General features: G+C 46.5%; 1 protein-coding gene across 2 annotated transcripts; it reads right to left on the reverse strand.

Moving 5' to 3' along the window:
• Positions 1 to 24,674: 24,674 nt before the first annotated feature.
• LOC142577947 (uncharacterized) lies at positions 24,675 to 118,983 on the reverse strand. 2 transcript variants are annotated; one of them, XM_075687384.1, is made up of 7 exons: positions 118,935 to 118,983; positions 113,723 to 113,764; positions 102,021 to 102,187; positions 73,642 to 73,719; positions 38,576 to 38,644; positions 26,545 to 26,586; positions 24,675 to 24,953 (listed from the first exon to the last, which is right to left on the reverse strand). In XM_075687384.1, the coding sequence occupies exons 3-7, from the start codon at positions 102,124 to 102,126 to the stop codon at positions 24,703 to 24,705; spliced, it is 546 nt and encodes a 181-aa protein (XP_075543499.1). In that variant the 5' UTR covers positions 102,127 to 102,187; positions 113,723 to 113,764; positions 118,935 to 118,983; the 3' UTR covers positions 24,675 to 24,702. The 2 variants fall into 2 exon arrangements, with proteins under 2 accessions (XP_075543499.1, XP_075543497.1); XM_075687382.1 differs by lacking the exons at positions 113,723 to 113,764; positions 118,935 to 118,983 and having other exon boundaries at positions 102,021 to 102,251.
• Between the last annotated feature and the right edge of the window lie 2,913 nt (positions 118,984 to 121,896).

Below are 121,896 nucleotides of genomic sequence, written 5' to 3' on the forward strand. Positions count from 1 at the left end.
AATATCTCTCCGCACATTCTGCTCTTATTGACTGCTCTTCCGGCACCCTTCGGCTTGAGTTGCCGATGCTCGCAGAACCTTCTGACGCACCCCGCTGCCGCTTACGTCCCACTGGTTTTCTTCGCCTGCAGCCAAAGTCAATAGCCTACATTGAACTGTTGTCTTTCCCACCAGTTCCTGATGGCGAGTACCTCGTCACTCCTCTGCCCGACATTCCAATAAGGTATGACGTTACAGTGCCTCACAGTATACTTAATATTTCTGGGAACCGCACTCGAATGCCTGTCTGTAACTTTGGATTGGCAAAGCAAATTCTACCGCAAGGTATTTGCCTTGCCACCGTTGATTGTCTCGGCAACCAATACGTGGCAGCGCTATCGACCGATGATTCTCGCGAGCTTAGCAGGCTCCTCGCGCCAGCCTCGGGTACCGATCCCAATATAAAGAAAATGGTTGCGACGGACCTGTCTTCGGCGCAGGCTGAAGAGCTTTGCCAAGTATTATCGTCTTACCGAGATATTTTCGACATCGACGATCGCCCTTTAGGCCAGACGCTCGCGGTCAAGCATCGTATTCTTCCTGGCGATGCTACGCCTATTCACCGACGACCGTATCGAGTTTCTGCGTCATAACGCCGAGTAATTCAAAACGAAGTCAACAAAATGCTCGATAATAACATCATTGAGCCTTCTTCGAGTCCCTGGGCGTCACCTGTGGTGTTGGTTAAGAAGAAGGACGGCACGTGGCGCTTCTGTGTAGACTACCGTCATGTGAACAACATTACTAAGAAGGACGTCTACCCGCTCCCACGTATAGACGACGCCCTTGACTGCCTGCACGGTTCCAGCTATTTCTCGTCCATTGATCTTCCTTCGGGATACTGGCAGATTGCTGTTGACGATATGGACCGAGAAAAAACCGCGTTCATCCTACCTGACGGCCTATACCAATTTAAAGTAATGCCGTTTGGATTATGCAACGCCCCTGCCACCTTCGACCGTATGATAGACTCCTTGCTCCAAGGTTTCAAATGGTCCACATGCCTCTGCTACCTCGACGACGTCATCGTCTTCTCGCCAACGTTCGACACTCACCTTGAACGTCTCACAACTATACTTGATCTATTTCGAAAGGCGAAGCTGCAGCTTAATTCGTCCAAATGTCGTTTTGGACACCGGCAAATTACTCTTCTGAGCCATCTAGTTGATGCTTCCGGACTACAGCCTGATCCCGACAAAACTAGCGCTGTCAGAGAGTTTCCGGTTCCGAAGACAGCCGCAGACGTTCGAAGTTTTGTAGGGCTGTGCTCATACTTTCGTCGTCTTATTCAAGATTTTGCGGCAATTGCTAGACCCCTCACTAATCTTTTGAAGAAAGGCGTACAATTCTCGTGGGGCACTGCAGAAGCCGCCGCCTTCTCTCGTCTCGTTACTCTTCTCTCCTCACCGCCCATTCTCGCCCACTTCGACCCTGATGCCCCTACAGAATTGCGTACAGATGCCAGCGGTCATGGCGTAGGTGCCGTCTTAGCCCAGCGTCAGCGTGGCCACGATCGCGTAATTGCTTATGCGGGCCGCCTCCGCACACCGTCGGAGCGCAACTATTCCATTACGGAACGAGAATGCCTTGCTGTAGTCTGGGCGGTTGCGAAGTTCCGTCCTTACCTTTACGGTCGCCCTTTCTCCGTAGTCACTGACCATCATGCTCTCGGCTGGCTCTCTTGGTTAAAAGATCCTACAGGTCGGCTTGGTCGATGGGCTTTGAGGCTACAAGAATTTTCATATTGCGTGGTGTACAAGAGTGGCCGCCTGCACCAAGACGCTGACAGCTTGTCGCGTTGCCCTGTTGACGACTCTGACTACTCTGATATTGCCATTGCTTCTTGCGTATTATGTGTACCACAGCTGCTTCATTTCGCCGACGAGCAACGCCGTGATGCCTACATCAGAGCACTCATCGACCGTTTTCAGCACTCTCCGGCCGATGCTACTCTACGCCTCTTCGTCCTCCGCGACGGTACTCTGTAGCGTCGTAACCTTCATCCGGACGGCTCTGAGTTCCTACTTTTAATACCTAAACACCTCCGCTCCACCGTTATAGAAGAGCTCCACAACGCAACAACGGCAGGACATCTCGGCGTATCTCGAACCTATGACTGTGTACGTCGCCGTTTTTTCTGGCCTGGTCTTGCCCGTTCCGTACGACGTTACGTCACCGCTTGTGAAGTTTGCCAACGACGCAAGAAGCCTTCCCAGCTCCCCGCTGGTTACCTGCGGCCGCTCGACATTCCTGCCGAGCCCTTTCATCGTGTCGGCTTAGACCTTCTCGGCCCATTTCTGGAATCTACATCAGGAAACAAGTGGGTTGTCGTCGTGGTGGACTACGCGACCCGCTACGCCGTAACCCGTGCTCTTCCGACCAGTTGCGCAACCGATGTTGCGCACTTCCTTCTACATGATATTATTTTGATGCATGGTACTCCGCGTCAATTGCTAACAGACCGTGGCCGTACGTTTTTGGCCAAAGTCATCGACGACATCATGCGTGCTTGCTCAATACGGCACAAATTTACCACCTCCTACCATCCCCAAAGGAACGGCCTCACTGAGCGCTTGAACCGCACCCTTACAGACATGCTATCCAAATACGTTTCCGATGACCACCGTGACTGGGACCTGGCTCTACCTTACATTACCTTTGCATATAACTCTTCCCGTCTCGAAACTGCTGGCTTTTCCCCGTTTTACCTCTTGTATGGCCGCGAACCAACGCTACCACTGGACACTGTGCTTCCGTCCGCCACAGCTTCAACTAGCGCTTATGCCCGTGATGCAACCGCCCATGCTGACCACGCTCGCCAACTAGCGCGCAGTCGTCTACAAGTGTCTCAAGACAAGCAGAAGCAACGCTACGACCTCCGTCACCGTGCTGTCCATTTTGTGCCCGGCAGCCTCGTGTTGCTTTGGTCACCTTCGCGTAAAGTTGGCCTATGTGAAAAACTCCTTTCTTGTTACACAGGCCCATATCGCGTGCGCCAGAAAGTGACCGATGTCACCTATGAAATCGTTTTAGCCACGCCCACTACGTCCTCCGCTGTGACGACCAGTGACATCGTCCACGTCGCCCGACTCAAGCCCTACAACTGTCCACGCGCCTTGGATATTTAACAGCACTGTGACGGTGCTTTTGCCGCCGGGGGGTAGTATTACGATATGCTCAAGCGATGCTCAAAAAAGGAGCCGCCGCGAGAACGACGACGAAGTTGGTCGGGGCGCCTGGCGCGAGCGAGTGTCAGCCTGGCTGCCTGGCTCCAGTGTAAATAGCCTGTAAATAGCCTCTTCTGTCTGTGTCTTTCCACACGCAACAATATATAATTTATTTATACCAATTGCAGTGCCCTTAGGCTATCACAGAGCTGTGTTTGTGCAGCGCTAGATACATTAAAAAATTTGTACACAACAAGTGCACCTCCATACGGATGGTCAATGTTCCAAATCCACACATCCGACAGATTATGATAATTTAAACACAAACGAAGTACACTTATACAAAGAATCCTTTAAGTAGAATGCCACAGCCGTGGACTCGGAAACAATTGTACCCTCTTCACTGTGTACGAGTCTCCAAGGCTGCCACTTATTAACGGTAGTACTCGTGAAGCAGTCGTGAGGCAATGCTTCATGCCCCTTCATCTGTGAAGAACTGCATTTGCTGCTGCTCCCAAGCTAGCATTGTTTTGTGCAATATGCACATCACAAAGTGCTTCTTTCCTCATGTAACATTAGAAATACGACGCTACAACAGCTTGTATGTGTTGTTTGCATCCTGTGATGTGCCAATTTCTGTAGATGCAGCAGTTGTTACTTTCTACTCATGTCCAAACATGTGTTTGTCTTGCCATAGTTGGTGGTTACAGTAATGGGAAATTGGCACAAAGTACTTCTATCCTAGTGCAACATGAAACATGGTAGCAACGTGAAAGTGCAGCCTTTTCTTTAAATATCCCATGAAATATGAAATGGAAACATCCCTTGACCCATCATAGTCATGACAGACTCGATGGAAGCAGTACATATGATTGGCACTCTGTGCTCATGGTTGCCATCAGCAAAAGGTGCGCAAAATTTTCATTAAACGCACCAGAATGAACGCAACCGCCGCAGCCTGCGCATTCGGACGCTCAGTGTACATTGGTAGGAGCGAGGCAATATGCTTGCTAGCCATCTCTTGTTCTAGGTGTATAAAATCTTCTGTGCAAGCATGAATACGCAAGCGAGGCAAGCAAGTAAAGCGTAATGAATGTGGATTCAAACACAAAGAAAATGTAACGCTGAGTGTAGTGACAACATTACACTTGTCACATCATGTCCAAACGGTAGACGTAAATGAACGTAAAAGCGCAAAAAATAGGTAGGTCAACTTTATCACACGCTATGATGACAAGTACATCACAAACCTTGTAGTACAGCATGCTTCAGGTAGCGAAGCATGTGACATCACTGCAACATCAGCATCGCACAATTCGTTTTCACCACGGCACATAAAACTTGCAGTTACATTTACGTGACCTTGCAAGAAAGTTGACTTTCACAGGTATGTCCGTTCCCTTGTCAGTGTTATGAGTCACTGACTAGAAGCATTCATTTCTCGGCAGCAGTTGTAGTGCGATGCTAAACAACAGGTGAATCATAATTGTAAAAAGGTGAGTGCACTTGCCAGCTATGATGAAACATGTTACATAAAACATGAATAATTGGCTCTACAATCTCACAGCACCCAGAAAGTGTCACACGTGAAAGTTGTTCTTGCAATGACTCCCTTGGAACGAAGACTAGAGGAAACCAATCACTGGCGTGGTGCAATGATGATGGTCATTTTAATTTGTGAAACTATGCAACTTATAGAGTGACTAGTTTGGTTCTCTGAAAAAAGAGCACATAGTAGTTGTTGCACCTTAGCCTCACTGTGCCGAAATGAAAATATCACAGTGCAAACACTATGTGGTAACGCTTCATAATGAGTGCAGTAAGCTACAACACAGTGAAGCAATATAAATATTATCACAGTACAAAACCCATACACAGAAATCGACAACTATTTGTAATGATTCCAGTGTGAATGACTAGGCGCCTTGGAAATGTGTAAATAAAGAAAGCACGCTGGCATTGCAGCTAGATAAGCATAAATAGAAACAGGCAAATACTACAGAACAAAAAATTGGTGCACGCATTACACCTTTCAACCAAAAAATCCTCCTGTATTATAAAGAAAACTTAAAACACTAAAACTCAAGCAATAAATAAATAAAACAAACGGAACTGATGAAACAAATGAATAAAATGATGTTGAAAAAATGATAAATTAGTTTCTGTCTTGTTGCAGGTGCGCAGCGATGTCTTGCGCTATGGCGCGCACCTGCTCCAAGATCCCTTCTTGAGCTGCTACCGTCCGCTCTGCCGCGACAGCGAGGCGGGTGGTAGAGGCCTCGATTCTCCGCAGCACCTGGAATGAATAATCATGGTGGAACTGTTTGCATGAGTTGCCGATTACTCGCAACCAGCTCACGCCTGGAAGCTGCTATTGTCAAGAATTGCAACGTGCACAACGATTCCTTCTCTGTTGAAAAGCCACTGGCCTGATGGCATCCTTTGGCAGTGTCAAGCGTCACGTACAAGCTATGCCCTCTTTGTTTGGACAGACAAAGACCTGCTGGAACTACTCTTCCGTCCTCTACTCAAATGCATCTCTCACCACCAAACAGCCCTTTTCAGGGCTAACCAAACTTTTGCCCGGCGGTTGATCGTTGGCAAGACACGATACCGAGCCCTCTATACAACGCATATTTCTTGTTTACATCCCAAGCTGATTTGTTTTTCAGATTCATGATTTACTTATAACAAAGCATAAAGAATATTTATGTCCTTCATGTAAAATGACACCAAAGGACCTACCAACCTGCAGCATCTCGTCGCCCTGTTCCACGCTGCGGGCGCACTGCGATAACATCGTCGTAAAGGTATCCACCCGTCGCGGTCGCTGTCGACGTGGTGGCCGAACAGGGTGCTGCAACACTGAAAGCATCCAGCAGTTGCTACATTTGCACTGCATTTTATGGTACGAATAAAAGCGGCTATGGCTATGTTATGGCTTATTGGGTTAGTTTAAAAAAATACGAGAGCTCATTTTCTTTAACAGCTTGAGGATCAATAACTTACCAGGTGCAGCGGTCGCCCTTTCGGTAGGCGACGCACCGCGCGGTGGATCCTCTGTCGCTGTACAATAAACACATTAAAAGTTTACGAACTGCACACACATCTGGCGATAATGAAAACACTCATTCCTCTGATGCTTACGTGTCGCTGTGCTCCATACGCCCGCAGCCTCGTCTGTAGCCTGGACGACGACTTCCATGGCGCAGGTGGGGACGTCAGCCTGCTGGAAAGTGTCATAAGCGTGGTTATTTGTTACAATGCCTATTTTACAAGTTTTCGTACTACACATTTGCGGAAATATTCGGCAATTATTGAGTGCTTAATGATCCCATCTGTTACCGTCCGCGTGCACTTCCCGGAAGGCATTTTAATTCTGTGTTGATCACTTAATTCCCCTTTTCCCGAAAGCGCAGCCACCTGAGATTCTAGTTGATTAACCTACCTGCTTTTCCATCCTCTCCTACACTATTTTCCTGCTCACCAACGGTGTCGCGTTACGTTCCGCTAAAGGTACCACTTACAGATAATGGCAAACTCCAAACCGGCACCGTTCAGGAACCCATGATATTACGGCGGCAGTGTGCTTACCTCTTGGTAGGGGAGGGCGGTCACGCCGTGGAGGCGGACCGTCCCTGTCAGTTGTAGGACCCGGCCTCGAAAACCGTGTAGCCGCCCCCCTCCTGTGCTTCTGAAAATACACGCCAATGTCGTAGGACAAATCGCCCGGACCATTGGACGGTCACTCACCTTTGTTTTTGGGCAATTGCGGCAGCGTCACGGCGGGCCTCAAAAACCTGTTCGCGCCACCACTATTGCCACTGCTCGGTACTTTTGACAACAGGGCCTTCGCTGTTGAGCGCATCGGCCAGCTGCTGCCACAGCCGTCGGCAGTTGCCAACAGTGAAGCGCGGCCCCAGCTCGCTGGATCTTATAGCCAGCTGGGGAGGCTGCTACATGAAGGCGACCGCCGTCTCTCGCTGTGCCTCCGACACACATGGCCCCTTCGGTGCTGCCACGTTTAGCGCCATGGCCATAGAATAAAGAACTTGGCCACTTCCAGTGCTCGACCAAAGGAGGCGTTGGCTCGACTGAACGACTGAACCAACCGCTTCAAAATTCGCACCGTGTGCTTGAAACGGGGTGGTAGCTAGCGCCATCACTAAACGTTTCGCAAAACTGCGACACCACCTAGCGCCATTTGAAGACATTAACCGCATTACTTTGCTTCAGTCGTTTTGCATTCCAAATTGAATCTTTGAAAAGCAACACCAACACATTTTGCTACTCAGTCATAATAGCAAGATATTTCTCAAGATGTTGGAGACGCTTCTCAATATATTATACGGTCCCCAAGCAGACGTCAAAAGCGTGACGCAGGCTTCCACTTCGCTAATTGGCTGTTTGCTTTCTCTCGTTCTCGCAAACACTGCGGACCGCCTATTTCGTGACGTATAGAACGGAGGCGGTCCGTTCTATTTTGGAACGCGTACAAGATCGCACCCCTAAGCCCTGACGTCGCCACGGGTGTGTGGAAGCTGCTCCGCTCCACCGCCACGCCGACAGAACAGCCGGGTTTCCCACGAACAGAGAGACCGGCGACAGAAGAAGAGCGTCACTCCCGAACAAGAGGAAGCGCGGCGCGAAAGACGCCACACCTCTATTCCAGAACGGATGCGACGACTACGATCCAATCCTGACTATCACGCCGGTGAAGCGGCGGCGAAACGTCAGCAAGTTGCAGAACATCCAGAGAGACAAGGGGCGCGATAACGTAACTCTACTCCAAACAAAAAGTGTTCCAAACTCCGGACGTCAAAATCACGCGACAGTTTCTGCGTATGGGGGCGGGAACCAGCGACGTTTTTCAATCTGCCCAATCAGCAGCCTCCATCGTTGCCGGAAGCATGTTTTGCTTGTTTTTTATTTGCAAAGGGACCGTATAGCAAGTGATATTTAGATATAAACGTCTGATAAAAGAACAATTGTGTGTCGCTGAGAGTAAAAGTGTTTTGTAATCTTTTAACGCAAGAGAAGTTGAAGCGCGCTTGAAAGTAAACACAAATATTTTAATTTTTCGAGTCATAGCCACACACGTGCCAATTCCGCATCCAATCCATTTTGCTACGCACACTTAAGATGGCGGCTGCGTGAAAACAGCTGATCGGTTCTGTGGGCCGCTCTTGGTGTATTTTTGTCCGTAACGTGATTAGATGAAATCTCGCCGTACGAGGTACTTTCGCCCGAGAAGAATTCTGGAAGCTGTGAACATCATGAAGACTGTGAAAGCGTAGTGCTCGGTGAGTAAACACATCATTCTTTCTTGTGCTTAGTGACTGAGCAGTAGCATCTGAACATCTGGGTGATCGCATGGTGTTCACTTTTGTTTTTATTCGCATAGGATACGGAAGAATCGATGAAGGTTGGAAGGCATCTCAACAGATAGCTGGTAAGAAAACTTTTTCTATAAACGATCGCAACTATCTCCGAATGTAGGTCATGATTTAAATCGAGGGTGGTCTGTAACAGAGACTCATTTTTTTTTTCTTTGCCACACACTGCTGCGCAGTGATCCATTCCCCCGTGCGGGCGGTACAGATACTTCTGCTGGATATAACTTGCACGAGAAAAGTTTTTTTGTTGTTGTTATTCACTTGTGTTAAATTTAACGTGGCATTTATGGCGTGATAAAATAACGACACATTAAATGAATGTAACCGTTATGTTTTAACGACGTAGTGATATCTGAAACGGTACGATTTGTTGGTATTAATTCGCTGTGGTCCGGCGAAAATTGAGCGCGAAAAAGAAATGGCGGAGGCAAGCAAAAGCGCGCGTGTTTCGGCCGCGCAGGCAGCTATGTTAGTGCAGTTTATGGAGCAGCATCCGTACTTGGCGAGAGGCTCCACAAGCCTCTCGCCAAGTATGAGTGCTGCTCAAAAAAGAAAATTGTGGGAGGAAATTGCCGCCGCCCTAAACGCCGTCGCGCCGGCAGAAAAGGCAGCCCGGCGCTGGCGCCTCTATTGGGCCCGGCTTACGTACGACTGCAAAAAGGTCGCGGCGCAGGTTGGCGCCGAGAAGAGGTGATCCCGCGACTAGCAACATCTTCGGAACGTATAAGCTGACGGTGTTCATGCATTTGCAGGAAGACGGGAGGCGGAAAGTTGGGCGGCCTGGAGGGTCGCGTGCTCGCCGTGCTCGGCCGTACCGGCCCAGCTTCCGCCCCTGTGGATTTTTTCGCTGGCGATTCCGAGGTGAGTAGCAATGTTCGTTGCTATGTGTACCGATGTCGGGCAGTTACACCGTGGTGAATATTTTGCCGTTGTGTGCTTGTGTGTGTTTTCTTACAATTCAACACACATGCCAGCACATGATATCCGTACTTTGGAAGAACGGAAATGCTGCCCCACTGCTTTTAAGAAACACCTTGTGGTGGATTTCATGGCTCGTTAATCCGAAAAGCATTAGCAACGAGTTGTCAAAGCTCCAAGGCACTAGTATGTCGCATGATGGATTAAGAATTGCGTGATAAGTGAAATAGACATTGCAACCAGTTGATGGAACGTAATCGCATTAGTCCTGTACTTTATTGTTCCAGGAGGACGCAACCAGTGAGGAGGAGTCGGAAGTTGGAGTGCCCCCTGCCCCACCAGCAGCTGCCCGCGTCTCTGTAGGCACGGAGCCGGGGACTAGTGGCACTGCACGTAAGGCACTTCAGCAGCTATTGCAATACGAACACATCACTCCAAGCATTATCTATTAAGACCTTTGAAACAGAAATTGTGTATTTACATTATTTACATGGCAAAGAAAAAGTGCCTGCCTAAAGGTCGCTGCAAAATGGAACCATAATCTGACTGTTAACACCATTTGTAATGGAGCTTGTGCAGCGTACAAGCTGAAAGTACCATCAGTGTAGTATTTTATGATGGTGTAGTGCCTTTTTGTTTATGCAAATTTACTGTTCATTTTGTGAACGGTGTGTTGCTGGAATTATTTTTCTGGGCTTCCACCTGATAATGAACCAGTAAAATGTCTACGCAGGATGGAGCGAAATTAGCTTTTTTAACCACTGTTTACTGATTTTATTTTTACGGACCATCAGCTCGGCAGCAGCCCCGCAGGCCACCCCGACTACAGGTCTTCGAGGACGCAGTGTGTAGGACGGCCGCTGACTATGCCTGGCAAAGCCGGCAAGCTGAGGCGGCAAACGCGGAGGCCGCAAGCTTCCACCAGCTGTTGCTGCAGCAACAGAGGCAGGTGCGTACAACTTGGCCGGGTAATTTTTTGAAGAGGTGATTAGTGCACATGGTAATAATGTAAATTACAACCATGTTACACATGAGAGGCATGTGTAGTCATTTGGCTCATTGGCTCATGCACGTTTATACATCTCCTTTGAGGTGTTCTTTAACACATAGCAACTTACAAAACATTTCCATGGTTGCATGTATCGCCACAGCATGATCATAATTTGTTTAACAATTCAACTAGTCACCAATACTGCCTTCTGACAGGCAGAGGCAGCTTGGTAGGATTTGCTACGTTTCACACGTTTTTAACATAACAGACCATGTATGTTTGCACGGCCATTTGTCATGTCATATGTAAATGATCTCGCTGCCCTCAAGAGTAACCTTGCTGAAACTGCAACACTTGCAAACAGGGCAAATCGAGCATTTGCATTGCACAACCTGTAGCTAACTAAGTGAATTTGTTTCGCAGCTGGTGGAAGAACAGAGGGCGACGCGGCAGGTCCTGGAGCAGCTGGTAGCCGAGATGCGTGGTTCGCGTGAGGCGACTACTCTCATTGCAACCACGCTGCGCCAGCTGCTGGCTGCCCTCGCCCACCTGCGCCAGCCGCCTCAGCCATAAGGGGCAGCTTTTTTTTTTCTTTTTTCTTTTGCCATATCATCCTTTAGTGCTGTGTAGGTGCAAGTGTTGCCTATCTTTCCGTTCAAATCACCGCTGCAGCATTTGGTGGTGGTGCCCATACATTCTCACAAGCAGTTGTGCTGCCAAGTTGTAGGCAGTCTTGTGAACTTATGTGCAGATCATGCGTGACCATGGCAGCGAAGACTGACAGTGCTGTGATGTAACTTGAAACACGAATGCATGGTTTTTTTTTTATGTAGCACTAAAGGATGATATGGCTGTTTTCCGTACATTTCTGTCTCTAATCATATTTTTTTTTGCAAGGTAATTTCTCTTATGTTTATTTTCATATGTAGTTCAAGTTTGCCCAAGTGAGGCATTATATAACTTATATGTAGAACTTTTGCGTTTCTGTTCCTTACCGTATTTTTTCCCCAATTTCATTCCTTATCGTATGTATTATTACTTGACCAAGTGAGACGGTATAACTTATATGTACAATTTTTGCCATATTTTTGCGTTTCTGTTCCTTACCGTATTTTTCCCCCAAGTTCATTCCTTTTCGTGTGTATTATTAATTGACCAAGTGAAACGGTGTAACTTATATGTACAATTTTTGTCATATTTTCATTAGGTGTTGTTCACTTTTGTTTTGCTGTTACTGATATGTTTCAATGTGCACCGTTCTTCCACGGAAGGTACACTATGCAATCACTTTTACGGCAACTACGACATTGTCTCGCACACCATACAGGTGCACTTAATAACTACAATGCTGTGATAACTGGAAATCAATTTTCATGCCATATGTATGTCATGTTTGCAATGTCAAACCATTCGTGCCTACGCAAAGTGGCCGAATTGGTATTTTTGTTAAAACCAAGCACCTGTTACTTGTGATGGTTATTGTGATATTTCAGCTGTCCTTACCTATGATAGCAACACAATCTAGTCCCCATTGTAGTACAGCACAGTTTGCGACATACGTAACGGAGCCATCAATGTGGCCGCTATTTTGACATTCGCTGCCAGGCTGCTCTTGCAGCCGTTATATGAAATACTGTTGAAGTGCCAAGCATTTTCTCACTTGTTCCTTAAAAGCATGTCATGGCTGCTTTATACTGTGATCTTATTACGGCACTAGTCATTGAAAAGAAACTGTTTTGTACTACAAACATTCCAACTACATAATAGACAAGACATCTTTCTTGCTGTTAAGTTGCTGGATGAAGATAAATGGTTGTCTGCGAGTTCAAAAAAATATCATTATGCTCGTGTCATATTTATGCAATTTAACATCTGCCACTAGTGTTGTACTGGGATCATGTAGTGAACACCACACGGCTATTTTGGCGCCATGAAGCCATGCTCTGTGTACTTGTCTGTCATTTGCTTTGATGAAAGATGGCATTGAAGATGGATCACATGGTTTATTTACAATGCAGATATAAATAAACGATTTTAAACAATACAAGTGGCACTTGAAATGACTATTTACAATTTGTGTTCCTTCAATTTCACAACTCTATTTACATATGTACACTCTCCCAAGGGAGAAGAACGCGCTCGACATGCCAAGCGATTGTTTTCAGCATAACTTGGCCTTCTGTCAAGGAACTGTGCGGTGGCTGTGTGGCAAAATAGCGCAGGACCTACAAGGTGCGTGAGAACAGTACACATGGTGGAGCGAGAAGTGTTGTGCTTGGCAGCAGCCCAAATAGGAAGCGAGGAGACGAAGACCAGCCTCCCATGCACAGTGCAGATGGCGGTGACAGTGTCGGTGATGACAGAAGCAACAGCAGCAGCAGCAAATCATTTGGCAAACCCCAGCTGCCCAGAGAAGTGGCTACAACATTCTGCTGATGAACACAAAGTGTTCTATCCACAGGTACTAAATGAAAGGCTCTCATGTAGTGTCACAGTGGAATGATGCAATCATCTCCGGTAGTAACAGCTCACTGGCAGAGGACACGTGAAAACGCTGGTTATGATTGAGCAGATTTGTTAAAAAAACAGCACGCTATCCACTAATTGCACACATTTCTTCACATTGGTTCCTGCTCTCTATTAGGTGTGTAGACAGCAGTAATAAACACCTGCCTACAGTGTCAGGCACGTGTTTATTGCTGCTGTCGGTGCTGCTGTCGACGCAGCCGCCTTCGCACCCTTTTCAGGTAGTGCTGGTGCTGCTGCCGTGTCGTGCCAAATGAGCTAATAACCCTATCCCGGGCAGCACAGCCTCTCAGGTACATTATGCGTGATGCCCTCACTCGGGGAACTCTCTGTGGGGAGGGGTTGCCACTTTCATCGTCACTGCTGCTGTTGCTGCTGTCATCACTAACATCATCCAACAACACGTCACCTTCATCAAGACACAAGTTGTGCAACACTGCACATGCTGCAACGATGTTGGCAGCGCGGTCTGGCTCGTAGTGGAGGGCGCGGTACCGCTGAAGGCAGCGAAAGCGGCTCTTCAGAAGCCCAATGCACCGCTCCACTACGGACCGCATGGCAGCATGTGCAGTGTTGTACCTGCCTTCTGCAGTGTGTATGGGAGGGTGGCCTGTGACTGGGGTCAGGAGCCATGGTTCCAGGGGGTAGCCGCTGTCACCTGCAGGATCATAAAACATGGTATGAACTCTGCACAAAGTTTAGTAGGCGAAGCATGGGTCATGTAAAATGCACCTACTACAGAAAGGCTGCAATAAAGAAATATACAGGCTGAGCACCTGACGCAGCTGCGATCACAGATAACAATAGCTGGGACATAGTATCCCTATTTGCCGCAAGGCAGCTCTTTGTGTAGCCTCCATTCACAAATGACGGTCAGTGTAAAAAAGAATGTGACAACGCGTGCACTGTACACTCGCATTAAAAATTAGTTTAAAGTACGACGCAGGTGTGTTGTCACTTTGTTTCGTGCAGATATCATTGGAAAATTTCTACATCTCGCCTATACTTAATAACCTGACTATGACATAAGGGGTTCGGGCTTCAATATTCTCCTACGGCGCGAGCACGCTTTGCTGCATGCTGCCAGAATTGCAACTGTACAAAATTTTCCTGCTGCTCACCGAGGAGGTGTTCGCAGGCCTTGGCAATATGCCCCTCCAGGAACCGACGACGCAACCACGTAGTTCTCCAGACGTGGGCGTCGTGGTCTGACCCCGGTCGCAGAGGGTCGACGGCGAGGATCCGCATGCCTGCGTCGCAGATCTGACGAGAGCGCGCACAGCAGCAGCATAAGCCACGCGTTGCTATGACGGGCACATTAGACAAAAATTAAGACACTTACGAACATTGTGTTGAGGGCGCAGTAGCCTTTGCGGCACATGAATGCCGCCTTCTGCTCGCCCTTCGGTGCGATGATGGCTATAAGGCTGCCGTCCACGCATCCGATGACGCCGGGAATGGAGCCGCGTCGAAGGAACCCTTCCTTCACGGCCGCCTTCTCCTCCGACGTCCTCGGGAAATGGACCCACTTGTTGCGGGCCCCGGCGTGGACGATTGCCTCCGCCACGGGTCGCACACACTTGCTGACCGCAGGCTGGGTCACGCCGATCGTCTCCTCGCTCCCTACCGAGGCTTGAAAGCTGCCCGTTGCGAAGAATCGCAACGCGCACAACACTTGCCGCTCCACCGACAGCGCTGAAGTTCTCACGCCTCCGAGTTCCTCCGCCACTTCGTCGCACAGCCACCGCACAGTTTCTTTCTTCAGGCGAAAGTGCCGCCGAAACTGATCGTCTGGCATGTCAAACGTATCCTCGGGCTCCCTCCTTCCGCGCCCGGACTGACGAGCCGCCGCCGCCGCCGCCAACGCAATCACGAAGGCCGCCATTTTTTTCTATTCCAAACGGAACGGGGCACTCACCGGTTATTCCACGAATTTGCCGGGTTTGTTCGGCATAATTTAGCATAATGAGTGCGTAAACGTCACTTTGACGTGGCAGTTTTTGTGCATTCCTGACGTCGCTTGACAGGCAGGAAAAATGGGCGCGGCCTCAAAAAATTCGACCAATGAGCGAGCGGTGTCGGCCATGTTGGAATAGAAACAGAACGGAATAGTTTTACGTTATACCGGTCAAGGTCGCGTTACCGAGTAAAAGCGTGCGTTCAACCAGACGCGCCGACCAAACGATCCGGGCCTGCGAGTCGGAAATCCATCGTCGGTGCCGACAGACGGTTTGCCTATTCATTGCTCTTTGGGGGGATAACGACGACACTACACAGAAAGCTTGACCGAGTCTCCAAGCATACCCGCGCATAAAACTTGCCGGAGTCTCCGAGCATAACCACAAATAGACTTAGCTGAACCAAGGTGAACCTAGGTGGGGCCGTCAGCTTCGCTGTTTGCCCCGTCTTCGCTTCGCGAGGGCGAAGCTGCACCATTTTTGTTTGCTTAATGCCCCCCCCCCCCCCCCCCCATTTGATGCATTTGAATAAAAAAACCTATTTGTACCCCCCGTTTTTTGGCCAACACTACTTCTGGCTATGCACCATAGTATGGAAATTATCATAATCAACACTCAGACACGTTTCTTGGCCGATCCCCCATTGCGAATACCTGCCACCGCATGAGAAACCTAATCATCAACTCGTAGTGATCATCACAAGGAACTATGTGATATTGGCACAACGGGAGTGTTGATGTTGGTGAATGTTTTATTGTGTGATATGTTGTTGTAATAAAACTATCAAAGAAAAAGGTGCAGTAGTGACCTAATTGTTAGAGCATCGAGCCGCAGCGCCCCGCGGCTGACGTTCGAATCCTGCCGCGAGACGCACATCATATTTTCGAGGAGTGGTTGAGAATCTACGCTGCGAAATCCCACCAAGGAGGGACGACGCAGGCGAAACCATGGTAGATTAGCCAAAGAAAACTTTGCTTTAAGAATAGATATATCAATAGTGAAATTTTTAGTCCCAATACAACACATTGGTTAATGATGGGTGCTACTAGAAGGAGCCGAAATTATTTTTACCACCAAGGGTCCTTCAAGGTGCAACCAAAGCATGGCAGAGAAGCAATTTTACAATCCGTCGCCGGAAAAAGGGAATCGCCTATGTTTGGATTGAACCAACGACCTATTACGACCTAGTAGCGAATAGCCAGAGCTAGTGATGGATGGCAGTGGGTAGTAAAGAGTAAGGCAATGTTGTCTTCTAACATTATGAAATCACCACGAAAAAGACAAGTTACGCCTTCAGGATGGAAACTTGTTAGCAGTGTAACCGTCCTTTGAATGCGCACGGCAGGAGTTGTCTACCATCTTGCCGATAGTTTCTGACGGGATGACGAATAGAACCTGCGAACTATTGCACAGCCACAGAAAGCAAGACCACAGTCGTTAAAGTAAAGTACATGTAATAAATACAAGCGCCAGTGCAGTCCGCGACTGAGACCCGTGCCATCAGTCCCTCGAGTCACATAGAATTCGGGTGTTAAAGGGACACTAAAGCGAAACAATAAATCAATTTAGACTAATGAAGCATTATTTGAGAACCCTACAGGCGAAAATGAAGGTCCAAGAAAATGAGAAAATGAAGGTCCATGTATCAGTATTTGAATTTCGCGCCGAAACCCCGGCGCCGGTACGTCAGCGTGACGTCAGGTATGCCAAAATACGTTTTCGGATTTGGGCCACGTTAGCTTAATAAAGGTTTTCGAAACTTGCCATGTATAATATTTGGTTCTTTTGGAACACAATGTAGTCCATCTGTACCGCTATATAAAATTAGTAGGCCTTGAAGATGCCATCAAAATCCAAGACGTCACAGCCCCCAGGTGCGGGAACTTAAGTAGGCGTCGCCACCCGTATTTCGTTCTTGCGATTTGTCGGCCTTGCCAAACGTCTGATTGTTGTAAGAGTGGTGTTTTTGGTGTTGTAGAACGGTAATTTACTGATGCAGAAGAAATCATCTTTCACTTTAATGCCCCTTTAATGATGGCAGAGGCTGCAAAAAAATACTTCCCGTTTTTCTGAACAATATTGAACATACTTGCAGCTAATTCAACGCAGGCGTTGATCACACAAGCGCATGTTTAAGAGCGAAGCCGCATATGACTGTGATCCCGAAATTTCTTCGTCTCAGTCGACAGAAAACCACTTCGCCAAACGATGCGAAACGCGCCTATCCACATTGGAGGCACGCTTGCGCGGCGCACGCCATTGTTCATTCCAATAAAGGAAAGCACAAAACAATTGTCAAAACCACATGATAGATCATGAGGTGCGTCCGAACAATGCGAAGCATGCAGCGTTCTGCGCATGCGTTTCGCGGTGAAGATTACAGGTTGCATTAGCTGCAGTTGCCAGGAAGCGGTAAGTGGTACCGTACAAAGCAGCTAGCCACTTCATTACACTTTCATATGTAAATGAAGAACCCATCTAGCAATTAGTTTCATTTGTGTTGTGATACCGCTAGTGGAAGGCCAGGTAATGTTAGAACTCCCGAAGCACAGACTGAACACAATGAGCGGCTGCTGGCACAGCAGCGCGAATGTGCCCAACGGCGTCGTGCTAAGGCTAGGCAGGACGCAATGATCCCTGCCCAAAGCAAGCCACGCACAGTTAGAAGGCCTGAATAGAAGCGCAAACAAGATGAGCGACGAAGGGAACAGCAGCGCCATTGTGCACATCGGCGTCGTGCTTAAGCACGGCAGCATCCAGTGCTTCGTGCCCCAAAGGCTCAGCGCAAGCGCCAAGCGTGACAAGGCAATGCAAACCTTCGTTTTGGTATATTATATGTGATTGTATTGCTGTCAATCATTTCATGTAGTGCCTTGCTCAGTCGTTCAATGGTACGTCCCATTGGTCTATAAGTTCAGGGGATACCAGAGCTGTGAAGGCTAAGCACCTTTCCAGCGTAGTTTGCAGCCGTATATACATATATTTTCGAGACAGTCTGTACTCCAAAATGTTTTGACACTTTGTGAAGTGTACTGTCAGTTTGCTAACATCCAGCGGCGTTTCCTCGGCTGATACCACGTCAGGAGCCTACGCTTCAGGCTACACATGCTTTTCTCTGCCCCTTTAGGTGGCTGAGAGGTGCTTTGCTAAGAGCTATAAAAAGTTTGCCACTAAAATACAATGTAAGACGTCGGCCTCAGCCTGCTACTCTTTGACTCTTCGGCCGACTACCTCGAGAGAGGATACCAAGTCTCTTGCCAACTTATTTCCCTATCGGCGCCAAATATACTGACGGTTAGACTTTCGTTGCTCCTTTTTGTCGAATTTCTTGCAGCCTAGACCATGGGCTGCCGAACATTGCTAGATTTGTGCCCTTTAATTCTCTCTGATTTCTTTTTCTGTAGGATTGTTTCCATCTCTACCGCAGAACACATTCGTGGGAAGCGAAAGAGAGAGCGATACTCTAATGTGATAAATGACTAAAACTTATAAAAAAAGTTTGCCTATGGCTATGCTGATTTTTGTGGTACGAAAAGCTCTACATTTGTACATATGGGCTTAACGCATGTACTTGTTGCGAAAAATAGTTGAAGATCTTGACTGCATTTCTTCCCGTGCGATGAGGCAGTCGTTGGCACCGGCGAATCGAGACCCTATAGATGTGACTGCTTTTTCTGCTGTGGAACTTCCTTCACGCCAAGGCACCTATGTGTTGTTCAAAATTCTTTTGCAAACATTCAGTCTAAAAGAGGCGTGGCGAATTGTGCCATGTGGCCATCTGTCGCTATATCTTACTTGGGTTATGAATTCTCTGCTTTGTTCTTTCTGTGTGGATTTTTGCAAAAATTTTCTTGAATTTCATCAGCTGGGCCTGTTCGTCGGCTATATTTTTTCCGTTCTTAACTTATGCTTGCTCTGATATGAAGAACTGCGAGATTTCAGCTTTACGTTTGCACTAATAATGATAATAACTTATTCGTATTCAAGCCTTATCTCCACTCTTTCCTGAAGCTTTTCTCATTTAACCACGTCTTCCACATTTTTCAATTTTTTAAGTTTTCGAATTTGAGCGGCAATCTCTTTTGGCATAAATTGAGCATACCGAGTGATGGTGTTCCTGTCACATATGCTGCGCATTTTCCAGTTTAAGTGCCACATCTTCTTTCCAGAGAAGAGTGGTTCTTTCCGTGAGCGACTTCACGACTTGGCCCGGCGTCCCTCAAGTTTTCATTATATGATACCCAGTGACTCACTGGTGTAGAGAGCGGTCGGTAGCTCATGTCAAATGAATATTTCTTCAAATCAAAGTCCGCCGAGCCAGCGCTCATATTCCGGAAGAGGTTTTCCATAGCTGCAACAGGCTCCAGGTCAGCGAAGCACCTTGTTCTCAGAAAACTGCTCGTTTTAGCACCCGACGCACAAGACCAGTAAATGCGGTCGACACCCTCGAAATTCCGCTCTATCGTCTCATATCTGGGTTGATATTTCTCAATTTTATTGCGATAGAAATTATTCGGAGACTTCCGGCACATTTATGGCGTCGCCGTGACGTTCTGTATAAATTACAAGGGCGATAATATCGTCGCCACGCCTGGTATGGGGCAGTCGACGATCAGGGCTCGATCTGGCGCGTGCGAAGGAAGAAAGCGGAGAACAAACGTGTCTTCTGTTACCCGAAAGGCCGTGAGCGGATGAGAGGGAGGAGGAGGGGCGGCACTGTGGTGCGGCAGCAACTGCGCATTTGTCACCCGGGCGCAAAGGGAACTGTCGATAGCGGCTCAATCTCGCGTGAGATATATGGAGGAAAGCGGGAAGGCCGAGCGCCTTCGACTCCGCCAACAAGTGCGTACTTTACACGGCCACCCGTGGTCGCTCGTGCGTTATCCCGAAAGGGATGATCTGTCGGCTCATACCTTGTTGCATTATAAGCAATAAACAGCACGAAGGTCACTGCGCTCGCTGCTGCATACAGGCTTGCTCACACCAGCGGTTTGACAGCGAGTGCCCGCGCTCATAAAGCGTGATTTGTTTACGTTTGAATGAGCGCGATGACATCACGCTTGCTAATTTACTTACTGAGTGAATGTTTTGGATGAATGTTTTCAACTTGACTATCTTTAGTTACTATGTATGTTTAACGTATTAGCTCTGCGGAAAACTGCAAGTTGCAAAGAAGTAGTTAATTAAGGGAAAATGAGACATCCACCCAATCGTATCAATTGCTTCAAAAGGAACCCATACGGGTTCCTCGAAAGAAAAGCCTCGCAGTGGAAGAAAAATTCGTCCTGGTCCGGTACTCGAACCCGCGACCACCGCCTTTCCGGGGCAGCCGCTCTACCATCTGAGTGAACCATGCGGTTAGCAGATGGCGAAAGGAAAGTTATGGGAAGGTCACGCAAATCTGAGTTGTCGACAAATTCGACTTCGCCCTGTCATCTGCTAGCCGCTTGGTTAGCTCAAATGGTAGAGCGGCTACTCCACAATGGCGGTGGTGCCGGGTTAGAGTCCCGGACAAGGACGAACATTTCTTCAACAGCGAGGTTTTTCTTTCATGGATCTCGTATGGGTTTCCTTTGTATGAATTACTACGATTGGTTGTATGTCTTATTTTGCTTAATTATTAAAGATGTCGACTAATTTATTATCGAAATCGATGCTTCGCCTTTCGGGCGAAACTGAAGCTTTTAGGAGACGTTATACAAGTGTAGCTAAGACAGCTTTCTACTGAGACATGAACAATCACATCTCCTAATGGTCTCGTATTCTGATGATGATTATGGCAGAGGTTGCAGGAAGACGCGCTGTCTTCTATATTTTTTTCAGAACAATATGGAACATAAGGGAGCGAAACCTAGCAAAAAAAAAACTGTGTAAGCGCGGAATCAACTAGGGACGATGTATTACCCAAAGGCCTTCTTGAATTCAAGCCTGGATCTGACAGCTGCTGTACATTCGAGAAATAGCAATCCCTTGATATATTGTTTGGGGAGAAAAGTCGCCCAATGAGATGCAATTCCACGTCTTCTCCGACACCAGCCCAGTTGCGTAGGCACATGCAATTCATGCCGTGATGGACGTCCCATAAGTACCTCTCCTGATCGCAAAGTGACATTTGGCTTCTAAGAGCACTGTGATGTTATTGGGTGCCAGATCACTCCAGAAAAAGGGAGAAGCGGCTCGCGGAAGCACAAACACACACCAGACTTGTATTGACGCACATAACACATAGAAAACGCCACATACACGCGACAGTTCCCCATAATACCTCATAGACGACAAGCAGCTATATCTATATATCGGTCAATTATAATTGGCCTACAGTTCAGGCGGAAGCGCGTGTCGCCGTGTCGGAGACCTCGTGGAACCGATGTCGTCCAGCGGGGTCGGACAGCAGTGTGGGCCAGCAGGGTCGGAAAGCCGGGCCGGACAGCAGGGTCGGACAACAGGGTCGGACCGCCTCGCGGGGCTAAGGTGCTCCTGCGCAACAGTCGATATGCGGTAGCCTCCGCGTGCCCGGTTTCCCTCCTGCGGGGCTTTCGCTCGGCAGCCCACGGTCGCAGTCACCGTGTCACGCCCACAGCAGGAGGGGTAGCCCTGTGGCCGCTCTCCCGAAAGCTCGATCACCCCGGTTCAGGACCACCAGCCCTCCTGGACCAGTTGCCCAGCGGAAGAGCGGGGCGAGGTAGCCTTTCAGCCGGCGACCACGTTGAATCGGGTGTGGCGCAGTGACGCGGGCGGCGATAGGTACTATAGGCCGGACACCCAGCGAGGAAGCTCTTTGGTCTCGAACGCCGAACCTCACGCACTGCTCACGCCACGGGGCCACGGGCCACACTCTCTCGCGCCACGCATTTTGAGGCGCCACTGTCTACGCTCTAAATCAGTGTCGATGATGATGATGGCTCTCGCGCGGGTATTTGCAAAAAGTAGCTGTCCCCTTCGCCACCGCACGGCGCAATGTCTTCATATGTCCATGCTTCGCACTCCCGCGTACCACATATTGTCACAAGCACAACGACACCACCACCTCGGGGCCCTTTACGTACGTTGGTTGGCGCACGAATGCTGTCTTACGTGAATAGTTGCATGTAGTAGCCTTCATCTTGAAAATTCTATGTGCACCGACTCTACGACGGTATTTTTCTTGAACCAAGATTACTACACAAAACAGGAGCACTTAGCCGCCAATCCGATCAGTTAGATAACATAAGTGTCGAGGCGGCTATACTGCCCCCTATCAAAATCAAAATATCAATCTGATTTACTGACGTGTGGTGTAGTTCTTGAAAAAGTGACTTCAAGCTCCATGTGTCGGATGGAGCTAACAGGTTAGATGGACCAATAGACAAGTGCCCTTTGCAGCAGCTCACACTTCATCGATGCAAAAACATTGAGATTGCTGCAGTGCATGCAAGAACGACAACGAAAATTTTCCATCTAATGATGGACTTTTAGCGTTTCATCTAGCTGCAGCGCCTTTTTCAGCATCGAAGCTTGGGTGTTTAGACTTAAGGACCAGTGCCTACACCTGACAAAAGCTATTGATCGCCTGACGGCAACAGAAGTACTACGGGTTGAGCACTATTGGATTAACTGCACCCAACGTAACGCCTATCTGTCAATAGCACGAGGATGACAAGTGGAATTGGCGTCTAGTATTGTGAATTTCCGCTCATTCATAGACACCCCTGGCACTCTCAGAGTCGGCTGATGTTGGCCGCTCATGGATTTCCCGCAAAAACGGAATCACCCAATCATCGGCTCAGAAAATTACTACCACTCAACGCTGGTAGTCCTGAGAGTTTTTCACCAGCTTCCGCATAGGGGCGTACACGACCCGCTTACGCAACTCATAGAGTAGTACTGGATCTACCGAGTGCGTATCCTATTAAAGAAGGTGATGCATTGCAGCTATGTATGCAAACATTTCGCTGTACGGTCCAGGAATGACTCCCACCGCAGCGCAATCAAGTCACCTGATGACGGCGACAACACCATTCGAACTTGCTGCTTCCGTAGTTACCGTCCCGTACTTAGCGCTGACACAATCCGTAGATGGAAAGTGTAAGGTTGCGTATTTCACGGGGGCTCTTTCGCCTGTACTCCCTCTGGCGCTCATCTACAGCATGACCACTTAGGTCATCATAATCTGGTGTAGACGGCTTGTCGGCCGAAGGGGACTATCTAGTGATATCTACGCAGGCCATGCGCGGACCTATCGAAAAATTGACATGTTACTAGAAATAGACAGCGACAACAAGACTTCAAGGAAGTTTATTATGCCTAATACCAGTCGGTGGGGGAGTGAATGGCGGGAGCGGCTGTTCTGGTCATGGAAGGCTGCAAACCGTAAACTTCTCGGAAGAGCCTGCCTGAAGTTTGATGAAGACATGCAGCGCTGACAGAATTCGAAGCAGTTATCAAAAGCAGGTCTACTCGATACAAACGAATCCTGCCATTTGTGGCAGCCAACCGACTCCATGGACGTCGGCACACTAGAGTACCATACCATAGAGTTGAAATCATAGGTAACTCAAGCTGAGCAGATAACACTCGTGGAAACGCCTAAGGAATGTTTCTAATGGGCAACTTCTAGAAGCGATGAGGAAAGAAATATCTTCTGCAACTACAATCTCCTCATTTAGAGCCACGATAACCACCACCAAGTTAAAGGTAGGCGATCTCGTGGTCGTACGTAATGGGACCTTACCCCGACAACTATATATAAGGTCATGGAGGTTTTCGGAAATCCACATGATCGCGTCCGCTCCTTCAGAGTAAAGCAACGAGCTGTTTTTCTTATAGCCAGACCTATTTAGAAACGCTAGCTGCTTGAACTCTGTGACAACATACGTGTCAGGGCTGGCAATTTCACTTTAATCGCAAGATTGTGCCTGTCAAAGAAAAAGAAACAAAAGCGTGCGCGCGATCACAAAGAAAAAAGACGAGAACTCTTAACTACCACCAGGGCATTCGAAGGACAAGTCAGTTGACTGAAAACTATTTGGTTGGCACATCTGCCACTCTGCGGCTATTACTGCGCGATCAACTGGTATGACATCCGCCAAGTCTAATGAAAAGTGTTGTGCACGTCAAGAATTACAGTTGTTTCTGAAGCATTACAATTTGCGTAGTTACGTTATCGGCGCATTGGTTAGCACCCCTGAAGTTTCAAAAGCCAATTAGGCACAAAGATTGCACAACCAAGCCATGATTATAGTAGACATTCCAGCGAAAGTTCTTTTTAATCAGCAAATCGAAAATACTGCCTTTTATACAGACGGGATTCATCTATTTCAGACAGGCTCAATTATGTGAAAGAAAACACGGCTTAGCATCACATGCGAAAGAAAAAGAAATCCGCGGATTTCAGCCCTTCCTTCGGTTCACTTATTGCGGAAAGAGACGCCGCCAGATATATTAACGCGATGTTTCTTACGAATATTTTCCTATTTGTGGAAGCAGAAAACTTTCTCTGCTGTGGTACAGTCAGCAATGACGCCAAGCACACGTCGACAATGCGCAGTACGCCAACGTGTAACAATGTGGAGACGCTAATGGCGTGCTAAATAATCAATATAGAATTGAAACGAGCTCGACAGGGGTGCCTCCATATCTGTTTGATATTGCTTGGAATATTCGGCGTTTAAATAGAGAACAGTCACAGCTCAAGGGCGGAGTTTGATAACGAGGCCTTTATTGCGAAATTAGAGGCAAATGAACAATCGATTTTCATCCGCGCACTTTCCGTTCGCCCACTTTTCTAGACACTTCGTAATTTCGGTCATATAGCAGCTTGTGGGTGGGCCAAAACACAATAATTTTTTCACCATTTGAGTGCAGCCCATTTGTGCTTCATATTCATCTATCATCACAAAAAGTTTGCAGATGCAATTACCGCACTTTATTTGTATCGCCGCACTTTTCTTGGACCTTGGGTTACCGGAGATGCCAGTTCCTAAAGAAGATAAAGGGCAGTTATATTGCAGGCTGAATGAAGTATCCACTTCTGAAGTACGTGGCAGCACCGTAAACATGCCGGTAATTGTGCGTCAGCTACTTAGGACTGTTAAATACAACTGCGAATGAATTTTCGCGTACAGGTCAAGATTTTTGGCAACCGACAAGGTATATGCCTGTATTAGGCGTTTAAAAAAACAATATTTTACAGCAGAAGCTAAATAACAGGATCGTCATGCCCGTGGCTCCATCCCTAAGCCAAAAATGTTTTCACAGTGCAACTGCTGGACCCAACACGATGTACATTATCCACTTCCTCCGACTTTCTTCTGTTCTTCATTGACGCCAAAAAGACATGCACGTTTCAAGCCCATTGTAACTGTGAAACTTTACTCAACCGCCATATATAATAAGTTTCACAACATACTCACACTAATATAACCACAAAATTTCCTCATCTCCACGTCTAAAGGTACCCTTACTAATATCTGCGCATGTGCTTTAATAACAAGCACTAGTTGCCAACACCCCCCGCTGCAGCTGCTAATGTGTAAGGACATTCTGAGACCAAACATGTATTTGCAGTCAGAGATATTAAAGAATGCAACCAACGATCACAAAATATTTCTTCTTGCAGATCAACCCGTAGTGTTCTACATTTTAGAGTCCACTTTCGACTTGAAATTATTTTACAACATTAGGCTTGCAAAAAATCACAGAAAAGATGTAACTAGTGCGGTTCCTCAATATCAAAGAAGCAATCGGGCCAAAATGGCACTGAGGGCGAACGAACCGCAGCTACGAAGCACTGGAAGCGCTACAGCAACCCGATTTGAGGAACCACGTCTTCGCCATTTAATACCTGTGTCACACGGGCACATTAGAACGCCTTCCAGTAAATGGCCTTTGAAACGCCACAACTCTATCGACTCAAAGGAGTTGTCGCACTGCTACACGGCACTTTTGAAAGGCCGTTGAGTGGTTCAGGCGTTTCTCGCAAAATTGTGTGGCGCTGCGGATATTTATTTTCGTTTTCATGTCACGAAAGGTTAAACAACATTCAAACAATTTAAAAGCACTATAATTTTTTCCATGTTTGTTTATATATTAAAAAAGATTGTTTATACATTGCCATACATATATGTTTAGTTTTTAAGTTGTTGAGTAGCGAAACTGCGGCAACGTTTGCGCCACTCGATGCGGCTGCTGTTTTTGTGTGTGTTCGCACATGTCAAGTGGCAAAAAGACTTTATTAATCACTCATATATGGTATTTTTGGAGCATTTGGTCTGATTTGTTCTTTCTAACCGTGAGTACGAGCACACTGTGAACGAGAGGGCATGTTCGCGCTGTTTCTCCTTTCGTTGCTCAAAGGCCATCGAGATTTCGATACAGTTGTAGGGTGCTCTGTTGACTCGATAGGCTATTGACTCGGCGGCCTTCGAAACCGCCCGTGTAGCAGCTCGAACTTGACCTTTGAGTCAACTGACTATCGGTTGGAAGGCATTCCAAACGTCCGTGTGAGACGGCTATAAGTGCTATACGTGGATGAATGCTGCCATAAAAACGGGGCAGCAGGCTATACTCACCGTTGTATCCAGTGTCTTGGACTGCGTCTTCGGGGCTGGGAGCTAAATATAGATAAAACATATATATTTTACACGTGCTGCGTGTGAAAAAATAAACATTTGTTGGCTTAAAAATAGTCAAACAATCACTAGAAAGGGAAAGGTAAATGCATAGCGGAAGCAGGTTAATATCACATAATAATATGGCGTCGAGAAGACCCATCCTTTTAAGAGACAAAGGTATGTAGGGACTGTTTGTTAAAATTTATTGTTAGCTACAGAAGCTTTGAAATCGGTGACGCCGGGCATATTTCTTACGCAACACAGAAAAGGCAAGGCACAGTATTGCCGGAACATGTACCTAGAAGAACGGATATTTGAAGCAAATTGTCCGTGTCGCCATTCAAAGGTTGTTCCTTACAACACTGGCCGCTTGCTAGCAGACCAAATCTGGGGCGTGATGATCCTACTCTCTTTAAACCTAATGGAAAACGTTGAGACCAGTTGCCGACATAGGAACGTGCTGCTGAGCAAAGCTCGCGCACGAAGAAACCATACGGCACGCATAGGGGGGTTCTTACATATGAGACACTGCCATCTTGACTGACATGCGCTTAAAATACTCATTAAAATAAATTTTATGCGCGGTATTTCCAAAGCGATTTCTGTAGTTCACCACAATACGTCGCATTACCTTGCACTCTTTTCTTTTTGGCATCTGATGTGCGATGGACCAGATTCACAGTTCATCTCACCAAACTCAGCGTGTTCTAAACATCCTTCCAGAATACGTTACACAGGAAACACACATGGCATCTCTTGCGTGCCCTGCTCAGCGCAAAGGAACAAGTGATCCCTACCATAGAGAAAGACACCCGCGCACGAGGCATAAACAAACATTTGATGAACTTCAGACCCTTTACATACCTGCGGCACATCAGTCACTGCACACAGGCTATACGGGCGCCCCAAACGACAACATCGATGCCTACTACACTACGACAGAACTAAACACAGCATTGTTTCAAAACAATAGGGCGACGGCGCCAGGCCCTGACGGCATCACATATACTCTTCTCCGTAATGTGAACGACGGAGATAAAGAAACGCTTCTCTCCCACGTAAACGAACACTGGAATACGGGCGCCCTCCGAGACGAATGCAGAACATCACACATTATCATCATCCCAAAACCAGGGAAAAAAGCTACGCTTTGCAACCTCAGACCCACATCCTTAACATCATGCACGGGTAAAACAATGGAACGGCTTGCATTGAACAGACTAGAAGAACATTTGGATAACACGAAACATTTTCCGCACCAGCTCATAGGCTATCGCAAGAGCATTTCCACGCAAGACTTATTTCTCAATACTACAGAACACGCTTCTGCAGCCAAAGACAGCACAGACACAAGCTCTTCTCGCAATAGATATAAAAAAAGACATTTGATAATGTTACACACGATCACGTACTCAAATCGGTTCACGACAGTGGTTGCAACGCCAACTTGTACAATTACATACGCAGATTCACCAAAGGTAGGGCAGCACGCTTCAAGGCAACGCAGTCTCTTTTTTTCTCCACCATTATTTTCCGCGGAACACCTCAAGGATCGATTATATCTCCCACCCAATTTAATCTGCACATGACAGCGCTGACAAGGCCACTATCCATAATCTCCAACCTTCACTACACTTTTACGCCGGCGATATTACCCTATGGTGAGAAACCGGATCTCCAGAGGACGTCGAAACGACCCTCCAGGTAGGCGTCGACACCATAGTTCACCACTTATAGAACACCGCACTCCAACCTTCAGCAGAAAATTCGGAACTTCTCCCCATGAATCGATCACAATACCCAAAAGAAAACAAAGCCCTGATACACCTAAACCTATTAGGCAGATACGAAAGGTTACATCGTGCCGAATACTCGGCCTTACCATAATTCACAACAATACTAATCATAACTTTGTACAATGTAAAAAAACTGCCGAAAACTCACGCACCTAATGCAAAGGATCATTAGCAAAAAACACGGACTGAGAGAAGAACAAGCAATACAGCTTGTGACTTAGGCTTCTGCACATCGCCATTTGTAACACTGATACAAACACAAACTCGAAAACTCGAATCTTCGGGCAACATCCTTCAGAAGGCCGCCCTGTGCCTACCGATATACACCTTTAGTCATCGCCTTCAACACACGGGCCTCTTTCAGACTTTCGCAGAAATAACACAACAACACCGAGACAGACAAGTAGCGCGCTTGTCTTGTCCGGATCAAGGATGCGACCTCCTGAAACGAGCGGGGATCGCCCCTATGCAGTTGACACCAGTTAGTCAAAGCCTTCCGCTACCACGCAACATTGCATTTCCAAACGTACAAAAAATATGACGCCACACCAACATGACGGTCGACGTCAAGCGCAAGCGCAACGTCACCACAAAGACAGGAAATGCATCACGATATACACGGACGCCACACGCTCTGACATGGGGTCATACACGTATGCGATGTATAAACCTGGAAAGACAGCACCGATCATCCAAATGGCTGGGCCATTTTCCAACCCTACCAACAAAGCAACTCTGCAAACTCAAGCGATAATACATGCCATACAAGAAGCCTCTCTACTCACTAAGCACCGGTCCAGTAACATCAACCTTTATACCGACTCCAGCAAAGCCATACGCAACATACAACACCGACTGTTGGAAACACCCCTACATGATATCCTAATAGAATCCTGTAACGGCAAACCGAACATTACAGTCAACATGCGTTGGGTGCCTGGTCATGCTGGGATGGAGGGAAATGAGTTGCTTCATCAACGTGCCCGCGAAATTAACCTCCGGGCGCCCTCGATTCCCTGGCCAAATCGAACGACAGTGGAAGACGCTAACACGTACAAAGAGCAAATAGCTGATCACTACAAGAACATCAAGTAAAACCGCACTATTTTGCCCCAACCTCATCCTTAACTCAACACGGAACAAGGATATGTCCTTGGCAAAGTTCAAATGAACACGCTTTTCACGCCAGTAATGCTCTACAACTTCAGTTGACGTAGCACAGCACGCTGCCCCAATTCTCCGGAGATGAGGGCAGATACAGAACAAATTCTGTACTCATGTAACACTGTCATTACCTCGCCTTATTTTCCTGACCATCCCCTCCTTCCTGGAGTGTTTGGCTTCACTCGGGCTTGGCGGATCAACAACGGGCCTTAGCTGAGAAAGCGCTATACTTTACTGGGCTTTAGTGTTGGCCTTGAATAAAGTTCTTTCGTCCTCCTCCTCCTTCGGAATACCCTTAGTCGACTTTCTTAACCTTGTAATACACACACACCGTGCGACATAAACAGAAATTGGGTGAACCATTTCTGACCTGGCACAGCACAGTATAAAGTGAGCTAACTGCCCTTTAACATCAAATGAATTGTTATAGTAAGTAAAAAGCTAATATTTGGTTCATTGAACTATTTACAACTGAAACGTCTCTCCATCGAAAAACGCAACTCTAAATTTCCATTGCAGTTTCCAAGGCTTAAATCAGCCGCTCGAGGCATCAGCCTCAGCGTAGGATGCATGATACAGCGAACGTGACATAGGTACCGTGCTTTTTATTCATTTAAATACTTTGAACATCGCATTTCCACCATGTTATCTAATTTTTTACGTAAATTTCTACCCGTTAAAATTCCAGAAAAAATGTCGCCAAGAGTCAAAAGGAATTGAATAAGTTACTTTATTGCGTTTCTGCAACAGTTTCTGTTACGTTTCTGCGGTGGATGTTTCGTGACGTCTTGCTAAAGAACGTAATAACGCGGAACCAGAACCTTGCAAATGTTCAAACAAGTATAGTGCAAAACTGGCAGACAAGAGATACCGTGATTAGAATAATAACTGTATACTGATTAATGTACCATAGCACGGCCGAAAACCCACCAACTTCCACTTGTTACAAATTGCGCTTTGTGCGCGCAATTGTATTTATGTGTTTTATCAATTCGTGCAACGCTTCTGGCATCCACAGAATGGTTCATCGCAGTAAAAATTCCGCAGGGCGGATTAGGTGACCGCTCACCTGCGCCGCAGCGATCTCAAGCAGTTTATCCATGAACAGCGCTCAAGTTGAACCTACATTAGTTCTTCAAATGTCTGCACTTTAGACATTTCGAAACCACCCAGCAGACTAATGTAAACACCGGCACTTTTCGTGTCTGGCGCGGAAGTTTGAGTTTTGAGGCTAAACTTGCTCACCTAGAACAGACCACCCTGTAAACGACTTTCTAATGCGCATGAGGGCAACCGTAAATCTTCACGCGCATATTGAAATATATTTGATTGAGTGCATGTAGGCTGTAGGTTATCGTGCTACTCGTCCTTACCTATGCAATGTTACGGAACGTTATTTGGCGAGATGCCAATATTAAGTGCTTCAGTGGTGCTAATGAATAGTTTCCTCTGGTATAGCAGCGCCCTCGGCTAATGATTCAGTGACAATTTTTCTCGGACAGTCTTCTGCTGTCGTTTGCCGCTAGCAAGTTAGCTATGAGGTTCATCGAACGCTGAATCGCCCTGATTCATAAAGAATAACCACCGAACCAGTCCAATATGTGCACTTATTCAGCAGTTTTCGCGTCTTCATGAGCGGCGAAAATAATTAGAACAGAAGTTCATGCCTGGTCTACTGGACCAAGTTGTCTTTGACATGTTGGCATCAACACCAAATATCGCAACGCAAGTTTATGGTTCTATTGCGTGACTCTTCCAGTGCAGTATAAGCTAAACAACGTCAAATCACGCAACCTTGACGCCATGAAAAACACCTTCATTGAACGCGCGTAAGTGTCCATGCGCTCTTCTATGGCTGTATGGTAAGTGTAGCGAAGGGAATTGCAATCTTTTGAGGAAACTGAGAATTTGCCATTTTGTGTTTTCCTGGACATTTTCTCCTGATGTGTATTTGCAGAGTAGCGATATTTTTCTATATGGTCATACGCTGCGGGGCAAAGTTTCCTATCATCCCATCAACGATTAGCTCTACTGCCAGCGAAGCCAGCTACACCCCGATAGCTTAATCGATCGGGCAACAGATGGCGCCTGAAACACCGATAACTCGCTTTTCTATGGCAACGCTCGCTGTTCGCCATTCATTGCATTCTCACCACTTAACTCCCACAAATACTTACAAGCAGCGTTTTCATCACAGTCATCGCTACTTGCTAGAAATCCTCTGAAGGCGGCAACGCGCCTGCACCACATGCGTGCTATGCGGCACGAAACAACTGCTGACGCTCTTGAAACTTCATAAAATGAGTCATTGCAAAAAAATGTAAAACATTGTGTGTGTGTGCGTGTGCGTGCGTGCGTGCGGACGTGCGTGCGCGTATTTGTGTGTGACAGCGCTAACGTTCGCGAATTCCATTCTGCGCTTAAATTCGGACATCTTATTGTGGCTCAAAGTTAACCAAAAATTGAAGGGCCGGTTGGCTTCGGGAGCCCATGCTAAAACCACAAAGGAGGCAGTGCAGGGATACCTGTGTCGGGCCTCGTTTAAAATCAGAAACAGACCAAGGAAAGCAAATAAAGAAATAAGTGCGCGGCTAAAGTACACAAGTATCTGTACCTGAAAAACTCGCAAACAGAAGGGAGGTAGAGGTCAATAAAGTTGGTAGCCAGGTACAGGGTAAGTGAAAGTGTGATTAGACAACCAGGAGTCATCAAAGGGAAAGCTAAAGAGGCAAAAACGATCAATCAGATTAAAAGAATGCAACCAAATCAGACCATCGAGATTTACAAGAATAACAAGAACGAAATTAGAAGGGAAAATCTGTACGATAAGACCACGGGATGCGCCTTTCTATTTGAGGCTCAGGCTGCTTGCCCGTGGACAACAACATACCCAAGCAATTATTCGCAAAAGGATGAGGCATCTGAAGCAAAAATCTGCAGCCCACTCACTACGTCCAGATGGCGTGAGGGGGTATCCAATCATGGAAAACCGCAGACAACGTGCACCTTCCGTAAGCACTTGGATTTAAAATGGACAGAAGATGCAACCAATTAGCAGTCAAGATAAGCTGGTGTTGCCGTATCACAGTAGAAATGCCAAGTAGTTATCACTGCATTTCAACTGGGGTGCGATTTTGTAGCGGCGCCTTTACCCGGTGCTAATGCCTTTCGCTCTTTTCGCGCTCGTGAGTGGTCAAGAGACGCTCGGCTTCGGGCGGAGCGTCGAACAAGGCCACCTACGAACACGAAAATCACCGAATGGCATTAGCATCGGAAAAAGGCATCGCTACGAAGTCGCTATCATAGGAACGTATCTTGCGACGTTCACTTTGGCGATAAAATCGCCTTCGCGTGGTATAGCACCCGACCAGCCAATCAGCACATGCGATTTTACTGAACTAGCCAGTCAGCGCGCGCCTTACGGCGATACAATCGCCAAAAGTCATCGCCGCCCAATACGCCCCTTCTAAACCGTCTTCGAAGTGACACCATACACTGTTGCAGATTACTGAATGTTGCGGAGCTCTGTTCCTTGCGACGGTAACGAACTTGCCTCGTCCGTCAGGCGCTCGCTGTGGTTGCTTAGTGGCTATGGTGTTCGGCTGCTAAGCACGCGGTCGCCTACCGAATCTGCATCTGCATCTCGATGGGGGCGACATGCGAAAACACCTGTGCGCTTAGATTTAGGTGCACCTGAAAGAACCCTAGGTGGTCCAAATTTCCGGGGTCCCCTACGACGGCGCACCTCATAATCAGACGGTGGTTTTCGCAGGTAAAGCCCCATAATTTTTTGTGTCCGTAAGATGTTCTTTTTTCAAGTTGGAGAGGGAAATATATATAGAGCTCTTAACGCTGGTTTGTTCCGCTAACACGTTAAAATTCGGCCTATGTAGAGCAGCACAAATTTTGCACTGACGAAAAGCCCTTAATCAGTTCTTCGAAAAGGTGAGGTGGAGTAGAAATTTGTTTTACGTATAAGTATGTAGGTGCTGTATGCGAACGTAACTCGCACAGGGCGTAAGCTTATACCACGAAATGCGTAATGAAAATTTGTTCTTCTGAAGGGATGTAACAAAAGATGGAATAAACATTGATAGTCGAATAACTAAACTTTCTGTCTTTATTTGCCCGTATGGATACGAATATGAGGACATGTACGGAAACCTGTGTGCAGCTGTACACGTTTGCAATGTAAATCAACGGCCTATTGCGCCACTAGAACTGTAAATGTTTTTCTGTAAAATAAAACTGTTTCTTAACGTGTTCGATTATCTGTTATTAGCTGTATGATCTATGATGAGAGCGGAAGCTTGTAGCATGCCAAATATCAATTTGCGCTCGTGATGGTCGTATTCGTAAATTAAATGAAATAGCGCAAGTCTTTGGTTACACGTATAAACCAGCAACGCGAAGCATATACAGCTAATTGTGGCCTTAAATGAAACACAGCAATTTATCACAGTGCTCAGAATACAAGTATCGCTGCGTAAGGTGCTTTTTGTTTTCTGGAATACGCTCAGAAGCCAAGCTCTTGCTCTTCTCAAAGAACAGCAGGGCAGAAGCTGATAAATTTGGTGCTTCTATTCCTAAGATCAAGTCTGTGTTGCTCCCAGGTTAGCACTTGAGAATGCTTGAGCTGGAAAAAGGAAGAGAAACCTGCCTATGGAAGTGCACGCAGCAGTGTTTCTTTTTTTTTTGTGTGTGTAAACCACGTCCGCTGCACTGGGAATTGTATTTTAATCTGCTATATGGTTTTTTAAATTTGTTGTACTTGCCAAAACGTCTTCAAGCTTAGAATAATTTCGTCGACCGTCTTTGAACAGGTACACTTTCTCACATATTTATTCCCATCCTATTTGCTTGAAGGCTGTGCAAGTTCGGCTCAGTGTTTCTTCAGGATTGCTTAAGCTACCGGCATCCCATCGAAGTATTGCTTATCATTTCTGCGGGAGTTTTCTTTCACTTGCAGTGCCGGCTACGACCGGAGGGATATTCTCACTCATTAACTGCAGGTGCCCACTGGGAATGTGCACGATGCGCTCAACGAATTGGTCCTGGAAGTGCCGCGCACGCGCGACTAATCTAGCTGAAACATTTTCTGTACACTGCGCAATGCAAGCTCACGCTTGTGGGAATGTTCTAGGTGTCGTGGTGCCAAAATCAGTGGCATTTTAGGCACTGGCTTGCATCTTTCTAGCCGAACTTACGATTCGACGCAAATTAAGTTGGTGCCCCTCCGGTTAGAGTTTTCTTTTGTGCTGGAAGACTGTCACTCTGTCTCGACGCCTAAAAAGCTCCGTATAAACCAAACATCAACAGAGTATTCGTCTCAATCCTTCAATTGCTAAATAAATTCTTGGAACTCGGAAAACTACTGTGATTACGAGCGCATCGCACCGTGTGGTGAGCATGTGCAACCAACCATATGCGGTAGAACTTTGAAAAACGAAAGTAACTTTTTATTGGGCCAGCATGTACCCACAAAAGCAAGTCACGGAAAACACAGCAATAGCCGCATACTCGGTCGGTGATTGTCTAAAATCTGATCAGCGGGTCAAGCACATCAGCTTTTATAGATGAGCCATCGTACGTTCCAGAGTAACCGCTGGTGCCAGCGTGTCTTCCAGAAACTTCTACATCACTCGCATCGCGCATACATGCAATCAGATTACCCAAGGTTCGGCGACAACAGACAGTGGATAGAACAGTCGATAACGTTCCAGAAACTTCCCATACATGCGGGCGCGTGCTTAGCTGAGCGGTAACGTTTGTTAGATGGTGAAGTGCGCTCATCCGTAAAAGAGAAACAAGTTCACGTGTCAATATAAATGAACGCTTTTGAAAATTACTTATTGCAGCTTCGTGCGGTCTCTCAAAATAATGCAACCATTTTCTTTCAGGTGTTACAGTGAAAAGCAATTATTTTAAATATAGCAAGCAAGCAATAATACCAGTATCAGTAGCAGACGACCGGTTATTCGTGTCAGGCCTCTTACAGCAGCACCGCTCCTGCTGTCATAACGCCTAGAAGCAGCCGAATTCGCCGGCTGCCACACCTACCTATCTAGCCAACGTGTTCACGCCTATGGCTAGAATCCCACCTGCCACTAATATAAGAGGTCCTAGTCCACGATTGCCGGCCCTTCCAGGAAACCTGCTAGGATGTCCCCGTTACTCTGCCCTCGACTACACGAGCGAGCATGGTTTCACATTCTACTATTGTGAAAATTTCCTGAGGCAGCTTCGCTGTCTTTGATATGCGAGTTCCTCCGATTGGCACACATCTAGGAGCGTCGTGTTGTAATCTGAGATACATACGGCTAAGTCATTGTTCGCCATCGAAGTGTGTGCACTAAATGTTAAACTCAGGGCTAGACAGTGATAAAGCAGATTTTTCGATTATTTTTATTTTTGGTCCAGCATTCCCTTCAACAACGAGGTAATGCTTTCGAAATTACGCTAATTTTTAAAAGACCGCATTGGCAATGTCCTTGGAAGAAATGACTTTAAACAGTAAGTACGACTTAACATTGAGTATCTCTCTCCATGAGCGACCTAACACGACCTAACCTGTTACGACCTGTTACGACCTAACATCGTGCAACTCTCTCCAATGAAAAATACATCTTTAGGTTATGATACAAGCAACCTTCGGCTCGCTTCTCCGCGTGGCATGCTTTCTACACGTTAAACGTTAGATGTACCCCTCGAACGCTATTTATAGGTTATGATATAGGCAACCTGCGGCTTGCGGTTTCGTGTGGCATGCTTTCTACACGTCAAACGCTAGATGTACCCCGCGAACACTATTTTTAGGTTATGATACAAGCAACCTGCTGATCGCTGTTCCATGTGGCATGCTTTCTACACGTTAAACGTTAGCTGTACCCCGCAAACGTTATCTTTAGCCTATGATACAAGCAACCCGCGGCTCGCTGCTCCGTGTGGCACGCTTTCTACACCTTAAAATCTAGATATACCCCGCGAACGCTATTTTGAGGTTATGATACAAGCAACCTGCGGCTCGCTGCCCCGTGTCGTAGGCTTTCTACACCTTAAACGTTAGATGTACCCCGCGAACGGTATCTTTATGTTATGATACAAGCAACCTGCGGCTCGCTTCTTTGCGTTGCATGCTTTCTACACCTTAAACGTTAGATGTACCCCGCGAACGCTATCTTTAGGTTATGATACAAGCAACCTGCGGCTCGCTGCTCCGTGTGGCATGCTTTGTACACGTTAAACGTTAGATGTACCCCGCGAACGCTATCTTTAGGTTATGATACAGGCAACCTGCGGCTTGCGGTTCCGCGTGGCATGCTTTCTACACGTTGAACGTTAGATGTACGCCGCGAACGCTGTCTTTAGGTTATGATACAAGCAACCTGCCGCTCGCTTCTCCGTGTGGCATGCTTTGTACACGTTAAACGTTAGATGTACCCCGCGAACGCTATCTTTAGGTTATGATACAGGCAACCTGCGGCTTGCGGTTCCGTGTGGCATGCTTTCTACACGTTGAAAGTTAGATGTACGCCGCGAACGCTGTTTTTAGGTTATGATACAAGCAACCTGCGTCTTGCTGCTCCGTGTGGCATGCTTTCTACACCTTAAACGTTTGATGTACCCCGTGAAGTTATCGATTTGTGCTGCAAAAATAGGTCCACGAAGAAATGACGGTATGAGTAAATCAGATGCCTCATTATTGGTTTCATTCAAAATTTGAAGATTCCCAATAGAATAAATTGCTGGCATTCGAAAAATTTTAGCTTCTGCTATCAAATTGAAAGCCATATAAGAATATTAGAGGGAATAATAGAGAATTCAATCAAAAGGTGAAAAAAGAAACTTTGCTGTTTAAGACGCCTCTTTCTACATGCTGAACTAACCGAGGAAAAACCGAAATACTGTCAGCTCTCGAACGCAGGCCCGTAAAAATATCATGCGTATCTTTACAAATCAACCGAGATGTGAAAAAGAATGACGCCCATCTAAAACTGCAAGTGAGGCTTTATTGAAATCGAACTGTGGTATTTCAGCTAGAGTTACTTCTTCCTAACAAAAACAAGAACAGGAAAGAACACCTAAGTATTCAACATTATGCGCCATTTAGTAATCAAACCTTTCTGCGTTGATTCCCGCCGACACGTTGTAGCTTGCACTTCAATTAATATGCCACAACTCTAAAGGATCGATTTTATATGTTTGTGGAGGCCCTTTTGCGGTAGTTGTTCTGATAGACAGGATATATTTATGCAACTTAGTTTCCGCAGTTGGTTCAGAAGAAAACAGTGACAAGATAGACATTGGAGCAAACAAGTATTTGCATCTATGGTCTCCCATTGCTGGCTCGAATAATTGTAATGCACACCACATGACGTCGGATGATGCATTCTAATATAGTTCACATATAATTGTCAAATCATTCTCGAACTGAAGAGCTGAGGGATATTATAGATATTTTATCTTAACGCAATTTTTTTGTATTTGAAACTTTTAGGTTTTTGCGGTTAACTTTGGGAGCAGCGTAACATTAATCTTTTGAAAGGTGAAGGAATTGGTCTTCGAACCGCAACTAGCGGCTACTACCAGTTCATCTACCGGATGCCGCTGGCCTTTCATTTGTTGCCAGTTTACTTGCCACGCTATATAAAAATAGGCATTAAACAAAGATACGTTCGCGAAAAAAGAAAAGAATCACTAAGAATAGCAAAATCACCGATATAATATGTGCCTAATTCACCTCATTTGTTCAAGCTCCCCATCAAATCACGGCTTCATTGCCCCTTTTTGAGTGCCTGTACTTCCAAATAATCCGATTTCCGAACCATACCCCACAACATTCATAAAAGTTTTCAAATCACGTGTTCATTGCCTGTAAAATAATGAGGACATTCAATTATAGAAATGAATATCGGTATGACGGGAATGCGCACTATAGAAAGGCGTTATCTCCACGTGATGACTACTATCATCAACTATTTTGCAAGAGGCGATTTAATAGCAGTAATAACTTATTAACTTTCACTTACCCAGATCCAGCATTACATCAATTTTGTGTTCGATGTGCGGGTCGACCTTTTGCTCTTTGACGACTGCACCTAGTGAAACATAAACGAAAAATGCCACATATGGGATAACCAAATAAATAAATATATATATATATATATATATATATATATATATATATATATATATATATATATATATATATAGGCTGCACAATAACTAACCAACAAAGGCGCTTTTATACCTTTGCAGTCATTCATCTGAAAGTACGCACGAAATTGTGTAACAGAACCCTAACTGAAACCAATCCCTTGATTTCAAATTGCACCGCTGGTATCTGTAAAATCAGTGGAAGGTAGGTTAGTGGTTTGTGTGAGAATCACCGAGTGAACTGTATTAGTTCTGTTTTATATAATTCCAACATATCATATGCAGAAGATATCACATAAGTCGTATAATACGATACTGTGAAGTGGTCTAAACCAATCATATACGCAAAATATTGCGAGGCTCTATACCTATTTGTAGTTGCATACGAAGTAATGAAAATCGGCCAATAGAGAATGCTTCATTACTTCTTGGCTTAAACTCAACATCGACCGAAGCATGATAACAGGAAATATATATATATATATATATATATATATATATATTTATATATATATATATATATATATATATATATATATATATATATATATATATATATATATATATAAATATGTATGTATAAGGCAACTAATCTGAATTCCTTAATTACCTCAAGCATTACTCTAGTTTGGTACCTAAGCAATGCATGTTTATTCAAGTAACCCAGTTACCGAATCTGACAGAATATTGCTATGAGTTTTCTGCTCAAATTTCAAGCGTCGTCGTTGGAGTAATACGTGGCGCTATGTAGTTTCTAGCAGGCGACGTGACGTGCTGGGGGTGCAAGAGCCAGGTTGCTAGGGCCATCCGAGAATATTGGCCTCTCAATGAGGGTGCTGTGTCCACACGCAGCCAGTTTTGGAGCTCACATTTTCTGCTGCATTTCGGAGTGGCGGCCAAATTGTTCAAGGAAGCGGCAACACGGAAACATTAGCTTTGCGACACAAATTAACGCTTCCTGCTGCCGGCTCTCACCGTCACCCTCAGTTTGTAATGATGAGTAGTCCCGGTTCACAGGTTAACTCTATTCCTGTGCCATATTTGTAGAATTTCAAGCGCAGCTATGTTGCGAAGAAATAGGACCAGAATATATCCAGCTTGTTACGGTGAAGTACGAAACCGAAACCTCCTTCGTGGCTTTGGGAACAACCTACTGTAAAAGCCGTCAGATATGGGGTCATCATCATCGCGAGATGACGGCAGAGGTCGTACTTTTGGAATTTGCTGAAGGTTCCGTTTGTGTTTGACTACGATCACTTTTCAAGATTGTATCACTTTGGCGAGATTTCGCACGACTCGGCAGCGGATGCGCTGCCGTGTGCTGCGACGAGGGTTTCTGGCGCTCTCCCATGCTCGCTATCTGCGATGAGTTCCAGGTACACACTCCGCTGCCTGCTTCGACAAGTTACTTAACATCTCGTGGAAGCGATAGCCAAACCTCTAACAGTGACCCCTCAAGAATACCGCCTTGTGTGTTTAATACCTGAGGCCACTGAACGGCGAATGTCGACGATGACGCACTGCTTTCGTTAAGAAAGCTCATTTTAAAAAATCTTCCCATCTGTGAGAGTTACTTTTACCACATGCCTTCGGAAACGGTAGGACATCCTCTATTTCTTTTTTATAACTGAGGGTCCTGTTGCATAGTACCCCACTTTTGTTTACTTAGTTTATGCCCGCGAGAAATAGGTGCGCATTAGGTTCGGCGGCATGTTAGAATAGTACAAATATGGTGTGCCTAGGTGCGTGACGCCACGCGTGTTTATTTCGTGCACAAACATTTTCCACCATATTTCTTGGAGTGCTGCATGCTGCAACTTTTTAGTCCTCAATATATCGCTGATTCTGCTTAACCTCGCGCTATGTTGCAGGCTAAACAAGTTCTGGCTAAATGGGCACCTTTACATGTGATCTCCTAAACGTTTATTTGCCCGCATTTCTTTTTATCTTTAATTTTATGGTCATTATGGCATTCCTTGTTTCTTTAGGAAAATCAGAAGGTGACTCAACATCTAGTTGACCTCGATGAAAAATTATGCCTTCCTCCGCAATTTGGAGATGCGATCCTAACGGTGTTTGGAGCAGTGCGCGAATGGCTTCAGTAAAAGTACACAGGAGAAAGAGCGCTGTTTCTCCTTTGTACTTTTGCTGCAGCCATTCATGCGCTATGCAAAGGGACGCTATTAACTATTACGAACTCGTCCAAGTATCCCGCCCTGGGAGTGAGAGTGCCATGCCTTGACTATATCATTTATTCTGCGGCTAGCGGCGTTTCCAACGAAAGCTTCCGAGTTTTTGACGAGAAGCTGCGACAGGAGTGGCATACTATCATAACAAGAACGGTTAGTCAAGGTACGCCACACATTCCTATAATACTTTTCGACTGATACCAGCCCCCGGCAACCCATTTACGGGGCACTGCAACTGCAGTGACGAAACCACCTCTGTACCTAACGCTTTGGCGCTAGGCAGGAGGTTCGGGCCCTCACGCTTGGAATAGAATACGCCGTAGTAGGTGAATATATATCTCCGTGCCACAATGTAAACAAATTTTCATGGTTCTACGGCAAATATGCTGCTAATGTGTGACCGAACACTTTTCGTAGGCAAAGAACAGTCATTTCCGTAGAACGGACAGCCGTAAAACAGTGACCGTAATACAAAATATGAGTGCTTTCGTATCCAGAAAGCGGAAGACCCCCAGCATGCTAAATCTGTACTGCAGCCGTTGAAGTACCGGTGGTTCTGGTATTCAGAAAACGGAACACACTGGTATGCTGAATACATTTAATAACCGTTAAAGTAGAAGTACTTCGCATAGTCAGAAAACGAGACTCTGTATGCCGAATCTGTAATATACCCGTTAAAGTACAGGTGCTTCCCGCATATTGTCTTACAGAGCATATTTATTGTTTGGAGGATGTACTATCGGGGACAAAATTGCCGAGGGCTCGCTAGCGCTGACCGAAATTTATTGGTGCGCTATCTGCTGGGAAGAGCTTCGGTAGCATCTACGGTCGGAATGTGGATACGTGACCCACTGCTTCCAGCGGTCTTGAACGCAGAGATGCCATTTGGTCGACGCTCGCACTTCCAGGGTACTTTTGTCCACGGGAGCAAATATCCTTTATTACAAATGTTATGAAGGCAGCTCATAGCCGAAGCGACAGGTCTCCCTTTAGAAAATTGTCTTGCCAACACAGTGACATAGCTGAAAAGATAAAGCACTCCGCACTTTTCAACATGAATGCATTGCATAGCATATACACAAAAGGTTGCCAAATTTCAGTCGTCAAGTTCTTTAAATCAGAGAAGACACTTTTATTTTCTTGAATCACTCCTTTTCCACTCTCTTCTGGTGAAAGTTGTTCCCGACCCCAAACGCCTTTCAAAGAGAAACTTGCCGCTGTTAGGAGAAACAAATAATATTCGTGAATTTCCATCCTAAAGAATGCGGCAACAAAGGATACAGAACACAACAAAGGTGTAAATTATGTGTTAGAAAAACATGTACGCAGGCCAACATTGTTGGAACAAGGGATGCTCCTGTAGCCGACATTTCAAGAAAGGTGCTTGTCGTAAGGGTAGCAACTGTCTTTCCTTGGCAGTGTTTCTTGTGCATAGCTCACTGGCCCCCACCCTCATTGCGGGAGGAGAAGCTGGCGAATGTAATAGGTCAAAAGAAGCCGAAGTGTTAAAATAAAGACAGGAATGGTGTGCTTAGCAGTGGCGATCGTGATGGAGTGGGCAGGAGCACTCCTGTCAGTTCTTGCAAAGAGTAGGGGTGACCAAAACAGATAACTTTGAACTCATGTAAGCAATAATTAATCCCGTAGGCCTAGTCTTCCCAGAAGTCAAAATGGGAATGAAGATAAACTGTTTGCAAGTTTGGAAAATGCAATGAAGAATTAGGAAAATAAATTTTGCATAAAGCTGCATCTGGTTAAGATGAGTGGATGTGGTAAACGAAGGAAAATTACGAATACACATTTTGTTGAAATCTGATGAAGACACAAATATATTAACCAAAGTTTAAAGAAATAAGGACCTCCAAATTAGCTGGCTATGACCACAAATCAGTAAAGGACAGGCTGTGAAAAAATAGGATGGACAATATGATAACCAGGTGCAAAACTGCTAAATGTTGAGCACTGTTTATATTCAAGCCGCTTTGAGATGGCTTCAAGTTACTGTCTTCCTGTGCAACCTTTTTCTTACTTGAACAATGAAATAGGTCATTCTTTAAAGAAGTCCAAGTTCAAATGCTGTTCAAAGCTTCAGCAATATTATAATGGGAGAATATGTTAAGGGCGGTTCTGCTGGATAGGCGTTAATTCAGCAGCAATTTCCGCAGGTATAAGCTCAAACGTTTATGGTCTTAACGGACCTAAGTTCCTGGCAAGCCATTAGCTGGTCTTTTTTCAACGCAGATGCCTAAACATAATATACGGTGGCAGGAGCGCTAGCAAACTGAATTATACTTGTTGCCACAACCAAAGTAAAGTTTGGTAACAATGAGGGAAAGAAACAAACAGCATTCCACAATACTGATTCAAGTCATCCGGAAAAGTTGCTAAAATTATACTAACCCCCACCCCTTCATACACACAATAATGAAACACCACACTGGCTCTTATGGTGTCGATAATGCTGTTATAATACTAGAAATCATGTGCGGCGAATTAGGGGATCAGAGGGCAAAATTTTTTGTTTAGAATATCAAATGTGCTTTGCATCAATGCTACATTCCAAATCACAAAGGAGGAGCCGGTTTGTGAGATGGTGACCGATGCGTTGAAAGTTCATGACATTCTGTGCATTACAACGTTGCCGATAAGGTGTTAAGCGCACAAATGCATTCTATCATGCAAAATTACATTCTGCAGTCAAACCTGCCAGACCTGCCAAGCTCAGAGTTTGAAAAGCACCACAGTGGAAGGCAAAGAGTGCTAAATTTGTTGAAAATTACTAAAATTTATTCGATTATTCATTATGTTTACTGTTCGCGAAAGATTCAAACTGTTCTCTACGGGTAATTTAAATAGGCACTCCGCTTTCACAGCTATAGCAACAATTATCTGTGGCGCAGGCATGGAGAAATCCTTATGATGTTTATGCAGGAGTATACTCTACAAATTACACCCCACATCGCATTGCAATCTGGTCGAGGAGGAGGAGGAGAAAATTTTATTTTCTGGTGGAGGTTGTATACTTTAGAGTTGAAGAAACTAGTGTATCCTAACCACTGATGTTGCCTCTGCCTGTGCACTAGCAGTTATATATAAGATGGCAGTTTCAATTGCACTCCCAGAAGCTGTAGTTGCTGCAAGCTGCTGCCAGTTTACCGGTACACAGCTCTATATGTTTAGGGAAAGTTAAAACTTTCTAATGAATTTATCTCATATGACACGACTGAAATGCAATATTCTGCAGGTAAGTGAAGTGATATGGGCCGTCGCATACAATAAAACACATTTGACGAACCTGAATCGCCACCTGTTCGGTGATGAGGTGAAGAGTGTGTTCTGTGTAAACTAGTGCACCTGTATAGCCTAAAGCTGTGGAGAGTGCATTTAGTTCCGGTTATTAGGGTTTCTAACTAAAACTGCAGCACAATAAGAACCTCTATGCAGTTTTGCAAAACACAACTCCCTGCTGTTCTTCTTGTTTTAGGGTTATGACACTTTAAGTCCATAACATGTACACTGTCATCTTCATTCCCAAACAAACAAAGCGAATGGCACCAACCTAAGTGTTATGTGCCTTCTGTCTCAAATTTGCGGTCAAAAATGATTAGTCTGGGATTTCGCAGTTGGCAGAGAAACTGATTTCTGAAGCCATATAAAGTGTTACGGTCTGTGATCTCAGTACTTTCACAACTTTTTAAGCATTATCGGGTCTTATATTTAAAATATGTGGAATAAATACAACATGTACATTTTATGTCGCAACCCTCATGGGCTATTTCGTAGTCTGAATTGTAAAGGGTTACAGATTTAGCTCGGAAGACAGATTTTATTCCACTGAAAGAATGGCATCATGCCAATGATTATTGCATTTGGTGTATATTTATTCTAATTATTTCAGTTGGAATGGGCTTGCATCGTCAGCGATATCGCTGACGATGGCAAATTCGTAATCGGAAATAACTTTTTGGATGATATCAAGAACTTGCTTAGCAGGAGCGTATCTTTAACATTTGCAACGTAGTAGGTTCTTGAATGCATATCTAAGCCTGGGGTGCATGCCGCCCTCAGATTTCATCAGCAAGTTACCGGAAATAACTACAAGGTTTCTTATGATCAATAGAAATTTGCTTGTACAGGAGAAACAGGGAATTTAAACCGGTGAATTATGCAGCACAACAGTGATGTCAGCAAGAAGCAGTGTATCAGGAAGCGCTGTCGCTCGACACGCATAGACTATCACACACAATAATAGTTGGGATGATTTAAAATTCTGGCTGTCGAACGAAACCTGTTTTCTAATATATATTGAAACTCTCTGAAAAGTCAATCTACTTCTACCACTACTTTCACCAGAAATGTTCATAATCATTATTTTCTGTACGCTAAATCCTTTTGGTTGATATTCAAGCCTTCATAAACTGGTTTTTTCACTGCTGATTCTCTGCTGGAAAGAGATGTCCCTATGAAGACCCTACCTACTACATATTTCCCGTTTTTCTTATAAACTATAGGTGAAAAACTTCACACTTAAACTGCATTGAGCTTGAGCAATTTCTATATGAAGCTGTTGATTTTCCTTCCCTTTAGCATCTTTGACCCTCTTGGTCAGCTAAGCAGGTAGAAAAACTGCACCACAAAGGTGGTGGCGCCTAATTAGACTTGTAGACAAGAGGACCTTTTCACGGTCACGAGAGCAACAACTGATTGTGGTCTTGGCTTCTGCTGTGAACTGCTATGGCCTCGGAATGTTTCTTGAGGGCAATGACCATGCCTAAGAGACCTTGTCTCAACAGGCTGCCTAAGAAAGGCTAAGAGCTAAGTATTCTTAAAAGTACCGATTTAAGTGGTATTCAAAGCTTTGGGACACAAAATTGCCGCGTGACTGGCCGTTCAAGGCACTTTGCGTGTATTCGTGGGCTTGTTTCTTGGAAAACACTTTTCAGTAGCACACAATGAGCAACAGAAAGCTGCATCGGGAGGTGTTCATGTTGCTCTACAGTTCTCTCATTGACACTTTTCTTCTAATTACTATACTGGGTAATATTATTAACTAATTAGGACTAATCATGGAATAAGGCAGAATGCAAAACAATTATCTATGTATCTCCAAGCGACGGCAAACAACATTACCTTGGTTCTGTCTAGCTACATAACATTTACATATTTCTCTATATCTTGGTGCACGATAGTTTCGACAATCTGTAGATCGAAAAATAATAGTACAATTTTCATAACCATGTTCTGCGTGTTATTGGTGGCTATGGCTGCTTCAAGTGATTTTTTCAGTAAGGTGCAAGCAGTTATGAACTTACATGTTTTGCAGTAAGGATGCAATCTAGAAAATCGAGCAAAGACGTCAATTTGTGATCACCATTCAGATGTTTACCTAATAATATGTAGAAAAAGAAAACAGGACACCCCAGCTAATAAAGAATGCAATATTTGAAAATCTCACCTCAACAAGAAAACTGTTTTTGAAAATGCAGCACGAAGCTACCAGCTTATGTAGAGTATACCTCTGCTATGTAATTCAAGTGAAGATGTTACGGCAATTCTCGCGCACCATATCAACGTAACAATGAACAACATTCAGCAGAATATTAGCACCACTAAATAAATTGGGCTTTGAAATTTCTCAATATGAAGTCCTCAACAACTTGTTTTGGCTTTAAATGTGTTGAACTCATTATGTATTCACAAAAACCTGGCTCTCAGAAAGCAAGCTCGCAGCCACAATTTCTCTAAAAGGCAACATCAGCTTGAGTCTCAAGATAGGGTTGGCCTGCAGATTAAGTGGGTAACACATGGCAAACCTCAGGAACAATCTTACATGTTAACCAGTGGGGTCACTCCCGCAGCCATGAAATCATGTGATGAAGACAGATAATACAGTGAAGCTGGTTTCGTGAAGTGTTTCATGCTTCCAAGGCTTCTTCCCCATTTGTGAAAGCTGTCTCCACTACACAAAAAAGCGATAAGAATCAAAAGAAGAGCTTCAAGATGCTAACAATAGGTTGGCCATTTGCAAGAGACCAGCAGTCTTTTTTTGCCTCGTGCAAATCGACTATACAACAGTACTTGCTCTGCCCTCTACCAGCGACATTAAAATGCAATGTGTTCAGAGCCCTTGGCTTGTGTCTTTCTCCTTTGGAAATAGTTGACCATGTGTTCAATTGGCGTCGATAAAAGGGATACAGAACACTGTGCACCACTGATCTCTAATATGTTTTGCTGAACGCCGCTTGCCGCGCCGGACGCAGGTGAAGCCAATGGAAATGCGGTGCCGTGCAGCTGCTTGTCCTGAAGACAGGGGATATGGTGCTCTAACTAGTGCGGGTAAGCAGGTAATATTATTGCCGTAAAACTTTTTCTTCGTGGTTTTTCAAATTTTAGAAGATGTTGTCTCTACATGTCCGGTAAGCACATTTACAACAAGTTTAGCCCATACACGATAGTGTTTCCTTACTAAAAGTGTTTTCTCATTTACCAGCGTTTCTAGTGTGCGCCACTTATGTAGCGACGCTGTGGGTGCTCCAGTGAAAAAACTCTGGACATCTTTTCAAAAAACTTGTCTGGCCTGCTTTGGTAGTTTCTGTCACAACAGGCAGGTATTTTGGGAGAATAAATACCACACATCTGTGCGGACAAAGTGCTGCCGCAATGGCCTGAAGTGCCAACTTCCGGGACAAGGTTGGCTTCAGTCGAGCGCGCACGATGGGCTATCTAGACCCTGTAGTAGAGATCAGGGCTGTGGACCCTCTTATACTGGCTTTCCTTTCTGATGGCAACCTTGGCAACAGCTCGCCCCTCACTTCTTTGAACCAGTAACACGTGCAGAGAAAGTCACATCACGGTGCATCGATTCTGCGGCTTCATTTTTCTAAGATAACTGCCTACACATACAGTTGGCCCATTTTTACTGCTGTTGGTAGACGTGTGAAACGCGTAACCAGCCTTCTGAAGGAATTCAACAGTAGAAGCATACATTGGAAAGCTACACGACAATGTAAAATTACGTGGCATTGTATGAGAATGCAGTATGGTTACTGTTTGCTCCAGCCCTGTGTCAAGTAAAATTTAATTGTGAAATGTGTATGGTGTCTTTCAGCTTAATCTGAGTCATAAACCTGCACAATGTTCCAAGTTTACAGATTATTGGCTTTTGATTACAGATGTGATTCCTTTGCTACTTACACATGTAGTAATCCCACTGCATTAGTAAAAGTGAGTTAGAAAAGGAAATGCCGTGATAATCTTCGACATTTGCTGAGAGGATGAGCAACGGCCAATAACACATGGCTGACCCTACATAAATATTCCGTTTTCACTCAGCCAGTTCAGCAAGTAATAAAGAGGTACGCTGTGCATATCTGCGTGACTAATGCCCTGTGTCTAATTGAAGCTCTTGCTGAAGCTCTTGCTTGGTACTGTTCGGCAGTTCGGCTTACCACACGATGATGGTACGCAATAGAGTGATTTTTCACAGTATAAAATGCGTTGCCTAAATGTTAGAACAAAAGCTGACATTATTCAATCAGAGCCCTGTAAATTTCAGCATGCAGGGGCACCACTTGGTTAAACAATAGCGATGTAGTGTCTGTCTATACAAACATTGCCCATGCATTTCTGCCATTGTCCAAAAGAAATCAATTTTCCTATCTATGTCTGCCTCATAGAAGAGTAGAACTAAAGCACAAACTTTATGTAGTCACCCTAAAAGTAACACCTCATTTGAACTTCACAGCATATAGACCTCTGTTTTGGCAGCCTCCTACAATGCTGAACCTTGCTGCATGCCTTACGTAGAAATTATAGCGCAGAAACCTAACTCTAAAGGTATTCAGGACTGCAGCGTTGTAGAACACATCTACAAAGATCCCCTTTCAGGTGTAACAGCTTAATTATTTTCTCGCACAAATCAAGCAGCGCAAATTAAGATTACTTCTCCTTGTTTTGCATTTTTGCCTGCTGGACCACAGTCGAATGACAGCAATATAGTAAAATATTAACTGAGAGAACCTAATTTCGCTTATATTTTAACACATTCGCTTTCTGCCACAACTGTATTCTGTCATATGTGTTGCAATAATGAACCGTGCTTGTCCACCAGCACTCCAATGTCACTAACAGTGATCACCTACACAGCTAAATAGATGGTCATAATTCGGGTAGCAAAATGCTGAGAGAATAGAAATCCACCCATATTAAGAGCAACAATACTGCGATAACTTGAGAGAGATGGACCCATTGCAGGCAGCGAACCTCTTCTCAGCTTCAGCAGGACAACAGCACCTAGCCTTTCAGTAAAAGAAATTGGTTCATTATTACTGATAAATTGCCTTGTTCCTGCTGAGTATCAATACAATCTGATTTGCATGCAGATCTACTCCCCGATTCAGTAAGAAAACTGAATTATTCGTTTAATACAGTCTATGATGACAGCAGCCGCTTCTCTTGTATGTCCAAATTTTTTTTGCAACTGATACAACATATACAGCTTCACTACAGACACGAATACTTTGACTTCCCAGACATCATTCGAAGCAAAGCGTCTTGCTGCACCGCAAGCAGTTGCACCAAGGAAACACACAGCAGAGCAGCCAGAGCGAAGAACTTTTTTGGTCACTACAATAAAAACGAGCATACAAGCGAGAAAGTAACGATCACACGAAGTCAGCCACTGCTATTAGCTAGAAAGTTTAGTTCCTCATTCTAACAGAAGTTCTTGCCGTATCGGATACAGTATGCTTCCAAGCCGGTACAAGCGTCAATACTATTACACAACTGAATGCAGTTTTATTCAACGCTTTAACGTAAATGAACAAGAGGATAGAAGTGTCACACGTAAAATTGCGATCGTGATCGAGCCGATCACGCTACCACTGAAATCAATCTGAAAAGACATGTGATCCTTTTTCCCCATTCCTGTGTCATTTTTGCCCTAAGAAGCTCCTAAGTGGCCTTTTGAAACAATATTTTTGTTCGCGAAGACGGCTTACCACACATCATTTTAACTCCTACGTTATGCAAACCAAGTAAAATTAAAATGAGCTTACCTCAAGAGCTAGTCACGAGTGCGCGTAGACTGTTGAACATCACTTGAGAGCAGGCTATCGCGCGTCCAAGCCCATACGAGGTAACCGAACGCAGGACAACTTCTTCGATGCGTTTAGTTTTGTAGACGAAGTGAAACACATTCAGCGCAGATATCCCCGCGCTATGACGGCACATGACGAGTACACGAGCGTGCACCACACACAGACAAATCTGGAAATTTGCGAATTCCAACATGCCGAGACTCAAGTAGTCGAATCATCCATTGCTTCTGTTCATCGCTCCCAATGCGTCAATCCCTCTTCCTTGTGGCCTTCCTCCACTCTTAAGTACAAATCAAGACATATTTACGGTAAACTAACAATATTTACAACCTGAAACGATAAAAGCCGGCTGACTACACATGTGCAGCTTTGTCTACCGCTCCTTAGATTGTATGGATGGATGTTATGAGCGTCCCCTTTAGAACGGGGTGGTGGGCTGCGCCACCAAGCTCTTGCTAGTATACAGCCTAGTGTCCTACCTAGGTTAAACAATAAAAAACGGAAAAAAAACACTATGCACTACCACACCAAATTTTCGGATCCTCTAGTGCGAACTGTGCTTTTGTACGCCTCCGTCTTTTGTCGTTTCCCTACGTTTCTTATACCAATCCTCCAATCGCTTGTCCAATCGCCTCTAGGAAACACAGTGTGCGCTACCCCCTGGTGATGCAGTCTGTGAGCACAGAGAACAAAACAGAATCGGTCTCGTTTTCGCATTTGTGCTCTAGTTACTGGTACATCAAAATAATTGCTTCACCAATAATGAATTCTGAAATAGGAGAACGCTATCTCTCCCGCAAAACAGTACATTTTATTCAAAGATATAACGAATCCAAGAAGAATAAAGGCACGGAGGCCTACATCATGGAAAAGGTAAACGTCAAACTGAACGGTCGAGAAATATTTGCAACATTCGATGCCAAACTAGTCGCGTTCGAAGCAAAACGTAAAAAAATCTCTTGGAGATTCTTTTAAAAAATTACGAACCCCCTCACGGCTGTCGAAGGCAGTCTCCTTTCCTCTCCCAACCTCGACCAATAGCACTCCTACTCCTGCATAGCACCTGCCACCAACTCAGTATATGGTAATGGAATTGGAGATGGGGGGGGGGGGTACTACATTAAGTGGGGTTTCCTGCAGCTCCACTTCCAACACATCATCTCCTGGCCAGGTATAATTTCCCTCCAAAAAACTAAACGCCTGGGCAAATCACCGGCCTCTAAAGCCTATCTCCACCTTATGTGCCAGGCGCAGGCACCTTGATCCACTACCAGTGATACATCACCACAATCCAGCATACCATTGATAGATCAGATGCAGAGCGAACCTTGATTTGAAATCATTCCTCCAAAGAAGGTGACCTCAATCTTTCTTTCCTCGAACTCTATAGCACACCCAATAACATGGCATATCGTTATCCTCCAACAGGTAACTCACTTAGAAACCAAAGTCCACCTCTGTATACTTCGCGACTTTAATACCACCGTTCAGCGTGGGGTCATTGCAAGACCAATCCCAAAGGCACTAAACTATGGCTCAGCACCCAGAACCGCGGTCTCTCCATACTAAGCAACCCTCATAGGGACCATTGCAGCTACAGACACCTCCCCGGCGTAAACCTACGCAGACCCTAAGCGACGTAACGCTACGCAACGCCAAATCGTCTAACACCGCTTACACTGTGGACAGCGAACACTACTTTCTCTCCACAGCCTTCGACACCACTCCTCAGAAGTCTGTTGGTCTCCGTATCCAAGTCACAGATTGGGACAAGTTATGATGACTACGCGACCACACCCTACCCACATATATTAATGACGTCGATCGGTGGGTGCAAACAGCCACGACAAAAGATACGGTAGCTCTTTATTCCAACCCCACAAGACATACCAAACTCTTCCACATAGCGGGAGCTCACGCCAGCTTTCTTGCACGCTGGAACGGTCCATGGCACAACCGCCAGCTGCGTTGCTAGATCGAGAAAATGGAGCGCGGGATCGAGGTTTAGACACTCGGTATGGCATTACAGCATGGGAGTATATAGGAGAGCATGAGCGGGCAGCTGGGCACTAAAAAGCCGTGGCATTTGTTACATTTGCTTGATCCTGCGCCATCAAAGTCCTCCCTGCGCGACACTTTAGCGCGCCTCTTTGATCAATTCCAAGGTATTGACACAGACATGCCTGCGGATTTACGCCAACGCTATCTGAGCGTGCCATACACCGACCCTAGCCCCACTTGCGGAAGCCTTTCCAACAAGGCCCTCGGGGCAGACTTCGCCGAGCTGAAGTTTTAGAGCACGTTGCCTTCAACCTATTCCAAGTTCACCTGAAATACCACTGCTTGCTCCCCCACCGCTAATATGATTCGATTTTGCAGCCAACTGTCCACGGAGGACATCATGTTTCAACCCTTGCGAGAACATTCATATTTAAAACAGCGCCAAAAACACAGACAAGGGAGGACACAGGACGAGCGCTCTCCTGTGTCCTCCCTTGTCCGTGTTTTTTGACGCTGTTTTAAATATGAATTATCCGTACCAACTAGCTCGCACCCAAACTATTCTGAACCTTGCAAGAACTACGCGACCCTACTCACAAACGCGCACGAAGGCCACTGAGTGGTTCAAGCTAACCAAAGCCTTCGACATCAGGCAATGCACCCTTCTCACTAACCTCTCCCTCAAAAATCTCGGTAAATGCTCGCTCTACTACATATTCTCTTTTGTATCCGATGAGACTGCCGAGATATGGCTAGGCAGTATGAGGGAGGGTCCAGTACTCCTAGGCAGTCGCGACATACCACAAGGCATGTTTATCTCGTCATTCCTCTTTAACGTCGCCCCCATCATACTTCCCCCTATGCTCGCCGTCACTCTGGGCCTGCAGCACTCCTTCATTGTGGACGACATCACGCTGTGCGTAACCGTGGGCCATGACGGCCAGGTAGAGGAGACAGGGCTGGAGGAGGTCTACGTGATCGAGCTTCACATCTTGGGGCAGTACTGCAGTGCTCCCACGATAAGTCCAAACTCCTGGTCATCATGGTTTCATCCCCAAGCCTTGGGGGCACCCCTCCCCTCCAAATAACTGCAGGCCGCTTCCCTGTATTGGAGCTCACTAAAATCTGCGTACTCGGGAACCTCCTCAGAGCAACCGTGGGAATACTGAGATTCTCGCTAAGCTCACCATAGCGATCACTAAAACCACCCTCCTTTCCGGCCAATTGCATAAAAGCATCAGGGCATGAAGGAAGCTGACATCTGCCGACTCGTGCGATCATTCATGCTGAGCCGCTTTGTTTACACTCTACCTTAGCTCTATTTTTCTCCCGCTCATCCGCCAAGCCTATAAGTCTGTGCTAGATCTCCCACAGGCAAGCTCCACAACTAGGCTATTCCCTTTAGGAATCCGCAACTGTCCCCGAACTGTGTGAGGACCACCTCTCCTTTCAATATGGCCTCACCTGCACTCGATCGGGCAGGGCTACCCTTCTCCGCCTTAACATTGGCGTCGAGTCAGACCCGGACCCGGCTTCACTCCCAGCAGAATCTGACAACGCATTAGAAATAATAATAATAATAACAATTATTATTATTGTATTACTTTATTGATGGCTTGAGAATAATACAGTGCAAGAATCGGGCCTGACAAAGCCGCAGTGGGCTTGAACGGCAGTGCCTTGCAGACAGCGACAGAGCCATCAGTAACACGTTATTAGTTTGTAGACAACAGTGAAGAAAAAAAACACACACACACACACATGACAGGCTTCCGATCACGCATTAATGCGTCTAAGAGCCTTTCTGAGACCGTATTTAGTTTGCCCATCTTGTATGATTTGGGAAAGTAAACTAAGCATTGCTGGGACATAGTAGTTATGGAGGCTTCGACCGTCTCTTTTCTTACAGTGAGGTGTAACATAACGATTCTTTGGTGTCAGGCAACGAAGAGGGCCATAAGGAATCTTATACTGGCTTATCCAAAAATGCTTTAATACAACAGTTTCTAGCAGCAATGAATTGAATTCAGCTAAAGACAAAGTTTTGAACACATAAGATTTGGAGGAGACATCATGCGCAACAAGTCTCAGAATACCACGAAGGATTAAAGTGACGCGGTTTACCTAATGTTGAGGGGCATGACCATATGTAGATATCCCGTACTGGATTACACTATAGCCTAAAGTATGCACTAAGAGTTTTCGTACAGACAATGGCATGTACAAAACACAAGACACTTCGCGAAGTGTTTGACAAATATGTGCGAAGTGAGAGTTCCAGGATAAATCACTGTAAAAAAAAACACCACGGTATTTATTTGAACAAGCGTTTTGCGCAGGATCACAGGAACAAGGATTGCAATGCAGTGTGTGCAAATATAATGGGGACGATAGGGAAACTTGTTTGACAGGGTTGTGGAAACAGATTAGTCGAGTTTTGGACGATATAATATAGACTATATTATTCCGAAACCAGTGCAACAGTTTTGTTGTTGGCATTTGTAGACAAGAGATGGCGTCAGTTCAACTTCGAGCATATGAAACAAGGAGAGTGTCATCTGCATATTGATATAATTTTACGTTCACAACATGAGCTAAATCGTTGAAATATAAATTAAATAATAACGGACTTAAAATTGAACCTTGGGGGACGCCAGCTTTCATTTCGGCCAGGTTGTTAGAAATTTTTCACTAGGCACATGCCGGTGCCTATTAGATAAGAAGTTTTTCAGAAGCCGCAAAAACGCACACTGAAAGCCTAGCGAAGAACGTTTTGTTAGTAGTATACTATGAAAGACGCTATCAAAACGCTTTGTGGACGTCGAGAAACAGTGCACAAACAATCGGATTGTGTCCAAACGCAGAGTTTGGTGTATCGGAAAAATCTTCAAGCTGCAACTGCGTACCCCAATTCGACACAAAGCCGTACTGGCTAGGAGATAACACGCCATGACTGTTTAAAAAGCTGCTCATTGTCTTAGGCACATATTTTTCCAATATCTGCCCAATGCATGAAATGATTGAAATAGGCCGGTAGTTTTCGATATTGTTGCGTGCGCCACTTTTAAAAAGAGGAAACACCAGCGCACTTCGAAAGTTCTGCCCAGCTAGAATATGGAAATACCATCAATTCAGAACGCCTTCCACAGAATACTCACCCAATCCATAATAAGGGCAGCCGTACGCCACGGGCACGTGCGCTCTATTCCAAGTACGACCACTACACCAACTCCACCAGCGTCGACGCAGGCGAGTATGCTACCCATAACGCGTTCGTGCTAGCAGAAGGAAGTGGGTTCGACACCTCGCTCGCGGCTGCAACCATATGCTCAACCTCCCCCGAAACAGTCGAGCAATCTGCGATCACTGTAGAAATAGCGAACACCACCATCAATGCGATTATTTAGCGACTTGAAAGGCGCCATAAATAACGTTGCAAATGACCGCATATTCCTCAATACCTGCCATCACCATCGTCACACCCCGTATCTAATCCGACAGAACGAAATGATCTGGGTCCAGCCCACCCTTCCCACTCGCGGAACGAGGGAGCCCCCACCATTGCCCAAGGATTCGTCGACCGCGTCGTGAATATTTTCCACCTGAGGTAAGCGAGACTAGACTGGTGTGATTTCACGTATAACCCACCACTGCAGCCCTAACAGACAACTTCCCTCACCCCCTTACAATACTTTATCGAAGATCCAGGAAATCATCTGGCGCAAATTACAGACCCACTCATTTGCCAACTCGGCAGTATGCACTCACATATGCACTAGTCAGTTTTTGCCTTCCTGCGCTCGTGACAATAAAGCCACATTAATTCCTCACACGTTAAAATTGTCCGGAGGACCGGCCGCCTCCGGAACAGGGTCAACTCATTACTTCCACTCATAGGAGTCCATGATTGTAAACTACGATCCCGCAGCACAACTCCATATTGTCGAGCGGGCCTAAGAGGTCGTCGAGAGCCAGGAGATTCCGGCCAACCGCAATCGCCCAACCTTCTGCCGACGAATAGTCTCCCATCATCTTCACGTAGCAACAGCGTTCACGAAAAAAGCAGATGACATAAATCACGAGGACATACGCGTTGCTTCAATGGTAAAACCCACTTCACTCCTTGAAATAATGAGGATGATAATAAAAATAGAAAGATGATGATGCTTTACTGACATCCCTTTCGAAACGGAGTGGCCATAAATCGCCACACAGCCTGCTTGATCTAATCAATTAACCACATATATTTATCAGTGCAGCATTTTGTCTATTACGCCTTAATCTTTTCTGTGCTTCTTAAACCCTCTTATTAGGCCTTAATGGTTACCGATGTCTATAATTTATTCACTGCTGTCTATTTTTTTCCTCTATTTTCGCACCAATACATAAAACGTCTATCGCTTACCTCGTGTATTGACTTGTCAATGACCCTATCCGCTTTCAATCCCAACGCTTCTGGAAGGCGGATGTTTCATGAGGTTCATGATAAATACGGTCGCATTCAACTAGGATGCGCTGAGTTCTCTCCAGATTTTCTCTGTGGCACACACAAGCTTTATCCTATTGCAAATATTTGCTATGGTAAGTTCCTCTCCTTAGGCAGCTATACCGGTCTTCAAGTGGCAAGGCATGACCTGTGTGTTATCTTGTTTCTCTTCTTTCGCTGTTCATGCAGATCTCTATGGTTCACTTTGCCTTCATACGTTGTACCCAATTTACTCTCTCTGTTTCTGTCAATTTCATTTCAATGGCTCCTCATCGTCTATTCATAATTTCAGACACCCTGTACCTGCGAGCCAACGTTCTTCACCTCTTCCTCAATTTCCTGTCCGCGTTTTACGACATAGATATTCGTGCCCTTTAGCCACTCATTTATTCTCATCCGGGTTCACGATCCTCTCTTCAAAATTTCGCTCTCCGCTTCTCTGAATATAAGTGAGGCCTAAACCCTTTATCAATGCATTGCCTCATTTGTGGTTTTACCTTGGGCTCCCGAAACCAATCTGCCTACCGATCTTTCGTTAATTTATAACTCCGACATAATGTCTGATTTAAAGCACAATAAGGTATTTTCAAAGTCTTGCGCTTCAACCATTACCTTTTTCTAGAGTTTTCGCGGTACCTAATCCTTATTATCACCCTAATATTGCCAATGTATGTACCGGACCAGTTGAACAATCGTCCACTATCAGAACTCAAAGCTTTAGGTCAGTGCTCCAAAAGAACATCCGCGTTGAATACCTTAGTCGCGTTATTAAGGTCCCTGCATCTACGAAGCTCTACGACAGACTTTAAGAATGCCGCACCCTACAGCTTTGTTGTGTACACGCTTTGTTCGTACCCTCTTTCTCTTTTTATGCCCTTTGTCCCTTCCCCCGTGCAGGATAGCCAATCGGAACTACCTCTGGGTAACCTCCTTGCCCTTTCTGCGTATTCTTTTCTCTCTCTCTTGTCTGTGTTTGATGATTTCTATATTCCACTTCCCCATCATTCTTTACCTTCGTGGATGTCTAAGCAGTCCTTTCCTTAAAGTATGTATGCGCCAATGTCTTTATATTACTTGTCTACAGTTATAACCTCTTGTTGAATTGATTCCAGGGCATTACTCTTATCTTCATAAAAAATAATGTCTCGATTTTTCTTTACGTTATTTTAGGCATCTATTTGGTCACCGTATCGCTACACATATTCGCAAGTTTCTGTAGATGATTTATATGGTCCCCTGGTATCACTGTCCCGTCCTACATATCAGCACGAGGACGTTCTCTGGAACCATCTGCCCCTAAGGGATGTAAGATAAATGAAAACCCAATACCCTGTTTTTGTCGTCTTTCTGTGGCGTTAAGGTAAAGCGTGAGCAATAAAGACAGAGTGATTCCTAGTTTCAGACTACAGTTAATTTCCAGAACTTCATTACATTTCCGGCTTTCCCGCGCTATTTGGACCAAGAAGGCCCTATAAATGTTCCTCAACATCTCCACAAGAATGTCATCTATGCCCAAGGGCTTGAGAATATCCCATAGCAAGTCCTAGTCTACGTTGTCCATAGGCTTCTTTACATCTAGAAATACCATGCAGAACTATCTATTCTCAGCTACTTAAATGTCTAGGCAATGAGTTATTACAAGTATTATCCTGTAAGCATCTGCAATGCGTGAACCTGTTTTGTAGTTGTCGCCATTTTGTAGTTCCCTCCCCCACGTTGAGAACTCTAATTTTATTGATCCATTGATATTCTATATCTTCCGACTTTACTGTAACTGGCATCCACGCGCTAGCCTATCCTTCTCACTTTGCCTTCGTGGATGAGGTTCCTATTGTTTGAAGGCATCCACTCGGGATTTTGTTGGTTTTACTCACACGCTATATAGAACCCGCCACCTGTGCCTCGCTCTTAAAGTGTGGCTTTTTTATTAATACCGAGATATTTTTCTAGTCCTGATGCCATCGTATTATGGCCATTTTCTTCCGCTTTTCTTGAATAAAACATTTCTATCACAAATTTTGAGGGCTTAGGTTTTTCTGTTGCTGAATCTAGTTCAGTCTGTACCGCACTTTACTTCTAGTCGAAGTTATCTAGAGTAACATCTGCCATGTACCGCCGCGCGTCCTCTTCCTCGAAGATGCTGCCGTGTGCGAGCGCTTAGTTAGATTTCTAAGTTCTTCGTGACTCTACAACCTCTATTCCGAACATTCGGCTCCTACGCGAACGCCGTGCTCCCAATGTTCGTTTACATTGCTACAGCGTAAGCTGTTATCGGCTCCTCTCAGTAGCCGTTTCGGTTGGCGATGGTGGCCTCCGCCACCACCGCCGCAACCGGTGTCCGTACCAGCTAGCAGCTATCGCCAGTATTGAGACAAAAAAAATGCCTTGTTATCACCGGGATTGAGCCCAGCCCCACTGCTTGGGAGTGAGCTACTCTACCACTGAGCCGAGCCAGCGCTTGCTGGCACTCAGCAGGAAAATGTCCTATAAATACGTCCTAGGACGGAAGGACACACGCGATGTGACATGCGTGCAGTGTAGCGCTCGTACGTGCACCTTTTGCATTGTAGTGGCATATGATTACACCAGGTAGAACGCCATGTATTAGGTGCGCAGGTAACGGTAAGAGGCCGTAAGAGGGAGTAGTAAGAGGCGCAGGTAGCGGTAAGAGGAAAAAGAAGTTTAAGGACATTTAGAGAAGAATTTAGACGTATCACAGATTATAGAGAAGCCATAACCCTTCGTTCTGGTCAAGCAGTTGGCGGTTTTCATTTGTTCTTTGTTTTTTTACCTAATTTATTTTCACCTTTTATACCGATATCTGTTACTTGTTAGAGTAATTTTCTACTGTCTCCAATGTCTCTGTCATCACCAGGCCAGGAAGCTTCCTCGTGGTCAGCTTCTTTTCCCTGCCCTGACATGCCCACGGAGCTTTTCTTACGCAGTGGGACGAGCAGCTTACCTGGGGCTTTAATGCCGAGTGATGGCGGAGTTAGTTGCACGAAGAATTCCAAGGCAATTCAAACTGACGTCCAGATCGTCTCGACGAATTTTCAACAAATTCGAGAGGTTCGACAGTTTGGCAGAGGGGGTATTCTTTGATGTACGTCAGACAAGGTTTGTGTTCAATATTTACTGGACTGCGACGCTTTTGCAACACATACGCTGAGCCATTTCATTCCTGGTGGCCTGCATGTACCAAACGTCTAGTCCGCGGTGTCCACATAAGTCCAAGTCCTGCAGAAATGACGCAATTTTTTTCAGCGGCAGCTATGACTTCTGTGTATCATTGTAGCCATGTCGTTGATAATGAGCGCATGCCCACAGAAACAGTCATCGCCATATTAGCTGGATTGAACCGCCCATCGGAAATCAAGGCACAGCCACTGATACACGGAGTAAAGCCTATATCACTGCGTGTCTTCATTGTCTCAAATTCCGGCGGTTTAGGCACTCCGTAAAAGGTAGCAGGTGCAAACACGGTGTCGAATTTGTGGAGGCGGCCATAATTCAAATGGCTGTTCTACACGTAATGAGTCCTTGTGCCTTTGCAATGGTACTCAGCCTGCAGATGAGCTTAACTGCCTTGCAAGGTCAAAAGAAATACAAATTCTTGAAATAATTGATAGACGTCGATGCACTCGTCGCGAGGCCTTTGAAGAAATTCAGCACAGGACTCAAAGGTACGCTGGTATAAGGTCCCGGGAAACACGGTATAGGGAAAAAATATCTGTCTTGGCAGCTTCCGTAGGAAAGGCGTCGGAAGAAGCAATGGAGCCCATTTTGACAAATCGCACCGACTCCCTTGTTCAGGGGATTTTCTCCCAAATAGCTACCTGGTTAAAACTCACGAATAACGCCAACATTGAGGAACATGTGCCGAGTCCACCGGGCAATTCACTTAACGAAGTGTCGCCAGCGCAGCCATTCACCAATAACGATTTGCCTAAGCCATCAAAGTCTCAAAAAGTTGACCACATCCGTCTTTCCAACAAAGGTGGGATGGAAAATCAGGATGTGATGATGGATCTTCAATCTCTTAAACGAACGAGGTCACCGATAGTGAAAAAGTATAGCTCTCGCACCAACTTCAAGGCAGAAGAGTGCCTGAGAGAGATTGCTACTAAGAAGGACTTCCTTGAGGAGAACGTTTTAGACCAAGCAGTCTCTGCTGCTCGGATTTATTCATCATAGGAAGTTTAACGGTAATTCCGTGGAAATGTCGTTGTATGCTTTCCACTGCAAGAACTTTATTATATCTTGATTCTAAATATTTTCCAGGGATTTTTATATTACAGTAAGCTTGGCTTGCTGCTGGTCAGATTTTCATCTAAAAAGATTCGATCTTTTCGATTGAATCGGCTTTGCCGAGGCGGTGGTTTAGTTTTTTTTTATTTAAGCAATAATCTACCGTAGCGCTACTACAGCACACCGAATAATGTCACCAGACTGTGAGCATTGAATATAACACTGTCTGTTTGGACGCCTTTTTCTATAATTAACACGTACTTCCCCGCTAGAGTGCAAGACACCCGTCATCTCGATACCTCTGTTGCTTGCTGCAAGAACATAATACTACTATGCGACCTTAATTCTCATCATGTATCGTGGGGTTTGCGAACTGACACTTGTGGCAAACGCTTATGGGATTGGGTTTTATCAAATGATTTCCCTTCTTTAAATTCGAGCGTACATTCGTTTGTGGTCAGTCGCGATCTGCCCTAGGTCTCACATTTGCTACTTCGAGCACTGTAGTCACCTACTAAACACTGTTGACTCCGGTAAAAACAGTGATCACCTCCCTATAATTCTTGAACTGCCCTATTAACAAGTTTACAAAGTCATGTGCAGACTTTTGTTAATTATGCAAAATTTAAGGATGTGTTAAAATAAGCTTTGAATGCCCCTGAGGGCATGGAGAGGAATAATAATGCAATGGAACCCACGCTCAATTCTAAAACAATATATGAAAAAAGGCTCAATTCGTTGTACCACATACTAAGGGTGCATCAAATTGTACTTGGTCGAATTCTGAGTGTGAGCGAGATTTTATGCGTTGAAAAGCTGGATGAAAGAAAAAAAACCTATATGACCAATGCCCTGTAAATTTTGGCTGATTGCACATTTAAGGCGAATAAATTTAAGCGAAGGGTTTCTAAATCTGAGGAAGATAATGATTCAAGGCACTACACATATCTTTCGAAGTCTAGCAATAAAAGAGCCCTGTTTCAATTTCTTCGAAAGCCGTAAAATTATACAGGCGCCCGTGAACATCAATTCTATCGTTCTATGAACAAATGAATTATCAGATTCACTTGAGAAAATGGCTCAAGGACTTGCACGACGTCTCACGCATAAATTGCCGATAGGACCATTGAAACCTCCTTCGGGAGAAGACTTTCTGGAGGTAACAGTGAAAGAGCTGGTGGCCATTATTAGATCATTAGCGGTGTCAGCCCCAAGTCCAGGTGGCATTGCAACAGGAATTCTAAAAGTTTGTTTGATTATGCGCCTCAGGACCTAGTAAATATTGTAAATCGCTCTCCCAAACTTTCCTGCGCTCCAAGAGAGTAGAGAACAGCTAAAATTATTCAACTGTTGAAGAAAATAGCAGCAAGACTTGACCTAGACAACATAACACCCATTTCTCTTACTTCCAATTTCGTCATATAAATAGAAAGGGTTGTTCGCAGCCATATAACAAGGTTGCAAAACAGGAATGCTAAATTTCACAATACTTGCCAAATTCGATCATCCTGGGCACTCCACTTGGTGCGACCGTATAGATCTAGAAATCAGATTTAAACTTGCTCGGCGCAAAAGAAAGTACACACATTTGGGTACGCTAGACGTAGCGAAAGCATATAACTCTGTAGAATAACGTGTTCTATTCGGTAAGCTAGAGTCCATGAATTTACCCAAGTATACAAGCGCTGATGTCTGTGAATTCATGAGAGATACAGAGTTTTACTGTTATCAATGCGACATTTCCACGCCTAAAGACAAGCAGACAAGAGGTGTTCCACAGGGCGCCGTTCTTACCCTTATATTTAACATTTTGCTAAGTAGAATTCTTTTGTCTCATAAAGTACACGTGTATGTTTGTGTGGACGATATCGCAATTGTGTATATCTACAACTAATATACACTAACTACACTAAATTGCAAGATTACTTAGAAATTCTGGAGACCTAGCTAGAGGGGTTATGCATGTCGTTAAATGTTAACAAAAGTGCGGAACTAGTCTTTCCGTTATTTGCACAAATGCATATAACTTTACAATACCGCCAGTAAATTATTCCTCAAGCTGACTCAGTCAAGTAAATTGGTATTATTTACGTTGACAAACTCATTTCCACAGTCGCATTGAACATACTAAAACAGAGGCAGAGCGTGCCATAGCTATGTCCCGCCAGCTCAGCCAACGTCGCTCTCAACTTCTCAGGAATACCTTACTGATGATATGTAAGATGTATGTTTGGACCATATTAGAATTCGACTGCGTATTATGTTCCGGCAGTCCCACCTACAAAATTCAACCTCTCATACTTTCACAAAGGGAAGCTCTACCAATATGCCTTGGGCTACCTAGATTCACTGCCAACACCGTTTAATATCAGGAAGCTGTTCGCAGCCATATATACCCATCCTATATTGCCGATTCCGCATGCTAACGCTTAAGATATTTACTAAATGTTCAGGACTTTTTACAGAGACGTAGGCAATATATATTTATCACTGCACCGTCCGAGTTTTTTGAAGTATCGTGGTCAAGATTACACAGGCTTCAGATAACATTTGTGCAATCACAGTTGAAGCAATTGGATGTGTCCTTACATCAAGTTTACCATTCAGATGATGCTTTCTCAGACCTCACAATTGAGTTCACCGACATATTTCCAAATCATGCAAAACTATTACCTACCAGACATTTAATTAATACCTTCCATGATCACCTGCATCAGCTAGCAACTGACAATATAATAGCTACTGACGCTTCTGTGTGCGATGAGAAGGCAGGAGTGGGAATCTTCGCTGAATCTTTTTAATGGACTTGCTCTCTTCGCCTTCCCGAGATTACACCCATACTTCAGGCAGAATTATTTGCGATTGCATTAGCTTTACGAAAGCTTGCACAAAATGACCCATTTGCTGGTACTGTGACCAACTGATTGTCTGCATGCGTGCAGTTACTGCATCTTCAAATACAAGAATTCAGCGAAGATCTTGTTCGATGGCACCTCCGTACTTACGGCAAGTATGCTTGCATTGGGTACCAGGACATCCTGGTTTGCACTTGAATTAAATGGCTGGTTCACTCACACGAGCGTCTCTCAATGTCCCTATCATGTCTCTTTTGCAGACATCGAGTTATGTCCCCACGGCTAGGTGGAGAAATTTATCTATATCTCAAAATTCCGCAATATCCATGCCAACACCGTCTTCTGAATTTCAGCGTCTTGATTTCCATGGAATAATAGTTGGTGTCCTTCAAGGCAACTGGATGTTTCCTTAGCAAAATCGAGATGTCGCATACCGCCTCTAAATTTTTACTTACACAGGTCTGGTCTCGCTGTGTCCCCTGTATATTCTTCTTGCAATGCATTTGAATCGATTTAACCTTACTTTCTAACGTTACGCCTTTTCTCTAGAGAAAGAAAACATTTACACTCGTTTCAGAAATTTGGGCTATTCCGAATCTCGCCATCCTTTCTTTCTTTTGGTGCTACTTCACTGGGATCCAGCCACAAGCATGCTTTTCTCAGTTTCCAATTTTGTCAGAGAGACAAAAAGTGTACGTTGCTGAATTATTAAAATATCCATTATCTCTATTATTTCTTTCCTGTCTGTTAAATCATTCTATCGAAAAATTCTTAATACTATATATTTTATTAACTTCTTTATCCAATTTTTTACTCCCGCGCTCTATTATTGAAATTCAGTTTTCATTTCATTCTAGATGTACTGGAAACCACCAGCTCGGCCAAGACCCTATGTGTGTATGCGCCAGTGCTTGAAGACAAGACAAAAACGCGTATTGTGCACCTGATTAAATCAAGCTCACTGGATGCCAATAAATCAATATCATCACCATCATTAGCAACGTATCGAGCCAGTTTTCATATCAAACTGGATAGGTGACTATGCCTGTCACTACCGCCTTTCAAAGCGGACCCCAATAAAACGTAATAATCATCATTAGCACCTTTTCGGCCCTAAGGTAACGGTACAAGGTAGACAGAGAAGCCTTAAGGAAGAAAAAGAAGGTTATGGAGACTTATATTATGTTATTTAGAGAATAAGTTAGATAGCTTAGAGAATAAGAGAAGCCGTAGCACTTGGATGTTTTGTGATGAAGCTAAACAGAGAAGGAATAAAGAAGAAAATGGAGGTAAACGAAGCGTATACAAAAAAGATACGTGCACAATTCACATTGCGAATGCATACAGTAGTACGCATAACGCCATAATTATCCAAATGATTCACATTTATATGATTTCTGCAGGCATTTTTGTATGCTTAGTACTTGCAGTTAGCATGTTCCCTCAATTTACTAGGGACTGCTATCGAGATGCTCCAGTTCCAGCTGGGCGAACCGCGTGGGCCTGTGACTTTTTAATTGTTATGTTTTTTGGACGAGTTCACATGCCTCCCTTTTGTTTTCTCGGTAGGTGCTCTATTTACAGAGTACATTTTCGTGTACTCTGTAATGATCCCTAGACGTCGGCTTGGGCCCTTCTGTAGCTTCCTTTATTTCCTTGGTCCAGCACCCCTGTTTTTTCCCCTCCAGTCATTTGTATTCACATACTGGTGTAAGAAGCTTATTGATTTTGTTCTTTACACTTTCTTGCGACCTATGCTATTTGATATGAATAATTTCCAAGTATTGTGATTCTGTTGGTCCGTGTCTCGAATTAACACCTCTCAGAAGTTTGAAAGTTAAACATGATGATCGCTGTCCAGGCTATTGTTTTCCTGTTCATCTATCATTGTTTGGTCTAACCCTTCGTATAGACCGTTTCGGAGACTCAGGCGTAGTCAACACGTGACTGCCTTTTTCCGCATAACCACGTTACGAGTCTACTACACTTATAATTTCTGTTGATTATTGTGAAGTTCTTTTAATCACATAGGTCAAGCACCAAATGACCGTTGTATCCTGTGTATCACTTTATATGATCCGCGTTTTTTCCTCCTAATACCACCTGGCGCAAATTCACGATACCATCATTCACATCATCATTAGACTGAATGGGTGCTGTGTGGCTAGCTTTCCATAAATGCTAAGTTTATGAGCGCCGGCAACCAAAGAAGAGTTCAGGGAAAACAAATGGAATTGCTCAAGCACATGCGTGCCCTTGACGCCTCTAAAAGGGCCCGTTTCAAGGAAAACATTGCTGATTGTAGCACAAGCCACATAGCCGCTACGTGACTAGACTGTCAAATCACTACAACCTACTAATCACGACAAACTACAAGCAAAAATTCCTACACTCTAAAAACTAGGGAGTCTCGGAGGAATAAAGAGGCCGATTTACTCTTCAAAGCTTTGTTTTCCTCTGGCGAAATGTCGTGTGGAGTGAAATGCAATGTTCAATACGTAGAAAGGAGAGAGTGAAATGTTCTTTTCAATCTGCCCTTCTGCGAGAGAGTAGAATGAATTTTCAACTCCTGTGGCAATAGAGAACAAAATGCTGCGAAAATTCCTGTTTCAACTTCAGTAGGCTCGCCCCCGAACATGGAGATGTATTACTCAGGCACGCTGAGCAAAGAGCACATCGTTTTGCTTAGGAGAGATCAGGCAGACCAGTGCAAAAGGAAGCGAAGTCAGCGTTCTACTTTTTCACTCGAAGTTGCCCCACCGTGCGCGCACACATCGCGTAATAGCACCGCACTGGAGAAACGTGATCCGTCCAGCGGGCAGGAACGTAGGTCATTCAAGGGTCAGCCATCTTGCGCAGGCGTGAAAACAGGACAGTAGTTCGTCATTGGTTGATATAACAACAAACCCTCCGCGGTAAGTGAATTACAACTGACGTGCATATTCTGCGTATATGACATGCTATCGCCAGAATAGCGACGTTTAGCCGATGCTATTGATAACCGACTAGCCAAGCGCGCTGCGTCTCTCAATGTCAATCGAAAAAGCCAGTCGGCGCTACAACTGCATGTGATTTGATCACTTGCGGCTATCCGGAAGAGCTTTGAAAATCGCAAACGCTTCCAGAACTATGGCATATTAAAAAGAATTGAGGCGAGCAGACGCATAAAATGGTTTGTTCACAAGTCCATGATTCCGAGCTCATGCGGAGTGAGCTTAGCGTGCGTTTGGTGTGTTTGTGTTTATTCAATTTAGCAGTCTGCTGTGTACGGAACGCTGCTGAAATGAGGTGTCACATATCGAAAGACGTAATTTTGCTAGTGGCATGCTTTCGAATAACAAGGCAAGGAAACAAAAGTTCAGAATCACCAGTCCGCCTCTAGAGTCTGTGAAGGAGTACGTTTACCTAGGTCAATTAATCGCTGGGAAGCCTGATCATGAGAACGAAATTCATAGAAGAATAAAAAACGGGTTGGATCGCACACGACAGACATTGTAAACTCCTGACTGGAAGCTTGCCATTATCATTGAAGAGGAAAGTGTATAATCAGTGCGTTTTACCGGTGCTGACAAATGGGGCAGATACTTGGAGACTGACAAGGAAGCTTGAGAGCAACTTAAGGACCGCACAAAGAGCGGTGGAACGAAGATTGCTAGGCATAACCTTGAGAGACCGAAAGAGAGCGGTTTGGATCAGGGAGAAAACGGGTATCGCCGACATTCTAATTGAAATAAGGAGAAAAAAATGGCGCTGGACAGGTCATGTTGTGCGCAGGTAAGATAACCGTTGGACCATTAGGGTTACACGATGGATACCATGAGAAGGGAATCCCAGTAGAGGACGGCGGAAGACTAGGTGGCGCGATGAAACTAGGAAATTCGCGGGTATTAGTTGGAATCGGTCGGCGCAGGACAGGGGTAATTGGAGATAGCAGGGAGAGGCCTCCGTCCGGCAGTGCACATAAAAATGCTCATCATAATGATGATGCTTTCTTTATAGTAAGCTGCGCGCTTGACGGTGTCCTTCGCCCATAGGTAGTCGGCGACCACTGAAGTTACGCGCAGCAGGAGTGTTTTCCACCAGGGTTTTCCCGCCGTCTCACTCCAAGCTAAGCAGGCCGCAGGCGATCACACTCAGACTCCTGCAAACGATTTCCCACCCAAATCCGGCGTCCCTTAATGGCGTGTGGCCTGAAATTTATCTGACTTGTTCTTGCGTGACCTGTGGTGAGGTTGCTGCTTTGCCTCAACAACAACAACAACAACAGCGCCAATATGCGCCCCTTGTCACTCCGTAGACGCTTCTAGAGCAAAAACAGCGCTGATGCACGGCGCTAGAGCCCATGTGATGCTATTAAGGCAATAGCGATGCGTCGTCCTCCTCGGCCAGAGCGTGCGAGGAGGCGGCAACATTCTTCAAAGCGTGCCGCTACTTTACAAATTTTAAGGGGCTTTATAGTGCTCTGCTTTCACTCTCTCTCAGCTCTTCCTTCCTCACCTCGGCGAAGCCGCGCAGGTCAAGAGAACCGCAGCGGAGTTCCAACAGCTACACTGTAAAAATAATTTGGCACATGTAAAACTGGCCTCTCCTTGTGTGAAAAAGTCATTAGTGCGCTTCTGTCTGGTATTTCAGCTATTGATTAGGCTGGCTCGATCTACTTCCCAGCCAAGTATGCTAATGTAGACAGGTATGTGTTCAAAGCAAAGATCTGAGAACAGCTGCGTGGAACATTTGTTCATCAATTGGCGGATGTGAACATATAGTGTTAATCAAGCAAAGGCCCCTTAGATTGATGGCTTCTGCAGGCATAATTTTTATAAGGCAATACAATATTAAAGCACTTTTGCACATAGTGAACTTCTCGGCTTAACATGCGCTCCACAGTGAGGTACTGTATTAGTCTTCCCAGATACATATATATACGTTGTGAGAAGAAGACAAGATTCTATGAAGCGTGATAATCTTTCTAACTTTAGCGTACCTTAACCACTTCATTAGGAAATAACCCTCTCGTTTCAGGCAGTTGGTTCATTGCGGAAGTACATGCATACAGCCAGAGGCAAAATTCACGGGAATGGAAGGGATACGTTTCAAGGGGCAACGTACCGTTCCCAATTATGATTTTCTTCTTTTTCTTTCGGTGGACTGCCGTGCCTTTACTTATTGTGATGCCGCTTTTGATGCGTCACATTCATCACATTTCATTTTCGGTTCATATCTGATGCCATGATACTTTAGTTAGATTGCTTTTTCAGCTTGTCACAATAATTGATCATGTAATTATGCAAGCTGCTCCTCAGACGTATAGCATCTCATAGCTTAATGAGGAATCAAAAGCTACAATATATGAGAAGAAATTTGGTGTGCAAGATTTTAGTGCCAGTTCTCCTTGCAGTTTTATACTGATTTGCAACACACTAGATAGTACTGTAAATTTAATTTGATTTATTGTGAGAAAGTGCAACGGGTCAATCCCAACCGCAACAGGAAACTACTTTCGTGAGGACGCCAACAGAACAGGGTGTATGATATGCCTCTGTAACGCTTTGAGACCGGCTCGGATAGCGCTCCTGAACTCCGAAAAGACACACGCTTCGAAACAATACGGTGCAGTGCATACGTTAATAACTGTATATGAAATATTTATAACCAAAACTAGACCTGCGGCCTGAAATGAGAATATACGACACATTTATAAATTCATTGTATTCTTAGCCCGGAACACCCATACGTTGACAAAACGTTGTCAAATTATCTGCTATATGGCCCAAAAACAAGTTTCTTGCACAATTTACGTTACCAGCTCCATGCTTAGCAGCTCATCTGGTAACCTCTGCATATAAGTGCTTGTGTTCTGTACTATAAATGCGTTTGCTGGCCAGTAAGGTGGTGCATATTTTCTTGTGTTTTATTACAATATGTGTTGTGAAGTTCATGGACATCATTGTAATCAATTTTATGTGTGTGTCAGTAAGTTTCTCGAATTATTAGTCAATTTGTCTTGTGTCTAATCAATAAAGATTTCGACCTTTAAAGAAAAAAAAATGTTTCATTTAGTAACTCGGCGACTACAGATTACATCCAATTCACCAAGCATAAATGCAGGAGCTGCTTATGAAGGAATCAAATATTCCCCATATGTAAGTATTCTGAATCCCTTCTAACGTGGCCATGGCTCTACATCGTGAGTGCTTTCAAACTGTTTGGAAGAGTACTAACACTCTGTACTGAAGGAGTACAATCTCTCTGTTAGGAGGAGCGCAAGCACTCTGTTTGGGGTAGTAGAAATACTCAGTTTGGAAGAGTAGAAGTACTCGGTTTGGAGGAGTAGAAGCACACGGTTTCGGGTAGTACAAACATTTTGGGTGAGTGCTCTTACCCTTGTTGGGAGAGTATTAGCCCTCTGCGGAAGAGTGCTAGCACTTGCTTGCGGTGGATTAATGAAACTTTGGAGGGAGGAGTTATTCTGCCCTCTTTCTATGGAGGTGGATCTACTTTGGAAAAGCGGAGTGAAATATGGGATAAGTAAATACTCCTTCGGAGAAAGTTCCCAGAACTCTGTTTTTAGAGTGTAGTTGTCATGCAGGGTGGCGTAGCGAAAGCATAAACAATGTTTGCGTTACTTATTTTCGCTTCTGCATTGCGTCGAAAACCGATGTGTTTGTTACACTACTGATAACTTCCGTTACTTTGTTTTGCAGAGGGAGAATATTAGCAAGACTTTGTTATAACAGTCCTCAGCTTCAAAATATCTATATTGTATTTAAGGTTCAAAACCCGGTGCCGCGCAATTCTCCACCGGAAAATAAAAAAAAAACCGTGTGTTGAGAAAATTGCAGAAACAGGCCTGGAGTGCGGCCTGATCCCGGTGACCAGAGCCGGTAACGCACTCTCTCACCAGAGCAGGATTGGCCACCCTGGTGCAGTACTTGGCCACAACCTCCTATATGAATACAACAATCAAACCCCGGCCCTCAGTCCCCAGCAGCCGCGAAGCAACTGACCACGGCGGCGGTCAGATCTGTGACGCTGCAGAGGGTGCTAAGAATACCAGGCTCCGGACAGGCCGCCATTGGAATCTGAACCTGGCAACGTTTAACGTTAGAACGCTATCTAGTGAGGCGAGTCTAGCAGTGTTATTGGAGGAATTAGAGGGTAGTAAATGGGATATAATAGGGCTCAGTGAGGTTAGGAGGACAAAAGAAGCATATACAGTGCTAAAAAGCGGGCATGTACTGAGTTACCGGGGCTTAGCGGAGAGACGAGAACTAGGAGTCGGATTCCTGATTAATAAGGAAATAGCTGGTAACATACAGGAATTCTATAGCATTAACGAGAGGGTGGCAGGTCTTGTTGTGAAACTTAATATGAGGTACAAATTGAAGGTGGTACAAGTCTATGCCCCTACATGCAGTAATGATGACCAGGAAGTCGAAAGCTTTTATGAAGACGTGGAATCGGCGATGGGTAAAGTCAAAACAAAATACACTATACTGATGGGCGACTTCAATGCCAGGGTCGGCAAGAAGCAGGCTGGAGACAAGTCAGTGGGGGAATATGGCATAGGCTCTAGGAATAGCAGAGGAGAATTATTAGTAGAGTTTGCAGAACAGAATAATATGCGGATAATGAACACCTTTTTCCGCAAGCGGGTTAGTCGAAAGTGGACGTGGAGGAGCCCGAATGGTGAAACTAGAAATGAAATAGACTTCATACTCTGCGCGAACCCTGGCATCATACAAGATGTAGACGTGCTCGGCAAGGTACGCTGCAGTGACCATAGGATGGTAAGAACTCGAATTAGCCTAGACTTGAGGAGGGGACGGAAGAAACTGGTGCACAAGAAGGCAATAAATGAGTTAGCGGTAAGAGGGAAACTAGAGGAATTACGGATCAAGCTACGGAACAGGTACTCGGCTTTAACTCAGGAAGAGCACCTCAGTGTTGAAGCAATGAACGACAATCTTATAGGCATCATTAAGGAGTGCGCAATAGAAGTCGGTGGTAACGGCGTTAGACAGGAAACCAGTAAGCTATCGCGGGAGACGAAAGATCTGATCAAGAAACGCCAATGTATGAAAGCCTCTAACCCTACAGCTAGAATAGAACTGGCAGAACTTTCGAAGTTAATCAACAAGCGTAAGACAGCGGACATCAGGAACTATAATATGGATAGAATTGAACAGGCTCTCAGGAACGGAGGAAGCCTAAAAACAGTGAAAAAAAACTAGGAATAGGCAAGAATCAGATGTGTGCGTTAAGAGACAAAGCCGTCAATATCGTTACTAATATGGATGAGATAGTTCAAGTGGTTGAGGAGTTCTATAGAGATTTATACAGTACCAGTGGCACCCACGACGATAGTGGAAGAGAGAATAGCCTAGAGGAATTCGAAATACCACAGGTAACGCCGGAAGAAGGAAAGAAAGCCTTGGGAGCTATGCAAAGGGGGAAGGCAGCTGGGGAGGATCAGGTAACAGCAGAACTGTTGAAGGATGGTGGTCAGATTGTTCTAGAGAAACTGGCCACCCTGTATACGCAATGCCTCATAACCTCGAGCGTACCGGAGTCTTGGAAGAACGCTAACATAATCCTAATCCATAAGAAAGGGGACGCCAAAGACTTGAAAAACTATAGACCAATCAGCTTACTGTCCGTTGCCTACAAAGTATTTACTAAGGTAATCGCAAATAGGATCAGGAACGCCTTAGACTTCTGTCAACCAAAGGACCAGGCAGGATTCCGTAAAGGCTACTCAACAATAGACCATATTCACACTATCAATCAAGTGATAGAGAAATGTGCAGAATATAACCAACCCTTATATATAGCTTTCATTGATTACGAGAAAGCGTTTGATTCAGTCGAAACCTCAGCAGTCATGGAGGCATTACGGAATCAGGGTGTAGATGAGCCATATGTAAAGATACTGGAAGATATCTATAGCGGCTCCACAGCCACCGTAGTCCTCCACAAAGAAACAACAAAATCCTTATAAAGAACGGCGTCAGACAGGGAGATACGATATCTCCAATGCTATTCACAGCATGTTTACAGGAGGTATTCAGAGGCCTGGAGTGGGAAGAATTGGGGATAAAAGTTGATGGAGAATACCTTAGTAACTTGCGATTCGCTGATGATATTGCCTTGCTTAGTAACTCAGGAGACTAATTGCAATGCATGCTCACTCACCTGGAGAGGCAAAGCAGAAGGGTGGGTCTGAAAATTAATGTGCAGAAAACTAAATATTGTTTAACAGTCTCGGAAGAGAACAGCAGTTTACAATAGGTAGCGAAGCACTGGAAGTGGTAAGGGAATACATCTACTTAGGGCAGGTAGTGACCACGGATCCGGATCATGAGACTGAAATAACCAGAAGAATAAGAATGGGCTGGGGTGCGTTTGGCAGGCATTCTCAAATCATGAACAGCAGGTTGCCACTATCCCTCAAAAGGAAAGTGTATAACAGCTGTGTGTTACCAGTACTCACATATGGGGCAGAAACCTGGAGGCTTACGAAAAGGGTTCTGCTGAAATTGAGGACGGCGCAACGAGCTATGGAAAGAAGAATGATGGGTGTAACGTTAAGGGATAAGAAAAGAGCAGATTGGGTGAGGCAACAAACGCGGGTAAACGACATCTTAGTTGAAATCAAGAAAAAGAAATGGGCATGGGCCGGACATGTGATGAGGAGGGAAGATAACCGATGGTCACTAAGGGTTACGGACTGGATTCCAAGGGAAGGGATGCGTAGCAGGGGGCGGCAGAAAGTTAGCTGGGCGGATGACATTAAGACGTTTGCAGGGACAACATGGCCACAATTAGTACATGACCGGGGTAGTTGGAGAAGTATGGGAGAGGCCTTTGCCCTGCAGTGGGCGTAACTAGGCTGATGATGATGATTTAAGGTGTTCAATTACTGAATAGTTTATTTTCAAATGCGAAGATTCAGTGCGTATTATTCAAGTTGTATGTTAAACTTCGAATATTTGGCCAGTACATTTTCCTTGCGTTCTGAAATGCAAACGATTTTATCTTTTAAAGAGGTAGCAGTGTACTCACCAACTTTGCGCATCACTTGCTGCATTCTTGGAATTTTTGGAGCTCTGGCAAAGTTCCGCAACAGTGCCGTCCCGGACACTAGAATAAATATTGAAAAAGGTGCATTACGTGCCATTGCCCTAAATTTAACATATTTATTAACGATAAAGCATCCTGCAGTAAACTGCGGGTACTTGTTACGGGCGGGGGCGTATCAGGCGGTAAGGGGGGGCTTATGGGGCTCCTTCCCCCCCCCCCCCGACATATTTTTGTGCTCTCATGCACCGCCGACCAAAACAACCCCCAGCTCCGGAAATAATTATGTATTTTGTCTCGAATGGTCATTTTTCACGCTCGAAAAGACGTAGACCTTTCAGCGCGAAAATCTCGAACTCGCGCTGGATTTCATGGCAACGCCGATGCACCTGCTGTCATATAGCGCAAGGAGCCCCATCCAAGCACAACGTTAGAAGGGCGTTTTTATGGGGAGCGGGCTCGTCGCGGCATCTCGCGGAGGCCGTGGAATCTACGGTGGACGTCGATTTCAATTCCGACGCTTAATGGGTATAAAGTTCTCATAAAGTGTAGATGTGATGGGTGCATTGGCATTTCCAAAGTCGTGCTTTAGATTTTCGATTCCGGAACATTGCAGGTTTAATATTGTTATGAGCATATTACGCCAAAGGTGCATTCAGTTTTCTAAAGTGGTACATCAGACCATACGACGAGATAAGCCGAATCAAAACACTATCAGAGGAGTTGAGAAGGCACGCATTGAGGTACTATGAGACGAAGCTTTTGCCGTGATTCATTTGTGCCGTCGTACAAAGCCGTCGTCGTATGCGCTCGAGAAAAGAATATCATATTTTTTTTTCACCGGCACCAAACATACATGTCAAGACACTAAAGCCAGCAAAGGTAACTTCGTTCTTTTTTTTTTTTTACTTTGACTTTATTCGCGAGGACCACATTGAGCCTTTTCAATTTTCTTGTTTACGCTACCCGCAGGCTGCCAGAACCGGTCAGGGCGGACTTTTGCCTGGCATAGATTTCGACGCTTTCCGGCTAGCCAACGAGCAAAAGAAACAATGGTCACTCGCTGCCATCACTGAAGGTCGAAGGATTTTCTCGCCGGTGTAGGGTACCGAACAGTATGCGTATGCTTCAATGTGGACCAAGCGTCCCATGTTTTATTAGATATTCCTTCGGTAGCTACACATTAGGTGCCCAAAGTAGGCATTCCGTTGTGGACAACATGCTTTTCTACGGTTTCTTTTTAAATTTCGGTGCCTCAACCCCACAAAAGTAAACAAAGACATTGTTGCGGCGCAGCCAATTGTCCCATGGTGAATGTTCGGTTTCCTTACTTCTCTTGCGGTAAGTGATGTGGCGTGGGACGCTTCTGTTGCCGGATATTTCTAATATATTATTGCGATAGCCATTATATGCACACTCCAGGCACATTCCTGCCATCGTCCTCACCCTCATGTTCCGTATGAAGTCCAACAGCGGTAACATAAGGACCGCGCGCCGCATGCTCTATGTGCGAGTGAAAGCGTGGGGGGGGGGGGGGGGCATAGATGGGCCGACAATGGTGGCACAGTCTTGCGTGCGCAAGGGATAAAAACGGGGAGCATGCGCGCCGCCTTCCGTCGGGCCCGATAAGTCCGGGGGAGTAGGTGGACGGGGGGGGGGGGGGGGAGGGACGACCGTGAAGATTTTGTGATTTGAGAATCTGTGTTTGCGCAATATGTTTATTTGCCTTGTTTGACGCATTATACACACTTACTTTTTCTTAGATACGTATAGTTATTGCAGACATTTACCTATATTTAAATATGTTGTTGCGAGTTTTGGGTATACGTGCAGTCAACTTTGTTTCCAGCGGAACTTTTTTGCCATTTATGAAGCTTTATCTTCACATTTGTATATTTCAGTGTATCTCCGCATTTATATTCTACGAGGGCGATTTAGTAAATCAATGAACGGGGCTAGTTGGTGCACGTTCGTGGTTGTATTGCGCTCAGTTTTACACAGACGATATTAAGTGAAGGACGGGACGTAGACGGACGTAGCGCAATCAGTTGCGCTACGTCCGTCTACGTCCCGCCCTTCACTTAATATCGCCTGTGTAAAACTGAGCGCAATACAACCATGCACGAAGGCGAGTCGATTGAAAGTGAGCCAACCCATCCCGCGAATTAATGCTTCGGTTCATTATCTGCAAGGCATGCGCATAGGACACAGGCATCGTTCATTAACAAAAAGGACGCACAATGTGATAATAAATGTTCTTTGATTCTCTCATACACCGAGTTCAACATGGTTGTGTGACATAACAGCATAGTTTTGTGAGGTTTTACACCGCTGAATTTGTTTCTGCAAAAGAAATTAGTCGATGTTCGGCTGCCATGTGTGCCGAACATTGAATCTCATTGGCCACTGTGAAGGATTGGAGAAAATAGTTCAAAGAACGACGTGAAACTTGGAAATACGATCCAAGACCCGGCCAAAGCCGCTGCGCAATCACCCCGAACACAATTTCAAAGGTTGGTGAGCTCATTAGAAAAGAAAGGTAGAAAAGCGTCCATGAACTGGGACAGCGTGCGAACATTAGCCACGGTTCAGTTCACATCATAATTCATAAATATCTCGGTTAGCGGCTCTTGTGTGCCCAATGGGTGCCTAAGATTTTCAACCACCGCCACAAGACGGGAGGGGTTCGGCGCTACCTTGACGCATCTGATACGATATCGCAATGAGGGTGACAACTGCTTGTCTGCATTTGTGACCGGGGACTTTCATGGTGGCACTACTAAGAGCCTGAAACACGACGACAAAGCTTGCAGCAGAAACATTCGACTTCACCACTCCAAAGAAAGCAAACGTCGCCGATTCCGCTGGAAAGATATTGTTGACTTTTTTTTCGATCGTCAGGAGTGCATACTGATCGAAATTGCTGAACCTGGAGAGCCTATCAATCATTTCCGATATTGTTAAACACCAGATTAGCTGCGTGTCGCAATGAAGAACCAACGACGCGGAAATTCAATGAATGGGGTCATCTTACTCCATGACAAAGCCCGTCCCCACATCGTTGATGTGGTTAACACAAAATTGGCAAAGTTCAAGTAGGAAACGCTGCAACATCTGCCATACAGCACATACTTGTCGCATTGCGAGTTCCACATTTTGGGGCAATTGAAGAAACAGCTAAAGGTAACCAGATTTGTGTCGGAGGATGACGTGAAAGAGTGACTTAGAGATTTTTCGAAGCAGTAACTCAAGCAGTTCTATAAGACAGGAATCACGCGACTCGTTAGTCACTGGGACAAATGTCTAGATGGTCATGGAGACTACTTTTAAATGAAGTACGCCGTTTGCCATATATTTATTTGCCTTGGCTCCCTTTCATTTGACCCGCTCGCGTATATTTCGCAGAACACCTACTTCTTATAGGTGCTCGTGGTTGCGACTATTATTTCGGTGCAATTACACACAATGCACGACTGGTGGCAGCTGCTCCTGTGCAACGCATTGGAGCATGGAACATCGTCATCGAGATTTTCCCCAGGGCGTTGCATTTGCGCAAAAATGCAAACAAGCTTCTTCAATGACAAAGTTTCATTAAAATTTTTGTCCTCAACATGTTGATTTCGAGGTCTTTACAGTTTTCATATAAGCTGCATGCACTGCTTTGCCGGTTTCGAGCTGATACGTGTCATAAGTTCGTGTGATAGCTTCTTAATATATTGACAAAAACATGAAAGACTTGATATCAGTTATTTCGGGCGCAATTTTGGGATATACCAGTATATTCTTGTAGAAAAAATACATATTTTACTGTGTTCACAGTGCGCAGCGTTCAAGAATTCGTTTGCAGCATCTTTGGAAATGGCGATGATATTATTCCTGTTTTTGATTCCTCGATAAATTCTATATGGAGGAGGTCAATATGCAAGGCGATCCCCCCACGGCCCCCCCTCCCTCCGGAACGAGATTTCTGGTTACGCTGTTGGTTATCTAGTATAGCTTTGAAGTCGTCGTTGTAATTTTTAAGCACGAATCATTCTGCGACGGATCAATTCTGTACATAAGTAGCAGCTACGATTTTGTTTCGTACTTGAGTTCATTAATGATCCATCGAAACAGAAAACATTTTACGTTTGAATGGGCCATGACAAAGTCGTCGAAATGTTCTCCGTTTATAACTATAACTGAGAGTAGACGGTCTGATACGGCTGTGCACACAAAACAGGCGTACTCAGCATACAATTTAACCCCAAATTTCCATTTGGCATGGTTACCTCTGATGGTCTCCTACCCACAGGAAGGGCTGTTTCGGCATGGAGTGTTACATATTAGCAGATCAGGGCGCACCGCTGCGTCGTCTGCTATGAGACATTGCCAGACTACATTGGACGACTTCCTATACAGGGTCTGGCACAATACGACGAATAGAATGTATTGGCGTTCACTTGTGCCCGCGAGACTATCAATTGCGAGATAAAATGCAGGAGCAAACTGCCAAGGCGAAAAGAGAAAAAGAAGATCGCGTATGCCTACCACTACGTATTTCAAGCACCTACAATAATTTCCGGTGTATGCAGTACGGAGAAGTGTGCCCTTCGAGACTGCCTTCGGTTTCACATGGGGAAACGTTTCCGCAGGTGTTAATTTATTTGATTACCACTTGGTGTGTCCAAGCTGCTGTGTAGTACAACTGTGGCATAAAAATATTGTTGCTATAGCAATTATATGAACACTCCAGGCTCAGTTCTGCCGTCGCCGTGATTTTCCGCACAAATTCCAAGGGTGAAAAATCCACTAGGGTTGAGGAATGGGCGAGTACCTTTTTCTATTGCATTCTAGAACTGGTACAGCGCAACATACGAGGAAAGAAACAAGCCGAGCAGGCCTTTCAGGCCTCTGTTCCTTTATCTGGCCTGCTCGACTTGTTTCTTTAATTGTATGTTGCGCTGTACCAGTGCTAGGGTGATAAAATCGTCGCCGCGCGGCGTATGCTGTATGTGCGAGTTAAAAGGTGCGACGGTGAGCAGGCCATCGCAGCTCAATCTCGCACACGCAAGGAAAGAAAGCGGGGATGAAGCCCGCCGTCTTCAGTCCCATGCAAGGCTCCGGTGAGGATAGGGAGGGGCCGATCGCGCCCCCGCTAAAGGCGCTGTATCATGAAAGCCATCTTCGACGGGGAGAGAATCTACCGTGCGCTGTGTTCTTGCGGTTTATTTTGCATTGGTGCGAGACAGCAAGACGATAAATTCATTCGCTGCTGGTGCCGCGCTTGCGAACACCAGTGTTTTGACAGCGAGTTTCTGTGGTGATCGACTGAGATGTGTTTATGTTTGCATGTGCGCGCGTGAAGCCTTGCTTGTTAATTTATTATTATTATGCCTATGTTTACACGTTTACACGGCCGGTATAACAAGTATCCGTACTTCTGACATCTATCCATCAATTTGCTATCGCAATCGACGCTTCGTCTTTCGGGCGCAACTGCTACTTTTTTCTCTTGTTTTTATTGAGCAGGAAAATTCAATTCCCGAATCCGTCACTTGTGCTGGCAGCTGCCCAAATAAACAACCTAGGCTATGACATCCAGGGTCAAGGCGACACTTCCGCTTCTTGCTGTGCTCAAGTGTATGATTTATGGCGTCCAATCAAGGTGTTCAGTAGACGGCGAAATGGTCCCTCCTGCCGACCACATTATTTTGATCGGTCTCTAGGACTCCAATGAAGAAACCACGCAATTTAGTGGCGAAGTGCGTACAAACGTCCGGCTTGGCTACCAAGCCGGGCCAGATTTTTTAAAGACAGAGAGCGTTTCAAGTGAGCTGGTGGTAAAAAAAATTTGCGGCAGCTTCGCACTAGCCGCGGAAAGACTGGGCAAGCAGCTGCCCCACCTAGCTGATTCTTGGTTCAGCTAAGCAAACTTACCTTGCTGTGCGCAGGCCGAACGCTCTAAAACGGGAGGGAACACTGTTTGCAGTGTTAGCAATGGCCTGCCGAAATGCCGCCATGCAAAGTTTTGCTAGCCAGGTGCGACAGTGGCGTCAACCTTTCGTGAAAAAATCACCGCCACCCTCTAGCCACACGGCGTCACTAAGTCTGCTGTGTGTGGTGAACAATACGCAGCGTCCTCGACCCTTAGTCGCGGGATTGCCGAGCAATGGCGTAGCTAGGTCGTCTGGCACCCGGGGCCCTTAGCTCTTCTGTCACCGCCCCCCCCCCCGGGTTGTAGTCGAGGAAGGCGAGGATATCGACAATGTTCGGGTGTCTTCAGACGTATATGACACCCCCCGCCCCTACTGGCCCCGTGCACCCGGGGCCCACGGCCCCCCGGCCCCCCCTGTTGCTACGCCACTGTTGCCGAGATGAGTTCGACGAAGCTGGCTTTGTGACTTAACCCGCCATCGCCTGCCTGGTCTGCTGTGATCAAGGGAGTTCCCGAGGGAATGCATCTGGCATCAACGTCGCACACGCTTTTCAAGACGCAAGACAAAGGAGAACCGGGGGCCATGCGGAGAGGGTCCGCTTGGGGAATAAGAGCCGCCTCCTTTGGTCAAGAAGTAAGCCCCGAGTTCTGCGAAGCGCGCCTGGCCTCGGTGGGGGCAGTGAAAGCTGTGCGTACGTGTGTGTATAAGACCTCCCACTGAAAGGCGGCTCGGCTGCGATGACTGGAACGTATTTCTCTCACCTAGGGATCTAGGGAACACGGAGTGTTTATAAGCAGCTGCTTGTCGGCTGCTAGAGTGTGCTCGAGAAGGTGCTCGTCAGTGTGCTCTGTGATCGTGCTCGTGATCTTTGTGCTTGTGCTCGAATACTGTATGCTTCGTCTTGCGTGCTCCATTTGGGAGTCACGCTAGACTGTCGAATGTATCGCTTGTTCTAATGTAAATATCTGTAAATAAATCCTGCTCGCCTAGTCCTGTCATCCCAAGTTCCCCCCTACGACCTACAACCCTTACAACTGGTGGCAGCGGCGAGATCGTCCGACAACTGCTACAACAGATGGCAGCGGTGGGACCGGCCTACGGCTCGTAGACAGATACGGCAGCTCACGGACTTTGGCACATGGTGACCGACCGGTACCCTGATGAAGTCGGAGGCGACATGGGATTGACCACCTCTTGCAACTGACTGGATACGGCGGAGAAGGACTGGTGATATGGTACTCCTTGAGTGGGTAAGCGTTTGGTTTTGGCTCTAAGATTTACCAGGTTTCAATTTCTCTGTGAGGCTAGATTTCATTAGCTGGGGATCTATTATTGTATTCTTATTTGCGTGGGTATCGCAGCAAGTATTGCCCGACAGCAGAGCCAAAGCTTAACGTAGCGACCATGGTCCTACTGTGTTTGACGAGAGCTGACCTGTTGTGGTTGTGTGAAGAGGTGGAGGTAGACGTAGATGAGGACTTGATGGAAGCAGAGATTCGTAAGACCATTCTCGAAAGTGACAACATTTGGAATTCATAGAACAAATGGGCAACCAAATTCTCAGCAACAAGCGGGAACAGGAAGCAATTAGGCAAGAACAGGAAGAATTTAGGAAAGAACAGGAAGAAGCAAGGCAAAAACTGAAAAGAATTTCGCAGGAAGAAGGCCTCATAGAAGTAATGAGGCAGTACATTTCTGCATTGAACAAAGAGATTGACGGTTTGGAACAATTATTCGAGCGAAGTCAACAGCGGCTTGAGAAATCTGTACGCTGAACGCCACGAAAGTGGGGGAAGTCGAGAGCAGATTGCAGTCGTAAGCCGAGAAAAGTAGTAGTACCTATGAGATTAGCAGCACGTTCATATGTGAGCTCGAAGTGCTAGCAGCTAACGATGCCTTAGTGGCAACAGCGGCCGTTAAAGGCCGTAATGAGAGCGACGAGGTGCGGTGCCAACACAGCACTGTAGAGACAGTTAGGCCAGCTGCGAAGGAATTTGCACAGTCGAAGTGCGTCGCATTAATTTTAACGTATTCATTAGCGAGCTACAGAATACTGCGGACTTGACAGACCCGAGCACCCATGTCGAGATAACTGTCCAGTCGGATCTGCGTGCCGAAGTGCAGTGCCAGCTGGACGATGCTGTTGAAGGCAGTTCGCAGGATTGGAGCTCCGTAACTCAAGGGAAGACTACTGCATTGTTCAGCGATCGGTTCAGCTCTCCGGCAGTCTAGGTAGCCAAGAGAGGGATGATTTAGTTATAGATCTTTCGGACTGTGCGGGTGAGACAGCGATCGAGACCGACCAGTTGTGTGCCGAGGTACTTCGTGTGGGCTATGCAGTAGAGGGCATTTCGCCGGAGTGCGAGTTGCATAGCTCGAGTAAAGACTGCTGCATTGCTCCAGAGTCGGTTAAGCTGTCCGCCAGTCGAGGCAGAGAGAGAGTAGACTTAAATGAAAATCACGCAGGCTGTGCGGGTAGGAAACCGATCCGGGCCGAAGAGATGTGTACCGGCCAGCACGAGTGCGAGAAGCCGACATGAAAGGGAATTACAAGAGGAAGCGCCGCAGAAAGAAGCGTGCTAAAGATCGGGAAGCGGTAGATAAGGTAGCGCAGCCAAAGGCGGCGACAGAGGCAAAAAGCCAGGGCGGGAGGAAAACAAAGATATCGTTGACGGTGTTGGCGCATCAAGCTCGTTTGGGCCACCGGTCAAAAAGGGACCGAGAAGCATGTTCTGCACGAACGCAGACAGAGGGCACGGGACAGTTACGTTCCTCGTCGTTCCGTCGTTCTTTCCGGAATGCAGCATGTAATGCGAAGGAGCGCAAGGTGGCAAGACGAGATGAGGCGATAGGGAGTCGCGACGCGGTCAGTCGAGTTCGTGATGAAAGCATGGCGGCAGTACACAAATTGGCAGGAGACTAACGTCTTGGAGGAGCTGATAGTGTGTCAGCCCTTTTGTTGTTCCTGGATAGCCAGAGTAGCTTTCAAACCGTGACCAGCTCGAGTACGGCTAAAAAGTATGAGTCAGTTTTAAACGTTTGAAACGGGAGGCCAAGAGAGCTTTCGTAGAGGGCAAACGTGTTGTTTTGTTTTATTTTTGAACATTTGAAAATTTTTGCGATTTGAGACAGTTTAGTTCAATATGTAAAGCATTAGCTTTCTTTATGTTTGGTTTAAGAAGCTCCGAGGTTTGGAAGATGTGTTTTAGGTAAAACTTAAGTTTCGCGAGTGTTAGTTAATGAGTAGATAGGTTTTCTTTTTTTTTTGTCTGTGAGTAACCTGAAGGGCAAGGTTATCGTTGATAAGCCTATGGTAGCGCGCGTGCATATTAGTTAACCTTCTTTACTTATAAGTGCTTTAGAATTTTCTAAGGTTAAGCGCATAGGTTTTCAGCAAGTGCATAATTTGCACTGAAAAGTGTTGTTAGTTCCATTAGCGCGTGTCCTGTGTGGACGGAAGGAAGCAGGTTTATGACTGGGTTGCCCATGTATGTTGAGGGCGGCCGTATTCTGACTTCTCTAATAAGCGTGCGTGGAACGAGTTATTAGCAGACTCATTTTTAAGGCTTCTGCAGAGTGCGTAAGTTACGCAAGTTTAGTTGCTCATTTAAGGTGCGTGTTCTGTATGGACTAAAGGAACAAATGTGAGTAAGCGTGATGAAACGCTTACGTACGACGCAAGTACGCGTTCTGAATAGGGACCACAAAGCAAGCGCGTTTGTGATTACGTACTTGTGGAGTTGGCCAGACTGTTCAGTGGAAACAGTGCGTAAGATAAGTACGCCACTGCGATAGGCTTATAACAGGCTGTTCGTGAACTTAGGCTGCTTAAGTTATGTTCGCGTACTGGTGGTTGAGAGCCTTCGGTTTAGTTCTGCGTAAACCTTTCCTCTTGCGCAGTGCGACGGTCTGGCGTGGTCGAACTCAAGGTGGACATGAACGGTCGCTTTGGCGGCACGAAATTTTGGGGCAAAATTTGGCGTTGCTAGTTGAGTGGCTTGCATTGAAATTTAGATAGGAAGCCTGGTGGGTTAACAGCTGATTGCGGTCGTTAACACGCTGAATGTTATTGTGTTGCCAGGATGAACTCTTCTGTGCCAGTTGTTGTAAGATGGTTTAAGGCATTCCAAGAGCCTAGGAATTTCTGAGAGCAAAGCCATCTTCTTGCTCGCCAGCTGTTCTCTTCCTGCCCAGCGGTTATCAGCACTGGCCAGTCGAGATTTTCCTGGCCATGGAGGAGCTGTTAGAAATGGCTTGCCGAGATGTCGCCATGCAAAGTTTTGCTAGCCAGATGCGACAGCGGCGTCGCCCTTTCCTGGAAAGCCGCCGCCACCCTCTAGTCACACGGCGTCACTAAGTCTGCTGTGTGCGCAGAACAACACGCAGCGTCCTCGAACCTTCGTCGCGGGATTGCCGAGATGAGATCGACGAAGCGGGCTTTGTGACTGAACCCGCCACCGCCGACCTCATCTGATTTGAGCAAGGGAGTTCCCGAGGGAATGCATCTGGCGGCAACGTCCCTCGCGCCTTTCAAGACGCAAGACAATGGAGAACCGGGGGCCACGCGGCGAGGGTCCGCTTGGGGAATAAGAGCCGCCTCCTTCGGTCAAGAATTAAGCCCCGAGTTCTGCGAAGCCCGTCTGGCCTTGGTGGGGGCAGTGAAAGCTGTGCGTACGTGTGTGCGTGTAAGCCCTCCCACTCAAGGCGGCTTGGTTGCGATGACTGGAACGTTTTTCTCTCACATAGGGATTTAGGGAACACGGAGTGTTTATAAGCAGCTGTTTGTCTGCTGCTAGTGTGTGCTCGAGAAGGTGCTCGTCAGTGTGCTCTGTGATCGTGCTCGTGAGCTGTGTGCTCGTATACTGTATGCTTCGTCTTGCGCGCTCCATTTGGGAGTCACGCTAGACTGTCGAATGTATCGCTTGTTCTAATGTAAATATGTATACATAAATCCTACTCGCCTAGTCCTGTCCTCCCAAGTTCCTCCCTACGACCTACAACCCTTACAACTGGTAGCAGCGCTGAGATCGACCGACAACTCCTACAGCAGTTGCTTCTGAATTTCTTGCGAGCATATAAAACGACAACTTCCTCCATTGAATCAGAAAACATTATGTTTTACGTACATCGCGAGCCTAAAGCACGTTATGAAAACTAAATGTCGCTTCGCGGCATGTAACATGTATCATAATCAACTTCATACCATGCGAGCTGGTCATTTTCTTCCTACCATGCCAGCGAACAAGAGTAAATTAGCCAGAATATTCCTGCTGCTTGAAGAATTCATAACACTAACACTGGTGCATAGGGCTAAACTAATGAAATAAAATGCACCGCAAGTGTGTCACCCTTATGCCGCCCTGCGATGCAGGTCGTGTGCTTATTTCGGGAAACGATGAATCGTGTAATGCTATCTTGCCTTCGTGACGACACGTGTACTGGCACGAAGCAGGAGTCTTTCGACATCACGATGATTTGAAAACTGCGAGACCTTTCTGAGGTCTACGGGTCTCACAGGAAGCGTCTCACAGGAGGTCTCACAGGGAGGTCTCACAGGAGCTTAGCGAGCCACAGGGCCGTCAGCTTCTAGCGACGCTGTGCGCGAGCTCAGTCCACAAGGGGCTACAGAGTGACGCGCGCAAGAACGCAGTATCGCCACAAGTTGACGGAAACCGTTTATTGTGTCCGACGGCCCCCGACACTGCACACACGCCCGATCCCGGGGCGGCGGGGAACCAAAGCGGTCCCGCACCAAGGGCGGAAAATACAGTTAGGGGCGCCTGTAGCACGTCGCTGAGAGAGTACAGGCTCAAGCCGGGACACGCCGCTAGGAAAAGGCCCCAGCAGCTATACTACTTGCTCTCGCGATAACCGATAGGCCAACTCGCGAGCTCGGGCAATCTCTTTCGTCTTGGGCCTCCAATGTGTGCAGCTCGGCGTGGTACGACCCCGCGCGAGCACTAGGTACCCGTTCTTCGGCTTAGCGTCGGGATATGATCAACACGAGGTACGCGCTCCCCGCACGGGCAAAGGCACCGTGCGTGAGCTCAGTCCTAGTCACAAAGGTGTCGGCGGACGAGAGGAAGCATATATGTACCTGGCGCTGTCACGAGGTGAAAGAGCCGCTACCGTCACGTCAGCAGCCAACAGGGGCCGCTTCGTGACGTCAATAGCTCCGCCCTCACCGCGAACTACCGCGAGTGGAACGCCACCGCTGACAGCTGGCTCGGAGCGATGATGGTGTGGCTTAAAGGTCTCAGAACAAGGTGAAATGCGCCCGCGCAATGGCGCGTCGAATTTCCCAAATCCCCACATCCTTCTCTCCTTAATTGCCCCCTACCAGTCTGGCGAAAAGGCTGGTAGGGGCTAATGCGCCAAAGACAATTTAGCCTTTCCTGCACTAGCTAATTGCTACCTTAGCCCAGCAAGCACTATTAACACTTTCATGCGCACTATACATAAAGGTTATAAATACAAGGATAGTGAAAAGATAATAAATAAAAGATAATACACTCTCAAATACAAGAAAATGACGCCGCGAAGGCGGTGAGGGGCGGGAGAAATATTGGCAAAAGAGTCTGCTGATAGCGCGGGACAATGTCCAGGGTGCAAAGAGAACTCGGCGCGTTCAGTTCTGTGGCTAGCGCGGTGGCCGATGTCGCTGGAGTTGCGAGCGTATACGTTTGACTGCCGGCCACGTAACAGAGGAACGGGGTCACCACAGTTTCATCGAAGTTGCCGATCAGACCGATGAGTGCCGCTTTTGTGGTGATGGTGGTCCCGAACTCCGGCTCAATGGGGCAGCTGGCCACGCCGCCACTGGCAGGATGAATGGGCAGCCACAACAGCGGCGCGATGTCTCACAGGTGACCGTTTCCTCAGGTTGTACCAGTGCGTGGTCCGAATGCGGTCCTTCACCCGGGGTGTGCCCTGTTGCTTGTGCGTGGTGCCACTGGACACCGGCGCGAGCTCGTCGGACCGCGACGCAAAGGCCTTCAGGTCGACTATATGGGCACGGCTGAGTTTTCCCGAAGGGGAATCCTTCAGCAAGTACGCGAGCGATGTCCAAACTTTCTCGACTCGGTACGGACCAAGCCACTTAGGAGCGAGCGAGGCGGAGAACCCCTTGCTCGCGTCGCTAAGAGCGTAGTTGCGCTTAAGGACTAAATCAACTAGCTTTAATGAAAGATGGCGATGCTTCCGGTCGTACTGAGCCTTCTGCTGGGCCCTGGCCGAAGTCAAACTCTGCATTGCTCCACAGAGAGCCTGACAAAGCCTCTGCCGAAGTGCTGAAGTGTAACCAGAACAGTCTGCCGGCGCCTCCTCATCCCCGAGCTGGCACTGAATGGCACTGGTCACCGGATTTGCCAGCTCCCTTCCAAAATTGAGGAAGGCGAGAGAAAAACCAGTCGAGCGATTTTCGGCGGTTCGGATTGCGAAACGCCAGCTCCCTCAAGTGGTCTGTCCAATCCTTTTGACTTACGACAAAGGCCGCCAACATTGGTTTGAGGGTTCTATTGACCCTCTCAGTCAAATTGGACTGGGGATGGTAGGGCGACGTGCTGCAGTGATTAATTCCCAGGTAACGGCACGTAGTACCAAACACCAGAGCGGTGAAATAGGACGCGCTGTCCGCAATCAGTCTTTTCGGAAAGCGGAACCGACAAACAACTTCCTGTAGCCTGTCCAGCACCGCTCGCGCGGTCACTTTTCGAAGCGCAAGTAACTCCACCCACTTGGAAAAATGATTGACGACTACCATCAGCTGTGTGAACCCCTACTTACTCCTGGCGATAAGCCCCAGGAGATCGCAAGTGGCCACTTGCCACGGACGCTGACTGTCAAGTGGTTTCATCAACCCGGCAGGCTTGCCACCCCTTGATTTCACCGTTTGACAGACATGGCAGGAACGGCAATAGCGCAAAATGTCACGCTTTATGCCAGGCCACGCCATAGTTTGACTTAGTTTCGCAAAAACTTTGGAGCCACTGAAATGACCGGCCAAGGATTCGTCATGAGATGATCGCAACAGTGCGCTTCTCAGACTCTCGTGGATAACCACCTTAAACGGTCCTCAGCCTCGTCATCGGTAGCTATGTATTTCAGCAGGAGCCCATCGTGATCAAGCAAATAAGAATCCGCGGGCGACCCAGTTACACACGCTGGTTCGGACCCCCGTGCGCCCGCCGTACTACCAGCAGCGTCTCGGCGCTCCGTCTCCCTGAGACCGTCGCTCACTCCGCAACAAAACGGATCAATTTGCCTGGCCTTCAGTAGCTCTTGCCTGCTGAATGCGATTCCAATTCTCCCAAAGCGAAGTCCGCTCTCGTCCCTACTCAGGACTGCAGCCAACGGCGTCGTGAGTTCGCTTTCGAGGAGCTCCCCCGCTCGCTCGTTTTGCGGCGCGCTGCTTGCCTGGAGAGCGGAATGACAGGTTTGCCCGCTTGCGCACTTGGCTCTCTCTGCGCTCGTTTCGCCCCCAACGCTTGCTGGCGCAAAGGCACCGGCAGTGGCTGTAACACCTGGAGGAATGCTCTTGGTGGACAATGGGGCACGAGATAGCGCGTCAGCTACCACGTTGGTGCTCCCCTTTTGATAGTGCACTGAAAAGTCGTAATGCTGTATCAGGAGAGCCCAGCGTGCCAGCCGGCCCGCAGGCTCATGGAACCGCAACAGCCAGCTGAGCGCACTGTGGTCCGTCTGCACTACGAATTTCGTCCCATCAAGGTAGACATCGAATTTACCTAGTGCAAACACGATAGGAAGGCACTCCTTCTCGGTCACGGAATAGTTCCTCTCTGCCAAAATCAAGGAGCAGCTGGCAAAGGCCAACGGCTGCAACGCACCACCGTATTCCTGTAGGAGGACTGCTCCTAAACCAAGGTCGCTCGCGTCGGTCTGGACAACGAACGGTCTGGTCAAGTAGGGCAGTCTGAGCTTCGCTGTCTCCGCAATGGCTCTAGACAGTTGGCAAAAGGCCTGCTGCTGCTCAGGTCCCCACTGCCACGCGGCCGACTTACCCAAGATCTCCGTCTCCCAATGCTCAAGGGTGCCGGCACTCAGGCACAGGACGGAATGAATGACCGGTAAAAGTTGGCCATTCACAAAAGCGGCGAAGGCCACGTACATTCTTGGGCGCGGGGAAATCGAGGACTGCCCGAAGTTTCTCCCGGTGCGGCTCAATGGAGCTTCCGCCCAGCGTACACCCCAGTAACTGAACTCGGGTTTGCGCTAGTTGGGCTTTCACCGGATTCAAAGTCATCCCGGCGAGCCTCCCCCTCTCGAGCGGATCGGCATCATGGGCAAGTGTTCTTCGAGGGTTCGTGGATAAATCACGATATCGTCGAGGTAGCACATGCAGTATGACAACCTTGCTTCCGCGAGGACGCAGTCCATGAGTCTCTGAAAGGTCGCTGGACCATTGCAAAGACCAAAGGGCGTACGAATAAACTCAAAAACCCTCTGTGGGACGTGAACGCGGTCTTGCACCGGTCACACTGATCCATGCGGACCTGTAGGTAACCTTTGGGAGCATCCAGCGTAGTAAAGTACTTTGCACTGCCCAGGGTTCCTACGATGGAGTTAATCGTGGGGAGCGGATAAGCATCCTTACAAGTCACTCCGTTCAGACGGCGGTAGTCTACGCACAGGCGATGACTGCGATCTTTCTTAGGCACCAACACAATTGGAGACGCCCAGGCACTGTACGAGTGGCGGATAATGTCGGCTGATAGCATCTCGTCCAGCACGCCATCGATCACCTGCCTCTTGGTCAGGTTGACGGGCCGGGGATTACATTTCAAAGGAAGCGCGCCTCCAGTTTCGATCGCGTGGCTCGCGAAATCAGTACAGCCAGGTTGATCGGTGAGGAGCTCTTCGTACTGGCACAACTGTGCCGACAAGCGAGCCTTCTGTATATCATCCAAACGAACCGCACAGGCGGCCAGAGGATGTGGTGCCCCTTCGAGTCGTGTCTCTCGATCCGAATGGGGACTTGAGTCGACAAGCGCATAGCGCAGGGGCCTGCCCCCGAATTCTGCGCGCGACGCGGGTCGTGCCGTACCTCTCGTTCCCAAAGGGGAGTTTGAGCAGGCGAGCGCGCAGCTCGAGGGCTTGCCCCCGAACTCTGCGCGCGGCGCATTTCCGACATCCGATCTGCACAGTCAAGATCGGACGCCGGCGGGCTGATGAACCGCTTTAGCAGTGTGAACGGTCCGTCCAGATTGCCGCCATTCGCAATATCCACAACGATTCCTGTGTTTAGGAGAAAGTCCCTTCCGTGAATCACAGGAACACTGAGCCTGGGGAGATGAACGAAACGCGTGTATCTCATTCGCTCTCCCCACTTGACAGTCAGCCTTGCGGCACCCGCCGAATGGGCCACGCCTTTCGCTAGATTGAATGTCGTTCGGCAATACCGCCAGCGCACTGAGTGCTTCTGCAAGTGGGACAACACCTGTTCGCCGAACAACGAAGCGCTTGCGCCCGTGTCCAGCAGCGCAGAAAATTCGCGGCTGACAATGGTTACCGGAATAAAGGGCGCGTGCGCGCCAGCAACACAACCTGCTCGGTATGCCGAGGGGACAAGCAAGGTTTCGGTCACTCATGCCTTCACGAGCAACCCGCGCTCCCGTTTCCCGACCTCGCAGGAGTCCTGGGCGCGGTGCAGTACCTTGCTATGTGCCCTCGTTGTTGGCAGCGGAAACAGCGCACTCCGCCGCCGTACCTTTGCCGAGGTGGAGTGGCCTCAGCTCACTGCCGGGGTCGCCTCGCTGCTTGACCAAAGCGCCTCTTATCCCGAGCGTCCGCCTCTGCGATGCATTGGGTCGAAGTGCGTCCCTGAGCATGCGTTTCGGGTGGTGGTGCAGCACAGCCTGCCTGGTCCCGTGCGTGTAGGGATCTAGAGCGCGCGCACTCAGCTCCCAACAAACCCGCTTGTAGCGGGTTTGTTGGGAGTGCACCCATTCAACGACCGGTGCGATTGAGGTCCAAAAGCCGACTGCCAGCATAACGAAGAGGTTTCATCACTTTTCTCTACTGACACCAGCCAGCAGGACCTCCATTGCATTTCCTAGGTGCAATAAAAGAGCCACGCGCAGACAGCGCCCGTGTTGCGGAGACCGGGGGGGAGGGGGTGGAAAAAAAAGAAGTGCGCTGTGAAGACATGCGAAAAAAGACGCCGTAAGACAGGTTCTTGATGCAAACATCTCCGTCTGGAGACAGAGGGCACGTAGGGGCGCCACGTGTCTGTAACAATCATAAGTTGTCACGTCATTGTCGTTATACACTCATCGTCATTCCACTCACCTGATACCGTTCTTATGGCATCGTCGTCACGATATAGCCATCGTGATGCATTCGTTGTATAGCTTCGTCGCATGCCATCGCGATGGATCTCTTGTTTTCATTATAGATTCGTACTCTCAGTCGTCATTTCGTCATCGTTATACCACTCTCGTCATGCCGTTGCCATCATGCTATCGTTTTAGCTTAGTCATCACTTCAGTAAACGCATACCATTCGCCATGCCTTCAGCGTCATATCGCGTTCGTCTTCCATCTAAGTCAATTCTTCATCAATCTAGTCTGATTACGTTGTCGTAATTCAATCGCCATTGCTAAGGACGAGGTCGCGAGATTGAATCCCGGCTACGGCGGCCGCATTTCGATGCGGGCGAAGTGCGATAACACCCGTGTACTTAATTTGTGTGCACGTTAAAGAACCCCAGGAAACTGAAATTCCCCGATTCCCCCACTATTTCGTGCCTCATAATCAGATGGTGGTTTCGCACGTAAAACTAAGTAATTTAGTTGTATTTTTTCAATAGCCATGACTTCGTCTGGTCATTCCAGCGTCGTGATTGCCTCCTTGTCAGACAATTGCCATTTCGCACCCGCTTTCGTGCCATCGTCATCCTGTCATTGTCATCATTCTAGCTTGCTATCATGATGCAATCGCGATCGATCCTTTGCTTTCGTTCTAATTTCGTCGTCTCCCCCGTCGCGCCGTCATCGGTATATCATTGTCGTCCCGCCATCGCGGTCACGCTGTCGTTTTACCTAGTCATCTCTTAAGTAACGTCGTACCATTGTTGAGAGAGTCAGCATTCCGTACCCACTGCCATGCCCTCGTCGTCGTGCCATCAGGGGCGTTCCATCGTCGTCACTCCAACTTTGTCATCCGACCTTTCTCACGCCGTGACCCTACAGCGTTCGTCACAGAGTCGTTGCCATGCCATTGTCGTCTTAGCGTTGTAATGCCATCATCGCCGTACAGTTGACGTTATACCATTGTCGTCATGCCGCCGCTGTTACGTCGTCTTGGTACCATCTTCATCGCTTAAGTAACGCAATTCATACCGTCTTTGTCGATCCACAGTCGTGATTTTTTATTCGGCATTCTACCTTTGTCATTGAGTTGGCGTCATACAGTCGATTTTAATTCGAAATACGCCGGGATGACCTATATAAGCGATTACATGAGGAAATTTGGACGATACAGTAGTATTTACAATATAGCCGAAGCTCAAAAAATTCCCAAAATAACGGCAGCAAATACTAAGGAACGTTATATAAACAAATAATTACTTTGTTGAGTGCTCGACAACGAACACAAGAAAGAGGACAGGACAAGGCGCTTTGTCCTGTCGTCTTTCTTGTGTCCGCTGTTTTGTGCTAAACAAAGTAATTATGCATTCGCACCAACCAGCCCGCCAACGCATTGTGCTGATCAAAAATACAGTTGCTAGCTACATTGCTCTAATGCTAGTACCATTAGATCGAAAGTCATCAGAAAGTGAGTTCTACCGTATATTTTAATGCCAATAGGATTTTTTCAATAAACAGTCGCCCAAGTTGTCTAATAGCTTGTAGCAGTCAGTATGGACTGATGATCGTGAAGCCATCGCGGTCGATGCATCGCCATTATTCCAGTTTTTTCACCCAGCACTCGTCATGCCGGTGTCGTAACACCATAATCTTCATACAGTCGTCGTGGATTCGTTGTCACATCGCCACTGTGTTGCCGTCCCAGTCGTTCAATCGTCGTCATTCCAGCTTCGAGATTTTACCCTCGTAATCCGGTCGTCGTTACCCCTTCTTCGCTCCGACCATGGGATCTAACTCGCTTGGGGCCAAGGGATGTGTTCGGGGTCGCAATGCCGTCGTGGCCATAGCATTGTCGTCATTCGAGCTTTGTCATCGGACTCTCGTCACGCCTTCGTCACACAGTCGTCTTCATGCCGTCGCGCTCACGCTCTCGTTATATCAATGCCATCCCTTCAGTAACTTCGTCCAATCATTGCCATGCCATAATTCTCATGCGAGCGTCGTCATAGCACCTTCATCGTACAATCCAGTTCAATCTTTCTTCGTCAATATGTTGCAATCATACTGTCGTCATTCAGTCGTAACTGTGGCGCCCTTATGCTGTCATTGTCAGATGCTATTGTGCCTACATTGTTTATTGTTGGTTTCAGTGCCTGCCAACAGCTCCAAAACCTTGACGATAGGTCACAAGTGCACAAACGAACGTAATAAAACACGAAACCTGAACAGCTTTTCTCTCAATATTCCGTGCTGAAAATTGGTATACAGAGCGGGAAGTTGTTAAAGAAACTTGAAAGATGTGCTTGCGGAACTGAATTACGTTAAGCATCCTGTGCGCCACTTTAACACAGAAACTGAATTGAAAATGTCTGTCAGCTGGACTGCCATTGTGTGTTGTGAGGGAACATGGAGAAAGATTAGACTAAAACTCATCCAAACACCTCCTGCCGTTCAAGGACGGAAACCGAAGCTGCAATGATACTAGTAACACATGACCAACATCAGGCCACGTTCCAGTCGTCGCAATGACTTTAGATCACGCGAGAGTCTCCTGTCACGCAAACAAAACATGCTTAAGTCAACTAACAGGCTTGATTACTTATAGTATCGGCACCGACGGATATGTCTGTCATAGGAACTGCGAACTGTGGGCGCTTGACGGTTTTTGTTAAGTAACATTGACGAGTACTAACCGAACTCCACTTGATAGCAGCGAACTCTAATCGTGGTCTGACTGGTGGGCAGAACAACGTTTTAAACAATCGCGATGCCAAAACTTTGTAAATCTAAATATTAAGAATGACTGCCTCATGGCATGACTCACTATAAAGAATTCACGAAGGCATGCAAGTAATCATGGCTCTACACAAAGCTCAAGGTCATGCACATTAGTGCACGACGAATACTATTAACCGACAAAGTGTAATTAAAATTAATCTGCAGTTGCTTTCTGGGGAAAGACGGCGCATTGATATTATTGGCGTTACTTTCGAGTCTGTTAGTAACAGACCACTGATGACTAAAAGAAATGCCCTGTGATAACATTTATTTACGCACACTATTCTTCGAAACGATTTTAAATCCCAAGCAAACATCTCATCTTGTGACTAAATTACAGAACAGAGCAAATTGTGACCCACACTAAAAACTAGAGTGTCCTTAATTGACGCCGTAAGGTACTCCCGGCAAATATGTAGAAAGGTTGGAGACTCATCGAAATATTTGACCAAATTTGCTCAACTAGAAAGGTAGCTTTCGAACGATCGTCAGACTGTCGTCATGATGCCATCGTGGCCATGCCATCAGCGTCGCTCCAGTACACCATTCAACTCTCGTCATGCTGCCGCCGTCATACAGGTTTAATGTTAGGACAATCAACACGCGATTGTCATATGTTATTCACCGTCATCCCTCTGTCCTCATGGCATTGTCTCGCCATCTTCGTCACTGCCTCGTTCTCATACAGTCGTCGTCTTGCATTGATCGTCATACCACTGTCGTCATTCCATGTTCCTCACGCTGTCGTTTAACAACGTCATCATTTCAGTATCGTGAACCCATTGTCGTCATGCCATCGTCGCCATACCATCGTCGTCGTTCCATCGACGTCATTCGCTGTTCATCATGCAATCGTAGCCATGCTGCTGTCATTCAATCGTGAATAGGCCATCGTTGTCATGTCATCGTCGTCACACAGAGGCTGTCATGCCACCGTTCTCATATCGTCGTCATCATTCTGTCTTGGTCAGGTGATCGTCGTCATTCTTAAGTCTGCATTGGGTTGTCATACCGTCGTTGTGTCACCAGCGTCGTCTCACTGGTCTCATCTCGCTTTCGCCACACCGTCTTCGTTATGCCATTGTCATAATTCAGAAATCAACATGTCCTTGTCCTCATAACATCGTCGTTTCATTGATATAACTGCGACATTCTCAATCAATCTTCTCTCCTTCAGCGCCATACAGTGGCAGGTATGCCTCCTTGCTCATGGTTCACTTTGACAAGCGAGTGCCATAACCAGCGCCTGTTATATTTAGAAAAAAGTCGCAGTTCCACCCAAAAGGCGAAATATCGATTGCGAGAGCAAGTTAATGCATAGTTTTACGATGTAAAGATAGCAGTATTATTGGTCGCGTTCACTTGGAAACAATCTCTTACTACGTCAATAAATAAGCACGGTGCCAGCGCGCAAACAAACGTGAGCAGATCACACGTGATGAGCGCGCACACTCGTTGTCAGAACGCTGTTGTATGCAAATGCGGCAGCAGCGGCGAGCGAAGTGACTTTAGCTCTGCGTATAGCTTTAACTCAAACAGCGGCGATAACACAGCACGCACAAAGACATGAGCCATCCGCAAATCTCTTTCAATATACGGCGCGTGCGACCACGCGCGGCCTTGCAAAGTACGCACTTCTTGGCGGAGTCGAAGCCTTCCCCGTACCTACCGCGCGGCCTGCCCGTTTTCTTCCATATATAGCACGTGAGATTGAGCCGCGATCGTAAATTTACCTTGCGCTACGCCGCGAAATGCGCAGTTCCTACCGGAACGCATCACCTGCCCCCTTTCTCCTTCTCATGCGCTCACAGCCTTTCCCGCGGCACAAGAAGGCGCGTTTGCTCTCCGTTTTCTTCCTTCGCGCCAACATGATTGAGCCGTGATCGTGGGCTTCCCATGCGTGCTTTAAGTCGCACTTGAGGCATACGACGCACAGCGACGGTGTTATCACCCGTGGACTTTATACGTAACAGCACAGCAGCGACAGAAATGCGCCTGTAGCATCCATAGATATATTGCTACCGCAATAAAATAACGTAAGTGCTGGTCACAGCAACGTTGGGCCATATAGCAAAACCCCCATTTCGCGGAATTGCCACTACGCGTGGTAATTAAGCCGGACTTAAGAAATATGACATGGAGCTGCATTGATCGATTGCTATTCGCATGACCGCTGGTGTTCATCGTCATATACATTCAGCCATAACCTTTTTTTAAATATTTTAGCACCACAAGGCTTGTAGGCCGTGATAAATGGAAATATCTATACGGCTCGTGTTTTTGTGACTGCTTTCTCAGGATGTGCGAAGTGCTTCATCCCTCAGGAGCTTCTAATCGTTAGTCACTTTAATTCGTACGACAGCTGGGCAAGCAGAACTTTCTGCTAGAACACTGTTGGCTCAAGCTAAGACGGCACCGATACCGTGACCACTGGCATCGGTACGCACCTGTGTAGGAAAGGACGGGTCAAAGTGGGCCAGTATAGGTGGCGTAGTGAGAATGTTGGTGAGGTGGGTAAACGCGGCAGTTTGAGTGGGGGCCCATATAAACGGCACGTCCTTCTTCAGAAGATCATTAAGAGGTCGGGGAATCGCTGCCAATTTTTTAACGAAGTGTCGGAAGTGGGAGCAGAGTCCTAGAAAACTTCGGACGTCTTTAACAGACTGAGGCATAGGAAAAGACCTGATAGTACGAATTTTCTCCAGTTCTGGTTGAATACCGGAAGGCTAGACGATGTGGCCCAGCTCTGTAATCTGCCAACGACCGAAGTGGCACTTCGAGGAACTTAGTTGGAGCCCAGCCTCACGCAAGACTTGAAGAATAGCTGATAAGCGCTCAAGGTGCGTATCAAATGTAGGCGAAAATACGAGAACGGTCGTCTAAGTAGCAGAGGCATGTTGACTATTTGAACCCTTGAAGCAAAGTGTCCATCATATGTTCGAACGCTGCTGGAGCGTTGCATAGACGGAACAGCACAACTTTGAATTGATATAGGTCATCTGGAGTGACGAACGCGCTTTTATATTGGTCTTCTTCATCCACACAAATCTGCCAATAACCAATCCGCATATCTATTGGTGAGAGGTAGTTGGCACCGTGGAGTCAATCGAGGGCGTCGTCAAAGCGAGGCAAGGGGTAAACGTCTTTATTGGTAATGCGGTTTAGATGACGATAAGCTACGAAGAAACGTCATGTGCCATCGTTCTTTTTAGCAGGCACCACGGGCGACGCCCAAGGGCTCGATGAAGGTTAAACAATGCCTTTGGCGAGCATCTTGTTCATCTTGAATAACCTGACGCTCCCAAACAGAAAATCGATATGGCCGGCGATGAATAGAACTGGCATCATCAGTATTTATGTGATGCTTAACAATGGAAGTCTGGCGCAAGTGGCGATTGCTGAGGTCGAATGTGTCGTGGTAGGAAACCAAAAGGTGCCACAGAGCTACTTTGTTCAGGCAATAGGTCTGCAGTAATCATGGGACGAAATGTTTCGTCAGGGCAAATAGCATCCTTGGACATGGTGAAGAATCTGAGCAAACTGCTACGGAAAATGTCGTAACGTGTCATCTCCGACAGCACATAGCATTTTAACCGATATGCCTTTGGTACAACTTCCTTTGTCAGGCCAAAATTAAGGGCAGGGAGGCATGTCCTGTTATCGGCGACGGTGACGAAGGAGAGGGACACAGTGATATTGCGCATAAAAAGGGCATCAGGAACAGGCCTCGCGATGTAATCACCTTCGGGCACAGGAAAAGATGATAGTAAATGGCCGAAATTCAAGAGTTTATGTGGCAGGCGGACGAAGGCAGTCGTACTAAAGTTGTTCCGCAGTGCGACACGAATATGCCCGAGTAGAGGAAGTTCGAGGCAAAGTGTACCGGCAGAACAGCCGATCAATGCTTAATGCGCCGTAAGAAACTCGAATCGGAGGATTAGGTCATGGGGACAATTGGTCAGCTCTAAAAAGAACAGGAACGTGGTGGCCGACGATACTAATGCGGGAAGCACACATTCCACTGCCGTCAACAGTGCTGCCATCGGCCCCGCATACGGCTTGAGTTGTAGGAGGCGTGAGAACTTTCCTCAGCCGACGATGGAGGTTACAACTCATTATGGACGCCTGAGTTCCATTATCTATTAACGCCGTCAAAGGGACACCGTCGGAGGGAACATCAAGTAAGTTCTGCTTCGTTGGGAGCGTCAGTGGAGGATGTCGACACGACGAAGGTAATGATGCACTACCTCCAGGAGCTGCAATGTCTAGTTTGCCATCTATGATGTTTTATAATTGGAAGGGAACGAAGAGCGGCGTGGCTGGAGCGACGGGGAACGACGGTGCTGAGGTGACGCGAGGGAGGAGGACGACTGACATCGACGGATACGTCAGAGGGAGGAGGCATACAGCGAGGCGAGTAACGGCGCGGGTCAGCATATGAGGGAGGAGACGGCGAGAAGGAGCTCGATTACGGCAACGTCCAGGAGGTGTGGCAGTGGCGAGCGACATGGCCAATGCGGAGGCAACGAAACAAATGGGCTTGTCGTCCGAAGTTCTCCACTCGGAAAGGTTGATGTATGTGGGAGGGGAATACAGATCTCCGTGAGGTGGAGCAGTCGGCACCGGTCGGGTGTCAGTTCGGGAGACGGAGCAGGCAGCAGGCAAATCTAGGTTTGCAAATTCTTGCCGTAGAACTGCCTGAATGAGAAAGTTCGCTGGGGCTGGCTGGTCAATATTGGGTTCAAGGGGGCGTGGATGGAACGGCGCAGGACTTGTAGCCTCGAGTTAGGGACGAACAATACGTGTGACGTGCTCATTTAAGGGTGGTGAAGCGGTGAGGTCGACGAAAGACGGCGTCGCAGCCGTGTTAGGGAGTCGGTAGAACTGTGGAATGAGGCGGCCGCTTTTGCCCAGCTCAAAGCCGCGGCATTCGTTGAAAATGACGGCGATGGCGGACCCATTGTTGAAGACCAGCAAGTTGAAGGCGTCGTCCGCGATCCATTTGAGAACGTGGCCAACTTCGTGAACCTCGACCATTTTCTCGTCTACTTTCTGGCAAAGAGCGAGCACGTCTTGTATGTCCAAGACATGCGATTCAGTAAAAGACTGAACTCGGGGAGCAAGTTCTTTTCTAGTAGAACAGCTGAAGACCGGTGGGATTTCCAAAGAGGTCGAGGAGCTTCTCCTTGAAAGCATGCGCGCTAGAGTTCTCGTCCTCGTGTGTCCGGAACCAGAAACGAGGAGTTCCGCCCTAATAGAATAGGACATTCGCTAGCATAATGATGGCATTCCAGCGGTTGTTTCGGCTAGCACTCACATACAGGTTGAACCTCTCCTAAACGTTTACATCATCTTGGCCGGATAATATACCAGCATCGCGGGGATCGGCAACCGTAATGTACATTGTTGTCGGGGTCGGAGTAGAAAGAGACGAGGTGTTGTCACCGGGATCCATGGCGGCAAGCAGGACGTTGCGGCCGCTGCGGTGCTCTGTGGAGAGGACGGGCAACGGCACCCTCCACCAAAATGTTACGCGAACAAAGGAATAAGACTGGTAACAATTTGCCAAGTATATTTAGGAAAGGTAACTGCAGCGCTGGCCAGTTCAGCCGACAGCTCGAGAGCCAGAGAGCGTTCGTCGCCTTCGTAGGGGCGCCCGCGTGCATCGGCCACAAGAAACACACAATATGCATGTGTCAATAATATCAACAACACTTCACCAAGTACCTTTAAAATAATGATCTTAACTGCAGAATATCACTTGCAATTAAATTAGACGAGTGATTAAAGTATGAACTTTTGAAAGTGGCAGTTCGAATGTTACTTCGTAATGGCAGTTCGATAAAAAACAAGAACAAAACACACTGAGCGCTAGGGTTGTTTCGCCCGTGGTTTTCCCAAGGAGCTTTACATCGATGCTCACTCATTTCAGATGACGTTGTAGAAAATGACCAGAATGCCTTCTCTGATAATATCGTCTGCCACGGGCAATTGCGTTTGCACGCCTGAAAACAAGCTCAGAATATATTTTCCTGCTTCGGTTTTAAGCCTCTGCAGAGGTTGTAGACTCTTGTTTTCATATGCCTCTTTAGACATCTCTAGAATAATGTCGTTGAACAACTCGTGTGCTGCTTTCGTTTGTACTTTTAGATTAAAGTTGGTAGTTTATGATGCTGCATCTATGTTTCATTTCTTGTAGTGGCTCAGCTATGACGCGCCATAAAGCAAAGCAATCAGTCTTGATAGACATGAAACCCACCGTCTTGGATCTAAACGCGAAAACGTAATTAACCATTATTATGACATACAAGTAAAGTGGAAAAAGATTTCCTATGCGTTTTTCAGCTGCGAGACCTAGAAATTTTAGTATTCCCCTGCGGATGAGACTTTCCGAGAACATGATGAGACAGGCGAACCTTGATCACCTTGCGCGGCGTCCTATTAAAAGACTGGAAATCCACGGAACTGCTCGTGCGAATAATTGTTTAAAGTGGGATTTGTCTTATAGAAATATCGTTGCATTAGAAAGGGTGGTAGTGCGGGGTCTCCAAGAATTGTTTGAAGGGAGCGCCAATAATTTTGAGAGGCTGTATGAATTCAGCTTCAATATAAAAGCATTAGTAGGGGCCGTAACAATTATGTCCTATGATCCGACATATGCTTAGGCTCTTCCATACATCCCATTACGTGTCATGCTTATTTATTCTGCCTTGACATACAAATCCAGGAAATTATATGTAACCGTTCGTTCCCATGCACAGGTACGTACATCAGCACCGACCTGAATGTAAATTGAATGGATATATTTATCCTCTCGTTGGAGTAGCTACGGTATGGATGACTTTCTCTAATATTTCCAGCAGACCTAATATTACCCTTGAAACGTCCTACAATGCTACCGAGTCCTTTGTGCTTCTCTATACTTTGGTTGTTTCGACACATGTGTTAACCATATCAACCTTAAAATAAAGCGACGACCACCCGCTATGATAGGTCCCACTTTAGGACGATTAAGGAAGACATTACTTCCACCTGTATTCGAGAAGCGCTAACAAAATCACTCGAACACTGTCTTCACTAGCCAAAAGTCCACACAAAGCGGTTGTTAGACGCATTTAATAATTTTGTCTATAAGATGGCACAACGAGAAGTATGACAGTTACGCGAAGAAGCAATTCAAAAGAAATGTATATAAATATACCGGTGCATGTCACAAGCTATCTGACAAAATGAAGAACGACAGAAGACACAAAGCAAATGTATTTTTACTACTCTATGCAAGGTATTCAGTAAATATTTTACACAAAGAAACATGGCCTGTATGCTTATAGAAACCCTCAAATGATTGAGAAAGCGTAGATCATCAGTAAAATTGAATCCGCGATAAACTGTATTAAACTTTGCATGCATAGAACCGACAGGAGTGTGTTTTATGATAAAATCAGGCAACATTAGGCTCCATAAAGTTAGTATGGGAATCATTTACGATATTATTGCAAATAGTGTGCTCGCACACCTTGCTGTAAACGACGGAAACTAAGCGAGAACTGGAAAATCTAGAACCTGCTTACATAAGTGGAGTTGGCAATAGGTGCGTTAGTGCAGAATTTCTCGCTTTCCGGAACAAAGAATATTGCTAGTTAACAAAAAATGGCGATATTTTCTGTACGCATTCGCGGGTTTTGTATTTTATTTGGTGCCTTGTTTTGTTCCCAAACATAGAATAAATGCGCTGTTTCTGTTTCTTGAAAATTTCAGTTGATAGCAAATGCTCTGTTGGTAATCTCCTTAATTTTTTCGGTACCACTTTTTCCTGGTGTTTTAAGCATCAAGATGGGCGGTGTATACTGGTTTGTGGCTTAAAAGAAATTCCTATTTTGGCTTTTGCTTATTTTCTTGTTTATTCATTATTCTATGTGCTTCAGAGAGCAGAAATGTTTTGAGAGGGACTAGCTTTTATTGTGACATCGATTTGATGGCGCCACTTCTGAAAACTAATGCAACACAGGCAGCTTAGAGGAAAAGGTGATGCTTTAGCGCTGCCTGGTTTAAATAGTTCATTTTCAAGCTGCGCATACTTTTAGTACATAATTAATTAGCTATCGTTTCATAATCGCTGCGGAATTTCACAAAAAAATTTATTTTTCTGGAACAGTTGCCTAAACTAATGACAGTTATATTTTGTTGATACCCGCAGCATTTTTAGTCCTACCAGAGCGGGCAGTGTTTTCTGTGCAGTTTACATAATACAAGGGCTTCTAACAGAACATAGCTACGGTTCAAGTTTTCAATGGGTAATGAACGTGCGAGACAGGGTAAGAGCTAGGAAAAATGTACTCACAGATATTCGTAAGCACACCGGCGTCAACAGCCACGCGTGTCAGAGTGGCGAGTACGACAGCGACTGTGCAGCCCCTCATGATGGTTTGTTTTAGCGGAAACGGCATCCAAAAGGCAGCCTCCCCTCCTGTGCACTTTCCTTGCAGGTGCAGGCACAGCAGCAGTAGTCTGCAAAGAGTTGTTTCGCGCAGTGGGAAACACAATACCTGCAAGATTATTTTGGAACGTCGAGCTCCGCATGTATCCTATGTATGCACTACCTGCTCGAGGCATGGGTTGCTTATATTAAGCTCGAAAGTGTCACAACGTAGCAAAACAATTGGGTGCTATCCTATACAAAATAAAGTCTTGAAAACAGTATGTGTCGTGTTGTGTCGAATTGTTACGCCTCCTTAGTTTAAGTGCGTCATTGTAGCACGTGCTTCTAGTTTAAACTTTTCCAGTATGTACTGGCGAGCAACAGAACAACTAGTAGAGATTTTGGAACCAGTTGAGAAGTAGCCGTAAATTTGCTCAGAACAATGTATGGGCACTTTGCTGAGAAGGTAAGATAACCGGCGGTCATCAAGTGTTACGGACTAGATTCGAAGAGAATGGAAGCATAGAAGGGGGGCGGCAGAAATTTAGGTGGACGGATCAGATTAAGAAATTTGCAGGGAATCATGGCCACATTTAGCACATGACCACGGTAGTTGGAGAAGTATGGGAGAGGCCTTTGCCGTGCAGTAGGCGCAGCCAGGCTGTGGATGATGATGATGATAATGACTTTGCTCAGCTAAACTGCGATAGGCGACAGCCTATCTATGAATGCGTCTGTTGCTGTTGTGTGAACTTTTCTGCAAACGGACGCCGCCGTGGCCACGAGCATTGGATGCAATCACAGCCATATGGCTGCAAGGTTCGTCGCCCATGTGCACGCACCCTCACGCGCCTGTCCGCGCTCTCCCAGGCGCCCACTCGCACAGCGCTACTGGCATGGCGCCTCTTCTCCTTGCTCCCCTCGCCGGTGGTCACCGCTTTCCTGCGTCCACCACGGCCTGCGCCCGGACACTCATGAGCCACTAAAGTCTTACACCTTAATACACACTCTTACTCAGTAAATGGTGGCGGCACATAAAGTAGAAGCCCTGTGAGAATGCCTATTAGGTTTCCTGGACTAGTAAAATATCACCTGAAGACTGCAGGGAACAAACCAGTGGACAATTATATGTGTTACCATGTCCCCATTGAGTATCTTCCTCTGTCAAATAAAGCGGATACATTGGTCTCTTTCAAATGCCACTGTTTAAAATGGGGCGCACAGTATAATTGCACTCGCTGTCACTTGAATTTTCACAATATATGTGCATTTCCGCAGTACAATGAGTTGCCTTCCATTTTGGAGATAGTCTCTGACGGGATGACGAATAGAACCTGCAAACTATTGCACAGCCACAGAAAGCCAGACCACAGTTGTTGAAGTAAAGTACATCTAATAAATACAAGCGCCATTGCAGTCCTCGACTGAGACCCGTGCCGTCAGTCCCTTTAATCGCACAAAATTCAGGTGTTAATGATGGCAGAGGCTGCAGGAAAATACTTCGCGTTTTTCTGAACAATATGGAAGCTCCTTCAAGCCGCGATAATGTAGGCGTTGATCCCACTAGCGCTTGTTTTAGAGCGAAGTCGTATATGACTGGGATCCCGAAATTTCTTCGTCTCCCCCCAGTCGACCGAAAAACATTTCGCGGATCGATGCGAAACGCGCATATCTACGTTGGAGGCACGCCTGCGCGGTACACCCCATTGTTCGTTCGAATAAACGAAAGCACCAAAGAATTGTCAAAACCACGTGGTCGATGACGAGGTGCGTCCGAACAAGGCGAAGCATGAAGCGTTATGCGCATGCGTTTCGCGCTGAAGATTACGGTTGCACTAGCGGCAGTTGCCAGGAAGCGGCAACTGTACCGTACAAAGCAGGTAGTGGCGTAATTACACTTTCATATGTAAAAGAAGAACCCCCTAGAAATTGATTTCACTTTTGTCGTCTGAAAACATCACGAATATGTGCCTACAGTACGCTATGCTAAGGAAACCTTATTATTTTCTTGGCTAACTGGACTGTCCAAAATTGCTGACCGGAATTCCTCTGGGATCACAAACTCGCTGCTGCCTCAACGCTGATGCAAAATGCATATAAAAGATTTGCCAGTTAAATACAAGGTAAGTTGTCGGCCTGAGCCTGCTACTCTTTTGACTCTTCGGCCGACTCTCTGGAGAGAAGATGGCAAGTCTCTTGCCAACTGCATTTCTCAATCGTCGCCAAATATACCGACGACTGGACGTTTGTTTCTCCTTTTTGTAGAATTTCTTGCGGCCTAGACCATGGGCCGCGGAACATTGCTGGATTTGGGCCCTTTCTTTCTCTGATTTTTTTTCGCTGTACGATTGTTTCAATTACGACCGCAGAATACATTCGCGGAAAGCGAGATATAGAGAGATAGCCTAAAGAGATAAATGCGTAGAACTTGTAAAAAAATGTTTGCATATGGCTAGGCTAATTTGGTGGCACGAAGAAACTGTACATTGGTGCATATGAGCTCAACACACGTAGTTGTTGCGAAAAATAGTTGTTCTTGAGTGCATTTCAACCAATGCCATGAGGAAGTCGTTGGCACTGGTTTTTCTGCCGCAGAGGCTCCTCTGCACCATGCCACGTTATGTGTTGTTCAACATTTTCTTCAAACATTCGGTCTAAAGGCGGTTTGTTCAATTTCGCCTTATGACTATACAAATAATAATAATACAAATACCTTTATTTTAACATCAGGGATGTTAGGGGTGCACCCAAAAAGCCTTTGACTGGCTTGACACAGGGGCGCACCCCCGTACATAAAAACCGGCAGCAACATAACACGGCCAGAACAATAAAAAAAGACTACAGTGCATAGGTAAACATCATATTCAATAAAAATTAGTGACCATCCTCTTGCAACGACAAATAAGCGAAGCCGGCAAAATTAACACGAAACGCTCAGAAACACTGAAGAATGCAAAACGAAGAATAACAATAAGAAAAGCAAAAGGGAGAAAGGAGGCGCAAACTTGCACTAAAAAAAAAACCATCTGGCGCGATGTCTTACCTGGCTTATAAATTCCACGGGTTGTTCTTTCTGTGTGCATTTTGCGATAATTTCGTTGACTTTGATCTGCTGTGCCAGTTCAGGAGCTATATTTTTTTCAGTTCTTCAATTATTTTCGCTCTTATATGCTCACTGACCTAGAGAGGCAAAGCAGAAGAGTGGGTCTAAAAATTAACCTGCAGAAAACTAAAGTAATGTTTAACAGTCTCGGAAGAGAACAGCAATTTACAATAGGTAGCGAGGCACTGGAAGTGGTAAGGGAATACATCTACTTAGGGCAGCTAGTGACGGCGGATCCGGATCACGAGACAGAAATAATCAGAAGGATAAGAATGGGCTGGGGTGCGTTTGGCAGGCATTCTCAGATCATGAACAGCAGGTTGCCATTATCCCTCAAGAGAAAAGTGTATAATAGCTGTGTCTTACCAGTACTCACCTATGGGGCAGAAACCTGGAGGCTTACGAAAAGGGTTCTACTCAAATTAAGGACGACGCAACGAGCTATGGAAAGAATAATGATAGGTGTAACGTTAAGGGATAAGAAAAGAGCAGATTGGGTGAGGGAACAAACGCGAGTTAATGACATCTTAGTGGAAATCAAGAAAAAGAAATGGGCATGGGCAGGACATGTAATGAGGAGGGAAGATAACCGATGGTCATTAAGGGTTACGGACTGGATTCCAAGGGAAGGGAAGCGTAGCAGGGGGCGGCAGAAAGTTAGGTGGGCGGATGAGATTAAGAAGTTTGCAGGGACGGCATGGCCACAATTAGTACATGACCGGGGTAGTTGGAGAAGTATGGGAGAGGCCTTTGCCCTGCAGTGGGCGTAACAAGGCTGATGATGATGATGATGATGATGATGATGATGATGATGAGGAGCTGCGAGACTTCAGCTTCACATCTGCAATTATAATAATAATGATATCTTATTCGTATTCAAGCATTATATCCACTCCTTTTTGAAGGATTTTCTTTCCACTTCCTTCATATTCCCTAAGCTTTCGAAATTGAGCGGCAATTTCTACAGGCATAAATTGAGCACACCGAGCGAGGGTCTTCCTATCACATAAGCTGCTCAATTTCCAGTTTAAGTGTCATCTCTTCTTTCCAGAGAAGGGCGGCCCTTTCCATGAGGGAGTTCATGACTTGGCCCGGCATCCCTCAAGTTTTCATTAAATGACACCGGGTCACTCGATGGTCTAATGAGCGGTCTGTACCTCATCGCAAATAGCTACTTCTAATCAAGCTCCGCCGAGCTAGCGCTGATAGTCCGGGAGAGGTTTCCCAAAGGCACAACGGGCTCCAGGTCAGCACAGCTCCTTGTTCTCAGGAAACTGCTTGTTTTGGCACCAGATCCACGAGACCAACAAGTACGTTCGACACACTTGAATTTCCGCTCTATCGTCTCATGTCTGGTTTGATAATTCCCAATATTTATTGTGATAGAAATTACGTGGACACTCCCGGCACATTTTTGCCGCCGCCGTGATGTTTCGTATACATTTCAAGGGCGACAACATCGTCGCCACGCCTCGTATGGGGCAGCCGATGATCGCGGCTCAATCCGGTGTGCGCGACGGAAGAAAGCGAAGAACACACGTGTCTTCTATCGCTCGAAAGGCGGGGAGCGGATGGGCAGGAGTGTGAGGGGCGGCATTGTGCTGCGGCAGCAACTGCGCATTTGTCAACCGGGCCCAAAGGAAACTTTCGAAAGCGGCACCATCTGGCGCGCGATAACTTGAGGAAAGCGGGAAGGCCGAGCGCCTTCGACTTCGCCGACAAGTGCGCGCTTTACACGACCGCGCCTACCTCATCACGAAAGGAAGCTGGTCGCGGCTCATGCCTTGGTGCGCGCTTTGTTCTCCGAATTTTTGCGTAAAAGGGATAGACCGTACGAAGGTCACTTCGCTCGCTGCTGCAGACGTCTTTGCTCACACCAGCGTTTTGACAGCGAGTGTCCGCGCTCATCAAGTGTGATGTGTTTACGATTGCTTGCGCACGATGACATCATGCTTGCTCTTTCACTTAGTAACTGAATGTTGCGAAGGTTATACGGCCGATAAAATGATTATCCTTACTTAGTATAGATGTTAGACGTAATAGTTCTGAGGAAACCCGCAAGTTGGAGAAAAGTAGTTAATTAAGGGAAAATGAGACATCGACCCAGTCGTAGGAATTCCTTGAAAGGAAACCCATACTAGTTCCTCGAAAGAAAGGCCTCGCCGTTGAAGGAAATTCGTCCTGGTCCGGTATCCGAACCCGAGACCACTGCCTCTCTGAGGCAGCCGAATGAATGAAACCTCGTTTATTTCCACATTAGAATGCGCTGAAGGCGCTGCGATGGAAAGAGAGGGATTAATATTGCAAAAGAGGAAGGGTGAGGCTGCCTCCGTTTTACTAACGAACGCCCTGGAGGCAGCAAAGTGGGAGCCGCATGATTTCTGTCGCTGTCCTGGAGCCGATCACCGACCGGTGGTGCCGCCGGGTCCTGGAGGAACAAAAGTAGTGCGCGCCGGTGTTGGATGGCATGGTCCGGAGACGTGGTATGAGGGTAGGCCAAAGTCCAGGGGGCAGAATGCCAGGGTTGAAGCTTCATGGTGGCCAGAGCACGAAGCCTAGATGGGAGGTAGAGGGGCACTCCGAACACAGGTAGTTGAGATTAGCACAACATTTGCACGTGGAACAGAACGCACTTATGGGTGGTGGTGTGCCACTGTGATGTGTGGTGCGCGACGTGGTGCGGGGCTCGGGACGGTCGAGAGCAGACGACGCGGAGTGCACGCGCGCCGAGCTGGAAGGAGGAAAAACGACGACGCCGAAGAGCGCCCGGCACGTGAACGCGCAGCGCAGGAAAGACAACAAAAGGAAAAAAGCAACCAATGAGAAAAGACCACGGGGCGTCGGGCAGCCAATCAGTAAATGCCAAATCGGCCAGACCACGACAAAAAGCGTGGTGCGCTGGCAGAACGGGGGCGACACGCAAAAGGACACGCAGGGAGACGCCGGGGAGACGCCAGGAGAGTCCCAGGAAACGACGGCAGGAGGAGGTCAACCACCGGAGCGGGCGTTGAAGACGGGCCGTCGGGTTCCGGACCCGAGCCCACCAGGACTTCACCCGCCCGGGACCTCCTGCCAACCTGTTCCTGTGCGTCGCCCGTCTACCTGAGCGTGCCGTCGGCTCCTCAAGGCCGGTGAGCTTTTGCGCCAGTGGGCAGGACGGGAACAGTCGGGCTTCGGGCCCGAGTTCTACGCCAGCTGCCCGGCCAGAACGCCACCCCCGTCTGCCGTGCCGCCTGCTGCCCGAGGCCGGCGTTCGAGCTTCCGTGGGCGAGAGGGGAGCAGTCGGGCTACGGGCCCGAGCTCTCTGCCCGGCCAGAACGCCGACGCCGTCCACTCCTGCCACAAAGCCGCCAGCGTTACCTCGCCTCGCCAGAGCTGGCGCGCTCCCGGCGCCCGGTTGGTCAACCTACGACACGACCTTTGGTGAGGCCGGCGCCACTCTTTCTGCCAGCTTGTCGCCGCGTTGCCGCGTCGAGACTGCGACGTGTCCCCGCCCTCGTGGCAAGCCCGGACTCGCACCCTCGTTAAAGCCCTAAGTGTGTTCTTTACCGCAATGTTTTCTTGAATGTTTATTGTATGCATGCTTTCTATTTTCTTTCTGTTTGCTTTATTCTTTTTTTTTTGTTTGATTAAAAGTCTTTGTGTGTGCGTCCAAACCAACGGCTTTGTCCACAATTGGGTTCTCGGAGGCTCCGCCAAAGAGAACCGTTAAAACATTGAGAACACGAACCTTTGCCCCCATAAGTGGGTCATCACAACCACCCCTGTCCAAACGGTTCAGCTAGTGAAGTGTAAGGAGGGTGCCTGTCTGAATTCTCTGAAGCAAGACTGACTCCAGCAGTGTGAATACTCTCGGCAGAAGGGACGGTATAGTGAGTGGGTTGTGGATGGCGAGTGGAAAGTTATGGGAAGGTGACGAAAAATTCGAGTTGTTGACAAATTCGACTTCGTCCTGTCATGTGCTAGACGCCTAGTTAGCTAAGATGGTAGAGCGGCTGCCAAGGAAAGACAATGGTCCGGGTTCGATTCCCAGGATCAGGACGAATTTTTCTTTAACCGCGAGGCTTTTCTTTCGAGGAACCCGTGTGGGTTTCTTTTTATCAATTGCTGCAATTGGGTGGATGTCTTATTTTCCCTTTAATTATTCTATATGTCTACTAATTTCCTATTGCAATCGATACTTGGCCTTTCGGGAGAAACTGTGGCTTTTACGAGACCTTATAAAAAGCGTAGGTAAGATTGCTTAACACTGAGACGTCAACAGTCACTTCTCCTAATGGTCTAATATTTTGATGATGATTATAGTAGAGGTTGCAGGAAAATGCACAGACTTCTTTTTTTTTCAGAACAATATTTAATATATGGGACCAAAACTTAGTAAGACAAACTGTGTAAACGCGGAGTAAACCAGGGAGGTTCTATTACCCGAAGACGTTCGTGAATTCAAGCCTGGATCTGACAGCCCCCGGAAATTAAAAAATAGCTGTTCCTTGATATGTTCTTGGGGCAGAGAAGTTGCTCAATGAGATGCAATTCCACGTGTTCTGCGAGATCAGCCTAGCTGCGTGCGCAGATGAGATTCAAGCCGTGACGGACGTGCCATAAGTACCTCTGCTTGTGATCACAAAGTGACATTGGCTCCTAAAAGCAGAACGACACTATCGCCTTTGGACTATAAAGGTGCGTTGGTTGGCGCACGACTGCTGTTCTAATAGTTTCATGTACTAGCCTTCATCTTCAGAATGCTATGTGGACCGACAATACGACGGTATTTTCCTGGAACTAAGATGACTGCACAAAACAGAAGCTCTTAGCGGCCAATCGGATCTGTTAGATAACATAGTCGCGGCAGGGATACTGTCGCTGATTGAGGAATTCATCTGGTTTGCTGATCCATGGTATGGCTCATAACAAAGTGACTTCTCGTGTGGCATGGTGCTAACCGGTTAGACGAACCAATAGAAAAGTGCCCTTTCCAGCAGTTCACACTTCATCCATCGCGAAAGAAATTGAGTGCGGCAGTCCATGCAACCACGGCAACGAGAATTTTCAGTCTAATCAAAGACATTTAGCGTTTCATCCGGGTTCAGCGCCATTCAAAGCGTGGGTATTAAGACTTACGGACCACTGCCTACACCTGACAACAGATATTCGACACCTGACAGCAACAGAAGTACTACATGTCGAGCACTATTTGGTTAAGTGCACCCAACATCACGACTTTTGACAGAACTTAACTTTATAGCACGATGATGACCAGTGGAATCCGTGCCCCGTATCGTCTATTTTCGCTCATCAATAGACACCCATGGCATTCTCAGCGTCTGTTGATGTTTGCTGCTCGTGGATTTACCGCAACGACAGAATCACCCAATCATAGACTCAGAAAATCACTACCACTCAACGCTGGTAGTTCTGAGAGCGTTTCACCAGCTTCCGCATAGGGGCGTACCCGACCCGCTCACGCCACTGACAGAGTGGTACTGGATCTACAGAGCGCGTATCCTATTAGAGAAGGTGATGCATTGCAGTTATGTGCACAAATAATTTGCCGCACGGTCCAGGAATCACTCCCACAGCAACGCAACCAAGTCACCGGAAGACGGCGACAACACCATTCGAACTTGCTGCTTCCAACGTTACCGTCCCGCTCTTAGCACGGACACAAGGCGAAGATGCAAATTTTAACGTGGCGTTTTTCTCGCGGGCTCTTTCTCCAGTACTTCCCTTCGCGCTTATCTCCACTATGACCCCTTAGGTCATCATAGTCTGCTTTTAACGGCTTGTCGGCCGAAGGGGACCATCTAGTGTTATCTACGCTGGCGATGCGCGGACCTATCGGAAAAATTCACATGTTAGTTGAAGTAGACTGCGGCAGGAAAACTTCATTGAAATTTGCTGTGCCTAATGCCAGTCGGTGGGAGTGAATGGCGGGAGCGGCTGTTCTAATCAGTGAAGACTCCACAGCGTAAAATTCTCGGCAGAGCCTGCCTGAAGTTTGAATAAGACATGCAGCGCTGACCGAAGTCGAAACAGTTATCAAAACCAGGTCTTTCCGAAAGAGAGGAAGCCTGCCCTTTGATGGCAGCCAACCTACTGCATGGACGTCGGCACTCTAGTATACCACACAATACAGTTGAAGTCATAGGTAACTCAAGATGAGCAGATGACACTCGTCGAAAGGCCTAGCGAGTGTTTGTAATGGGCAACATCTGGAAGTGACAAGGAAAGAAATATCAACTGGAATCCCCTTGGAGCCGCGGGACCCCCAACAAAGTTAAAGGTAAGCGATACCGTGGTCGTACATTGTGGCGCCTTACCCCGACAACCATATATAAGGTTATGGAGGTTTTCTGAAGGCCACATGATCACGTCCGCTCCTTCAAAGTGAAGCAACGAGCTGTTTTACTTATAGCCAGACCAATTTACAAACACTAGCCGCTTGAACTGTGTGACAAAATGCGAGTCGCGGCAGGCAATTATGGCTTAATCGCAAGATTGTGCCTGTCAAAGAAAAAGAAACAAACGTGTGGGCGCGATCAGAGAGAAAAAAGATGAGAACTCTTAACCTCCAGCAGGGTACTCGAAGGACAACTCAGTTGACTGAAAACCATTTTGCTTGGCATACCTGCCTGTCTGCGGGTGATATGACATATAACTGGTATGACATCCGCAACGTCGAATGAAAATTGTTGGGAACGTACAGAATTATGTTTGTTTCTGAAGCGTTACAATTTGCATAGTTACGTTATGCGCGCATTGAATAGCAGCCCTGAAGTTTTAGAAGCCAAATAGGCACAAGATTGCACAACAAAGCCGTGATTACAGCACACATTTCAGCGAAAGTTTATTTTTTGAATCAGCAAATGGCAAATAGTGCTTCTCATACACACGGAATTCATCTATTTCAGAGGGGCTCAAACTCTGTGGAACCAAACTCGGCTTTGCATCACATACGAAAGTAAAGAAAGCTGCGGATTTGAGCAATTCTTTCAGTTTATTTATTCCGGAAAGAGACGCCCTCCGATAGTATAAAGCGATGGTACTTACGAATGCCTTCCTATTTGTGGAAGCAGAAGACTTTCTCAGCTGTGGTACAGTCAGCGATGACGCAAACCGCACGTCGAAAATGGGCAGTACGCCAATGTGTAGCAATTCAGAGACGCTAATGAAGCGATAAATAATCTATATAGAATTGAAATGAGTTCGACAGGAATATATTCCTGCCTTTAGACGACAGGGGTGCCTCCATATCTGTGTGATATTGCTTGGAAAATTCGACGTTTAAGCAGAGAACAGTCACACCAGAAGGGCGGAGTTTGATAACGAGGCCTTTATTGCGAAATCAGGGGCAAATGAACAACAGGCTTTCATACTTGCACTTTCCGGTGGCCCACATTTCTAGACACTTCGTAATTTGGGTCATATAGCAGCTTGTTGATGGGCAAGAACAAATTAATTTTTTCACCGCTTGAGTGCAGCCCATTTCTGCTCCATATTGGTCTATCATCACAGAAAGTTTGCAGATGCATTTACCGCACCTTATTTGTATTATTGCACTTTTCTTGGACCTTGGGTTACCGGAGATGCTAGTTCCTAATAAAGATAAAGAGCAGTTATATTGCAGGCTGAATGAAGTATGCATTTCTGAAGTACGTGCCAGCGCCCTAAACATGCCGGGAATTGTGCGTCGGCTACTTAGGACTGTTGAATACAACTGCGAATGAATTTTCGCGCACAGCTCAACATTTTTCGCAACCGACATGGTATTAGCCGGTATTAGGCGAGAATATTTAGTTTAAAAAAAAAACTAATATTTTACAGCAGAAGCTAACATCCTGTTGGCTTCTGCTGTAAAATATTATATGCCCATGGCTGCATCCCGAAGCCAAAGATGTTCTCGCGGTGCACCTGCTGGACGCAAGACGATGTACATCATCCACTTCCTCCGACTTTCTTCTGATGTGATATGCACGTTTCAAGCCCATTGTAACTGACAAGCTTTGGTGAACCGCCATATATCACAAGTTTGGCAACATAGCCACACTAATATAACCATAAAATTTCCGCACCTCCACGTCTAAAAGTATCCTTACAAAATATATACGCATCTGCTTTAATAACAAGCACTAGTTGGTAACACGCCCCACTGCAGCTATTAATGTGTAAGGACGTTATGAAATCCAAAATCTATTTGCAGTCAGCGATATTAAAGAATGCAACCAACGATCACAAAATATTTCTTCTTGCAGATCAACCGTAGTGTTATACATTTTAGAGTCTACTTTCGACTTGAAATGATTTTATAACACTAAGCGACCAAGAAATTGCAAAGAAGAGTGCAACTAGTGCGCTTCCTAAATGTAAAAGAAGAAAATGGGCCAAAAACGCAAAAACGGACCGCCGCTACGAAACATAGGAAGCTCTACAATAACCCGATATGAAGAATCACGGCTTTACCATTTAAGTGTTATACGTGGATGAATGCTGCCGTCAAAACAGGGCAGTAGGCGATACTTACCGTTGTATCCAGTGTCTTGGACTGCGTCTTCGGGGCTGGGAGCTAAATATAGATAAAACATATATATTTTACACGTGTTGCGTGTGAAAAAGTAAACATTTTGTGGCTTAAAGAAAGTTAGACAAACACTAGGAAGGGAAAGGTAAATGCATAGCGGAAACAAGTTAGTATCACACAATATTATGGCGTCCAGAAGACGCAACCTGTTTAGAGACAAAGATATATAGACACGGTTACTTAAAAGGGAGTGTTAGTTACGGAAGCTTTGGTATCGGTGTCGCCGAGCCTATTTCTTACGGAGCACAGAAAACGCAAGGCACTTTATTATGCCAAAATTTTATACCTTAGCAGGCTTTACTCTTTAAAAATAAATGTTTTTACCTATATAATGCACCTAGCCACATAAGCCACGAAATGTTTCCTGATGGCCAAAAATAAATAGCTTGTAATACAAATTGTTTCAGTCAGACAGTTGCATAATTAATGAGTGTTGCTGTTATGGAATACCGTGGTAGTATGGGAGGGGCGTTGCCTCTGCCCGTCAACCATCGTAACAGTTTCTGAAACACACAACGCAACCATCTCCATTAACTCTGATCGGCACCTTGTGCAGCCTAAACTCTTAGTGCAGTTGCAAACTCGCAACACGCTTTTAATAACCCAGACGTGCCGCCGATATTTGTTGACCGCAGACCAAAGACGACGGGCTATGCGCAGCGATTGCGCACTGCCTGCACAATCAGCCTCGTGGGTGCGAAGAAACACGCTAGTACGGAGGGTACTGAGGAATCGGCACAGTATCCTGGTAATAAGCGACCTACTGCACACAATCGTACGAGATAGGGGATAGGCGCCACGTACCACGCGGCCACTAGCAGATACCGCGCACAAAGAATCAGAAATATATATTTTTCTTTTGCTCGCTCATATCATGCATAATTTGTTCGCACACGTCATATCACATGGGGAGCTGTCGCAGTTTTCGTTAGGTCCTTTGACAGACAGGTGAAGTGGGGGTGGTCCAAAAAGTTTTTGACCAATCGCGGAGGGCTGATTGCAGAACTGGAATAGAAAAGTTTGGAATGGTTTTACGTTATAGGGGCCCTCCTTACGGTAATAATGCTTGTCGAAAACGTGACGGGTGATTGCCAAGAGTCAAAACACGGGAGTGTGTTGCTTGCTCCGGCAGAAAGCACAAAAGATAATGCCAATGAGCGCAAACGCCAGGAACCTTTAACTAGAAAATTCTGTGTGCTTAACGAGCGAAAACAGGCTTTGCACGCACGCATTTGTCATGAATGCGAGCAGGAGGAATTCTGCGAGCGCCTAGCATGGTCTGGTTGAGGGCCTACGTTGTGGCCTGCGTTGTGGCCACCGTAACCTACTTTGGTGTCGGTTGAAGCGAAGTTCGTTGGGAAACGTGCCGTGGCACGTGCAACTTGTGCTTTTAAAATGCAGGGATTAAGGCCCGGGAATGGGTTTATGCTAAGAAATAAGATGTTTTCATCATATTGTTGTGTTTAATAGACAGGTGAACGGAGGCCAGTTCCGCTGCCAGGTTTCCGCAGATGATCGACTAGTCAGTGACAGTGTCAATGAAGCAGTAACATTTCGACTGTCGATCAGCACAGGTATGTTGATTGAAAAGTTGTGTGCAGCCTGAGAGGCCGGTGTGGTCAAGTCTCCATCGGTCGGAGGTCGCGTTGATTGAAGGTCTTCCGCACGTCGAGTATCAGCGGCCTCGCCTCGAAAGCTCGCTGACGTCAGTTCCTGGCGAAGGCTCGGAGATTACCCTTGCGACCTAGGACTTCTACCTCCCGTATAGTATGATCGTGGTGATGGCGATCGCGACTGGCGCATTGATGACGGTGGCTCGCACTGTTGGGCGATGAAATCGTCAATCTCGGGTGGCCGTTGTCCGAAACGGAATCAGAGTGAATTAATAGGAACCCGGGAGACCAATGCGGTGGTACGGGCACGCACAGTAGACATGACCCGCATCACCACAGTGGTAGCAGAGCGTTCGTCGTTCGGCAATGCTCAAAATGTGCAATTGACGCATGGCTGGTCGAGCCTCTCTAGTTATCATATTTGCCAATGCCTCTGCCCCGTTGTCGGACTAAACGCTGCACGCAACAGCCGCGTCACACCAGGGAGGAGCTTCGCGCCGATGCTAACTCACTCTAATGCGTAATCATGCGAACGACAATTAACATTTGGAGTCGGATATCTCGGAACCCAGACACGATAGAATTTTTTCAATTGATACTGTGTAGAAACACAACATGGCTTTCTATCTATAGAATATGGCGTCATTCCTAAGTTGCATTGCGTTCTCTCTCGATGCCGAAATAATTTTCGCTCCTCTGCTTTCATAATCTATATCTGGGTTTACGAAAGGCCGTGCTCTCGTCTGCTCTTGATACGGTAACAACATATTCTACCAGCTCCCTTTGATCTTTCGCCTAGCATTGTGCAGGTGAAGTACTGGGTTCGTGAATCTGCGTACATATAATGATCTGGTGGTGATACCACTCGCTGCATTTCAAGGGCTGAAATAGGTCCACGAAAAGACGTTTTACATTTCTCTAGTTCACTACTGGCAGAAACAGTACCTTTATTGTTAGGATGTGAGTCATTAAGCGGGAAGCACCTGCAACACCTCACAGAACATGATACATGGTGAGATCCTCCAGGAGCTTGACATGTTCTTCTTCATCCCCTTTCTAGTCGTCGATGGCGGTTCGTTTCTCGCGGGATGCGGCAGTCATATTTTACAGCGGCACTGTATATGGTTCGTGTGCCATAGAATTTTCGTGTCCGCACACAAACATTATCATCATCAAAGGCTCATACCCGCGTAATCAATGGCTCATATCCGCGCAACACAAGTACGCCTATAAGCAAGCAACAGATGCAATGGCTGCAATGCAGAGTCTACAAGCACTCAACAAAGTGAAGCGAAGGGTGCTGACATTCTTTGGAATGACGAATACAACATACAAAATAGCATGTCGAAAAGTGTGATCGGCTGCCTCGGAGAAACCTATTTAGTTATTATTGCCTATCACTTGGCGATAAGTGGTGAAAGCGTGATTAGGTCTCCCGAAGAGCTGCTCGCATACCATTCGCAAGGGCGCGAACTTAGACGAGAGTACGATGGCCAACTGCGGCAAACATAACCGAACATGCAGCCCGAGAGGGCGACCGCAAGCCGCAGGCGAGACTGCACGTCGCGTGTCGCGAATTGGAGAATCCGGCGAACACATGCAAAAGTATCTTCGATGTCGAAATGCAATGTCCAAATGTTCATGGCTATAGGTTCATAGGTTGATCGTGTTAGTTGCGGTGGCACCGCCCTCTGGGGGTTATCGGTGATTTAAGTGTGCAGATGCCGGTGCCTCAAAGGGAGTGCCTAACGCCATTCGTGTTGGAGACATTTTACTTGCAATGCTACATCAATCCTCCTCGACCGACCACCCAGAGGTACAGGTGCATCGATTTGACATTATAAAAATGTGTTTTCAGTTGCGAGTATGCCGATCAGTACTTATTATAGCGACCACAAAGCTATTGTGACCTTGGTTACTATGTGACAATTAGTGCTGCTATTTACAAGTTTGCTTTGAAAATCACCGCGTTCGCGATGCAGACCGCCACATGTGTGTTGTTTCATAACGTAGTTGCCAAGAGAAAATAAATTGCGGCAGAACTCATCTCACGATGAGTGTAGACGGTAATGTGCTAGCACTAAATCAGTATACCTGCTCAATGTATTGGCACCGCCGAAACCAGTTATATAGGAGGTGTTTACTGCAGCGGCACTCCTATTTGGCGCTTTCCTACGAACGGTCGGCGCCAACCAGTGCCACCACCGTGATGTCTGCGCGCGACCTGCTAAATGCGCGGACACTGAGAACACTGAGAAACGCGTCATGCGTGCGGGCACGTTGCGTCATCTACTGACCATACCGAGTGGTCGGCGTGTGTTCTTCGGGACGAGAAGCGTCTCGTGCCGGTTTTTGCTTGCTTGTAGCATTCTCAGTGTCACACAATGAGTGACCCAAGTTGAAGAAATGTTCAATGAAGCGCAGCCCATACCCAGTGAATTCACGGTATGGCGTGAAGGGCGTTCATTGAAATGTAGAATATAACCAGTGCGTTTATGTGGGAATTTGCAGAAGCGTCGGGGTGCTTGAGAAACTCTTGCAAAGTGTCTTGGATTCCGCTCAACATCTCATAAATTTAAGTAACTTTTTGGTCATCGTAGGGCGGCACATTCCCAGTGGCAAATATCTAGGTACCAAAATTGACATCAAAGATGTTCATTGAATAGCCGCACACGTACTGGCCCACACACGGATCCTAGCTGTCATCAGAGGGTGTCATCGTAGACCAAGATAGATCGAGTGACGCGTATACCGTGCTCAAAGTATCCGTCAAACACTTTCTTCCAACAGCTGCGCCAACCCACTTCCACGTTTACCACTAGTGATTGTAGACGTCAAGGAGATTCATTGAAGAGCGACTCAAATGTACACATATCTACATACTCAATGACTCAAATTGATCAGTTGATTGGTTTCGAGCCCTGTTACCCAAGCAGAGCAGCCTCACGCGCTAATCATCCGACTACGAACAACCCGGGGAACTAGGTAGGTGGGAAAACAGTTAGATACAAGCACAGATAGATCTTAGATTGAAATACGTAGTGTGATTTGTTGTAATTATTCAGCTGAGCATTTTGATTTCCCGTAGAAGTAATGACCGCCTCATCGATCAATTTTGGTCAGTATGTAGAATTGTGTTATCTACCGCAGGCATATTTTTTCAACTTAGTGCGACTGAAAATTTTGAGGACACCAAAGCACTTATTAGTTGTGAATATGAAAGCATGAATGTGCAATCAAGCTCCGCTGAGGGGTCCTTCGAGGTTTCGCGGCTAGTAATGTTTTCGAGGTTTGCTGCGTGGTATGTAATCGAATTTTGCGACTAAATTGGTACGGATTATTTTTGTTCAGTTTTTCGTCAGCTAGTTGGCCGTAGACAAGAATATATAATTTGGACGATGTTGTTCAGAAATCAAGTACGCCGCATGCTATCGACGTCCATGGAGAGGAGAGACTGAGGAAGCAGTAGCGGCCACAGAGGCTGGCAGGCGCATGCAGCAGCTACGTCCAGTGGCGTGGGAGAAAGAGAGCGAGATACAGACCGGTCGCTGGCTTCCAAGAGCGTGATGACGGCGCCCGCACGAGTGTCTCATGCGACAGCCTCGCCGGCGACAACCTGACTCCTACCGCGGCGTCGTGTCACCTTATATGCTCCGTCGAGGCGCGCTAGCGACGTGGTGTCCCGGTGATGGCCTCTCCGTTCCCGCAGCGCCTGGCCCACTACCGCCCCAGGAGGTGCTCTGATTGGCCCGCTGTGCTCTATCGAGGCGCACTCGTGATGTGGCGTCGGAGCGAATGGGAATTTAGCTGCCCTTTCGCTGCTAAAGCCGCCACTGGCTTTTATCGGAGATGCTGTTTAAGCTGGCGTTTGGCTGGCGAAGGTGCGCAGCAAAACCTCGCCGAGAGATGACGTCGTCGCGCGCAGGCACGGCTTCACCGTAGCTTTGGCTCGCCTCGCCGTACGGGTGGTGCGCATGCGATGCGCATCTAAGCCGTGACATCACCAAGGGTGTGTAGAACTGCTCCTCTCCACAGCCGCGCCGACAGAACTGCCGGGTCTCCGACGAAGAGAGAGATCGGCGACAAAAGAACGTCCCTCCCGTACAAAAGGAAGCGCGGTGCGAAACCCGCCACACCGCTACTCGAGAACGAATGCGACGACTTCGATCCAATCCTGAATATATCGCCGGTGAAGCGGCGGCGAAAGATCAGCGAGTTGCAGAACATCCGGAGTTACGAGCTCGCGTTACCGAGCAAAAGCGTGAGTGCAACCAGATGCGTCGACCAAACGATCCGGGCCTGCCAGTCATTGAGTACTTTCAGCGGCAAGTTCAGAAAACTACGGGAGCTGCCGACGGACGGTTTGCCTGTTCATTGCTCTTTGGGGGGCTAACGAAGACACCATGAAGAAAACTTTACGGAGTCTCCAAGCGTAACCACAAACAAACTTATCCGTACCAAGAATAAGCTGCACAATTTTCTTTCGCTTAATGGGCCGTTTGACGCATTCGCACAAAAAAGCTATTTGTACCCCCCCTTTTTTGGCCAACACTCGTTCTGGCTATGTACCATAATATGGAAATTATCATAATCAACATGCAGACACGTTTCTTGGCCGATTCCCCGTTGTGAATACGTGCCACCGCTTCGGGAAACATAATAAACTCGTAGTGATCATCACAAGGAGCTTTTTGATGTTGGCACAAGGGGAGTGTACGTGTTGTTGAGCGTTTTATTGTGTTTTGTGTTGTAATAAAAACTCTGAAGAAAAAGGAGGAGTAGTGACTTAATTGTTAGAGAATCGCGCCCCAGTGCATCGGGACTGAGGCTTGAATCCTGCCGCGGGAGGCAGATAATCTTTTCCAGAAGTGGTTGCGAATCTACGCGGCGAAATCCCACCAAGGACGGGACGACGCAGGCGAAACCATGACAGGTTAGGCCAAGAAAACTTTGGTTTGAAAATCGATATATCAACATTCAAATTTTTCATCCCAAAACTGCACATGGGTAATTCGGGGTGCTACTAGAAGGGGCCAAAATTACTTTTACTACCAGGGGTCTTTCAAGGCGCAACCAAAACATGGCATAGAAGCGATTTTGCAATCCATCGCCGTAAAAAGCGAGTCGCCTATGTTTGCAGTAAAACACGTTGTGGGGCTAGTTGGTGCATAGCTTTCAATAGGTGAAGCGCCAATAGTGACGGCACACAAGAAGAAATACAGACAGGACAACGCGCTACTTGCAACTGTCAGTTGCATGTAGCGCCTTGTCCTGTCTGTATTTCTTCTTGTGTGCCGTCACTATTGGCGCTTCACCTATTGAACTCCTATGTTTGGATTGAACCAACGACCAGTTCTCAGCAGCGCATGGCCAGAGCCAGTGATGGATGGTGGTAGATAGCAAACAGAAAGACAACATTTTCTTTTAAATTTGCGAAATCAGCACGCAAAAGTCAAGTGATGCTTTCAGGATTGAAACTTGTTTTCAGTGTAACCGTCATTTGAATGCGCACTACAGGAGGTGTCTTCCATCTTGCAGATAGTTTCTGACGGGGTGATGAATAGAACCTGCGAACTATTGCGCAGCCACAGAAAGCCAGACAACAGTTGTTAAAGTACATCTAATAAATACAAGCGCCAATGCAGTCCTCGACTGAGACCCGTGCCGTCAGTCCCTTGAATCACATAGTTATCGGCAGTTAATGATGGCAGAAGCTCCAGGAAAATACTTATCCTTTTTTTGAACAATATTGAACATCCTTCCAGACACGTTAATGCAGGCGTTGATCGCATTAGCGCACGTTTAAGAGCTAAGCCGTACATGACTAGGACCCTGGGATTTATTGGTCTGCGTCGAAAAAAAAAACCATTTCGAGAAACGAAGCGAAACGCGCCTATCTACATTGGAGTCACGCTTGCAAGGCACACCCCATTGTTCATTCCAATAAAGAAAAGCACAAAACAATTGTCTAAGCCACATGGCAGATGATGAAGTCTGTCGGAACAATGCGAAGCATGCAGCGTTCTGCACATGCGTTTCGCCGTAAGGATTACGTGTGCATAAGCTGTAGTTGCCAGGAAGCAGCAACTGTACCGTACAAAGCAGGTAGTGGCTTCATGACACTTTCATATCTAAAATAAGAACCCGCCTAGCAATTGATTTTCTTTGTGCGGTGATAGCGCTAGGGGAAGGCCGCGCAATGTTAGGAGTCCCGAAGAGCAGCGTGAACACAATGAGCGGCGACGGGCACAGCAGCTCCAATGTGCCCAACGGCGTCGTGCTCAGGCTATGCAGGACGCAGCGATCCCTGCCCAAAGCACGCCATGCACAGTTAGAACGCCTGAATAGCAGCACCAATACAATGAGCGACGAAGGGAAGAGCAGCGCCTTTGTGCACTTCGGCGTCGTGCTTAAGGGGGCAGCATCCAGTGGTTCGTGCCCCAAAGGCTCAGCACACGCTCCGAGCACGGCAAGACAATACAGAAGTTCGATTTGGTACAGTAT

This window comes from Dermacentor variabilis, chromosome 4 (genome assembly GCF_050947875.1).
Source record: "Dermacentor variabilis isolate Ectoservices chromosome 4, ASM5094787v1, whole genome shotgun sequence".
In the NCBI taxonomy this organism is placed as follows: domain Eukaryota; kingdom Metazoa; phylum Arthropoda; class Arachnida; order Ixodida; family Ixodidae; genus Dermacentor; species Dermacentor variabilis.

Excerpts from the sequence above, each read along its gene's own strand:
- LOC142577947 (XM_075687384.1), bottom strand. The coding sequence starts at position 102,126 with ATGCCGTTTCCGCTAAAACAAACCATCATGAGGGGCTGCACAGTCGCT. Across the intron at positions 38,645-73,641 it reads GCAAGTGATGCGCAAAGTTG|GTGCAGTCGTCAAAGAGCAA; the intron begins GTGAGTACACTG and ends ATGTTTCACTAG. Across the intron at positions 24,954-26,544 it reads CCAAGACACTGGATACAACG|GAACTGGCATCTCCGGTAAC; the intron begins GTGAGTATAGCC and ends TATCTTCTTTAG.